General features: G+C 40.9%; 5 protein-coding genes across 5 annotated transcripts in view; 4 read left to right on the top strand and 1 right to left on the bottom strand.

Annotated features, from left to right (window-relative positions):
- The window catches only part of LOC131241280 (V-type proton ATPase subunit E-like), an 11647-nt gene extending 4426 nt beyond the window's left edge, over nt 1-7221 (top strand). Inside the window, exons 2-6 of the mRNA XM_058240053.1 lie at nt 164-264; nt 2493-2649; nt 3883-4079; nt 5202-5301; nt 6966-7221. Coding sequence (XP_058096036.1) covers nt 164-264; nt 2493-2649; nt 3883-4079; nt 5202-5301; nt 6966-7001 — 591 coding nt within the window. The 3' untranslated portion in view covers nt 7002-7221. The remainder of the gene's footprint in view (nt 1-163; nt 265-2492; nt 2650-3882; nt 4080-5201; nt 5302-6965) is intronic.
- Nucleotides 7222-9021: 1800 nt separating this feature from the next.
- LOC131241279 (GDSL esterase/lipase At4g01130) lies at nt 9022-15944 on the top strand. The gene is made up of 5 exons (XM_058240052.1): nt 9022-9363; nt 12518-12727; nt 13204-13355; nt 14298-14568; nt 15607-15944. The coding sequence occupies exons 1-5, from the start codon at nt 9120-9122 to the stop codon at nt 15873-15875; spliced, it is 1146 nt and encodes a 381-aa protein (XP_058096035.1). The 5' UTR covers nt 9022-9119; the 3' UTR covers nt 15876-15944.
- A 17729-nt stretch (nt 15945-33673) lies between these two features.
- LOC131239159 (uncharacterized) lies at nt 33674-108398 on the top strand. The gene is given in 41 exon segments (XM_058236715.1): nt 33674-34293; nt 34295-35357; nt 35555-35736; nt 35738-35801; nt 35803-35874; nt 35961-36047; nt 36410-37003; nt 37121-37215; nt 37217-37596; nt 38336-38550; nt 38673-38978; nt 39219-39282; nt 39355-39719; nt 40082-40146; nt 40523-40594; nt 42318-42526; nt 77517-77702; nt 80007-82051; nt 82246-82740; nt 83072-83665; nt 83784-83948; nt 84063-84357; nt 85057-85271; nt 85394-85699; nt 85949-86324; nt 86825-86945; nt 90595-90732; nt 92460-92500; nt 92757-92999; nt 93002-94009; nt 94012-94790; nt 94988-95308; nt 95398-95484; nt 95839-96435; nt 96553-96717; nt 96832-97126; nt 106825-107039; nt 107169-107331; nt 107334-107470; nt 107979-108042; nt 108115-108398. Coding segments are annotated over 41 exon segments (13746 nt in total). The 5' UTR covers nt 33674-33700; the 3' UTR covers nt 108384-108398.
- A 7020-nt stretch (nt 108399-115418) lies between these two features.
- Nucleotides 115419-122869, top strand: LOC131241278 (peroxidase P7-like). Its single transcript, XM_058240051.1, has 3 exons — nt 115419-115681; nt 119720-119917; nt 122055-122869. The coding sequence occupies exons 1-3, from the start codon at nt 115472-115474 to the stop codon at nt 122601-122603; spliced, it is 957 nt and encodes a 318-aa protein (XP_058096034.1). The 5' UTR covers nt 115419-115471; the 3' UTR covers nt 122604-122869.
- Nucleotides 122870-124568: 1699 nt separating this feature from the next.
- Nucleotides 124569-125770, bottom strand: LOC131238770 (uncharacterized). The gene has a single exon (XM_058236376.1). The coding sequence runs from the start codon at nt 125733-125735 to the stop codon at nt 124878-124880; it is 858 nt and encodes a 285-aa protein (XP_058092359.1). The 5' UTR covers nt 125736-125770; the 3' UTR covers nt 124569-124877.
- Nucleotides 125771-144179: the final 18409 nt, after the last annotated feature.

The following is a 144179-nucleotide window of genomic DNA, read 5'->3' as shown; positions in this document are numbered from 1 at the left end:
CCAGCATTCGAAAATTGCTTACTTTTCTACTAGTGGTGGTTCTGTACTAAATGATTGAAATTTTGTTTGTATCTTCCGCTATTGTGGGTGATGCATTTGAAAGAGTCCTACCTTATTTTGTTTACTTGCTTACATTGATGGTTTGGAAATCTCCTCCTCGCAGGAATTTAACATTGAGAAGTTGCAACTGGTTGAAGCCGAAAAGAAGAAGATCAGACAAGAATATGAGCGGAAGGAGAAACAGGTTGAAATTCGGAAGAAAATGTAACCTACCAAACCTTTACTCCTTCCCACTATATTTTCCCAGTAACATTGTTCCTTTCTCTACTAGAGAGTACATATCATTATTTGTACTTCTGGCATGGAATGTAGTTACTCTCCAATAAAGTATTGGAACTCTGAGAAATTTCATTTCCTCGATGCTTTTAGGATGAATTATCCTTTCTGAGGTTTGCTTAGCCCACATGCATGTATAGTCCTGTCCAGCTACACGCTGAAACATGTGCTATTCTATGCAAGATCTGAGTGGGCGGGCCACACTTCGTAGTTCTTCTGGACAAAATTTTATTAAAAGAGTGAAGAGAGGAGCTGGCAGTAACTTCCATTGAATGCCGACCTGTTTCATTCATTTAATGCATTTGATTTGGGGTGCAACTTCAGTTAGGCTCAAACTGAACCCAACTGGCCTAACCTGAAATTTTGGTCGGGTTGGGCTTACTCAGGTGGTGGCCTTGGGTAATCTCAACCAACACGAACCCAACCCTATATTACATATATTATATGAATATATAGTATAATCGGGCTTTGCTAAGCGCACACATGTATGCAATAAAGCTCATGTAGACACCACACGTGCTAGCGTGGCACATACTTGCGATATCAAATCCATCCATCAGGTTGGTCCTACCATCGACATGTCTTTACAAAATAAAATCTAAACCAATCAGCATGTGGGCCCCAAATTGGAAACAGGTAGATCAGTTAGAGAACGTCAACCAAGTTTTTCAGAGCTGTACATTTGTTTTTCAAACTGCAGCCCAACTGACCTGTGGATCAACCTGAATCTTGTGCTAGGGCATCAATATAGTGGTGAAGTTCTGATGGATGGATTGGATCTCAGACCCATTGCGCCTTGTCGGCACATGTGTGGTGCGTACATGAGCTTCATTGCACACCCATGTGGGCTAAGCAAAACTCATAATATACTAAATTACTACTATTAGTAGAGTGTACTATCCGAGTACTATGTGTCCAACCCAACCCAACCAACCAACCAACCAACCTGACCCAACCATAGATGGGTTAGGGTCAACGATATGGTACATAGGATTTTGGCTTAGGTTAGGGAGCTTAGCTTAGGTCTCAGGTTGGTATGGGCCACAGGTTGACCCAGCTTGAGGTTCGGTTGGGTTTGTGTTGTACCTCAACCCAAACCCAGCCTGCCCAAGTTGCACCCCCTACATTTGATACTCTAAATTATATGAAGTGTTTATTTATGAGCCATAGTTGGAATTTCCAATAGGAAGATATAATGAAAGCTCTGATTCCCTTCTCTGCGGTTTGGTTTTCTCCCCTTCTGCAACTGTCTGTGTCCATACATTGTTTCAAAATCCACTAGCTACGTTTTATCTATTTCTCTTTCATTTTTCTAATTGGAAACTTTGTTGGGCCTGTTTTGGGTGGTCAGATGCCTGCTGTAAGTGTTTTTTCTTTCCTTTGAAAGTTTCAGGGAGATATGATATAGTAGTTATGTCAAATAGATATATGACTTATCCCACTTACTTATGGTTATGCTCCTATTGTGTTTTGGTGGTAAACTCTGTTCTTTTGTTTGTCGTTCTGTACAAATTTATACAAAAACTAGTACCAAGACTGAACAATCCAATAAGCCAGGACGTCAGGTTCTTTATTCGGAATAAGAAGGGAGGAATCAACAATATAAGGCTATTAAACAATTCAACTGTTCATTACTTTGCAGTGACTCTCTTTATAGATCAGATTCAGGGAAAAAGCTAGTTTCTATTTCTTTTATGCCACACATGTGATATGCTTTTGGCTATACTCCAAGTGTTTTCGCTCCGAGTACTAAATTGTGGCAACTCATCTATACAATAAATGACATATCACTCACACCAATCCAGCCTGTCAAAATCATGGGACCCAATTGTAGATGAGCATAATCCGAAAATCACACTGACTGGCTGATCCTGTCTGATTGTTGGCCATCGGGTGGATGGCAAAAAAAGAAGTGATCGTGGGTCCAGTTTAACAGGTCAAGTCAGATGGTTAAAATTGTCTGATCAGTGTCATCTTTCGCTATGTTCCATTCACAATAGGGCCCAGGATTTTGATGGTCAGGATTGGGGTGCACGAATGCCATGTGCATAGTGAATAAGTTGCTACGATACTGTGGTGCAAGTGCACATTGAAGTTTAGTCCCAATACTTATATTTCATACAGACATAAATGCTCTGTGAATTGCTTGCATGCAGCGAGTACTCCATGCAGCTAAATGCTTCTCGCCTCACAGTTCTTCAAGCTCAGGATGATTTGGTTAGCTCCATGAAGGAGGCAGCTGGGAAGGAGCTCTTGAATGTCGTCCATGACCACCATGGCTACAGAAAGCTTTTGAAAGAACTGATTGTTCAGGTAAACAGAAATATGAGCAGACTGCTCTATAGTCATGTTTTTGTACCATTGACTGATGGGCAATGAAGAAATCTTGTATAACTGGAGAAAGCACAATTCACTTTGATGCTATGAATGATGGGTAAGTAGGCATAGTGATCATGGTCTTGAAGGGGGTGTTTGATTTTTGGAAAATACACTTAGGTAGCTGGAAAAGCATAATAATGAGCTCTACTCCGCGTTTTGAAGAGAGGAAAATGGTGAGTAATTTGACCTCGATTTTTGGGATTGCATGAACTAGAATGGGCGTGGAATTGGGGTGTTCGAGTAATGCCCAAAGTTTGTGGGGCCCACCATGATGTATGTGTCTTATCCATGCCGTTCATCCATTCTGCCAGCTGATTTTAGGGCATGAGCCCAAAAATGATGCAGATCCAAAGCTCAAGTGGACCACACCACAGGAAACAATGTGACTAATGACGTATACCATTGAAAGCTAAAACTTTCCTACTGCCTACAGTGATGTTTATTTGTCATCCAACTGGTTCACAAGGTCAAACGGACATGGATAAAGGTTAATCACAACTATCAGCTTGATCCAAAACTTATGTGGCCCTGAAGAAGTTTTCAATGGTAGGCATTCAATTCCCACTGTTTCCTGTAGTGTGGTCCACTTGAGCTTTGGATTTGCCGCATGTTTGGGCTCATGCCCTAAAATGAGCTGGTGGAATGGATGGATAGCGTGGATAAGACACATACATAATGGTGGGCCCCACAGTTTTTTTATACGTCCGTCATGTTTTCCATCCTCATTTTTGAATTCAAATAAAAACAAATAGCTTAGCTGTCAATGTCAACATTGGGGTGGCTGCCTGAATTACAAATGTTAGTAATTATTATTTATTTGCAAGGAATTACCATGGTAATTAGAAGGCCAAACATCCCTGTAGCATTTGAGGAAACAGCAGATTTTTAAATTTTTTTTTTTTTCTCCTAGGCTTTTTTGTTTCCTGGATATAACCAGTTGAAGTGTATGGGAAACAGCTGAAGTGCCAGCTGAGCTATATACCCCTGAAAATGGGTTACCAGAAATTTATGCTTTACTATAAATTATTTTGGGATATTTTCTTGATTACAGGGAATCTCTGATTACTTCTGGAAAATTCATGATTGCCTTCTGGATAACAATTTCCTTTTTTGTAATCGACCTTGAATATTTCATTAGTGGAGTAATAAGATTACAATCTCCTGCAGAGCTTGCTCCGGCTGAAGGAGCCAGCTGTGTTATTGCGGTGCCGGAAAGATGATCTCGGGCTGGTGGAATCTGTGTTGGATTCAGCAAAGCTGGAGTATGCAGAGAAGGCGAATGTTCATCCTCCTGATATTTTGGTGGACACAATAGTCTATCTGCCGCCTGCTCCTAGCCATCATCATGCACATGGGCCTTTCTGGTAATTTTTCTTACATCAAAGTTCATACAAAGTTTATTGGGATAATTCTAAACCCTCTCTCACATGGACTTAACAAAGGAGAAATTTCCTATTCACTTGATGTAGCACATGGGAATTGAAGGCAACTGCGATATTAGGGAGCCCTCTCTCACATGGGCCTCTCTAAACATTTGTTCACTCCAGTTTTTCCTCATTCTCAAGATATTGAAAGCAAAGGTTGATAATTGGGAAAACCTAGTTCATGCACTCTTTAAGTATTTTGTCCATGGTTTTTGAAATAGCGTGTAGCGTATAGCGTAGCATTTGGCCCTCTATAGCGTGTAGCGTAAGCTACGTAGTGTATAGTGTAAGCTACACGATACCAAATATTTTTTAATTAAAATAATGGAAAAATATGATAAAATTTATAAAAATGCATATTTCCTACGAGTGTTTGACTACAAATCTAGATCGTTAACTGCATATTTCCATGCAAAATTTCTCCGTCTCTTTGCCTTTAGGCATCTCTAAGTGTGACATCTTTTTATATTTATATATACATATATATATATTTATTTATTTATTGAAACATCACAAGTTCACAATATGGACCACAATTTGGATGGTCTGGATTGATCTAAGCACTCTATCCACAACATGGAGCACAATTTAGATGGTCCAAATTGATCTAATGTAGTGGCACGTGTGATGGGGATGAGTCACCGCTATTTTAAAATAGGTGTTGAACTAGCAATGGAAGAAAAACTAAAGAAAAAGGAGATTTCAAGTAGCATAAGCTACCTGTGCTACATTGTACACTACGCTACATGTAGCGTATGCTACATGCTCTGTAGGTTACGCTACATGCTCTGTAAATTATGCTACATGCCCCATAGCTTACGCTACTAGGGAGCTATGCTACCTGCATACACTATGTAGCGTTTTAGCTACGCTACAATAAGTAGCATACGCTAAGTGGTATGCTACGAGCGATACTGAAAACACTGATTCTGTCTATAGCAACATCTTACTTTTTAATTTTCACAATTCCAACCTTTCTTAAGAATATTGAATGCACACATGATAAGGCTGTATCTTTCAAAAAAAGTTGTGACCAAAAGCTGATATTGTGCGCTGATTCAGTTCTGGAGGTGTTGTTCTGGCTTCTCGAGATGGGAAGATTGTGTGTGAGAATACGCTTGATGCACGGCTTGATGTTGTCTTTCGGAAGAAGCTGCCAGAGGTATCTACTATATCCCATTCAAGCGCGCGCCCCCTCCCCCTCTCTGTTTTTGTTTTTCTGTGGGCAGCAACCTGCTTCTTTCAAAATGTTTGGGGAGAGGTTCTAAAAATCAACTCATTCAGGGGGTGCTTAGCCTGCTATGCCTTGTTTAAATTGTGATTTTTCAGTACCTATTGCACATTCTCCAACAATTTACATTTTTACATTTTTACATATTCACTCCTGCACCTGGAGGGCTTTGAAGCAGTGTTGGTAGTATGAGTGTCGTTACATGTATCGCTCACCGGGGATACGGAAACATGTATCGCTCACGTTGGATATGGAAACATGTATCGATATCGTTGCTGATATCGCTAGCCGAGGAAAACATTGAGAAAAAAAGGAGGAATTTTTCAATGAAACTTCAGGAGATGCCAAAAGACACATGTTTCCATATTTAGGAATAAAAAATTTGTAAAAAAGAACTTTACACAATTAAGTTTCCATTTACTAGGGGCTTAAACTTGTGCTGTTGTAAAAAAGCAGTGCAATAGTACCAAAAATTTATCCATGTATTCATACATACATAGATACATCATCCAACTATCCATCTATCCATCCGTCCACTCATACATACGTACATGCATGCATTCATACACACTCATCAATCCATTCATGTAGGATGCTCCCATACATGCATAACGCATCCATCCATCCATCCATCCATAACACATTCAGGAGTCCATCCATCAATGCACACATCCACATACATATATCATACAACCATCCATACATGCAGACATGATTATAAAATAACATGATTTTATTTATTTAAAGTAAACAGATTTTTTATTTTTCCATAATTTTTGAAATTCTGAAAGTTAATTTCTTATGAAAAATATAACAATCACTCATCTCATCCATAAATTAAAAAAACAACAATAAGTTCTTTCATGAAACAATATCATTATTTTTTAAACTAAAGATTATTATTTTTTGCATTTAAAATTTTTTTAAATAATTAAAATTTTCAAAAATTGAACAGGAGTAGTTGAAGTGGTTGAAATTCACCCCCAACTTAATTTAACCACTTTTTATACCATGCTTGAAAGTGCTGAATTTGCAAGTTGGAGTCAGCCTTGAATATGAATGGTAAGGCTCTGTTTGGCAGACATCTAAAAATCAGTTTGCCTCATTTTAGTTGTCAGTAATTATATATTAGAGATCTTGATCACTAATACATAATGAGTCCATGTTGATAGTGATTATGTATTAGAGGAGATCAAGATCTCTAATAGATAATTACCTTTAACTAAAATGAGATTAACTCTTTTTTAGGTGCCTACCATACAGGGCCTAAAGGAATTACAATTTGGAGACTTCCACTTTATTAGACTGATAACTGCAATCCAATTTGATTGCCCATCCAAATGCCATTGAATGAGTTTTAACCCCAACCTCAGGGTAGGAAAGGGATCCATCCAGAACATGTGATTTTGGAAGTGTACTTGTGTGCCACTTCATGATTTTGGCCATTCCTATTATCATATGGAAATGAATCCAGTCTGCAGTGGGTTGTTCTTGAGTTGATTACTGTTTTCAGCATTGAAATTTTAATATCCAGATATCATACCATCAGCATCAAGTTGTTGTCCCTAAATCAGATTCTTTCTTGCTTGATGCAGATCCGGAAGTGGCTCTTTGGCCAGTTTGCTGCGTGAGATTATTTTTCTGTTCCCCTGGATTATTTGCTTCTAATCAATCAGACATTGTATGTCTTGGGATTATGCATCGGTGATGAAAATCTGTGATTCGTGTTGCTTGTTTGAGTATTTTCTTTGAGGATTGCGATGTGCCTTTTCTATTCATTTCATGACAGGCTGCAATTTGCTGTCTTGTTTGGGACATTAAAATAGAGCTCTGGTTTTCACTCGTCCCTTACATCTTACATTGGAAATTTCATTGATCTTCAGTGAGGATTAGGAATAGTACTCTTCCAATCAGCGTGGGTTTTTTACTATCATTCATCCAGGAGGTGGTCCACTGATTGTTGGGCTCTGAGTAAAATCGTCATATGCAAAAATCAGTTTCATAGGTTGGTATCAATGTTGCCCAAGGTGCATTCTAACTCCTGTCTGTGTAGGTTATCCTGGGAGGGAAGTGATATTTACACCCACTTCTTGATGCCCACAGCCTTTGTTCTACTTTTGGCATAAGACAAATACGCTTGGGTTTGTATTTTCAGGCCTGGATGGATTGGGACTAATTCTTAGCCCGCTAAGCTAACCACTAACTAGCCGAGCCTGGGCTTATTTAGTATGTTCTTTATTCGGAATAAGCCCAAGATCGGACCCGTTTACGTAGCTGCCATTGACCACTGATCGGGTGTGGTGAGGCCCAAGAAATAAATAGTCTGGCCTCTAGATGGGTCCACCCTATTTTCAGACCAAAAATGAGATGGACTGGCATGATTGATTGCTGCCCGGTTTGCTATACAGCGTCTTGGAGTGCAAATCATGTAATAGCATTTTTTTAGAAGCCTTTGGGGCCACCTGATCTACTTCCACGGGTACTCTGATCGATGGAGGTGTTTTAGCCTTTCCTTGGCTTGCATATGAGGCTGTTCTGAAGGATGTTAACCGTTCATCTGATGGGCCCTACAATAGATGAGCAATTGCATAGATGTTCCATTGTTCGACAATCCTGTTCGTCTGATTGATGGCCACCAAATGAACGGATGAAAACGAAATTGGTCCACATTCAGCAGAGAAAATTCAGGTTACCATGATCCGTGAGTGTCATTTCTGAACAATACAATCATACTTTGAAGCCTACTCAACGGGATCACTAGGATCGTACAGTCACTGGTGATGTCAGCCATCCATGCCAAGGCCCTTGGATGGTCAAGATCACCCAACCTTACAGCCACAGTTGTGAAAATCTCAATCCAACTAAAGCTATGATCAAAGATGGGCCCCACAGTCCACTTGGAAAAAGTGGTCAGATTTCCACTACCATTGTAGAATCTTAACTAAACCTCAACAAAATATATTCCCATCTACTGTGCTCACGTGGCAGTTGCTGTCCGCGCCGTTACGGACGCGGATTTCCTGCAAAAGCCTTTGGCAGGAAGTTCCTGCACTAGGATGCAAGGTGGAGGAGTCCACCCTGATGTTTATGAGAAATCCAACCCGTCTATCCATTTTTCGAGCTCATTTTAGGATATTATAATAAAAATGAGGAGTATCCAAATATCAAGTGGGCCATACAAGATGAAACAGTGGGGAAAGGAATTCCTACCGTTGAAACCTTCCTAGGCTCCAAGTTAATGCTTATATGCCATCCAAACCGTTTATAAGGTCATTTTCACTGGGATGAAGTGAAAACACCCAAAACTTAGACCGATACAAAACCTTTGCGTCCATATAAATATTTCAACGGTGGTCCTAAATCCCCACTGTTTTCTCTCGTGTGGCCCATTGGAGTTTTGTATCCACTTTATTTTTGTTCGCGTGCCCTAAAATGAGCTCGAAAAACGGATGAAAGGTTTGAATTTCTAACAAACATTGCAGTGGGCCCCACCTGAATCCTTGCGCAGTAACTTCTTTCGCAGGAAATCCGCCTCCCGCCGTCACTAAGGTGAAGATTTTGATAAATCACCCATAGATAACTCCAAACAATGTTAACTTGACACGTGTCAGTCACTCAATTTCCTATATAAGATAAGGCGAACACTGAAAATTTCCACTCAATCCTTGTAACTTCCCATCTTAGCTATAGCATTGCTTTTTCATTTTTGATAGATTAGCTACTAAGGCAATCTCGTCCACGTCATCGATATGGGTGCCGGATTCCGGCTAGTCCCGGCAATGTGGGTGATGTGGGCGATGCTCTTGGGATACCTGTTTCATGTGGGGGCTGCGGAATGCGATTTCAAGGCGATTTTCAACTTTGGCGACTCGAATTCTGATACAGGAGGATTTTATGCTGCTTTTCCTGCTGCGTCAGGCCCTTATGGCATGACCTACTTCAAGAAGCCGTCGGGCCGCGCTTCCGATGGGCGTCTCGTCATTGATTTCTTAGGTAAAGATAGTAGAGCTGCTTTGAGGTTGATTGAGGCGAGTAAATAGCGTTTGGTGCGCGTTTGGAATGGTCAATTGAAATGGATCTCAATATAACTCAATTCATTACATTCAAGCTACCGTAACTATTATTTCAGATCCAACCTGAAACACATCGAATTGCTATAGATTAAAATGGTGCTATCCCAACATTTTTGTCATTTTCTCTTTATTGGGAATTTGGTTTATTGCAATTCAATGTAACTGAGCATCCAAACGCGCCCTATGTGCTAGGGTTCCTTGTCGTGATAGACTCAACTGCAACATCTTGCATTGCTTGTTAGTGTTAAATGATGCAGTTCAGCTGGGCCATAACATTCTATAGTGAAATTGATCACATACAGGTATCACTTGTGTAGGATATCAGTGCCACCCTCAGATCACCCTTCTTGAAAATCAGGCTCATCAGATCATCAGGTGGGCCACAACTGTATGTTAAGCTGTACCATTGATTTTCCAATGATTTCAAAGGTGTGTCCCACCTGATTAGTGGAACGTCCTGATTTTTGTCTCAGATGATCTTCATGGTGGGGCCAACCACTTTGATGGTATTGATGCCCTACACAAATGGTATGGAGGATGGAAAGACGGTGCGATACCACAAGTTGTGGTCCCTTGCATGTATGTGATCAGTTCCTAGGTGAAACCGTGGAAGCTCATGCCAAACAAAATAATAATGACGGTCATGATGCTACTGATGGTAGGTGGTGGTACCGCACAATCGAGTGCAATTTTTTTCTCACACGTGGCATTGTGGCTCTGTGTGATATCCAAGCCACTCATCAGGCAGATGTTACTAAGTAGAAAAATTAGATAAAAAATTTCAGGCTGATTCGATCATCTGTGTGGGTCCATGCACGTACGAAGAAAGACTAACGGCCCACATTCCACCGACACGACCAACCACCTGAGGGCCATACTGGACTGTTTTTTTTTTTTTTTTTTTTAAATTTTTAAAAAAACAAGGCATCTGTATGGCGGGACAAGTCTGTTTAGCAGCTTGGATATTGAACACGTGTGGCATTATGCGACATGTGCGGTATGCATGATCCAAAAACGTGCATTAGCAAGTCCTCACGGGGAGACTTACGGGGGTGAAAGCGCACAAGAGGAAGTTGCAGGAGTGATTGGGACTCTGAGAGGTGCTGTTTGTCAGTATTTCTTTTGTCCCTTTATGGACCACTAGCTGGCTTTTGGGCCCACCAGAACGCATGTTTTTGGCCTTTTGTCTTTTAAACCCTTTAAAAATGGTGGTAACCCTACAACCTCACATGCCATAGTTTTATAAGCAATCCAGACCGTCCAACTAGCTGGCCCAATTGTGGAAGATCATAGCCCAAAAAATACATCGAAAAGATTGTTGTGACCATCTGATTTTGGCCTCCTTAGTGTTTTACTAGTAAACAATCATTTAAGAACAATCAGTTGGATGGTTAGGATCCTTTGGTTAGTGTTTTTGGGGCCACCATGGCGTGTATCTTTCATCATCAGGTGGATTCACTGGGACGAAGGAAAGAAGATACAAAAATCAGCCTTATCCCAAACTCATGCAGGCCACAACGCGTGAACTTATGAGGTTTTAGGCAAATGTTTACATTGTTGTGATTGGCGAACTGCAAATAGCTCCCATGGTGCTGTATACATTATCGATCTCGGCTTAATCATTACGGGAGCAGATATGATCCTATAAAGGATAGGTCAGATAACTCTCTCTTCCTATTTTTTTTTGTTTGAGATATTTAGAACTAATAAATACCAGATAATCCAGTCTAACAATTAAATTCAATTTTATTTCACCTTATTATAATATCATCTTATCCTAATCTCATCTAAAATTGAATTCAATTTTGAATTTAGGATATACATGAGAAGCTTGGTGGGACCAACTATAACACCAGTAGTTGTTGCCTACGAGTGGATTCCATGGGCCATGTCCAAAAGTAAGAGGCAGATGTCACCCACACCAGATGCTTGTTAGCCTCACACGCATCTATCTTCACACCCAATTTACAGGCATTGCACGTATCAACCTAGTTGACGAGACCACGCTACAAAACATGTTTTATTTGAATTGACTGATTTTTGCGTGTATCCAACTTCACAGAGTGTGGGCCAAATTGTGTACCGGTCAGATGTTCTGCACACTTACAGGTTCTACCGCTTACAGGTTCTACCGGTCAGATGTCCTGCACACTTACAGGTTCTGTTAGATGGCATATAAATAACTTGATACTGGGTCCCACATAAGCCCACTAACTTACGGCACTATCTACACACACTGTAGCGTGTGCACGAACCGAGTTAGCTTGGTTAATTGCTCAACTCAGAAAGGCAACTTGACTTGGCTTAAACTGGTTCAAGCCGGGTCAAGTTGATTTTTTGAGCTCGAAATATTTTTGAGCCGAGTCTAAGCTAGACTGAACTAAACTTGACTCAGATCGAGTTCACTTAATATAAATATTTTGTATATATTTATATATTTAAATAAAATATATATTATATTATATTATATTAAAAACCCTAAAATCTAAATTGGGACTTGCTCGTAATCTTGAACTTGAACTCAGCTCGAAAGATCGAACTTAAACTCGACTTGAAATTGACTTGAGCTGGCCTGAACTGCTGATTGAGCTGAGCTGGCCAGTCAGGCTTGAAGACTTAGCTGAACTGAGTTCAAGTTGAGGTATCCTGCTGGCCGAGCCAAGCCAATCAGGCTTGAGGACTGAGCTGAGCCGAGTTCAAATTGGAGTAGCCTGCTTGCCAAGCCAGGCCCAAGCTCAACTCAGTTTGGCTTGTGTACAGCTCTACGGCCTTTATAATCCAATAAGCATCTCTCTCTGCTGTTGCTCAATTTCTTGACGCACTTATATATCAATCCAGTCCGTCCAAAAGAAGGGTCCTGCTGAGGATTAGTCCAAAACTCAATATTTCCTGAATGCTGGATAAGATTATCTAACTGTTTGAATCTGGGTTTTCTGTCCCATCTACACTGGGGCCTATGATTTCAACGATGTGGATTGAGGTACACGTGCTACATGCTCTGGATGTGTGCATCTGTCACACATGTGAGTCATTTTGTAACGTTCTCTTTTGTTTATGTATTTAAATGTTTACAGCTCAGGCTCTTGGTTTACCGTTTCTGAGCCCATATCTACAATCAATGGGGTCAAATTTCAAACATGGAGCCAACTACGCAACATTGGCATCAACGGTGCTATTGCCAAACACCTCTCTCTTTGTTAGTGGCCTCAGCCCCTTTTCATTGGCAATTCAGCTCAACCAAATGAAAGAATTCAAGGCTAGAGTAATTGACCTTCATCCCCACGGTAAGCCATAGATTTCAAGTTATTTGATACTCTGGCTGACTATGACACTTGATACTCAGGTACTTGTAACTTGTAGACGTGGCATACATTAACTCAAACTAAAGGCCCATCTGGAAGCCCTTCCTCAAATGCCTTAAGCAGATTGGTTGAACAATTCTAACCATTGTTTCACGGACACTTTTAAATTTACTAAAATGGGACCATTGAACATTTTCCATTTTTAACTGTACAATATATGTTAGCCAATCTGCTCTTCAGATAATTAAATAATTGAATTTTTTAGTTCATGGTCATTTAAACTGGGACCCATAACTCGGTCTATTTAGTTGGAATTACTCGTATGCCACTCATACAATTTTTAAGTGATCTTTAAGTACCTGGGGATCATTCTTCAACTCTGCCAGAGTATCAAAGTTTTTCTAATTTTAACCCTCAAATGAGTGGAATGCTCCTGAAATTTTAAACAAATGTCACAGAGAAGCTTCCTCCACTGGACATTTTCGGGCGGTCATTGTATATTATGTACATTGGCCAGAATGATTTCACCTCCGACTTGGCAAAGATTGGCATAGACGGCCTGAAGCAGTTTCTTCCTCAGGTGGCTTACCAGATCGTCGATACAGTCAAAGTAAGTAATCTCATGTTCCATCATGACAACATGCATGCACACATGCACACAGGTCTTCTATTCGAATCACTTGTGGGCAGTCATACTTCTATTCGCATAACATATTTCATGCTCGGACTTATAAGAGATTGATGGACCATGACTCTTATAAATCAATGACTGTCATATTCAATCTCAAGTTCCCAAAGACCACGGAGGAATCACTTCTCAATAAATCTAATGAACATAAGATGAGAGCAACATTAGCATATCACATGTCCAATCTTGGACCCATGGTCACCATGATTAACGTTTGAGATTTTCTCACTCACATCCACGTAGCTAGTGGTTTAGGGTATGGATGGTTTTTTAGGGCATTGACGCCAACACATATGAGTTCATTAAAGGTCCCATTGTTGCCGCGTAAATTGATCAAATTGAGATGGGCCACATAATCTAGCTTACTTTGGGGCAGGCTTGAGTCGAAGGTGGAGATGGACATTGGGCCTCTATATTCAGCCCGATAACTAACTGGGCTGACTCGGTTCCTTGGCTTCTAGTTTCATAGCCAATTAGAAGATCTGGCTCGTCCTAACATTTTTCAGCCATTTTGCCTTGTACTTTGCTAACCAGGGCTGCACTTGGCAAGCGTCACCCTAGTTCAATTACCCAACTAGGTGCATCAACATCACTGCGTTTGGATACACGAGTGAATGGAATGGAGAAAATTCAATTTAGTCGTCCACAAAAACAAAGAACACCTCATAATAGTCATATTGAGGAATGCACCCATAATTTAAATTTGAAGTCCAGACCCTTAATATGAATTCTAAAAAAGGTAATTAGATCAATTTGGTTTTTCTTTTTTATTTTTCACTTTAAGGGATCAATTCTGGTTCTATTTAGTACTGCATCCAAATGGGCACATAGACTTATTTTTATATCTAAGATTTGCATCTACAGTCACTATATGCTGAAGGGGGGCGGACATTTCTCGTATTCAATATCGCGCCAATCGGTTGTTATCCGGCGTTCTTGATGGAGCTACCTCACAACAACTCCGACTTGGACATGTATGGGTGCATGGTCTCCTACAACAATGCAGTGGTGGACTACAACAATATGTTGAAGGAGAAGCTCAAACAAACACGATATCTCCTCCCAAATGCATCGGTGGTATACGTCGACATTCATTCTGTTGTCCTTGAGCTCTTCCGGCATCCTACGAACCATGGTAAGGTTCTTCTTCCACACTTATGAAGAGATATATTGAACTTTTGCTTGATCTAACAAACTATAGATGTGAGGCCCACGTCTGAAGGATCTAGAATAGTTGGTGGGAGATGCCCTATAAAATCTCCTTTGAGACAATTGTGCATTATGCGAAAATGTAAAAAACTAGAAATAAAGTAACAACAAAACACATGAATATGCATAGACCATCACGAAAATGGCTACATCCATGAACAAAGATGATCCCACTATGATGAAGGTTGCAACGACCACTTACATATATTGCCTTCCCAAAACCTAACTCAATAATATCCAAAAAGAATCTCTGGTCATCTTTGGATGCACATATACCAATCAATTAAGATATAAATTTTATTTTTAAAGATTTAAATAAAAATCTCATATTTATAAGACAACAATCACTTAAAAATTTTAATTATGAAATATTGCAAAATTTACTTTATGGAATCCTATTTTCCTTATCATCCAAACATTTCAAAGTATCATATTCATTTCCATTCATTTCTATGGAAATTGAAAAAAAAAATCCTTGTAAAAAAGTTCAAGCCCAAACGAGGAAATTCTAATATTTTTACATGACAAAAGTTTCCACATTTTACACTTTCCTGCCTCATAGGATACTGGGAAACATCAGCCACCAGGTCATAATGGGGGACTCTATGTGAACTAGCAGGACGTGGAGATCAATTAATTGATATGCATCTTGAGAGTAGATGGTTGACTGGGATTAGAATAACAAAAGGTTTGTAGAATGTTTCATTGTTGTGAATGTAGATCTTAGAGCTGATAATGTGTGAGCACTGGGGTCAATAGGAATGTAACATAAGGTATTAAGACATCTCATGGGGCCCGACGGGATAATAGAAATGTGACATAGAATTCGAGACACATAACAGATCTTAACTATTCAATTTAATTAGCCCTTCCTAAACGTAAGGTCATTGGTTGTATTTGTCCATTTTCGTCAGAGAATTATCATGCCTCTATTCTTAGCAGGTATTTGTCCTTCTCCTTGCAGGGCTCTTGTATGGAACCAAAGCTTGCTGTGGAGATGGTGGTGGTGCTTACAATTTTAATCCGCAAGTGTTCTGTGGGAATAGCAAGATTATAAATGGGAGGAATGTCACAGCAACAGCATGTGGTGACCCACAGAACTATGTGAGCTGGGATGGAATCCATGCCACTGATGCTGCAAACAAGCTTATAACATGGGCCATACTCAATGGCTCTTATTTTGACCCTCCATTTCCACTCTCAAAGCTATGTGACTTGCAACCAATCGGTTAATCTATTTCTATACTTTCTCTAGTAGTTCAAATTTCATTTGGGGTTTTGTACTTTCTGGAGTTTTTTTTTTTTTTTTCAAGTACCGAATTCCCTTTTTTTTTTTTCAAAGCTAATCAATGAACTCAATTTCATTTGGGTTATTGGCACTTGTCTGACAAAGAGCATGCAAATGGACGGTAAAAAAAGAAGAGAAAAAATGAAACAAAAGAAATGGTCCACATTCGTGGACCATAAATCTACTTTGACAGACTTATTTCCAACATGAGAAATGCTAAGCCATGGCAGGCATCTCAGCCAGACACCGTTGTATGAGATCGGGGCCATTGATCAGGTGGAGATCATCATGAATATGGGTTTCCCGTAATCAGGCTGGTCTACTATTCAGGCCGGTCACACACGTAGGAGAGAATATCAACGGTATATGTTCAGCATACTTTTGCCGCTCACCTGATGCACTGTCTATATCCACACCGTGGATATTGTAGACACCCCGCTGCGGGCTGACAAGCTTATCAGAGCACTCTTGAACCTGTTATCCCAATTCAATCCAGTCAATTTAACCCCAATACAAGCTCAGTCTGGGCATAAATTCAGGCCCATTAGCCGTGAGACTAGGTGGCTAAGGCAGATGGTTGGTTGGAAGAGAAACTAGAGGACCGAATCAGGGTCTCTCAGTATATATAGAGGCTAGAATAGAGTTGTTGCAGCAGAGGTGTAATTCCTCCTGCAATTCATTCCAGATAATGCAGAAACTGCTGCATGTGGCTAGCTCAACAGTTATAAACGGCTAGCCATTGTCTCACAACATTCAGCATGTGGCAACTTAATGGCTTATGCACAACAGTCAGAAAACAGCTATAAAATGGCTAGTTTTCTCCAACAGCTAGAAAACAGTCATGAGATTTATTTCCCTGAACCATAACCCTCAGCCACCAGAGCCTATATAAACAGGGCCTGGATGGGTTTCCAAACAATCTCTCAACCCACTTCGGCAAGCCCATTTGAACTGAGATAGCCACTCCTCTTATATACTCCAGTAACTCCAGCAAAACAACAAGGTTGAACCATTGCTTGAAGAACAGACCAGCGGTGTGGTTTAGAACGGTTCAACTAAACCAGTAGTTGAAGAACAAACCAGTACAGTGGTCTAAATCACAACTTCTCTTCTCTTCTCTTTTCTTTTGAGATTTTTCTTTTATTGTACTTCTGCCAAACTATGTGTAAAAGAGTTTCATTAGTGGGCCTTTGTGTTTGTTGAACGTAGACCCACATCAGACTCATTGTATCCTAGAAGTGGTTTGGCTGTAACCCATTAGCATACTCAATTCACTTGAGTAGGGACAAATAACGCTTTAAGGACAACGTCCCAGACGTGCTTCAGCCTGTCCTTTTCAAACCAATTTTATTTTTTCGGTTTCCATATTTATACAGAAAAAAATATTATTCTGTATAAATTTCAACAATCTTAAAGCGTTATTTGATGGAAGCCAACAGTGTATCATCCATCAAGTTGATGAATCAGGATTTGATTCATCTTAACCGGTTTAATGGAACCAACTTTACGAGATGGCAAGACAAGCTGAAATTTCTTCTGACGGCGCTGAAGATCTAATACATCCTAGGTCATAATCTTTAACCGTCACCTGAAGTAACTGACAAAGACACGCCTGAACAAGTGGCTACCCACACCAAACGAGCTGAAGACGAACTCTTGTGTCGAGGACACATTCCGAACGCACTCTCCGTCTGCTTGTATGATCTGTACCAATAGACGTCATCATCGAAGGAAATTTGGACCGCTCTAGAATTCAAATACAAGGTTGAAAAAGAAAAAACTAACAAATTCCTCTTCGCCAGGTATTTTGACTTCAACATGGTAGATAACAAACTGCTGCTACCCCAAATCCAAGAAATGCAACTAATAATAAACAAAATAAAAGCCATCACAATTGATCTTCCTGAATCATTCCAAGTAGGGGCTATAATCGCCAAACTGCCACCGATATGGAAAGACTATAGAAAGAAGTTACTGCGTAAGACTGAGGACTATACACTGGAACAAATCCAGAAACATTTTCGAATTGATGAAGAATCCCGTAATTGCGACAAAAGGAATGATAACGGGAATGCCTCGTCCAAGTTACATGCAGTAGAAAACACTAATAACAAGAATCCCAAGAAGGACGATTTCCTGAAACCCAATAAAAGAAAATTTAAGAAAAACACCTAAAAGAAGAACGGAAAGTTCAAAGGCCTATACCATGTCTGTGGAAAAACCGGGCACTATGCTCGAGTATGCCGATATCGTAAATCTAAAAAAGAGGCAAGTGCAGTAGAAGAAGGCGATATTGTGGCCATGATCACTGAGGTGAATACTATCCAAGGAAAGGTTCATGGTTGGTGGTATGATACTGCCGTTATCATACATGTGTACTACGACAGATCAACCTTCAAAACTTATGAGGAATTGACCAATGGTCAAGAAGTCCAAATAGGTAATGAAGTCCGATCGAAGGTTATTGGCAAATGAACCATCGAACTAATATTCACCTGTTGAAAGAAAGTGATTCTGACAAATGTCCTGCACGTTCCAAACATGAGGCGAAACTTAGTTTCTGGGGACCTTCTGGGTAAACCAGGATAAGGTGGTGTACGAATCAGGAAAATTGATTCTGTCCAAGAATGGAAATTTTTGTCGAAAATGGATATGCTTGTAATAGGATGGTCAAGTTTTCTTTGAATGAAAATAGCACTTCTGCGTATATGGTTGAATCCATTGGACTATGGTATAATAGACTAGCCCATATAGGGTATAATACCTTGAAGTTCATAATTGAGAATGGTTTAATCTCATACACATAATGAAACCGATAAATGTGAAGTGTGCATACGATCCAAAATGATGAAAAAATATTTTCCAAGTGTTGAAAGATCGTCTCAGGTATTGGATATTGTACACAGTGATATCTGTAAGTTAAACGGCATTCTTACTCGTGGAGGAAAACGATACTTCATAACTTTTATTGATGATTGCTTTAAATATATATATGTTTATCTGTTAAAGAGAAAAGATGAATCATTGAACATGTTTAAAATATATAAAGCAGCAGTAGAGAATCAACTTAATAAGAAGATAAAAATTCTCCGTAGTGATAGAGGAGGAGAATACTTCTCCAATGAATTTGATAACTTCTGTGAAGAACATGGACTAATACGTCAATGTACTGTACCATACATACCTCAACAAAATGGAATAGTTGAAAGAAAGTATAGAACATTAGTATAGATGGTACATTCAATGTTAATAAGAGCAAAGTTGCCACTAAGTCTATGAGGTGAGGCACTGCTTGCAGCGTACCATATACTAAACAGAATTTCGTCTAAAAAATATAAAATATCTTCATATGAAACATGAAGAGAAAGAAAACCTAACTTAGGATATCTAAAAGTGTGGGGGTGTTTTGCATATTGTAGAACCCCTGATCCAAAAAGAACTAAGTTAGGACCCAGAGCTATTAAGTGCACCTTCGTACGGTATGCACAAAATACTAAAGCTTATAGACTTCTAGATGTAGAGTCTAATACAATAATAAAATCAAGAGATATTGAGTTCTTTGAGAACTTACTATCCTTGGAGTCAAAGGATAATGAGGTCTAAACTCCTGATAGAGAACCAGATAGCACAGCTGTACAGATAGTGGAAGCTCCTGTTGAACCTCGTAGGAGTCAAAAGACAAGAATAGAGAAGAGTCTAGGAGATGACTATATAGACTCCCAACGCGTCATTTTCCATCTTATAGAAGGAGATCGAGAAAATATTATAAGAAAATTACCTATAGTAATGACTATAGAAGATGATTAAAACATACAAAGAGGTTGTATCCTTTATAAACTCAGCTTTCTGGAAAGAAGTTATAAACGATGAAATAGAATCATTAATGTTAAATCAAACATGGGAACTAGTAAACTTGCCAGGTTCTATACCCATAGGTTGTAAGTGAGTATTTAGAAAGAAATATCACACTGATGGAACTATCCAAACCTTTAAAGCTCGATTAATAGCTAAGGGTTTTAGAAAAAAAGAAGGATAAATTATTTTAACACATACGCTCATGTAGATAAAATAACATCTATTAGGATATTATTTGCGCTAGCTTCCATACGTTATCTTCACATTCACCAAATGGATGTAAAGACCACATTCCTAAATAGTGACCTCAATGAGGAGGTATACATGGAACAACCTAAAGGATTCGTTCTACCAGGAAATGAAAATAAAGTATGTAGATTAATTAAATCTCTGTATGGATTAAAACAAGCACCAAAACAATGGCATGAGAACTTTGATTCCAAAATGTTATCTCATGGTTTCATGCATAATGTAACTGGTAAATGCATATATTCTAAAGTAGATGGTAGTTACATAATTATTATTTGTCTGTATGTTGATGACATGTTAATAATAAGTAATAAAATGGAAGGTGTAACTGAAACAAATAGGTTTTTATCTTCTGTATTCAAAATGAAACATCTTGGACAAGTTGATACCATCCTAAGTATCAAAGTTAAAAAATATTGTGGAGCTTATGCTTTGTGTCAATCTCATTATATTGAGAAGATACTAAACAAGTTTAACCATCTAAATATAAAAGAATAAAAAACTCCATTTGATCCAAGTATCAAGCTAAAAGAGAATAACGGAAGAACAATTGCACAATTGGAATATGCAAGTGCTATAGGGAGTCTTATGTATGCTATGTAATGCACTAGACCTGATATCACATATGCTGTGAGTAAACTTAGTAGGTTTACTAGTAACCCCAGTACTGAACACTGGAATGTAATCAATAGAGTCCTTGGTTACTTAAAAGCAACTAAAGACTTAAGACTATTTTATTCAGAGTTTCCTACCGTATTAGAATGATATACCGATGCGAGATGGATATCGAGTGCATGGGACAACAAGTTTACTACAGGGTGTGTATTCACCCTATGAGGTGCAGCTGTATCTTGAGAATCCAAGAAACAGACCTATATAACGCACTCGACTATGGAGTCTGAATTTATAGCCCTGGCTGTAACAGACAAAGAGGCTGAGTGGCTAAGGGATCTTCTATTAGAAATCTCTTTCTATGTAAAGTATATATCGGCTGTGTCACTACATTGTAATAGTGAAGCCACATTAGCTAGAACCTATAACGACACATATAATGGTAAGTCTAAACATATCAGTTTTTGACTTGATTATGTCAGACAATTGATTCGAGATAGAATCATTGCTATTTCCTATGTAAAATTAAGCAATAACCTGGCAGATCCTTTTACTAAACCTCCACTGAGAGAGGTAGTAAAGGTTACATTTAGAGTGATGAGGTTAAAACTCTTTAACCAAAATTCCACCAATGATGGTAACCTAACTTAAAGTCAGAAAATTTATAATTTCGAGTTTAATGGATAAGAACAAATCACTAATATATGAAAAGTTTTTCAGTACTAAATTATAAACCTCATCCATAATAGATAAGTGTTGAGCGTTACGAAAGATGGATGAGTCTTAGAACTCTTAATGAAATTCAGTCTAAAGGACAAGTGTCTTATAGTAACGAAGACACTGGAAGGATTTCACTTATATGAACGTAGAGATGGTGCCGTCTCTCATGAGAGTTAGGAGTTTTCTCTCGGGATCGATTACGAATTAGGATAAACACATGACTATTAATTATACTGAGCAAGATTGTGGGAACTCTAATAACACATAGCGAATATGTGTGTAGTTTCTCCGACTCTGTTATTTAGGAATAACTGGTTCAAAGCTGCGGCTACCAGTCATTTCGATAGAGTTTTGAGATATTTACACTAAGGGAAGATTAAAATCGAAAGATATCTTTCTTTATGCATATAAGCTGATTATTCTGATAGAAATGATTAATCGAGAAAAATATATTTTTTAAAAATCAAGTGGGGGATTGTTGCATAATATTGATTTTAAAATATATTTTAATAATAAAATATAATATATATATATATATATATATTAAAAAAGTTTGAAAAAACACTTTTTTGTGGGTTTTGGGAATAGTCCCATATTGGAAAAAGAGGAGAAGATTTTGTGGTTTATATGAAAACAGTGGAGTACCTTATTATTTGCCCACATAGTCCATGGACCATGGGACTTGTGTGTTGTAGTGCATAGCACTGGAACACCCGCGAGCACTCGCGCTCGAGCTTAGTCTCGGTCACGATCACGGTTACGGGCTCGGTGCGAGGGCGTGGGTATGTGAGATAGTGTGGTTGTAGAGGCGTTAGTGGCATAATTTGTACTTCGCACGTGCGCGGAGGGTCGCTCCTTCGCAACCTTACGCGAACCGAAGCGAGACGTGTGTGACTAGGTGGCTAAGGTAAATGGCCGGTTGAAAGAGAAACTAGAGGACTGAATGAGGGTCTCTCAGTATATATAGAGACTGGAATAGAGCTGTTGCAGCAGAGGTGTAATTTCTCTGCAATTCATTGTAGATAATGCAGAAACTGCTGTATGTGGCTAGCCTAACAGTTATAAACGACTAACCACTGTCTCACAACAGTCAACATGCAGTAACTTAATGGCCCATGCACAACAGTCAGAAAACGGATAGTTTTCTCCAACAGTTAGAAAACGGTCATGAGATTTATTTCCCTGGACCATAACCCCCAGTTACCACAGCCTATATAAACAGGGCCTGGATGGGTTTCTAAACCATCTCTCAACCCACTCCAGCAGATCCATTCAAACTGAGATAGTCACTCCTCTCATATACTCCAGTAACTCCAGCAAGATAGCAAGGTTGAACCATTGCTTGAAGAACAGACCAGCGGTGTGGTCTAGAACGGTTCAACTGAACCAGTAGCTGAAGAACAAACTAGTGCAGTGGTCTAAATCACAACTTCTCTTCTCTTCTTTTTTCTTTTGGGATTTTTCTTTTATTGTACTTCTGTCAGACTGTGTGTAAAAGAGTTTCATTAGTGGGCCTTCGTGTTTGCTAAACGCAGACCCACATTAGGCTCGTAGTATCCTAAAAGTGGTTTGCTTGTAACCTATCAGCATACTCAATTCATTTGAGTAGAGGCAAATAACGCTTTAAGGATAATGTCCCGGACGTGCTTCAGCCTGTCCTTCTCAAACTAATTTTATTTTTTCGGTTTCCACATTTATACAGAAAAAAAATATTATTCCGTATAATTTCCAACAAGGCCCACCTTGATGTACATCAGTTTTTCCGGCTCATTTTAGAGCATGGTACCAAAAATGAAGCAGATCTCCAAAAATCTCCAGCCGGCCACAGTAGGTATTGAAGCCACAAAACTGTGTTTTCCCTCCATCTACGTATCCGTGACCTTATCAACAAGTTTGATCGCAAATTAAAATCAGGGCAGGCCCTGGGAAGTTTTCAGTGGCAGCATTCAATGACCACTGTTTCCTGGGTGTGGTACACTTGAGATTCGGAAATACTTTATTTTTGGAACCAGAGAATGAGCTGGAAAGACTGATAGATGGCATGGAAATACAACACATGCATCAAGGTGGGCCTCACCGTCAGGGAAACACCTACTAATCCGCTCCCCCTCAGGCGGGGGATGCGGAAATCGGCGGACCTCCATTGCTCCCTTTGGTGCATCAAGGTGGGCCCCAAATGTCCTTCATTTTTTCCTTTGGTGCGGCACACCTAAACTAAGTATCAGGGTGGATTTTGGGATGTAGGCCTGACAGTAGGGGCCACATCTAATGGACGGATTGGATTTCACTCATACATCAGGATGGGCTCCATTCAGCTTTAACTTATGGTAATTAGCATCCGTTGTAACCAGGTTCATTCCCTGTTTGGTACTAGGGTGGCCAACGTTTTTTTTTTTTTTTTTTTAATTATAATAAAAATAAATAATAAAAAAAAAATTCCTCCATGTGGCCCAAGCCCAAGCCCCAACAGGTGTCATACGGTCCTGCAAACAATTCACTCCATGTGGGGCCCACGGTTCTATGATCGAAACCTTTGGGCACTTCCTCGTTGATAGGGGATTTGGATGTCTCCCAGTTTGGAGGATTCTAACTGTCCAATATTTGAGTTGATGTACATTTTATTAACCGTAAAATTGTAGTCCACCAAATGAAGAATTATTAACGTCCAATCCTGGAGATAATATAGGCAGCGTTCATCTACAGTGTACCTCATATGGTCAACGGTTTGGATCGCTAAAAAGTGGGCCCCGCAAGCAAAAGATATCTAGCACGTCAGAGAATGGTGCGTTTGCTGATGGGGAGGACCCGCTCAGATCTATCAACATTGTTCCTTTTCACCATCCTCTAGCTAGCTTAGATGCTGCTATGGGTTGGATTCGGTTCCGGGTCTGATTTTGAGCTCAATTGATAATGGGTTGAGTTTGGGCCCAGGTATTGCATAATCGTCTGTCAAGATCCAGACCGAACCTCGGAACTCGGAAGTCGGAAAGGGGCCATTTATGACTTTAGTGGGCCCAATTGGACCTCAATCAAAGGCCAACATGCCAGGCCTGGTCTAATTTTCAGACCCAGTTAAAAATTGTATGGGGCAATGGTGGTGGTGAAAGAAGATTTAATGTGTGGCTTATATCATTTGATGGGAGATAATGTGATTGGTGATGCGAATGTTGCCATGTCGTAACATACTCTGCTATAATCTAGCATAGGTAGTTTAGTCATACTCTTCTTTTACCCCTTGTCATAAACACGTGGATCAGCCAGTGCTAGCAATCTATGTACGGTTTCTAGAGTATTAATTCCCACCCCTACTGTTCGCCGTGGGGTGACCCACCTGTGTGTTTGGGTCACACTGATTTTTGGGATATGCATGCGGAGAAATTCTGGGGCGCCTTTTGGACGGATTGGATGTGAGACGTACGCTATTACATAAGTGTGGGCCCCACAAAAGCTTACCGTACGACAGCTTACAGCTTCTACCTAGTTGAAAAAGAGAGTAAAAAGTACATGTAACGTGGACGTGTGCACGATTCGGATCCACACTACTCCCAAGTCTCAATAGTGTGGTCTGCCATAAATATATTTATGGAAAAAGAATTCCATGCCATCGTTTGAATAATTCAATCAAACGCCATATAATACCTGCAAGTGAGGGCTGGTATTCGATTTGTGTGTGATTAAAAAGTATAGGTGTGCTAGAGTCTATTTAACTCAATGTTTGATTTAATTAAGACTGAATTATATATGTGTGTGTGTGTGTGTGTGTGTGTGTGTGTGTGTGTTTGGAGTAAACGAGAGTAGAAATGGGAAGATTTAAAGGAAAAAACAAGATTTAAGAGCATGAAGAAGAAATATTACAAGAAATATTAGACAAAATAGGAAGACAGCACCAGAGCTATCAAAGGTTTGCACCTATGTTGAATAATGTGGCTAAGCTCGAGCTAGATTATTTTTTGCTTGTAATGAGCCTAAGTTGGGTAAGGGCTTATGTTGAATAATGTGGGCTAGGCTTGGGCAGAACTTCTCCTGACCCTAACTGGGCTTATGTTGAATAATGTGGGCTAGGCTTGGGCAGAGCTTCTCCTGACCCTAACTTAGCCAAATGACACTAGTAAAAGCACTGCCATTACTTCTGTCCTGACTCATGTTCAGTCTTCCCACCTACCAAATGGAGCAGGGATTTACTAAGGAATATTTATCATCTTATCATTCCCTCTCGATGGTAATGCATTTTTTCTCTCCATGCCCTGCGCTCTCTAATTATATTGAATAGACTCTCCACCTTTGATGACAAGGAGGGTTTAACCACAAAGTTCCTAGGTGGTGCTTTCTAGTAGGGAAATTAGGTAAGTGCCCTCATTTATATATTTTTCTTTTAAAACGTGGTGAATCTAGAATTGTGGGGCTCATGTGGTATTTACCGAATATCCCACCTGTTCAACATATGCACCCTAATATAATTATCAGATATACTAAAAATCTTTCAAATCCGATCACCGAGCTCAGTATTAGAAGGGTCACTCGAATCCATCACCTATGACGTTTGCCTGAGTGTTGAGGGAGAAAGCAAATTGCGTTATTAGAAGCGTCACTACGGAATCAAGTTCATCATCTATGATGCATGTTTGGCACCTGAGTGTTGAGGGAGGAAGTGCGTCCTACCCTACCCGTCTCTAGCCACGGGCAAGTCTATGGGGCCCACTGTGATGTGTATGTTTATCCATGCTCTTTTTCTCATATCATTTTAATGTATGAGCCCAAAAATGAAGTAGATCCAACACTCAAGTGAACCACACCAAATAGTAAGATTGAGCCATACGTTCAAATCATTTATTCTTCATTTTTAGTTCATAAAATATCTAAACTAGAACCCAAATCATTTATTCTTCATTTTTAGTTCATAAAATATCTAAACTAGAACCCATAATTTCAGTGGTTTAATTGGAAATAATTGCATGTCATGCATGCAATTTATAAGCAATCTCTTACACCACGTTTACCCATCACACTCTTCTAGAGAATCGATGATAGCTCATAATATGAGGCAGATAACTGGCTTTTAATGTGAAGTGGAAAACTGCCCTTAGAATACGTCACGCATATAAAAGCAAGGAAAAAAAAAATGATATTGCACATATGACTGAGCCCAAACACAAGCGCTATCCTATCAGCTTGAAAAGTTGGCCAGTAGACGCATCAACTGGGCCGCATGGTTGAATGTGGACCGGCAAATACCCATTTCTAGCTGTCCATTTTAGGTATTGTTTGTCAGTTGTCACCCTTTATTTGAACGTATTTGAAGTTAATTGGTTGTAAATGCACAAAAGGATCATGTGATGTGAAATGCCTTTCTTTGGGTGTAAATGCACGACGGTGGGTGTGATGGCTCCCACAGTTTTCTGTGGTGCGTCAACTTGAAATTTAGATCTATCTCATTCTCTTTGTAATGCCCTAAAACGATCTCTACAGATGGTTGGATGATATGGATACAACACATGCATCGTGGTAGGGTCCACAGAACTTAGTGGCGTTATTTGCTACTGACCTTGTCAGTATCCAATGTGATGTACAGCAAATAAAGCCGGGCCGACCATGCAGCGGCGGATTGCGTGTTGAGTAACTCATTCCGAAAAGCTTATTGAGTAAACTATGTGGGCCCACTGCGATTTATGTATTTTATCCACTCCGTCTATCCATTTTACAAGATAATTTTAGGATTTAACCTAAAAAATGAAGCCTATATAGAGGTCAAGTGGACCAAACCACAGGAAACATTGTGAATTGAACTTCTATTGTTGAAAAATTATTGTGAGTCGCATAAGTTTTGGATCAAGCTGATTTTTTATTTTTTCCTTTCATCCATGTCTTTGTGATCTTATGAGCAGTTTTGATGACAAATAAACACCATTGTGGGCCTTAGGAATGTTTCAACTGTGGAAATTATTATTCCTACAATTTCCTGTTAGGTGGCCCACTTGAGGTTTTTGGATATGTTTCAATTTTTGGTTCAACGCTTAAAATGAGATGGGAAAACGGATGGAAAGCGTGGATAAACCACATACAATTGAGGTGGGCCCAACACAATTGAGGTGGGCCCAACGGAGTTTACTCAGTACGATAAAAGCATATTGCATTACTCAGCAATCCAATTTCCTCCGTAACCTACCCCACGAATGAAATTTTCTCCAAAATAACCATCTACTACTTCCATATGAACGGTTAGGATCATCACCCCGGGTGGGCCACAAGGGGCGAGCTTCTAGACGAGAGCCTTGCTAGCGAAAAACAGAGAGGATACGTGAAATCGTAGAGAGACACAGAGGGGGCTACGCACGTGTCCATATCAGAAATCAGATTCTTCGTTTTTTTTTTTTTTTCCCTGATGTGATAGTTACGAGAGAAACGGCTGAGAAACTCCATTGTCTGAAGCGGATTGCGTACTGAGTAAAATCTTTGGGCCCACCGTGATTTATGTATGCTATCCACTCCGTCCATCCATTTTATCAGAAAATTTTATGGCTACTAGATAAAAATGAAGAATATTTAGAGCTCAATTGGACTACACCATAAGAAACAATGTGAATTGAACGTCTACTATTGAGAATTTTTTAGGGGCTATAGAAGTTCCGGATCAAGCTGATATTTGTTTTTTGTTTTTTTTTTTCTTCCGCTTCGTCCATGTCTTTTTTATCTTATGAACAAGTTAGATGACAATGAAATGTTAATGTGGAGCCTAAAAACGCTTCAATGGTAGAAATCATTATTCTCGATGTTCCCAGTGGTGTGGTCCACTTGAGCTTTGGATGTGTTTCGGTTCGCTTCTGGGGTGAAACTGAAGTCCATTCGTTCCTTGCGATTCTAGGATTTTCAGAATCGGAATCGGACCGTTAGCACTCTAAAACCGAATCGGAACCGGATCGTGAAAAACGGTTCGGTTCTGGATCGGTTCCACGGTTCTGGGTTTTTTATAATCTAGCTCAATTGTACGTTCTATTTTATAATTTAGACCACGTCCATTTGTGTTATAATGCACTTGATGAATAGTTTAAATATTATATATGGTATGAAAAAAATATATTTATAAAAACAAGCAAAGAGTATATTATAAAATATAAATTATGAGTCAAACATGCAACTAAAATATATCGTAAACTCATCATTTCAGGTACGGCTCTAAGTTCAGTTCAATTCCAAGTCCGGTTCCACAAATCACATCCACGGTATGGGTCACCACGGTTCAGTTTGGTTCTACTTATCCCAAACTAGAATTGAATCGAACTAAATGGTTCTTTAATTATTGGAATTGGATCCGAAACCGGTGCACTCTAGGACCACACCAAACAGGGCCGTTTGGTCGGTTCTTGTCCGGTTCCACGGTCCTACTGGTTCGATGTGCACCCAACGTATGGACGGCGTGGATAACCCGTATACATTCATGGTGGGCTTGACATATTTTACTCGGTACGATAAAAGCGTATTGAGTACGCAATCCGATTTCACGTTGTCTATGTGAGCGGGTAATGGTATCTTGCATCCCCCTTTCACTCCTATAGAGAAACTTTGTTGTGACAAAATCCCTTCCTCATCCAACGCTCCAAGAGCATCATCGCCGAGCTTTTCAGCCATCTCATGAAAAGATGGACGGATCCAACGGTCCTAAATCGTTCGAGGACTTTCCCGCCGAGTTTCCTGACATCAGAGCGTTCTGGTTTGTGGATTTCTTTCAACAGCAAAAAAAATGAAATGGAGACTGTTATAGCATATCTTCTCCCTTTTTGACATGTTTGGATGTTTCCCTGTTAAAATTGATCCGGTCTCGTGCATATTTGAAAACCGTGATTTTGCAGAAACGTGTTTTCCTTTTCTGGCGTTTGGGACGCTTTTGGATTAAATCGTAGCAGATTTCGGTTTCTAGGACATGTGCATTTCGAGGTTATCTAGGGCCATGGCATTTCGGCCTGGCAGCTGGCTGGACGGGCCTCTGCGTGTCAGGTTTATGGGCCTGAACTGTCTGGTTTAGGTTTGATGTTGAATTTCAAGGCTCGTTTGGCTGCTCTACTCTAATCTAATAAGAGCTATTTTAATAAGCTCTTTTTGTTCTTGCTCTTGTTTTAAATGATCTCGTTTGGTAAAATCACATTTTCAGGAAAAAAAAAGAGAAGCTCTTATTTGAAATAAGCACATTTGGTAAGAAGTTCAAATACAAGTTTTTTTTAAGGGTTGCTATGTCATTTTAAAAGATTACAACAACATTATAAGAGCAATCTCTACCGTTGTTTTGGTGGACCCGTCATAGATAGACCTAGCCCCAAATGGCTAAAGAATGGATGGCTGCAACCTTCATCTTTTACGACACATGGGTTGTTCATTAGGTTGGACATTGGATGTGGATCCTCCATCACATGGAGCCCACCTTTGATGTGGATCGTTCATCATGTGAGACAAACCCTTAAAGTGGGCTGACCATCATTAGAGGTTGACCTTTGTCTTGGATGTGGACCATTCATCATTAGAGGTTGACCTTTGACGCAGACTGTCCATTATGTGGGGCCCACCTTGATGTAGGTCATCCATCATGTGGGGCCCACCATCAATGCTAATTGTCCTTTATGTGGGTTCTTCAATGTCCACTACCCATCACGTGGAATCCACATTTGATGTGTCCATCATGTGGGCCCTGCCTTCAAAGTGGGTTGTCTATCATGTGGGGCCCACTTTTGATGTCCACCATCCATCGTATGGGGCACACCTTCTATGTGGATGATCCATCATGTTGGGCCGCTTTGGATATGGGCCGTCCATCATGCGAGACCTTGAATGTCAACCGTCCATTAGGTGGGGCCCACTTGATATGGATTCTCCATCATGAGGGGGCACACTTTGATGTGGGCCATCCATCATGTGAGGGCCACTCCGTCCATTATTTGGGCTACCTTGATGTGGACATTTATTATGTGGGGCCCCATGTACAACACGGGTCATTCATCACGTGGGCCCACCTTTGATGTCCATCATCCATCGTGTGCGTCCCACCTTTGGTGTGAATTGTCCATCAAGTGGGGCCCACTAACGTGGATTGCCCATTATTCTGGGCCACACTTTGATGTGGGCCATCCATCATGTGGGGCCCACCTTTGTTGTGAACTGTGCATTATGTGGGCCCACCTTGATGTGGACTATTAATCATGTGTGGGGCACCTTCAATATGGGTTGTTCATCATGTCAGCCCACCATTGATGCCCACAATCCATAATGTGGGTCCCGCCTTTGCCATGGACCGTCCATCATGTGGGGCCCACTTGACGTGGATAGTCCATAATGTGGGGCCACATTTTGATGTAGGCCATCCATCATGTGGGACCTACTTTTGATTTTCACCATCCATCATATGGGACCCACCTTTGATGTTCATCATTCATCATGTGGTCCCACCTTTGTTGTGGACCATCCATCATGAGGGGACTAACCTTCAATATGGGTTGTCTATCATGTGGGCCCACCTTTGATGTCAACCTTCCATCATGTGGGTCCCATCTTTGATGTGGATGCCCATCACGTGGAGCCACACTTTGATGTGGGGCTCACCTTTGATGTGACTGTGCATTATATGGGCCCACCTTGACATGGACCATTCATCATGTGGAGCCCCACCTTCAATATGGGTTTTTCATCATATGGGCCCACCTTGACATGGACCATTCATCATGTGGAGCCCCACCTTCAATATGGGTTTTTCATCATGTGGGCCCACCTCAGAAAGATTGTAAAAAGAAGAGAAGAGGGTAGGATAAAAATTATTTAAAAAGTTTATGATCAGACTTGTTTAAAGATGACCAAAAATGTCTGCCCACTTAAGCTAAATAAGCTCTTGCAGAGAAGTGATCTCTCAATCACTTCTTTTTTAAGAGCTTTTTAGCTATTTTCTAAAAAAAAAAAAAAAAAGCTTTAAAATTAGAGCTTTACTAAACAATCTATTTCCAAAATAAGAGCTTATTTTTTAAAATAAGCAAATAAGCTCTTATTAGTAGAGATGACAAACAAGACTGGCATATGTCCAGTGATTGCTTTTGAGGCCCAATTAATTTATGATCTAGGCCCATCCTAGGCCCAGTTAGGATTTCTTCCCTGTTGAGTTTGAAGGTGAGGACAGTTTATGCTTGTCGTGGGTGGGCTGTGCGCCTGAATTTCAGCCCATGAGTAAAGAGCGGCAGGCCCTCGCAGAAGTTCAGGCCCAATTATTAGCACATGGGCCAGACTTGGCCCGAACCCATATGGATTCCTGGGATTTGGACAATTCACTGATAGAGTTTCTTAAACTGGTCATATTTTGTGATAATCAGTGCAATTGTTGAATAATCAACATATGTGATCAGTTAAAAGATTTTAAAATTTCAGCTGATTCTGCAAGTTCACGGTTCTTTTGGGCTTTTTGCAATATTCTCAGTTAATGGGATTTTCTGTTTTTGGGTGTAATTGTGCAAATTTCTCCATGTTTCAAATATAATGCATCTGGTCATCAGATTCGACACTGGACCGAAATGGTTTTTATCATTGCTAAGGCCTGTTTGGATGCCAATTAAAAACTGATATCATCTCATTTTAGTTAACAGTGATTATGCATTAGAGATTTTGGTAACTGTTAAAAATAATCTTGATAACCCATAATTGATATGAATTATGATCACTAATACATTATTTCTGTTAATTAAATTGAGATGAACTCATTTTTAAGTGGCAACTAAGTTGTGGTAGAGGGATGGGACTGTGGTTGTTTGGATGCTTGATTGGATTGCATTGCATAAGTTCAATCCAAAAACTAGGAATGGCCGGCCCCTCTCCATAATAAGTGAGCAACTCCAAAACTTTTAAAGTGCAATCTGAAAGACAGTTTCCCAGAATAGCAATCAGGGGTCAATTGTCATTATGAATTCAAATGATCCCACCTACATTTGGGTCATTTCATATATACTTTCTTGAATCATTGGAAATTGGAATTCAGTTCATCTGAGCATCCAAAAACACCCTAATTTAACATATTACATACCTGAAGATAAGGGATACTGCTGTGAAAGTTCAAGCAAGTTGAAGGGCTCCAAGCAGCAACAAACAGCATCGAATTAGTGTAATTTGTCAACAACCCATCCACAACTACCTTCCAATGGTTAGCAATATACCTACAGTGGTTTCAAATTTAAGTTTAATTCAAATTTGTAGTTTATCTGAAGGTTGTCGTAATCTGTTTTAGTCTATAAATACAAAAGGGATTGTTCTCCTTTTTAGTATTTTAATTTAAATTTCGTGATCTTAAAAAAAAATAATAATAATAAAAAAAATACGAAAGGGATTGAACTGTCAAACAGTGTAATTTTCTAAGGAACTGAGAATCTTGTCTTCTTGCCTTGAAAATTCGATAATCGTATTTGAGCTGTTAATGACTTGGGTTTCGGTTGGTTTCTGTATAATCTTCCTGCTTCGCATGATGAACGGAAACTCTTATTTTAACCTCTCTTGCTTTGCACAAGATAATTAGATTTGGGGCATCCAACATCATCTCTCTTTTGATAAAGCTCTTGCTAGCTTGTTTTGCTATTGGTGAAGTTCTGAAATTTCAAAGGTACAATGCTTATTAGAGTTCTTTCTTGTATAACAGTGCAGAAGTTGTAAGAGTAAGTTAAAAGCATGGAGGGTCTCACAGGTTACTAGAAACTATGCCTACCAGTCTGTTATTGTTTCGAAGTACTTGGGGTGCGTTTGGTTGCACCAAATATCATTGAAATTTCATGAAATTTCATGATTAATCAGTTTAACTTGGTACAACATTTCATCATATTTCATGAAGTCTGGTGCAATGAAACTCCCCCTTAAGCAGGCAACTACAATGCTTCTTTTTTTTTTTTCCTATTAGAAATGAAGGGGTGCTGAGTTTTTTATTATTATTTAAATCTCGATTAGGTGCTTGGTCTGCTTTCTGTGCGAAGTCTGATTGTTCACATGATGGTGGAGAGGCTTGCAGTCATGGTTTTCTGGGCACTGCCAATTCTTTCCTGTGTCTCAACCATATCTTGGTCATTTCTGTCGATATCCTGCTCTTGTTAATGATGCTTTTCAACTTCATTTGTAAGGCTTCATCAAGAGTAGCATGGATGCCGGCACCTTTCAAGGCCTTTCATATCTACAGATAACCTCTTACATCTTCAGTAGTGGGTTGGGATTTGTTTACTTGGGTGTAGGGATTTGGATCCTGGAAGAGAAATGGAGAAACAGACAAGCTGTTGTTCCTCTGCATTGATGGTTAGTGATGTTATTTCAAGGCCTCACTTGGGTATTGCTGGGTTTAATGGTGAGCCTTAATATGGGGCAACTTTCAAAGACATTCGTAAGGCTTTCATCGACAATTGCATGCTTGTTTGTGGGATTCCTCTGTACGTCATCCATTCTCGTAGTCCTTAGAGATGTAGAAGCGTATTCGATTAAGATCATTCTAGATATTTTATCTTTGTCGGGAGCTATTCTCTTGCTAATCTGCGTGGTTAAGGGTTCCAAACATGGAGAAACTGGTCATGATATCGATCACACTCTTTATATGTCTTTGAATGATGAAGCCAATGGCAATAGCATTGATTCAAATAGTTATGTAACTCTGTTTGCCAAAGCTGGATTTCTCAGTAGATTGTCATTTTGGTGGTTGAATCCTCTAATGCGAAAGGGTTGGGGGAAATCCTTGGAAGACAAAGATATACCTCAGTTATGTAAGATCGATCGAGCGGAAATCTGTTACTTATTGTTTATGGAGGAACTGAACAGACAAAAACAGGCCAAACAATCTAGCTCGCCATCTATTTTGTGGACTATCGTTTCCTGTCACAGGAGAGAGATTTTTGTTTCTGGGTTTTTTGCGTTGCTTAAAATATTGACTGTGTCTTCTGGTCCCCCTTCTCAATGCCTTCATTAAGGTTGCTGAAGGGAAAGCGGGTTTTAGATACGAGGGTTACCTTTTGGCTTGGGCATTGTTCTTTGTGAAATGCTTAGAATCCCTATCACAAAGGCAGTGGTATTTCCGGAGTAGAAGGATCGGTCTCCAGGTAAGGTCTTTGCTGTCGGCAGCTATTTACCGGAAACAATTGAGACTGTCGAATGAGGCTAAAATTAAACACTCGGCTGGGGAGATAATGAACTATGTTACGGTAGATGCTTATAGGATCGGGGAATTTCCGTTCTGGTTTCACCAGACATGGACGACAAGCCTCCAGCTCTGCATTGCTTTATCAATCGTTTTCCAAGCTGTTGGACTTGCAACCATTGCGGCCTTCATCGTCATCATACTGACCGTGGCCAGCAACGCTCCACTTGCCAAACTGCAGCATAAATTTCAGTCGAAGCTTATGGAGGCGCAGGACGAGAGGCTGAAGGCTATTTCAGAAGCTCTCGCGAACATAAAAGTATTGAAGCTTTATGCATGTGAAACCCATTTCAAGACAGTAATAGAGGGGTTGAGGAAAGTGGAATATAAGTGGTTGTCGGCATTTCAACTGCGAAGAGCATACAATAGCTTTCTCTTTTGGACGTCTCCTGTGTTGGTCTCAGCTGCTACTTTCGTTACATGCTATTTCCTTCGAATTCCTCTCAATGCGAGCAATGTTTTCACCTTCGTAGCGACCTTGCGATTCATTCAAGACCCAGTTAGGTCAATCCCAGAGGTTATAAGAGTCATGATTCAAGCTAAGGTTGCATTTGCTCGGATAGTGAAGTTTCTGGAGGCACCCGAGCTGCAGATTGGGCATGTGAGGAAAAAGCCTAATGGGGAGCTCAAGCATTCTATTGAGATCAGGTCATCCAGCTTCTCATGGGAAGGGGACCTGTCAAAACCAATGCTCAGAAATATAAATCTAGAGGTTAAACCTGGCGAAAAGGTGGCAATTTGTGGAGAGGTTGGGTCAGGGAAATCAACCCTTTTAGCAGCAATCCTTGGAGAGGTACCAAACATCAAGGGCACAGTAAGTTGTCATTACATTGATCTTGATCTTGTAAGTTTCTTTGACATTTCACTTGATAAAGTGATATGTGTAGATGAATACTGATTTAACAGTAATTACAGGCAAAGACACTATTTCTCTATACTGGCAATTTTCGGTACTGAAATACCTATCTGATGAACTCACCATCACCATCATCCTGCTGCTTAATGTTGCAGATTAAAGTTTATGGGAGAATTGCATATGTTTCTCAAACGGCATGGATCCAGACAGGAACGATCCAAGAGAATATCCTGTTTGGCTCTCCCATGGACAAACAACAATACCAAGAAGTGGTTGAGAAGTGCTCATTGGAGAAGGACCTTGAGATGTTACCGTTTGGGGGTCTCACTGAAATAGGAGAGAGGAGTAAATCTCAGCGGTGGTCAGAAGCAACGTATTCAACTTGCATGTGCAGTGTATCAAAGATGCAGACATATACCTCTTGGATGATCAGTTCAGTGCAGTTGATGCTCATACTGCTACAAGCCTGTTTAATGTATTATTACCATTTCCATGACGCTGACATTTAAGATTTCCATGGCTGTTGTTTTGTCTCGTGAAAGCTAACTTTCCAGCGTACAGGGATGCATCATGGGAGCTCTGTCAGGGAAGAAGGTCTTACTAGTTACTCATCAAGTTGATTTCCTTCCAGCATTTGACTCTATTTTGGTTAGTAATTCCATCTGTCTCTTGTCTGTCTCCTTGTCTCACTTCTTTCAAAATGGCCATCTTTTTACTCAATCTTCCACCATGATCAATTTACTGATTTGTGGGGATGTTATATTTCTGATAGTGACATGCCACAAACCACTAAATGAACAAAATTAAGGTTTAACTTGATGACCCAGATGGTAGGATTGGATTAACCACCTAGCCAAATGGTTGTAAAAGTTACCTAGATGATTCAGATGGTTTCTTTCCAAAACCGTTTTGTTTTGGTTGGATTAGCTAACCTGCCCAAGAATATCATGTGGTGTCCGTAGTTTGTAATTAAAAGAAAGCAATTTGAAGTAATTTGATGTTGCTGGCAGTTAATGTCAGATGGGGAGATCCTGCATGCTGCTTCTTTTCAGGAGTTACTGGGCACGGGTAGAGAATTTCAAGACCTCGTCAATGCACACAAAGACACTGCTGGTTCTGAAAGGCTTGCTGAGGTTGTTCCTCCCTTGAGGCATGAAACTGCCAAAAGAGAAATCAAGAAAGCATCTACTTTGAAAGATAAAACAGCGAATGCACTGTCACTAGATCAGCTGAATAAGAAAGAGGAGAGAGAAACTGGAGATACGGGTCTGAAGCCATACTTACAATATCTGAATCAGAACAAGGGCTACTTGTACTTCTCCTTGGCAAGCCTATGCCATCTCACATTTTTGGCTGGACAGATCGCACAAAACTCTTGGATGGCTGCTAACGTTGAGAATCCTTAAGTTAGCACGGTGCTGCTGATCTCAGTCTACTTGGCAATCGGTTTCAGCACATCGGTCTTTTTGTTCTTCAGATCTCTATTTATAGTTACTCTGGGTATGCAGTCATCAAAATCATTATTTTCTCAGCTGCTAAACTCCCTCTTCCGTGCACCAATGTCCTTCTTTGACTCAACGCCCTTGGGAAGGATATTGAGTCGGGTAAGCTTGTCAAAATACAACTCACCTGCAATCATCCTTTAAAGAGCTTCTGGAAAGATTTTCGATTCTAATGGATTCAATTTCTCGAGTTCTGATCTTTCCATGTTTGTGATATAGATTTCTTCTGATTTAAGTCTTGTTGACCTTGATGTGCCCTTCAGTTTCGTCCTTCCCTTATGTGCTACCATGAACATGTACAGTAATCTCGGTGTACTGGCGGGTTCTCTTTAGATTCTGCACTTCAGCTTCGATTTTCCTTGAGAAGTAACACTGGTGGGATTTGATTTTAAATAATCAGAGATACTACTTTGCTTCTGCAAAAGAATTGATATGGATCAATGGCACGACAAAATCCCTTGTAGCAAGTCATCTGGCTGAATCCATATCAGGAGCGATGACGATCCGAGCTTTTGAGGAGGAAGACCGATTCTTTGCTAAGAATGTCGATCTCATCGACAAGAATGCTAGCCCATTCTTCCACAACTTTGCGGCAAATGAGTGGTTGATCCAGCGTTTGGAAACGATGAGTGCCACTGTACTTTCCTCCTCAGCGCTTGTCATGTCTCTGCTTCCTCCAGGGACCTTCAGCTCTGGTAATCATAGATCCTCTTCTCATGAAGTCTCAAAGAATAAGCAAGTATACCTTTCTTGTAGTTTTACATACCTCAAGTATGTCATTCCCAGTTCTGTCTGATACAGGTATTTTGAGAGTGGCTTAACTTTCAAAGCCATAGTTCCAAAACTCACTGACTCTCCTCAAAATCTTGCCGAGACACAGGGAAACTCTGTACCGGGCCTGACTTGGCGTGGATTCAGAGAGACTCGTTGAGTCGACTTTATGGCTTGGTCTACTCCACACAACTTGGCGTGACTTAAGCCAAGTCACTCGCCTGTACTGAGTGGAGGTTAAAAATAAAGATGGTGGGGAGTGGGATTTGAAGCCCAGCCTCAACCAAAGGAAGCAATGCCCTTAACTGGTGAAGCTTCCACAATTGGTTTGGGTTACATTCTATATTACTTATGCTGCATTCCTTATAATTCCAATTCTATAATATTCCCCAGCTGAACATCGACTTAAAATTTTGGGTTTTTAAACTATGCTCAGAGTAACCTTTTATCATTAGTGGAATTGAATTAACATAGAGAAAGTGTTATTTAAACAGAAAATCATAAATTGTAGGCCAATTGTAAAAATATTTAATACTGATTTGTGCTAATGCTCTCTCATTTTATTTTTCAAAGCTGTCAATCTGCGATCGCATTTCACGAACAACGTTCTTGAATGCTATTTGTTTGGCTGATGAACCATATGGTTACGATACTCTATTGCAGGATTTATTGGGATGGCGTTGTCTTATGGTCTTTCATTAAACATGTCCCTAGTTTTCTCTATTCAAAATCAGTGCACGCTCCTAAATTACATCATCTCCGTAGAAAGGCTTCATCAGTACATGCATATCCCAAGTGAGGCCCCTGAAATCATAGAAGGCAACCGGCCCACGCCTGATTGGCCTGCTGTTGGCAAAGTGGAGCTCCAAGATTTGAAGGTAAATTCTACATTAATAACAAAGAAAATCCTACCCTTCAATTTCGTTTAGAAAAGGTCATGTATGATCTGGACTTTTATGGTTTATAAAGATTATAATACTGAGAAAGAAATGTCAAGCAGATCAGATATAGACCAGATACTCCACTCGTTCTTCGGGGGATAACTTGCACATTTGAAGGAGGGCACAAGATTGGAATAGTTGGGCAGACTGGCAGTGGGAAGACGGCCTTGATCGGTGCATTGTTTCGCCTGGTGGAGCCGGCAGGGGGAAAAATCATCATTGATGGCCTCAACATCTCCACGGTCGGTCTTCATGATCTGAGATCTCGTTTCGGGATCATTCCTCAAGACCCAACCCTTTTTCATGGTACTGTCAGATTCAATTTGGATCCCCTAGCAAAACATACTGATCAGGAAATCTGGGAGGTAATATTACCACTCAAGTGTGTTTTCCTTTTTTCTTTCGCTGTATGAAATGAGAGAGCAGCCGAGTTCCTGGAAAATGAATGAAGAAGCCTCAAATTACACATTGTCCCAAAACTCTTACCCAACTTGGGCATCAACCTTTTGATTTCTGGCTTGACTCATTCAAGAGTGCTTAGTCATGTAAGGATAGGTTTTAATACAGTTGCTGATACTAATTGCATTGTCTTTCATATTGAGAAGGTGCTTGGGAAGTGCCATCTTCAGGAGGCAGTTCAAGAGAAAGAAGAGGGTCTGGACTCTCTAGGTGAGTTTTTTAGATTATGGAGGGCTGTTCATGTTTCGGCTGCAAATCATTATCACAAGTCTGATATTGCAGTTGTAGAAGATGGGTCAAATTGGAGCATGGGACAGCGGCAGTTGTTCTGCCTGGGACATGCTTTGTTGAGGAGAAGCCGGATACTAGTGCTCGATGAAGCCACGGCATCAATTGACAACGCGACGGATGCAATTCTTCAGAAGACCACAAGGGATGAGTTTGCTGACTGCACCGTCATTACAGTTGCCCACAGAATCCCAACTGTGATGAACTGCACAATGGTGCTTTCTATCAGTGATGGTGAGCTTCTTTTATCCCCCTCACACATTTTCTCCAAACAACGCCTGTCAGAAGCATTCCAACAGCTGGATTTGAGCTTAAGATTGTGGCCCACTCAGGTGTCCAATAGGCCTGAAATTTCAGCTTAATGGGTTTTCTGTGGTGCTGAGTTTGAGGAACAGTTCAGATTTTTTAACACATCGCACATCTGTTCAGGTGTGTGAGAGTCGGTCAATCTACACCTCACGAACCTCTTCTTCCTCTTCTTCTTTCGAACAAATGCCAGTCTCTGTAGATATAATGGGAAATGAAACAGTGGGTGGCATCCAAACACACCCTTAGTAATTCAGGCTCCTGCTTGGAAATGCAAGTTATGTATTAGATTGGAAATCTCTCCAGCTATGTAATATCCGATATTTAGCTGGAGAGATTTACAATGTAATATTATCGGACCACCTTCAATATTCTTCTAGAGTATTGTATCAAATTGTTTTATGGTTTTCTGCAGAATGGCTCGAAAAAGCTTTACACCTTCTGGAGAAATGATGTTAATTTTTCTTCTCAGGGAAATTGGTAGAGTACGACTAGCCATTGAAACTGATGAAGCAAGAGGATTCACTGTTTGGGAAGCTCGTAAAAGAGTACTGGTCACACACTGCAAATGCCAGCATCCAGCCCACCATTTTGTGACAAAATCCATCAGTAGTAATCTCAGTTGCAGCCCTTTCCTTTTCGGTTTGGCGTGAGCCTTGGCCTCTCCACTACTGCTTTGAGACCACTACAATTGTATCTGAGTGGTTGTGACTGGCTCCTCCGGCATGCCTCGCCCCATCAGACCCGTTTCTCCATACAGATAGATTATTGGAATCGTCCTTGTTTTGGGCACTACTGTGGATGAGCCCTAATAAGAAAATCATACTGATTGGTAATTCTGGCAATTGATGGTCAGGATCAACCTTCACTATGGTTATTGGCAAGAGCCAGAAGATGGACGATTCCTATCATCTAACCACCTCTGCATGTAGGTTCTATGAGGGGAGATACATGTCGAACGCCCCCTTCCAGCATCTGTTCGCACAGTTCCATTAAACATGAGGCCACACGTATGATTGAGGGAGGGCTTGTATTCGGTTTATGTGTGCTATTAGAAAGTACGCCTGTGCCAAAGTTGTACTCAACTCAATGTTTGATTGAACGCTGGTAACCTTATGCTGAAACGACTGAGAAAGACTAGATTCGGATATCCAATTATCAAGCTAGCCACCAACTATAATCAGCGATGTGGCAATTTGCAAAAGGATAGGGGTGGGTCCTTCCCAATGGATTCTTTTTGCCTTGTTTCTTAATGAATTGTTCTTTCACAACTGCTTGTGACCAATGCGTTTCTTAAAAGAATGAAGATGAATAAATAAACAAGATAGGGTTAAAATAAAGCCAATTTTATTAATATATAAATGTGGCTCATTACAATCAAGAGAGTGACAAATAAACTAAAGAAATAAACAAAACGAGAGGTAAATACCTAATCCATCTGTAATAACAAATGATTGAGGCGAAAGGTCAGTAGAATGTGATCAGAAAGATTGATTGCTAGACAGTAGCAATTAATGCTAAAAATAGGCAAAGCTAAGGTAAACGTAAAGATAAATGTTGAAGAAAGATAAATTGTGTTTGGTGTGGTCTTTGAGCTTTTCATCACATGCTCCTTTATTGGTTATCAAGGCGGTAAAAATGCTCGCTGGATTTCTTTGCATCTATTACTTGTACTCTGAATAGGGAGATTTTCATAGATTTGAAATGGTTGGTTTTCAGATCTCCATTTTTTCGTAGATGCTCCCCTATAGGATCTGACCACATATAGATTTAAGAACAATCAGAGCAATCTCTACCCTTGATCCTAGATCTCAAATCGATTAGGCCATTGTTGCATCTGAATAACCTAATCAGTGTCATCTTCGTCCTTTCAAATCTCGCTCTCTTTTGATTGTGGAATTGGTGGGGTTGGATCCACCTGATCCTGATCTTCCAATATCTTGATTCTAATCAATGCACGGACATCGGCCCGATCTGTTAGTGTTAGTCTCTCCTGATTTGGGTTCATGTTGCAATTAATCTATTTAGATATCTGTTTGATTTTCAAATATTTGGAATATTCGTAATTGCTACAAGGTCTCCGAACGTTTTTGGGAAGATCTCCCATTTGAAAAGGGTCTCCAAACATTTTTGAAAAGATTTCCCATTTTAAAAAAATTGTGAGTGACAACTTTACCGAATATATTATAACCAAATCCATGGTAGGATTTGCCCCCGGCGAGTCTTTTATAAATGAATTGTGTGTACTGCCTCGTTAAAATGTCATGCCAATCATAGTCACGTGTCATCCATCGATTCAATCTCTTAAAGGCATGCATATGGTTCTATGCCATCCTATTAATAACAAAGACATATTGCTAGAGGAAGTGCCGTAAAAGCTATTCTCGAGTGCGAGTATGATTTTGCTATCATCAAACCTATAGTGTCGAGTTCCAATGTGCAATACGTGGCAACACGGAATACGCTCAACCGGTGTGCATTTAATGCAAGTGTTGGAAATGGTCCAATATTATTGCTAGCTTTTAATGCGGATGTGAAATGTATAAGGCCTAACAATTAGCACCATCAATAGGCGGTGGCCAAAACTTAAACCTTGGCAACTAATTTTATTAAAAGAATAAAAGACAAATTTCCAACATTTCAATCAGCAGGAGGCAAATTGTATTCCGTGGGAATAGCAAGGTTGTAAACAGGAGTAAGGTCACAGCAATAGCATGTGGTGATCCACAGAAGTATGTGAGCTGCGATGGAATCCATGCCACTGATGCTGCAAACAAGCTTGTAACATGGCCCATACTCAACGACTCTTATTTTGACCCTCCATCTCCACTTTCAAAGCTACGTGACTTGCAATCAACCGGTTAGTCTATTTCTATACTTTCTCAGGTAAATCAAATCGCTCAAATTTCGCTTGGGGTTTTGTTCCTTCTGGAGTTAAATAATAATAATAATAATTTTTTTTTTTAAAAAAAAACCCAAGTTCGTTTTTAATATTTTTAAAAAGCAAATCAATGTACTCAATTTCATTTGGGTTATTAGCGCTTGTCTGACAAACGTCATGCAAATGGACGGTCAAAAAAGAAAAGAAAAGAAAAAAAAGGGTCCTCATTCATGGACCATAATTCTACTTTGACGGACTTATTTCGAAAACGAGTCTGGCTAACTTCGCTGATGCTATGAATCGGGTTTGGTTCCGGGCCTGATTTTGAGCTACTTAGGTTTGGGCTTAGGTATTACGTAGGCTTCAATTAGGACCCGGACCTAACCTTAGAAAGCGACCGTTTACTTTATTGGGTCAGATTGGACCTGAATCGGAGTCCCAATCACTAAGATGGCCAGACCCGGTTAAAATTGTATGGGTCATGGTCCATCTAGATATTTTGTAGATATTTTGTGTTGTTGGGATAACCAACCAACCATGAGCTCTGCGTTTCGGGCGTGGATTGACGCCACCAAGCTCTGTGGGCCCCACCATGATGTATGTGTTATATCCATACCGTCCATCCATTTGAAGAGATCGTTTTATTGCATGATAAAAATAATGAGATAGATCTAAAGTTCAAGTGGACCCCACCATAGAAAACAGTGGGGACAGTGACATCCACCGTTCAAAACTTCTTAGGGGCCACAGAAGTTTCCGATCGAGATTATACTTTTGTTTTCACTTCATCTATCTGTATGTTAATTTATGAATAGGTTGGATCTAAAAAATACATCATGGTGGGCCCTAATGTTTCAACGGTGGGTGTGACTGATCCCATGGTTTTCTGTGGTGGGTCCACTTGAACTTTAGATCTATCTCATTCTTTTTCTAATGTCATAAAACGATCTCTACAAATGGTTGGACGGCATGGATATAACACATGCATCATGGTGGGGTCCACAGAGCTTGGTGACGTTACTTCAGTAGCAATTTGGCTACTGAGTCACTGACCTTGTCCGTATCTAATCCGGGCCCCTGCGTTTCACAACCAAAAATCCCACTGTCAATGGCGGTAGCGGGAATCCCATCAAGCATTTCAAATCCCTTTGGTGCAAAGGGAATTTCTGTGCACCATAATCCACGGAAAGCCGAATCTCTCTCGCTTCGTATGGTTTATACCATGAGAAGTTTCAGCTGGGTTCCAGAAAGCCCAAGACAAGCTAATGCGTGTGGTGCTGCTGCTACTAGGGATGTCACTGGGCTGGGCCAGGGGTTGGAATAGGCCTGGTTTTGAACTGTTGGGGCTGGGCCTGTTAGTCTGGGCCTTTTCAAAATATGATTGCCAATCTGGGCCCAGCTCATTTACAGCCCCATTTTAGGTACTAGCTTTAAAACCAGGCGGATCTAAAGCTTAAGTGAACCACATACTGGTAATTAAACAACTACTGTTGATTTTTGTTTTTTATTTTTGGCCCACAGGAGATTTGGATCAAGCTGATGTTTTTATTTTTCCTTTCGTCCGGATCTATGTGACCTAATAAACATGGCAATCAACCATCACAGTGGGCCCTAGAAAGGTTTCATTAGTGGATATCATCATCACTGCTGTTTCCTGTGGTGTGGTCCACTTGAGCCTTGGAGCTACCTTAGTTTTGGTTATGTACCCTAAAATGATATGGAAAAATGGATGGGTGGTGTGGATGAAACCCATACATTACGGTGGCCCCTCAGAACCCCGTTCATTCCTAGCTAGGGACCAGCGGGGTTATTAGTTATTACCAAGCTGCGTCCGTCGTTTTGCATCTTGCCTTTGGAAATTAAGATTTATGTAGATGTTAAAAGGAAAACGACGACGATTTGGGTAGAAGTTCTATTGGTTGTATTATAATGGACGGTTGAAAATAAAGTAGTAATGTCCTCCACTTTCAGGTGAGAAACTCCATGTCATTATTTTGGACCATAGCCCGGACCATAGAAAACAATGCCCATCAGATGGACCGCTGATGTCATCGGTTTTTTTTTTTTTTTTTTGGGTTAGCTTGTCTGTACACACCCATGTCAGTACACCCACTCCATGTTAGCCACCCACTGGGGATCGATAGCAAGACCTCAAGTGTTGAAACAAGGTATCTCCATTCAGTCTGCCAGTTGAGCTATGGATATGGGTGTAATTAAAAAGACCATCGGTGGGTACCATTGGCATTAATTAAAAAGAAAATCACATCATTAGGGTCTCTAAATCTCATCATGACTTAACCGTACACATAGCCTACCCGCCTAATCTGTCCACATATTCCTTTGTGGGAACGGATTGCGTGGTGTGCCACACACTATCACCCATAGTGTGTTGACGTCACTAAGTTGTGAGATTTCAACCGTAGGAATCATTGTCCCCACTACTTTAGTGGTGTAGTCTGCTTGGGCTTTGGATCATGATCTAGCCAATAGATGGACAGTATACATATAACACATCATGGTGGGCCACGAACTTGGTGACATCAACACACCACCGAAGTCGGTGGCATAGGGGACACCACGCAATCCGCTTCAATTGTTCCGTAGGGAATATTTGTACGTGTCGATGTGATGTGTTTTCCTTTGTATTTTGTCAGTAAAGATATGTACCTTGTTTGTACGTTGTTAGTCTATATCTTCGCGCATGCATGCTGACGAGACTGCTAATGAAGTGATAGCGATCATATATTGGCCTTTTGTTGACTCTACTGGCAGGAAGCTCTGTGTAGAGGTGGGCATTGAGTAGAGTCGTACCGGATTGGGTCTAACTCGACTCGATCTGATTTTTCAAAAATTTGACTTAAACTCGATTCGATCCGATCCCGCACTGAGTCTGGCAGGACTGACTCGATCCAATCCGATTCATTGCTGGCCTGACTCGAACTGAGTTCGACTCGGTCTGGAAAACCGAATCGAGTTGGATCGAATTGAGTCTGGGGATAGAGAGGGAGAGAAATGAGATGTGGTAAATCGGGAGAGAAAGAAGGAGAGAAAGAAGGAGAGAAGGGAAATCGGGAGAGAAAGACGGAGAGAGAGGAGGAGAGATAGGTGGGTGTTGTGCCTCCTTCGGGTAGAGAAAGAGGGGTTAGGGTTCGTTCGGATTTCAGATCGGATCGGTTCGGATTGACCACGATTCAAACTCGATCCGATGTATGATCGGATCTAAGTGGTCCTACTCGATTTGCACTAATCCACGCCTTCAGTTCGGTTCGGATCCACCGGATCGGGTCGGATTCGCCGGATCGAGTCGGATTCTGCCCAGCTCTAGCTCTATGTCATAATTTTGACGAATCTTCGTCTTTTTCATGTGTCTCCACCGAGGAGTCTCATATGCAAAATGGTCTAATGATCAGAACCGTCCATGCTGTGGAATCTAGGTTATAGAACAATAACTTATATATTTATGGTAGCAAGAAGACGGATGATTCAAGTCGTCTGATAATCTCATCATGTGGGGTCCATGTGGCGGCACGCTACTCACGAGTGGTGATCCTTTTGGAGGCCGTATACACTGCGACGTTATTTAGATTATTTTTAAGGTACACTTCGATTTTTGGGCCCACTGGATGTTTACATTGACATCCAATCCTTCCATCGTGTGTGCCCCTTGTGTTCTCTTTGAAGCTCTAATAGGCTATACCAAATAAAATCATGCCTAAAAACTACTAAAATCATTTGGTGTGGCCTACATATATTTTGGAATGACCTTTATCCAGGGCATCCGTTCATCATCCTGGCCGAGGCCAGATTCGGAATGTAGCATATCCCACACAAAATCTAAGAAGTTTTTAGCGACCGTTGTCCTATTCCAACTGTTACCTGAGCTGATTTTTGGATTTGGCCTGATTTGGGCTTGTTTGGTGTAAGACATTAGCCCGTATTTAATGAGATGTGACTTCAAATCTCGTGGTAAGAAAAATCGTCCCTTGTTTGGTTCATTACAGGTTTCTAATATTGAGTCGTGTACATGGAGCAGGAAGAGCTAGGGAGGGCTCTTCGCAATCCTTTCCGCTCAACCAGGATTTTGGGAATCCGGGGAATTTCCTCCTGAAAGGAGTTAGGCGGGAAGTTCTTATGCACGGAAAGTAGGTAGGGCCCACCTTAATATTTGTGAGGAATCCACTCCGTTCATCTATTTTACAAGATCATTTTAAGTCATGTGAGCAAAAATAAGATATATTTAAAACTCAAGTGGGCCACACGAGAGAAAACAATGGCAATTGAGTGACTACCATTGCAACATTTATATGGCTACAAAAGTTTTGTATTACGCTAAGGTTTTTTGTGTTGTCAGTTCATCTCGGTGGGAATGACTTATAAACGGTTGGGATGATATATAAACATCAAGGTGGAGCTTGGGAAGGTTTTAATGGTAAGAAATTCTTTTCCCATTATTTCCTCTTGTATGGCTCACTTGAGTTTTGGATCTGTTTGACTTTTGGTAGCATGTCCTAAAACAATCTCACAAAACGGATGGATGGGGTGGATTCCTCACAAACATCCAGATGGGCCCCACCTTACTTTCCAGTGTAGTTTTCGAGATTGTTATTTGTTTTTCATGTACAACCAAACCCGAGGTTATTAATTGTTTTTCATGTACAACCAAACCCTACATGAATCAAAATATGTATTTAAGTCATACATACTACATGATCCAAACACCAAAGTGAATAAGCTCACTCCCATGACATTAAGAGATAATCCACTGGCAATTGTATTTATTGAAAAAAAATAAAAAAAAAAAGCAATTCCATCCAACTTAATACCGTCTAATTCCTTGTGCCGGAGACATGTGGCGCACATGAATTGGATGCCATGCACACAGCATGGTGGGCCCACTCAACGCATCATAGGTTAATCTCAACTCCTAGGCTTTGCAGTGAATTAGGCTTCCTATCCCATTACCAAAAATATTTTAATTTCCATCTTTATTTCCTATGATTGAGGGATTGAGAGGCCGTTGATCTGGGGTGTAGTGTGCCCGGTTTGATCTTGGCTGTTGCAAGCCCGTTTTGTTACAGATTTGATAATCAGGCCAACCTCCCTATTATTTATAGGCCTGAAGGTACTTTGGCAGAATAGAATGAAATGAATGATACACAGACACTGAGAATTGTACACGTGTCATATGTTAATTCAAATTAAATGTCCAATTGCAAGGCCCGCTGTAGATGATTCATCCTACAAAATTCTGACTGATTGAAACATTCCCAACCATTAATTAATGAGCATTTGTCTGTTGGATGTGGACCGTTAACTACCTCTAAATGTCCACCAATTAGCGACTTCAAATCAAATCCGTGTAGTTTGCAGGTTACGAGCAATCTAAATGGAACCAAGATTTTGGACGGTTTGATTTAATAGATTACGCGCCACGTGTACGATTTCTTAAGGCATCCGTGTCCACCTTCATCCTCGGTCACATTATCGATGTGGATGGCTTGGACGCATGCTACGTCTGTAGTGGAGACGTTAGCATCCAGCTCAAGGCTAACCTGTTTTATTTTCTATTTGTGATTGTGGATGGTTTGGTCTTGTGCTACGTCTGTGTACGTTTTATATTAGTGTTGTCCATCAGTATTCAGTTGCCAGCTCATTTTAGGGCATTAGCTAAAAAATGAAGCTGATCCAAATCTAAAGTGGACCACACCATCAGAAACAGTGGTGATTGAACGCCCACCATTAAAAACTTCTTGGGTGCCACAAGTTTTGAATCAAGCAAAGATTCGTAGGGGTTCAATCATCACTATTTCCTGTGGCATGATCTACTTGAGATTTGGATCTATTTTATTTTTGGGCTCATGTCATGAAATGAGCTGGATAAACAGATCGGTGGCGTGGATTCAAACAGGCATATTATGGTGGGCCCACAGTCAAGGATCCATGGAATCTCCATACAATGCTACCAGCGGCTGAAACAAGGTGACCGTGTTTAAACTGGTTCAGTCTCATCTCTATCTCTTACGGCATATGATCCCACCAATCAAATTTCGGCACGCCATTTGTCCAATGATGTGAGCAGTGACCTCTTCATCATCCAATTGGCATCCAAATGATGGATGTTGACTGCATATATACTAACATTAGCAGTCGCTATTGGACCATGATCTGTGGTCGATCCCACCATGATGCATGATGTATGTGTTTTGTTCAGACTGTCTATCTATTTTTTTAGCTCATTGTAGTCTGTGGCAAAAAAAAGAAAAAAAAAAAAAAGACTCAGATCCATATCTTAGGTGGACCATAGGAAATAGTGGTGATTGAACACACACCATCAAAAGCTTTTTAGTGGCCACAAAAGTCTTAGATCAAGTTAATATTTGTGTTTTTCCTTCATCCAGGTCTGTGAGACGTAATCAGCGGGTTGGATGGCAAATAAACATTATAATGGGCCCTTGGAAGTTTTTAATGATGGGTGTTCAATCACCACTATTTTCCTGTGTCGTGGTCCAGCAAAGATTTGGATCTGCCTAGTTTTCAGGATGCCCTAAAATAATGATCCAAAATGAATTAAGGGAGTGGATAAAACACATACATCATCATGAGGCCTACATAGCTCTGTCCAGTAGCAATGTGGCCATTGACACTGTCCGCATGCGATCCATGTCCCCAAGAAGGGGTATCACACGTGCTGTGCACAGCGAGCGAGATGAGGAAAGAGGGAAATGAAGGGAGAAAAATCAGCTAGAATTAGGGAAGAGTGGAAGTTGGCAAGAGGTGGCCTATAAAATATAAGCCTTCGAGTTATAAAAAAACTCTTTTAACTTCAATTAAAATATCTAACCATATACTGTAGTGTAAAGATAAAAAAGTGGGTACGCCTAATTTCTATCTTAACTGTACATATCATATATTTTAATTGTACATATTTATTCATTAATGGACAAATATAGCATGTGTACAACATGATGAACAAAGTTACAAATGGGTGCAGATGGTGATTTGCGCGTGCTCAACGAAATCTTCGCATAGATGAGCGAGAGAGACATGCGTTTAGGCTATGTCTGGCCAGCGGCCAAAGGATTTCTCAACAAACGTACTGGATGATGTCTTCTTTTTTGTTGTTATCTCATGTTTTCTATACATTGATTTGCAGATAATCTAACCATTAATGTTTGGATTTTATACGGCCCAGGTTGGATACTTATTTAGTCCAATATTCTTAAGGGTGGGAAGGTGCAACAGAAAGACCTTCCAAGGCCTAACCTCACTTTGATGTTTTCACCACGGTTGAGTGTCTACTTGATGCAGGGGATAACGTGAGGTTGAGCACTATCTTCACCAGGGGGATAACTGTTCAAATCCACTGAACTTCTCTAAACTGCTGGTGGAGACTTCTCGAATCCATGAGGAAAAGAACAAGGAAATTAGAAAATAAATTTTATAAAATTCGAAATTGATCGATGAATAAATTAAATGAGTTCACAACTCTTTAAATAAGGATATTAAGCAATAAGAGAGATATCGAAATAAAAATACAACTAAAACTCCTATAATTCGCAACTTACTATTTATAGACGGTTATGATGTCTACTAGTGCGCAAGTTTTTCGGCCAAAAATAGTGTTCTATTTGGCTTTACCAAGCTATTCTCTTAATTATTCTAAGCACTTCTCGCGTTGGGCGCAACTCTTAAAGTCCAACGGATGAAGAGTTATAATCAAATTAAAACTTACTATTTATCGTAAAGATGGAATTAAAATAGAGAAATGGCAGTCGATCTAGTGGTATTTTGTAAATCCAGCTTGCACAACCCAGCATAGCAGGGTTGGATGCCTAAAGTAGCTCATTATACCCCAAAATCATATAATTTTACCCCTGATAAATCATTCTTGATTGCGATATATGCCCAAGTTAAGGTCTAACAGTCTGAATCACTTCTGATGTCGATTGGGCCATTTATGATCATCCATCTTGACCATGAAACTGTCTGCAACCTACTCTACATCACTACTCTCCTCCAAAAGTCAAGACATTCCAACCATCACATGCACCAGCAAGTGAAACTAATTTTGGATTGTTGTTCATGGTTTTATTTGGTGTGGCCCATCTTGTTACTTCTATCCTATCCATTCTTTATCAAGTGAACCCCAGTGTAGTGATGATAAGATTTTTAAAGTTGAGGCCTATATCTCATCAGGTAGGCCACACCATAGTCACATATAAAGTGAATTAGTAACTTATATAGGAAACTTTTGTCACACGTGTCTCTCCAGCCATTAAAAAGTAGCTATGTATTTCAAAACAGAGCAAAATGAAAAGATTTTAAAACACATTAAAACTATGTATTTCATATATTTTTTATTCAATTTTTTTTTCAAATTCATGTTGTTAAACTACTTTTAAATTCTAGAATGCACTCAAATCCATGCTGCCAACTCTATGAGCATTGTATCCCTCTCATACACTTAGTAGCATTTCGTATTTTATTTTAATTTTCATTTACTTCAACTATCTGGAACGTCCACTTGGTTCAATCTATTCTTGATAAGATGGTTTGAAAGAATTGTATGGATGGGATTATCCAAACTGTTACTCAATGAAAATCATATTTCCAAAATAAAAAATGACAGTTGAAGAAGAGAGTAATGGACCTAATGGATGGTCAAGATAGGCTATGAGAATGCCAATGAGTCCAAATACAACTAGATGTATGAAATGGGGATGTGGATTAGGTACCACCCTGCTTGTTGCGAGCTGGGGATAGGCTGGGGCTCCGAAGGCGTTTCCATGATGTATGTCTTTCACCCACATCATCCATCCATTTTCCATATAATTTTAAATTTTGAGCCCAAAAATAAGTAAGATTCAAGGATAAAGTAGACTAGATAGTGGGGATTAAATGCCTATCATTGAAAATTTTGTGGGGACCGTAGAAGTTTTGGATCAATCTGATATTTCTGTTTCATCCAGGTCTATATGACCTTATGAACAGGTTAGATTTCAAATAAACAACACGGTGGGCCTAGGAAAGTTTCAACAGTGGGCATCATTAGTATTCTCTGCTTCCTGTGGTGTGGTCCATTTGTGCTTTGATCTGCCTTATTTTCAGGTTAACAACCTTAAATGATATGGAAAAATGGATGGACGCAGTGGATAAAAGCCATACATCACAGTGGCCCCTCGGCGTCCCCATCCTTCCCGAGCTCCGAACAGGCAGGGGTGGTACCTAATCCGCGCCCATGAAAAGATCTCCATACATTGAACGTTCTGGATCATTTAAAAAAAAAAAGGGTAATGTTGATATTGACTCTTTCGGCTTTGTGACTAACTGGTCCCTGCTAGGTTGTCCGTAGATCCTGGCCACACAAAAAGAAAATGAAACAAGAAAATAAATAAAGAACTACAAAATAGAAGGATGATGCTCCCGGGAAATAGGATATGCTGTGGCCACTGCAAGGAAAGCTGATTCCCGGGTGGTATCTGTGGTGCAGGCGCTGTGGGGCTAACTGTGATGTATGTATTTTATATTTATGTTGCCCTTTCTACTGGGGGCATGAACTTAGAAATGAGCAAATGTATTTTATATTCATGTTGCCCTTTTTTTAAGGGCATGAGCCAAGAAATAAGCAGATGCCAAGCTCAAGTGAAAAGCAGAAAAAGGTGGGGATAATGACACTCACCCCTAAAAACTTTCTAAGCTCCAACGTGATGTTTATTTGCCATCTAAATTGTTCATAAGGTTACATAGACCTTAATGAAAACAAAATATAAACATTAGCTTAATCCAAAACTTTTGTGGCCCTTAAGAAGCTTTAATGGTGAGCATTCAATTATTAGGTTTTGGAAATCTGATTGCCTACTGGGTTACTCAGTACTCTTTACCATACCAGGTAAACTCTATTGGGCCCACTATGAATGTACGTGGTTTATTTATCCTCGTTGTCCATCCCTTTTCTAACTCATTGTAAGGGTTTATCCCAAAATTGAAGCATATACAAAGCTCAAGTGGACCAAACCATAGGAGGAAGTGGGAATAATGATTTCCACCATTGAAATGCTCCTAAGGCCCACAACAATGTTTATTTGTCATCCAACTTATTCAAAAGATCACACATACATAGATAAAGGGAAAACACAAATATCAACTTGATTTGAAACTTTTATGGCCCCCAAGAATTTTTCAAAGGTGGATGGTTGATTCACATTATTTCATGTGATGTGGTCCACTTGAGATTTAGATATGTTTTATTTTTTTAGTTTAAGCCCAAAATTACCACATTGTTTTGAGTGGTGTGGTCCACTTGAGATTTGGAAATCCTTTATTTTTGAGTTTAAGCTCTAAAATTATATGGTAAAATGAATGGACATAGTAGAGAAAATAAATAAATCACAGCAGGCCTCATAGTGTTTACTCAATACACTTAGGCTATTGAGTTAGTAAGCACATAATCTACTTCCCTCAAACATCATGGCGGATGCGAATTTCCTAGAAAGCCTTTCACAGGAAGTTCTTATGCTGAGATGTTGTGGGGCTCACCATGATATTTGTGAGAAATCCACACCATCCATCCATTTTGAGAGCTCATTTTAGAACATGCAACAAAAAATAAGGGGGATCCAAAGTTAAGTGGATTGCTTATCACTTTGTGCTATGGTTTTTTTTTTCCGCAAGAGTTTTTCACATAAATCGTTGTGTTATTTATATATGCTTGAATTTTCTATTCCTATACTTGTTTGATTCATGTTTGGGTCCCGTATGAGTGATATTTATGTGCCTAACAAGTGGTATCAAAGCCAAGTTATCAAGTTGGGGTTTCAGATTAAATCTGAATACATGGCATCGAAGATGACAAATGTTAAGTTTGAGACGGAAAAATTTACAGGTAAAAATAATTTTAAATTATGAAAGGTGAAAATCAAAGCCCTTCTAATTCAGCAAGGGTTACAATAGATATTCTTTGGGAAAATAAAGAATCTTGATACTAAGAGCAATGAAGAGTGGGATGAACTAGATCAAAAGACGATTAACACAATTCAATTGTATTTGGTCGATGAGGTCATCTATAATATCATCAATGAGACGACTACCACAAAATTGTGGGGAAAGTTGGAGTGCCTCTACATGACGAGATCGCTCTTTATTCGTTTGTTTCTAAAGAAGCAGTTCTACAATCTGAAGATGGTGGAAGAGACAAATTTTAATAAACACAACAAAAACTTCAATAAAGTGCTTTGCAAATTGATGAACATGGTGGTGAAGATCAACATGAAAGATCAAGCCTTAATCTTGTTGAATTTTCTTCTAGAATCCTGTGAGAATCTTCTAGACACTCTGTGCCAAGGTAGAGAGAACATTAACATTGAAATTGTTCTCTCAACCATTCATTCGAAGCAGTTGAGAAAAAAGAATGGTGGCGAGGGTTCCTCTACGAATATGTTAGTTGATGGGGGAAGAACTTCTGAGCGGGAGAAGGAAAATTCACGATCAAGGAGCAAGGACAAGATGAAGTGATTGAATTGTGGGAAGATTGGACATATAAAGGACTATCAGTCCCCTAAAATTTAGAAGGATGAGAATTCAGATAATTCTACAAGGATGGGCCCGAGTCTCTAACCCACCTTCTCCCCAAAAGATAAATGATGGAATTTCCGTCCTTGTGGCTGTGGAACATGCCAGCTTTGAAGGGTAATGGCCTGAGAAATGTCCACCGTTGTTGTTCCTTAGTTGAGTATGCAAGTCCCTTGTTCAGCTCAGGACGTTTGTTCAGGTAGACCTTATCTAAAAAGGCAATGGGATTGAATAGAAGCCGTCCAATCAGTGGCCTGCTAAAGGAATGGTTAGAATATCAGTCTATATTTGAGCAGAAAAACGAACACTCCAATCACTGTATTTTTTTGGCTTATAGCCCATCCCCATGGTAGCCCATCAGATCTACTGTCCAGGTCACAAGATCTGTTTTCCGAGTTTACAGTGAGGAAGAACATGTATACAACTTCTATGCATCCACTTGTATACTTTGTTAGTTTCGCACCATTTAAATATTGATGGTGACTCATCATCCTCCCATGTGGCGCTGATGTACATCTGTCCAGACAATTCAAACTGTGGTCCCATTGCAGATGAGGCATATCCCTAGAATCGCACTGATCAAGCAGTCCTAACTTCCTAGCCATCCTAAATGGTATCTATGACAAATGGGCCTATCGTTTGCAACCATTACCCAACACACCGCAATGGGTACTGTAATCCATAGAGTCGGTGTTAAAACCGACCCAGTCTACCACTGAGCCATGGAGTAGAGACCCAGGAGAGAAGAATCTAATTCATTGAAATTGCAGCACACATATGGCCGGGAAAGGACATACATAACCGTTCATATTCAACTGAACGAGGACCTTAGACGCATGGCTGAGAGCCTCCAATCAGTGATATATGAGAATGGCACATCTATTGGGATGCAACAACTCAATGGTATCGATTAATTCCAAAAGGGATGCTCTAGCAGTAATTATTCATTCAATTCAATCAAATACAAGGTCATGTGTTATCGATGGCTTATATTCAGTTTTTGTGTGCAATTAGGAAGTGTGGGCATGCCAGAGTCATCATCGACTCAGTGTTTAATTAAAGCTGATGACCCTCATGCTAAAATGACTAAGTAAGATCGGATTCAAAAATCCCACTATTGAGTCAGCCATTGATTGTGATAAGCTATCAGGTGATTTGTGAAATGGTAGGATTTAGTAATCTCTAATAAATTATTTTTAACTTATATCTAAGAATTCTTTCACTAATATTGTAATCAATATTTTTAAAGGAATAAATATTGACAAATGAATAAAAAGAAAGCTAAAGCAATATCATTTTTATTAATATTTGGATGGTGCTCATTATAATTCACAAAATAGATAAATGAATAAAATGACAGATAAATACCTAATCCATATGTAGGAATAGATGATCGAGGTAGATGGTCAACAGGATGTGACGAGAAAGATAATTGCCCGAGAATTCAGTTGATCGAGATCAAAGCAATTTAGGGTTATGGATGTTTAATATAATCCTACGATGTTGTAGATGTAGCGTTCAATAGTGATAATATATGCTAAGACTAAGTTATGCTAAGATAAATTTAGAAGAAAAATTGTGTTTGCCATGGGCTCGAGCTCTTATTGGCTTCTGAGAAGCAGTGACTTGGCATAGTCTTCAATATTGTAAAGGATTTGGACATTCATGTTAGCGTAGTCTATCATATACAACCATGTGTTCGAGAAAAATATTCACTTATTTGAATCATGTGCTGGATAAAGTCATTTTGTCACTTAGCTTTAGCATCCATATAAAAAACTTAAAAAATGAGTTTTGTTGTTGCATAAAATACTTATATATATATATAGAACTCTAGTATTTAACGTTATCTTCTTAACACGTCTCTAACTATTCCTCTTAAAGTCAATGTAGACCATGCATGACGCAACTGTCATGTGGTGTGTTATGGCTCATTTGATCTAACCATGCCAAGCTAGTCATAAACAATATTATTAACTCCCGAATAAGATTTCGTCCATCGTTTAGCATGTAGTGGCAACACATGGCAGTATCTAATTAATCTAAGTGTGCCAAAAATAAATGTAAACAATAACAGTACCACCAGAAGCAAATATGATAATGGGCTGATGCGAGGCCCATGTGGCACGTGCACACAAATATTTAACATCACCCGTCCAACAGACAAGTCATGTCAATAAACCCTTAGGACCCATAATCAAATACTGAGGTGGGCCACAGCACAGGAAAAAGTTTGAGAAGGGACCCACCATTGATTTGCAAGGGGCCCAATCGTATTGTATATACTGAATCCAGGCCGTTCAAAACCTTCATGTGGCCTGGTGTAGGTAAAAGCCAAAACTCAGGAGGTTCATTGTTGAGGCAACGTGTCTGATGGACAGGTTGGATGTTATATGTACACCACTTGGGCCCCACATAATTAAGCCCGGATACCACTGAAGCCTCTCCTATTCTGTGGTATGTGTTATATCCAAACCGTCCATCCATTTGGGGAGATCGTGTTCAGGCTTGAGAAGAAAAATAAGATAGATCTAACTATCAAGTAGACCACATTGAAAAAAGCAGTGAGAGATTGAACGTCCACCATTGAAACCCTTTTTGGTGTCATGGAAGTTTTGGGTCAATATGAAATTTATTTTTCCTTTTCATTAACGTCTTTTTGACCTTATGAACAGATTGGATGGAAAATAACTATTTTGGTGGACCCTACTAATTATTTAACGGTGAAATCATTATTTCTGCTGCTATTTGTTGTGTGCTCTAGATGATATTTCAATATGATTTTTTTCTTTTTTTGAATAATGCTTTAAAATGATCTATAACGGTGTAGATATAATAAATACATTACCGTGGGTTCCATGTAACTTTGATCTCCTTTGACCCGTTCGTACAACTGGGTGCTCGAGGAGCGTCAGTGCTCGTCAGCAGCTATATAGCTGGTGTGTGGTACACCAGCCAATCCGCTTCCCAGTTCCATAACTCCGCTTTCACTTTCGGCAATTCATTTCTGGCGCGACCGATGATGGAATCAACGTCACGTAATCGTTCGAGGAAAAAGTCGACAGTAGCGGCCAAAAACAATGGTGGGACTCACGAAAAAGATGGGTAACTGTTACCAACCCTGTAATCAATATTCCATCCTCTCGCGGACGTAACATTAAAAACAAAAAAAGTAGCGCTTTTTCTCTGCCCCAGAAATAAGGCCTGTACATCGTCGATGGTACTCCTGCGTATATCATCTTGCATGTGATGGGTTCGTACAATTCCTCACTCTCCAAAATTGGACACTAGTGTGGATGGATGGATGGATGGCCAGATGGGGCATAGACAATAGTCAAACTGATTACATGGTCCTAACTCTTTGATCATTGGACATCCGTTCGTTGGATTTGGACTTATTATATATAGGGAAAAACTTTGAGACCGACGATCATGAGATGGAATGTTTTAACTCACATGATAGATTACGGGAATCCAATGCACCCTTTTTTCAAACTTGGCTCCTCAAGGTAAGACAACTATACACCTTCTAGCGCCAAGTTAGATGCACTGAGGTCACACGTTTGAGCATTTTTATTTTATTTTTTCCCACACAGACGCCCCTACACACTCACGTCTAGTGGGATTTCAGAACTCTTGACCTGGTGTTGAAACTTTTCGTGAGTCTATCATCCGGGCAAGAGTAAGACCCGGTTCTTGCATCCCTTACGATGCAAGTGCTTGGGCCCGTTTGGCCGGTCGGATTAGAAGGGATTGGATGGTATTGGAAGAGATTGGAAGTTAAATCCCGGGATTGGCAGGGCGTGCCAAACAGAGCCGGTAATCTGATCCCAATCCCATGGATCTTAAGACAATCCACTACTGACAACACCATCATTACCTTTAAAACCCATCCAATCCACCCTAATCCGTTCAAATTTGCCCAGGACGTGTTTGGTTCAAGGGATTGGAAGGGATGGGAAGGTTTAATCTCAGGATTGGCCAGGCGTGCCAACCAGACTGGATATAGCAATTCAGGGATAGATCAACCCCATGGATCTCAAGACAATCCACTGACAACACCATCATTACCTAAAAATCCATGCCATCCACCCTAGTACCATTTAATCCCTTCCAATCCACCCGGCCAAACGGCCATGAGAGTGTGTGTGGTGGGGTGTATCTGAAGGAAGGAAAGAAAGAAAGGAAAAAAAAAAATGCTCAAGTCCCATCGCTGATAGAGACTAATGATTTACTTTCCACACTTACACTTATTTTCAAGACTAATGATTCATATCGTTTGTTCGGCAAATCCGATTATTATGTATTTATTTTAATTTTCCTTGAAAATATAAGTCTTTTTGTTTTTTTTTTATAGCTCCCTTCCCTTCACTTGATGTTCAAGGCTGAAATTGGTGGTACTTTAAAATTTCCTTTTTATTTTTAACTAAAATATCTCTAAAATTATTTTAAAATTATAATTTAACATTTTACCTTTTTGGAGCTTACTTTTCAATTTATTAAACAACACCCACGTCGCCGGAAAGCCCTCCCAGCCCAGAGCTACTCACACAAGCAGGATTCTATCATAATTTGAACATTTGTGCTAAACTTCTCGAGGTTTTTCAACGCTAGTCAAGCTACGCACCAGTTTCTTCCACCTAAAGAGTATTGGGTAGTTGCCTGGGGTGGCTGGTCTAATTTATCAGCCTAGATTTTATTTTTTTCTACTTGGCCATGTGTTTACATGCCAATAATAAAAAGATTAAAATAGACGAATGAAGAGAATTTTCATTTACAGTTTGTTCATTCATCACGTACGGGGCCATTAATCAATGGATCGGATCCATCTACCATGGCTCCATATGTACAAATTAGGGATCAAATAGGGGAGCTCCTCACTTTTAACAAACTGGGAACATAGCCTCTTGAAAAGAATTATGAGAAATGCTATTTGAATGATGTTGTACCTTTATCAAATAAAAGTGTTCTATTCGTGAAGATCTCACATGATTAAAAAGTATATTAGAGATGTTATTTGTTAATGAAGTAAACTATAAAAATTACTTTATGACAAAGAAAGCTAGATAACAATAGATTACAAAGTGTAGATCGACCACATTTTTTGTTCTACATCTACTGGATGGGTTGGATATCATGCTAATATCATGTTGGCCCCATAATTCTCCACTTTTCCACTTTAGAAATAAAAAAAAGCATACTGTGGGCATTATGGTAATTTAACCATTCAAAAAGCACATCACTGGCATTTCAGTTGGCTACTTGGTAGAGCCCTCGTTTGGTAACATCCTAATTCCTAAGGAATTTTGTGGTAAAAGTCTCTTAGTAATTTCATCCTTGAGCATTTCCTTGAAATTTCCGTTACTCAAGGCATTATTTGTTAAAATGTGAATTTTAGAGGAATTTTCCAAATAAAAAAAAAATAAAATATAACACTTTCAGAATATCACTGTTTCTTTTCTTTATCTTTTTTTTTTTCTTGAGGTTTTTATATTTCTACTTAAAATTAAGAGGCTATGAAACAATGGCATCTAATACATGCAGTAAATTTAACTAAATCCAGGGGTAACAAGACTATGTGAAAAGGAAAGATATCTAGCCTATTAGACAAGCTGGTCTGTAACCCCACTAGGGGAATGAACTGTTGGATATTATACAGATTAATATATTTCTGTATAATGTGGAAACCAAAAAATTGCAAAATAATCTGAAATCAGGATATGCTGAAGCACGTCTGAAACGCTGTCCTTAAAGCGTTATTTGCCCCTACTCAAGTGAATTGAGTATACTGATAGGTTACAGGCAAACCGCTTCTAGGATACGACGAGCCTGGTGTGGGTCTACGTTCAGCAAACACGAAAGCCTACCAAATGAAACTCTTATACACTCTATCTGGCAGAATTACAATATAGAAAAAGTCTCAAAAGAGAAAGAAAGAGAAGAAATTTCTTTTGATTTAGACCACTGCACTGGTCAGTTCTTCAGCCACTGGTTCAGATGAACTGTTCTAGACTACACCGTTGGTCTGTTCTCCTAGCAAAGGTTCAACCCTTGCTGCCTTGCTGAAACCACTCAAGTATTAGAGAGAAGTAATGAGCTCTGTCTCAATTTGTAAGGGTCTGCTGGAGTGGGTTGAAAGATAGTTTGGAAACCCATCCAGACCCTCCTTTTATAGGCTATGATAACTGGGGATTATGGTCCAGGAAATTAAATTCCATGACCGTTTTCTAGCTGTTAGAGAAAACTAGTCATTTTATGGCTATTTTCTGACTGTTGTGCATGGGCCATTAAGCTGTTGCATGCTGACTGTTGTGAGACAGCAGCTAGCCGTTTTCTAGCTGTTGGGCTAGTCATGCAGCAGTTACAGCTAGACCCTGCACTAACTACACAGCTGTTACAGATCTGCTGCAACAGCTCTATTTTTCAGCCCTCTATATATTCTGGAGGACTCTCATTCAGTCCTCTAGTCTCCCCTTCATCCAGTCATCCGCCTTAGTTACTTAGTCGCACCACGACTCGCACACGATGCGGACGTGCGAAGTGGAAAGTGCGCTACTAGCGCCTCTACAGCCAATATTATAATACTCTACTGTTTTTATTTAAACCATTTTTTCTTCTCTTCCCTTTCCCATGTGGGACTATTCCTAAAAACCCACAAAACGGTATTTTTCAAAACAAAAAATAATATATCATATATTATTTTTTATTATTAAAATATATTTTATTAAAATCAATATTTTTGCAACAATCCCCTACTTGATTTTTTATAACATATATTTTTTTCGGTTAAACAATTCTGCCAAAATAATTAGCTTATATTCGTAAAGAAAGATATCTTTCGATTTTAATCTTTTCTTAGTATAAGTATCTCAAAACTCTGTGGAAATGACTGGTATCCGTAGCGTTGAAGCAGTTATTCCTAAATAACAGAGTCAGAGAAACCACACACATATTCGCTATATGTTTGTTAGAGTTCCCACAATCTTGCTCAGCACAATTAATGGCCATGTGCTTGTCCTAATTCGTGAACGATTTAGAGAGAAAAACTCTTAACTCTCATGAGAGACGGCACCATCTCTACGTTCATATAAGTGAAATCTTTCTAGTGTCTCTGTTACTATAAGACACTTATCCCTATAGACTGAATTTTATTAAGAGTTCTAAGACTCGACCCTCTTTCGTAACGCTCAACACTTATTTATTATGGATGAGGTTATATAATTTAGTGCTGAAAATTTTTTACATATCAGTGACTTGTTCTTACCCATTAAACTCAAAATTAGAGATTTTTTTTTACTTTAGGTTGGGTTACCATCACTGGTGGAACTTTGGTTAAAGAGTTTCAACCCCATCCCTCTAGATGTAGCCTTTACTTCTTCTCTCGGTAGAGGTTTAGTAAAAGGATATGTCAGGTTATTATTTGATTTCACATAAGAAATAACAATAATTTCATCTCGAATCAATTGTCTGACATAATCATATCGAAGACTGATATGTTTAGACTTACCATTATAAGTGCCACAATAGGCTCTAGTTAATGTGCCTTCACTATCAAAATGTAGTGACACAGCCGATATAGGCTTTACACAGAAAGGAATTTCTAATAGAAGATCCCCTAGCCACTCAGCCATTTGCCTGTTGCAGGCAGGGTTATAAATTCAGACTCCATAGTCGAATGCGTTATGCAAGTCTGTTTCTTGGATTTTCAAGATACAGCTGCACCTCTTAGGGTGAATACCCACCCTGTAGTAGACTTGTTGTCCCCTACACTTGATATCCAGCTCGCATCGGTATATCCTTTAGTGTTAAAAACTTTCTACATATCAGTGACTTATTTTTACTCATTAAATCCGAAATTAGAGATTTTTTTACTTTAGGTTGGGTTACCACACTGGTGGAACTTTGGTTGAAGAGTTTCAACCTCATCCCTTTAGATGTAGCCTTTACTGCTTCTCTTGATAGGGGTTTAGTGAGAGGATCTGCCAGATTATTGCTTGATTTCACATAAGAAATAGCAATAATTCCATCTCGAATCAATTGTCTGACATAATCATGTCGAAGACTGATATGTCTAGACTTATCATTATAAGTGCCGCTATAGGCTCTAGTTAATGTGGCTTCACTATCACAATATAGTGACACAGCCGATATAGGCTTTACACAGAAAAGAATTTTTAATAGAAGATCCCTTAGCCATTCAACCCTTTGCCTGTTGCAGGCAGGACTATAAATTCAGACTCCATAGTCGAATGCGTTATGCAAGTCTGTTTCTTGGATTCCCAAGATACATTTACACCTTCTAGGGTGAATACCCACCTTGTAGTAGACTTGTTGTCCCCTGCACTCGATATCCAGCTCGCATCGGTATATCCTTCCAATACGGCAGGAAACTCTGAATAAAATAGTCCTAAGTCTTTGGTTGCTTTTAAGTAACCAAGGACTCTATTGATTACATTCCAGTGTTCAGTACTGGGGTTACTAGTAAACCTACTAAGTTTACTCACAGCATATGCGATATCAGGTCTATTACATAGCATACATAAGACTCCCTATCGCACTCACATATTCTAATTGTGCAACTGTTCTTCCAGTATTTTCTTTTAGCTTGATACTTGGATCAAATGAGGTCTTTGCTTCTTTTATATTTAGATGGTTAAACTTGTTTAGTATCTTTTCAATATAATGAGATTGACACAAAGCATAACTCCCACAATGTTTTTTTAACTTTGATACCTAAAACGGTATCAACTTATCCAAGATCTTTCATTTTAAATACGGAAGATAGAAACCTCTTTGTTTCAGTCACACCTTCCATTTCATTACTTATTATTAGCATGTCATCAACATACAGACAAATAATAATGATATAACTACCATCTGTTTTAAAATATATGCATTTGTCTGTTATATATGCATGAAACCATGAGATAACATTTTGAAATCAAATTTCACATGCCACTGTTTTGGTGCTTGTTTTAATCCATACAAAGATTTGACTAATCTACATACTTTGTTTTCATTTCCTAGTAGAACGAAACCTTCATGTTGTTCCATGTATACCTCCTCATTGAGGTCACCATTCAGGAATGTGGTCTTTACATCCATTTGGTGGATGTGAAGATTATGTATAGAAGCTAGCGCAAATAATATCCTAATAGATGTTATCCTAGCTACAGGTGAGTATGTGTCAAAGTAATCTATCCCTTCTTTTTGTCTAAAACCCTTAGCTACTAGTCGAGCTTTAAAAGTTTGGATAGTCCCATCAGTGTGATATTTCTTCCTAAATACCCACTTACAACCTATGGGTCTAAAACCTGGAGGTAAGTTTACTAGTTTTCATGTTTGGTTTGATAGTATGGATTCCATTTCATCATTTATAGCTTCTTTCCAGAAAGCTGAGTCTCTAGAAAATACAGCCTCTTTATATGTTTTAGGATCATCTTCTATAGTCATCACTATAGGTACTTTTCTTATAACATTTTCTCTATCTCCTTCTACGAGATGGAAAATGATGCGTTGTGAGTCTATGTAGTCATCTCCTAGACTCTTCTCTATTCTTGTCATTTGACTCGTACGAGGTTCAACAGGAGCTTCCACTATTTGTGGAGCTGTGCTATATGATTCTCTATTAGGAGTTTGGATTTCATTATCCTTTGACTCCAAGGATAGTGAGTTCTTAAAGAACTTAACATCTCTTGATTCTATTATTATATTAGACTCTATGTCTACAAGTCTATAAGCTTTACTATTTTGTGCATACCATACGAATGCGCACTTAATAGCTCTTGGTCCTAACTTAGTTCTTTTTGGATCAGGGGTTCTACAATATGCAAGACACTCCCACACTTTTAGATATCCTATTTTATATTTTTTAGACATGGCATGCTGCAAGCAGTGCCTCTCCCCATAGACTTAGTGACAACTTTGCTCTTATTAGCATTAAGTTGACCATTTCTACTAATGTTCTATTTTTTCTTTTAGCTATTCCATTTTTTTGAGGTGTGTATGGCGTTGTACATTGATGTATCAGTCCATATTCTTTAAAGAAGTTATCGAATTCATTGGAAAAGTATTCTCCTCCTCTATCGCTATAAAGAATTTTTATCTTCTTATTCAGTTGATTCTCTACTTCTGCTTTATATATTTTAAACATATTTAATGCTTCATCTTTGCTCTTTAACAGATAAACATACACATATCTAGAGCAATCATCTATAAAGGTTATGAAGTACCGTTTACCTCCACGAGTAAGAATGTCGTTTAACTCACAGATATTGAGTAAGAATGCCATTTAACTCACAGATATCACTGTGCACAAGATCCAATACTTGAGATGATCTTTCAACACTTGGAAAAAGTTTCTTCGTCATTTTGGATCTTATGCACTTTTCACATTTATTGGTTTCATTATCTATGTATGAGATTAAACCATTCTTAGTCATGAATCTCAAGGTACTATACCCTATATGAGCTAGCCTATCATGCCACAGTTCAGCAGATTCAACCATATACGTAGAAGTGCTACTTTCATTCAGAGAAAACTTAACCATCTCATTACAAGCATTTCCCTTTCGGACAAAATTTTCATTCTTGGACAAAATCAGTTTACCTGACTCATACACCACCCATATGCCTGGTTTTTCCAGAAAATCCCCAGAAACTAAGTTTCACCTCATGTCTGGGACGTGCAGTATATTAGTTAGAATCACTTTCTTTCCAGAGATGAAAATCAGTTCGACAGTTCTTTTACCGACGACTTTCGATCGGACTTCATTACCCATTTGGACTTCTTGACCATCGATCAATTCCTTATAGGTTTTAAAGGCTTATTTGTCGTAGCACACATGTACAGTAGCGGCAATATCATACCACCACCCTGGAACTTTGCCTTGGATGGTATTCACCTCAGTGATTATAGCTACGATATTGCCTTCTTCTACTACACTTGCCTCTTTTTTAGATTTGCGATAGTGGCATACTCGAGCATAGTGCTCGGTTTTTCCACAGACATGGCATGGGCCCTTAAACTTTTCGTTCTTCTTTTGGGTGTTCTTCTTGAATTTTCCTTTATTAGGTTTCAGGGAATCGTCCTTCTCGGGATATTTGTTATTAGTATTTTCTACAGCATGTACCTTGGACGAGGTATTCTCGTTATCATTTTTTCTATCGCGGTTACGGGATTCTTCCTCAATCCTGAGGTGTTTCTGGATTTGTTCCAGTGTGTAGTCATCGATTTTATGCAGCAACTTCTTTTTATAGTCTTTCCACGTCGGTGCCAATTTGACGATTATAGCCCCGACTTGGAATGATTCAAGAAGATCAATTTTTATCGCTTTGATTTTGTTTACTATTAGTTGCAGTTCTTGAATTTGGGGCAGCAACGGTTTATTATCTACCATGCTAAAGTCAAAATACCTGGCGATGAGAAACTTGTTGGTACCTTCTTCTTCATCCTTTTATTTGAATTCCAGAGCGGCCCAGATTTTCTTTACTGATGACGTCTGTTGGTACAGATCGTATAGGCAGTCGGAGAGAGCGTTTAGAATGTGCCCTCGACACAAGAGTTCGTCTTCGGCTCTTTTGGTGCAGGCAGCTACTTGTTCAGGTGTGTCTTGGTCAAATGCTTCAGGTAGTGCTTGCAAATTTAGATCTAATATATAATAGATCTTCAGCGCCGTCAGGAGAAATTTCAGCTTGTCTTGCCATCTTGTAAAATTGGTTCCATCGAACCGATCAAGACGTATTAAGTCCTGATTCATCAACTTGATGGATGAAACACTGTCCGCTTTCATTACAGAATAACGCTTTAAGATTGTTGGATATTATACAGATTAATATATTTCTGTATAATGTGGAAACCAAAAAATTGTAAAATAATCTGAAATCAGGATAGGTTGAAGCACGTCTGAAACGCTGTCCTTAAAGCGTTATTTGCCCCTACTCAAGTGACTTGAGTATGCTGATAGGTTACAAGCAAACCGCTTCTAGGATATGATGAGCCTGGTGTGGGTCTGCGTTCAGCAAACATGAAGGCCCACCAAATAGAACTCTTATACACTCTATCTGACAGAATTACAATATAGAAAAAGTCTCAAAAGAGAAAGAAAGAGAAGAAATTTCTTTTGATTTAGACCACTACACTGGTCAGTTCTTCAGCCACTGGTTCAGATGAACCGTTCTAAACCACACCGTTGGTCTGTTCTCCTAGCAAAGTTCAACCCTTGCTGCCTTGCTGGAACCACTAGAGTATTAGAGAGAAGTAGTGAGCTGTGTCTCAATTCGCATGAGTCTGCTGGAGTAGGTTGAGAGATGGTTTGGAAACCCATCCAGACCCTCCTTTTATAGGCTATGATGGCTGGGGGTTATGGTCCAGGGAATTAAATCCCATGACCGTGTTCTAGCTGTTGGAGAAAACTAGCCGTTTTATGGCCGTTTTCTGACTGTTGTGCATGAGCCATTAAGCTGCTGTATGTTGACTATTGTGAGACAGCAGCTAGCCGTTTTCTAGTTGTTGGGCTAGCCATACAGCAGTTACAGCTGGACCCTACATTAACTGCACAGCTGTTACAGATTTGCTGCAACAACTCTATTTTTCAGCCCTCTATATATTCTGGAGGACTCTCATTCAGTCCTCTAGTCTCCCCTTCATCCAATCATCCACCTTAGTCACTTAGTCGCACTGCGACTCGCACACGTCTCGCTCCGGTTAGCGAAGGAGCGACCCTCTGCGACACGATGCTGACGTGTGAAGTGCGCCACTAGCGCCTCTACAGCCACACTGCCTCACATGCTCACGCCCTCACACCGAGCCCGTGATCGAGACTGAGACCGAGACCAAGACAGAGACTGAGCCCGTGCCCGAGCACGGGCGCGGAACACGCAAGGTCCATAGTCCTTGTACTAGGTGAGTAAATATTATATTACTCTACTGTTTTCATTTAAACCATTTTTTCTTCTCTTCCCTTTCCCATGTGGGACTATTCCTAAAAACCCACAAAACGGTATTTTTAAAAACAAAAAATAATATATCATATATTATTTTTTATTATTAAAATATATTTTATTAAAATCAATATTTTTGCAACATGACCGAATTTCCAATCCATGCAAGTGGTTGTTTAGTGATGGTAAACGGTAGTAATCCAAGGTAAATGGATGTGCACGGGCAAAACTAGTTGTTTGGTTGATAGTAGATAGGGGTAATAGAATCCAAGTGAAATGTAATAATGCAAGAAAATCATGTGAATTTGAATCCTCTTAAAAGGCTAAGCAACAGATTTAAACACCACAATCGTTTGATTTTCAAAAGTGGGTTAACTTTTATGGCCCAGTTGAGCACTCATATTTTCCTTATATTTTAACAGAGTACATGTGTGTGTGTGTGTGTGTGTATCAATGTGCTTATTATAATTATTATGTAAAATATCATATATACTAATTTAAGGTATTAAAACTAATTTCCTTAATGTATTTTAATTGCAGTCATCTAAAGATTTCAATTGTCAATTTTAATTAATTATAGGCATTCAAATACAACCCAAGATTTCAGCTGTCATTATGTAGCTTGGATTCCAATGTATACCGAAGAAGCCCAAAGCTCCTTATTCATTCCTAAGTGACCGGACATTTAGGGTTTGTATGATTTTCCGTGATACATGTAAATCAAGGTTAACAAGTAATTATTACTTTTTCACCATGTTTGAAAATATGAGAGTAATTCCACCTCGAAAATCGAAACAAAAGTGTTGACTTAAATATGTGGAACCCATTGTAATGTATATGATATATCCACATCGTCCATCTATTTTATTAGAACATTTTGTAACAAGAATTGAAAAATGAGACAGATCTAACACTCAAATGGTCCACACTAAAGGAAACAGTGACTTTAATTCGTCCACCATTGTAAGTTATTTTCTTCACTAGGCCCACATTGAGGTTTTTTTCGTCATCTAACTCGTTCATAGGATTACACAGGCATGGATAAGGGGAAAATCAGCTTGATCCAAAACTTTTAAGGGCCCCAAGAAGATTTTAATGGTAAGCATTCGATTCTCGTTGTTTCTTGTAGTATGGTCCACTTGCCCTTTGGATTTGCCTCATTTTTTTGCTCATGCAATAAATTCGACTATCATAAAAAATGAGCAGTGTGGATAAGTAACATACATCATGATGGGCCTCATATTGATGTTGTAAATTTCTCGATTAAAGTGTTATAAAAGTAAGTTGTCAAATCTGCATTAGAAAGGATGGGGTAATTACCTAGGTTAATAATTATTACCCATTAGCCAGAAAATCAAACCAAAAAACAAAAAAAAATCAAACATTTTCCTGTTAGCTTGTCATTACCCTCAATACCAGTTCACACTTCTTTGTTAAAAACCTGGAATCCATGCCAAGACCTCAGTGTTGAAACGGGCTATCTTCCACTCAGTCTACCACTTGAGCTAGATCAGGGTTGTAAATGTTGGGAAACATGAATTTAGCATAAGTCGTTTCTTGTCCAGCCATTACCGTGGGGCAATCAATGCCCCAATTGACCCATTGGGAATCCTCATCCTAATGAGTGGATGGAGCTGACTTTTAAAGGGTTGGATGTCGCATTCATGCAATCGTACATTTTACACAGAGCACACATGTGACCCAAATGAACGGTCCACTCATTATATGTTAATCCCAAAATGATAATTATGGGACTATCAGAATTGTTGATTTAGACAACATTTGTTTATGACCATCACTTCCATTTAACCATTCATTATGTTTAGGAATTCTGCCAAATTGTTTCAGTTCAAAAAATTTCCATTATGTAGAAAGCGAATTCCAATACTTAAGTGATCATTAGAAAAGGATGCGAAGCTGATGCTGATGGGTCCCAATGCCAACGTTGGGCCCGCCATTCAGTCTGCCAACGGTCGTGATCAATCCATGTCAGTGAAGCTCGCGGGAATTAGTAAGATGTTTGGAATACATCGATGGTGGCCCCTTAAGATAGACTACTTTCTCTCTCATGCATTGGATCGCGGGAGTCCGATTGCGATACGTCTCTTCCGACGATCCAACGTCAAAGTTGGTAGACTCAGCCGGACGCGGATTAGCTACTGACAAGTCGAGTAGCGAGACATCTACTAAAGTGATGTCATCAAATTCTGTGGGCCCCACTACGATGTATCCACACCGTCCATCCATTTTGAGATATCATTTTAGGTCATAAGCCAAAGAATGAGAAGGATAAAAAGCTTTAGTGGACCCCACCACAAAAAACAGTGGGTAGAGTGATTCCCACTGTTAAAACTATCCTAAAGCCCACTATGATGTTTTTTTTTGAAATCCAACCTGTACAAAAGTTAAAAAAGACATGAAAGAAGGAAAAACACAAATATCAACTTGATCTAAAACTTATATGACTTTAAGAAGTTTTTAATGGTGAGCGTCACTGTCCCCACGGTTTTCTGTGCTGGGTTCCACCGTAGCTTTGGATTTAACTCATTCTTTGGATCTTGCTCTAAAATGATATCTCTAAATAGATGGACGGCGTGGATACAAACATACATCATGGTGAGGCCCACGGAACACTTCAGTAGCGACGTTGCTACTGAAGTGATGTGGTCGCGTTTCATTGGCGCAAAACTTGGAAACGGATTCGCTACTCCCCCTGACACCAGCAAATGGCGTGGTCGGTGCTATGTGGGCCCCAACATGATGTAGGTGTTTCATCCATGCTGTCTATCTATTTTTACAGATCATTTTACGGTACCGCTAAACAAATGAGGTATATTCAAATATCAAGTGGACCACATTACAGGAACAGTGTTGTATGAGGGTCGACCATTAAAAACATTTTGGGGGCCATAAAAGTTTTGGACCAAGCTGTTCTTTGTTTTTTCTATTCATCTAGGCCGTTATGATCTAATTAATAGATTGGATGTCAAATAAACAGTATAGTGGGCCTTAGGAGTATTTTAATGGTGGATATCCAATCACTATTGTTTTCATGTGGTGTTGTCCACATGAGATTTATATCCCTCTCATTTTTGAGATCAAGCCATAAAATGATATGTAAAAATGGATGAACGGAATGGATGAAACACATACATCATGGTGGGGCCCACATAGCACTGACCACCAGCCACGGAGTTGGTGTTGGGGGGACCTCCGTCATTGAAAAAAAACGCCGTTACTGGTCACGTTTGTACTCGACCACAGAAAATCCTTATTTTCTTTACTTAATCTCCTCCATCAGTGATGTCTCTTCCTATCGCTCTGTTGTCCTTGTGATGGACACATCTCGTGCTCCAGTATTTTTCCTGATAAAAGAATACAATGAAGTGCCTTCCACAAGTTGAGGATAGATGTGGCTGATTAGCTATTCCCAGTGGCCATAGCTTCAAAATTATACATCCGCTTGAAATTCAAATATCAAACCGAGCAAATTCAAGTACTGGAAAATCATGACCCTAATTATCAAAAGAAAATCCCGACTCATGAAAGATTTGAGAAGAATAGATAAATTAGAATTTATTATGTGTGGCACGCGGAAAAATAGAGAGAAAGAGAGCCATGCTGCGGAGGGAAAAATGAAGAACTTCAGCTGGGTTGTATCGAGTGAACTTTGTTAGCCCCATCGTCTATGTGGTTTATACACGCTGTCCATCCGTTTTGACAATTGATTGGAGTAATTGACCTCAAATTTAAAGTATATCCAGATCTTAAGTGGATCATACCGCTGGAAACGGTGGGAATAATGGTTTCCACCGTTGACACCTTTTTAGGGTCCACAATGATGTTTATTTGTCATCCAACCTAATCAAAAGATTACACAGACATGGATTAAAAGAAATCATAAATATCAGCTTGATCCAAAACTTCCGTGGCCCTCAAAAAAAATTTCGACAGTACACATTTCGTTTACACTTTTTCCTATCATGTGGTCCATTTGAGATTTGTACTTGATTCGTTTTTAGTTTAATTCTTTAAAATGTTTGGTAATATGGATGGACGGAGTGGATAAAATACATATATTACCGTGTGCAAGGAGTTTTCTGTGGCGTGCGGAGTTACTCAGTACCCAATCTGCTTTCTGTGAATCAAAGTAAAATGAGATGTTTTCGAGGCCGAGTATAAACGTCGCCAGTAAACGGCGTTTCTGTTTTCAACGGAGGAGCATTAAATGCTTTCAACGGAGACCAACTTTTACGCCAATGAACGCGACCACATCACTTCAGTAGCAGTGTTCAGCAGCGAATCCGCACCCCTCTAAGCCTAGCAGCGCCAGTCAGAGGCTGTCTTTTGGGGAAACGGATTGGATTCTCCCCGGCCACCGGCCAATGCTTGATGGTCGGTGCTATGTGAACCCCACCATGATTTATGTGTTTTATCCATGCCGTCCATATATTTTTCCAGATCATTTTAGTATATGAGACGAAAAATGATGTATATCGCAATATCAACTGCACCACATTACAGGAAACAGTTTTGAATGAATGTTGACCATTAAAAACTTTTTAGGGGGCCTAAAAGTTTTGTATTAAGCTGATCTTTGTTTTTTCCCTTTATCTAGATCTGCATGACCTAATCAACAGATTGGATGTCAAATAAACAGTACAGTGGGCCTTAGGAGGATTTTAATGGTGGATATCCAATCACTATTGTTTTCCTGTGGTGTGATCCACCTGAGATTTATATACCTCTCATTTTTGGTATTAACACTAAATTGATCTATAAAAATAGATGAACGGCATGGATGAAACACATACAACATGATGGGGTCCACAGAGCACCGACCATCAGCCACCGGGCTAGTGGCAGGAGCAGTAGCCAATCCGTTTCCTACTCACACGCTCCTACAGTGAGTGCACGTGCCAAATTTCAGGTCGTTTTCACTGCTCATTAGGCAGGTCCTCGTTTATGGTCCACCTGGAGAGTGGATTTGCGCATTATTACTGGGTCAGGTTAGCCACATGGCCAGACACGGCTTATTTAATGGCTTGGATTTCTCTCACACCTGATCCCTCTGTGCTTGTGTTGCCGCAATTAGAATAGGATCCTAATTTTACACCGCTACTATTTTATACTCTGCCAGCGTATGACCCATGATATTCGGGCACCTAGAAATTGGACACGCGTCATACACGAATTTTGCTCAAACGGACTAAAACGTGGAATCCACTCTCTGAGTCAGTCTCAAATAAGATTAGCTGAGAAATACTCACGTTTGATTAGAAATGCTTGGATGAACGGAACCTTTCGATGTTTCTCCTCTTCAACTGTCCACAAATGTCACAATAATCTTAATTTTTAAATCATGATACATCTAAATTGAGACCCAACACAAGTTGTGTAACCCATGTTGCATAGAGCAATATGTAACCCAAATTCTGTAGGGCTATTAGATCACCCCAACCATCAGCTTCAGATGGGATCCAAAGGCAGCTAGGCAGATTCAGAACTCAAGCCACATTTCAAGGAAAGCACGGGAGATAGAAACACCAGCAAATTAAGCCTTCTTGGGCCCACCATGATCTTTATACCACTCCCATCCCGGTATTGGTCGGTACGGGAAAAGCTCTGGAGCCCCCACGTATGTGTTTTATCCACACCATCCATTCATGTTGAGAGCTCATTTTAGGATGGGAGCCCAAAAAATGAGGCGAATCTAAAGCTCAAGTGGACCACAACACAGGAACTAGTGGGGATTGAGCGCCCATTGTAGAAAACTTCCCAAGGCCCACTGCGTTATTTATTTGCCTTCTAATTCATAATGTCACACAAACCTGGATGAAAGAAAACATAAAAATCATTTTGATTCAAAACTTTTATGGCTTAAAAGAAGTTTTCAACCGTAGACAATCAATCCCCACCAAATCTTGTGGTGTGGTCCACTTGAGATTTGGATTTGCCTCAATTTTTGGATGATGCCCTAATATGAGCTAGAAAAAATAGAAAAATGGATGGACAACATAGATAAAATATATTAAGCACGTATACATCATGACAGCCCATGAAGCTTTGAGCTCCATACTGGAGTGGTTACTATCAATTCGAAGTAACACATTAGTATGTGTTATCCTTACTGTGGGGCCCAAGTTGGTGATTTGTTGTATATCCATGCCATCCATCCATTTTTTTAGTCCATCTTAGGGCTTGGTCCCAAAAATGAAGTTGATCCCAAACTTAAGTATACCACACGATAGGAAACAATGTTAATCAAATTATTAAGGAACTATGGAAGCAAACTCCGAATTTGGATCACACAAATATAACAAGCGCAAACAAAGCATACACAAGTACACATTAATTTTCACGTGAAAAGCTCTCATGGGGAAAAAAAAAAAAAATTCACGGCACAAAGTGACAACTATCACTATCAAAATAAAAAGTACAAGAGATGGATGCACTTTCAATTAGAAAACTTTCGTTTTCTACTCTACAAACTCTAAAAACGTTTAAACCCTCATTAGAAAACTCTCATTTTCTCTTATCCAAACCCTAATTTGGGGCTCTCTCAATTAATCAACTATTCTTGTTTTATCTATTGAGACCCTATTCCATATACGGATTGAAGACATTTGATAACATAAACACCTATTATTAAAAACTTTCATGAGTCCATTGTAAGTATATCTATAATGTTTATTTGTCATCCAATCCATTGACAAGGTTAGAGATAACTAATAAAGATAAAATACAAAGATCAGCTTGATCTAAAACTTTTGTGGCCTAAAATATATTTTAATGGTCATTCACCACTTTTTCCAACTGTATGATCTACCGTAGACTGGGATCTTCTTAAGTTTTGGAATAACATCTTAAAATGAGCTGAAAAAACGGATGTACGACGTTGATATACAAAAGATTCATCAAGGTGGCACCCACACGGTAAGGGTAGCACCTATTAAGATGTTACCCGGTTAACACCTAATCCTCTCCCGTCATCAACGACGTTTATCCATTGCATTTCCCGGCAGGGAAAGGAGGCCCCACCGGGCGGTAAACACGGACAAAATCAAAAAGGTTGGCGATAGTATATAGACAATTGACTAGGGGCAATAAAACGTGGAGTATTTGATACTCCGGCTGCGTGAGACGCTTGATGCGCCGGCACTTGGAAATTGTTGACGTGGCTTCCCTTAGCTCAAACTAAAGAGACTATACTATGGAACCCACTGTCACCAAATCCCCTCACTAAAATAAGATTGGTTGAAAGACAGTAATCTCTATTCGTGGACTCTTGCTTGTTGAAATGTAGCCATTGGAATTTACTTATTTTTTCCCATTTCCAGCGTCTGTTAAATTTCCACCAATCACGTGTTCAGATAATCTAAAAATCTTCATTTTTGGTCTTTGATAGGACCCACAATTTCAACGGTTTATGTGGAAATACTTGTATGTTATAAGTGCATCGTCTGATCAATCTCTTGCACCACGTGCACCCACAGTCTATCGTAGCTTGTAATATGAGGCAGAGAACTGACCTTAAATAAGAGGCGGCGAAGTGCTCTTCGAATGCGTCAGATAGATAAAAAGTACGTGAAGAAAAGCGATTTTACACATATGCGCACCTCAAACACAAGCGCTCCCCTATCAGCTCGAAAATTAGCCAATAGATACGCCAAGTTGGCCACATGGTTGAATTTGGACATTCAAATACCCATTTGTAGTTGTATTTGGAGGTAATTGAATCGTACATGCACATTTTTTTATATATATTATCAAAATCTTTATATATTTGCTTTGAATTCATTTTAAGTGGTGTCAAATGCCTTAGGTTTTCTCTCATCTTAGGGATATAAGCCTCGTGATCAACAAAGATGTCCAAGTTGTTCCTCATATCTCGATGGTAAACTCACAGAATTTTTACCGTGGGTGTGTGTAGTATGAGCACATGTATAAAAGAAAAAAAGAAAGTATACAAAATCATGCTAATAGAATGATCCAAAGTATCCGGACATTTGCCATCTAAGTGGATAATTAAAAAATGGCTAGTTATTTGCAATCCTTAGGGGTAGTGGAGTGGATTGGAGGGGGTTTCATATCCCCTTGGTTGTTTGGCGCATAAAGTAAGTAGAGGTTGCAAATCCAGGGGGTTTCTAATCTCCTCTTTGAGGGGGTTTGTAATCCACCTTGAGAGCTTGGATTACACCTAAAATCATTTCAATAGTTGCAGGTGTGACATGTGTGTCACTGTACACTATCATTCTATTGGGCACATGGCCCACTAATGATGATCAGCACCGTCCAAACATTGTCCATATTAATCAACGATTAAAAATCATTGGTTAGTCACTCAGACATGATCTTGTGCTTGCGGTCCATCTGAGACTTGGAATTTCATCATTTTCAGGCAAAACATATATTTTAGTGAGCTTATTACAACCATAGTGTCAAAAATTATATATCTTACTAATTAAAGATATTAAAGTTGATTTAGTAATTAAACTAAAACCCCTGTAAATATACCATGCATAGGTATTTTTAAGGGTTAAAGTTGATTTACACTCCAAGGTGCTAAACACACCGTGAGGATTGCAAATCCAGGGGGTTTCCAATCCCGAGGCTCCAAATCCAAGGGGTTCTAAATCCACGCTCCCAAACAGGCCCTTAGGTTCATGCCCATCCCAAGGTTAGAATATACTCGTTTTTAACAAATGCATATTTCAATGAACTTATTATAATAATCTAGTTAAACATCACATACCTAGATTAATTTGAGATTCTAAAGTTGTGAAAATATTAAAGAAATCCGAGCTGGGAACCTAGGTGAGGCTCACCATGATGTTTGTGAGACATCCACCTAGTCCATTCATTTTTTGAACTCATTTTAGTACTTGTTACTGCTAAAATCCTAACGACTCTTCGCTCGAATGCAAGAACCCCAATCCGGTATTAAGTCTTGGACCTGCGAAATAGTGGTGAGCAAAGGAGACCCTGGCTGAAGCAGGGGACCCTCCAATGCCTAAGTTAGGTCAAAAGAATTTGGGTCTAAGTCTATTTGTAGAGGGAGAGTGTAGAATATTACGTACCTGTTTTCTCCCACAAGATACTATTTATACCTTATTACCCAAGGTGAGCACATCCGCATAACTCGGCGCATCTTAGGGCATGATGAGCATACCCGTCTAATTAGCCGCATCTTAGGATATTTGCTTCATCTTACGAGTGGTTCAGTTATCTAGTCGTTGCATAGTTATGCAGACGTAGGTGATTAAATAACCGTCGCCATTCATGTGATAGTGGGACGCTTTTTGGACTTCCTCATTAGTGGATTCTGGTTCGAGTCTTAAATTGAGCACCTTGGCACTAGACCGTTCTAAGTTGACAGCTTCGGCCTCGGGTCATTCCATGATTCCACTCTGACCTCTAGGCGGACCGACTCAGCCTCGGTTCGTATCGCCGGGACCTCGGAGCATAATAGTTGTTACGTCGGATAATCATTCTTCGCCTATTCAACTTCAAGCTTAGTTTTACGCCTTGAATCCGCTCTGGATTATCTCAGACCTCAGCTCTGATGTGTCTCTGATCTTCCCATAACAATACTTATGGCAAAAAATGAGCCGGATCCCATACTCAAATAGGTAGAAAATATGAGGATTGAACCTCCATAGTTAAAATATTTGCAGGGCGACGGAAGTTTTGAATCAAGATAATATTTGTGTATTCAGTTCATCCCATTAGGAATGACTCTATGAACGGTATGGATGGTACGTAAACATCACTGTCGACCCAAGTTAAATTTCAACAGTAAGAATTTCCCTACTCACATTTTCCTTTATTGTGGCCCACTTGAGTATTGGATTGTGCTAACTTTTGATATCAAGTCCTAAAATGAGCTCCGATTTCAAGCCCTAAAATGATCTCAAAATACGGATGGACGATGTTGATGTTTCAAAAACATCACGGTGTGCTCGACGTATATTTCCAGCAGAAACTTCCTGGAAAGGCTTTTGGCAGGAAATCCGCGTCCATTGGGCGGAGGGATCTTCATGAGCGTGACACCTCGGCGCTTGCGTTCCTCGCGTGCGGATGCGCAGCTGCAAAATAGCTATGACAATGTTTCCGCTCCACGTGTACGTCAAATAAAGACGAACCGTCCATGCAGCAGCTCCCTTATCTACGCTACGAATGAAATTTTCTCCAAAATAGGCCTCTACTACTTCCAATGAACGGTCTGGGATCATCACCCCGGGTGGGCCAGAAGGGGCGAGCTTCTAAGACGAGAGCCTTGCTAGCGAAAAACGGAGAGGATCCAGGAAATTGCAGACGGAAAGAGAGGGCGCTGCGCACGTGTCAATATAAGAAATTAGATTCGACAGGTGTATTTATCGCTGATGCGATGGTTAGAAGAGAAACGGCCGAGAAATTCACGTACCACATATTCGGTTTTGTCTACGTGAGCGATGACGATATCTAACATCTCTTTTTCACTCCTATAAAGAAACTCCGTTGTGGCAGAATCCCCTCCTCATCCAACGCTCCAAGAGCATCATCACCGAGCTTTTCAGCCATCTCATGAAAAGATTGCCGGATCAAACGGTCCTAAATCGTTCGAGGACTTTCCCGCCGAGTTTCCTGACATCGGAGCGATCTGGTTTGTGGATTTCTTTCGACAGAAAAAATTGAAATGGAGACTGTTATACCATTTCTTCACCCTTTTTGACATGTTTGGATGCTTCCCTGTTAAAACTTATACGGTCTCGTGCATATTTGAAAACCGTGATTTTGCAGAAATGTGTTTTCCTTTTCTGGCGATTGGGACGTGTTTGGATTTTTTCTGTTTGTTTTGGATGAGGCGAACGTCCTTAAAATCGTAGCAGATTTCCGTTTCTAGGGCATGTGCATTTCGTTGTTATCTAGGGCCATGGCATTTAGGCCTGGCAGATGGCTGGATGTGCCTATGCGTGTCGGGTTTATGGGCCCGACCCGTCTGTTTTTGGTTTGGGGCTGAATTTAGGCCGGCATCTGTCCAGGGCCTACTTTCAAGGCCGGTTAGTAGATGATACGGGCCCATAATAGGCCCATGTACCAGGCCCGTTTAAGATTTCTTCCCTGTTGAGTTCGAGGGTGATGCCGAGTGCCTTGGGGATTGCAATGGTATGGGCTGAAGTGGGGATCGGCTAGGATTTTGAACTAGTCGGGTGGATCCAGTTCAAAATTTCGGTTTTTCTTAGACCGGGCCCGACCCATTGACGTCCCTAAGTAGAAACTCCACTAATGGGGCAGTTTATGCTAGTCGTGGGTGGGCTGCACGCCTGAATTTCAGCCCAGTAAGTAAAGAGCGGCAGGCGCATGACAAGAGTTCGGGCCGGATTATTAGCATACGGGCCCGGCTTGGGCTTACGGGCTCGGCCCAAACCCATATGGATTCGTGGTATTTGGACAATCCACTGATAAAGTTTCTTAAACTGGTCAGATTTTGTGAGCATCAGCGCAATTGTTGAATAATCAACGCATGTGATCAGTTAAAAGATTTTAAAATTCCAGCGGATTCTGCAAGTCCACGATTCTTTTGGTCTTTTTGCGATCTTCTCAGTTAATGGGCTTTTCTGTTTTTGGGTATAGTTGTGCAAAATTGTGTGTTTCAGATATAATGCGTCTGGTCAATGGATTCGATACTGGACGGAAATGGTTTTTATCATTGCTTAGGCCCTGTTTGGATGCCAATTGAAAGCTGATTTCATCTCATTTTAGTTAACAGTGATTATGTATTAGAGATTTTGGTTAACTGTAAAAAATAATCTTGATAACCCACATTATTTCTGTTAATTAAATTGAGATGAAATTATTTTTAAGTGGCAACTGAATGGGGCCTAAGTTGTAGTAGAGGGATGGGACTCTGGTTGTTTGGATGCTTGATCGGATTGCATTACAGAAGTTCAATCCAAAAACTGGGAATGGACAAAGCGAGGCCGGGCCCCACTCCATTGAAATGAGCGAACTACTCCAAAGCTACCGCACCAACTGTTTAAGTGCAACCTGAAAGACGGTTTTGCGGAATTGCAATCAGGGGTCGGTCGTCATTTTGAATTCAAATGATCCCACCTACATTTTGGTCATTTCCTATATACATAATTGAATTATTGGAAATTGGAATTCAGTTCGAATGAACATCCAAAGACACCCTAACTTAACATATTATATCCCCAAACGTAAGGAACAGTGCTGAGAAATTTCAAGTAAGTTGATGATCTCCAAGGAGCAACAAACAATGTCGAATCAGTGTAATTTTCCTGCCAAAAAACGAAGTCTCACCTCTGTCAAACAGTTGAATTTTCTAAGAAACTGAGAATCTTGCCTTCTTGCCTTGAAATTTTGATAATACTATTTGAGCTGTTGATGACTTGATTGCTTTCTGTATAATCTTCCTGCTTCGCATGATGAACAGGGAAGCTCTTATTTTAATCTCTCTGGCTTTTCACGATATAATTATATTTGGGGGCATCCAACATCATCTCTCTTTTGATAGAGCTCTTGCTTGCTTGTATTGCTATTGGCGAAGTTCTGAAATTCATAAGTACAATGCTTCTTATTAGAGTCTTTCTTCTATGACAGCGCGGGAGGTGTAAGATTAAGATAAAAGCATGGAGGCTCTCACAGGTTACTAGAAACTATGCCTACTAGTCTGTTATTGTTTCAAAGTACATAGGGAATATTTGGTTGCATCAAATATCACTGAAGTTTCGTGAGTAATCAGTTTAATTGGTCCAACATTTCATCATATTTCATGAAATTTAGTGCAACCAAACTCACCCTTAAGCTGGCAACTACAGTGTTTATTTTATTCCTATTTGAAATGATGTGGTGCTGAGATTTTCTTTTCTTCCTCTTCTTCTTCCTCTTCTTCTTCTTCTACTATTTATTTATTATTTTATTTTATTTTAAATATCTTGATTAGGTGCTTGGTCTGTTTTCTGTGGGAAGTCTGATTGTTCACATGATGGTGGAAAGGCTTGTAATCCTCGTTTTCTGGGCACTGCCGATTCTTCCCCATGTCTCAACAATATCTTGGTCATTTCTGTCGATGTGCTGCTCTTGTTATTGATCCTTTTCAATTTCATTTGTAAGGCGTCGTCAAGAGCAGCTCGGATGCCGGCACGCTTTCAAGGCCTTTCATATCTACAGATTACCTCTGCCATCTTCAACGGAGGGTTGGGATTTGTTTACTTGGGTGTAGGGGTTTGGATCCTGGAAGAGAAATGGAGAAACGGACAAGCTGTTGTTCCTCTGCATCCATGGTTAGTGATGTTATTTCAAGGCCTCACTTGGCTATTGCTGGGTTTAATGGTGAGCCTTAAGATGGGGCAACTTTCAAAGACATTTGTAAGGCTTTCGTCGACAATTGCATGCTTGTTTGCGGCATTCCTCTGTACTTCATCCATTCTCGTAGTCCTTATAGATCTAGAAGCGTATTCAATTAAGATCATTCTGGATATTCTATCCTTGCCGGGAGCTATTCTCTTGCTAATATGCGTGGTTAAGGGTTCCAAACATGGAGAAACTGGTCATGATATCGATCACACTCTTTATATGCCTTTGAATGATGAAGGCAATGGCAATAACATCGATTCTGATAGTTATGTAACTCTGTTTGCCAAAGCTGGATTTCTCAGTAGAATGTCGTTTTGGTGGTTGAATCCTCTAATGCGAAGGGGTTGGGAGAAATCCTTGGAAGACAAAGATATACCCCAGTTACATAAGACCGATCGAGCGGAAAGCTGTTACTTATTGTTTCTGGAGGAACTGAACAGAAAAAAACAGAACGAACAATCTAGCTCGCCATCTGTTTTGTGGACTATCGTTTCCTGTCACAGGGGAGAGATTTTTGTTTCTGGGTTTTTCGCGTTGCTTAAAATATTGACCATCTCTTCTGGTCCTTTGCTTCTCAATGCCTTCATTAAGGTTGCTGAAGGGAAAGCGGCTTTTAAATATGAGGGTTACCTTTTGGCTGGGGCATTGTTCTTTGTGAAATGTTTAGAATCTCTATCACAGAGGCAGTGGTATTTCCGGAGTAGAAGGATCGGTCTCCAAGTAAGGTCTTTGCTGTCGGCAGCTATTTACTGGAAGCAACTGAGACTGTCGAATGAGGCTAAAATTACACACTCGGCTGGGGAGATAATGAACTATGTTACAGTAGATGCTTATAGGATTGGGGAATTCCCTTTCTGGTTTCACCAGACGTGGACAACAAGCCTCCAGCTCTGCATTGCTTTAGCAATCCTTTTCCGAGCAGTTGGACTTGCGACCATCGCAGCCTTCATCGTCATCATACTAACCGTGGCTTTGAACGCTCCGCTAGCCAAATTGCAGCATAAATTTCAGTCGAAGCTTATGGAGGCGCAGGATGAGAGGCTGAAGGCTATGTCAGAAGCTCTTGTGAACATGAAAGTATTGAAGCTTTATGCATGGGAAACCCATTTCAAGACAGTAATAGAGGGGTTGAGGAAAGTGGAATATAAGTGGTTGTCAGCATTTCAGCTGCGAAGAGCATACAATAGCTTTCTCTTTTGGACGTCTCCTGTGTTGGTCTCTGCTGCTACTTTCGTTGCATGCTATTTCCTTCGAATTCCTCTCAATGCGAGCAATGTTTTCACCTTTGTATCAACCTTGCGACTTGTTCAAGATCCAGTTAGGTCAATCCCAGATGTAATAGGAGTTGTGATTCAAGCTAAGGTAGCGTTTGCTCGGATAGTGAAGTTTCTGGAGGCACCAGAGCTGCAGATTGGGCATGTGAGGAAAAAAGCTAATGGGGAGCTCAAGCATTCTATTGAGATCAGGTCATCCAGCTTCTCATGGGAAGGGGACCTGTCAAAGCCGACGCTCAGAAATATAAATCTAGAGGTTAAACCTGGTGAAAAGGTGGCAATTTGTGGAGAGGTTGGGTCAGGGAAATCGACCCTTTTAGCAGCAATCCTTGGAGAGGTACCAAACGTCGAGGGCAGGGTAAGTTTTCACTACATTGATCTTGATCTTGTTACTTTGACATTTCATTTGATGAAGTGATATGTGTAGACATATACTGATTTGACAGTAATTGCATGCAAAGACAGTATTTCTCCTTTACTGCCAATTTTTGGTTCTGGAATACTTACCTGATGAACTCACCATCACCATCATCCTGCTGCTTAATGTTGCAGATTAAAGTATATGGGAGAATTGCATATGTTTCTCAGATGGCATGGATCCAGACGGGAACAATCCAAGAGAATATCCTGTTTGGCTCTCCCATGGACAAGCAAAGATACCAAGAAGTAGTTGAGAAGTGCTCGTTGGAGAAGGACCTTGAGATGTTACCGTTTGGGGATCTCACTGAAATAGGAGAAAGAGGTGTGAATCTCAGCGGTGGTCAGAAGCAACGTATTCAACTTGCACGTGCGGTCTATCAAGATGCAGACATATACCTCTTGGATGATCCGTTCAGTGCAGTTGATGCTCATACTGCTACAAGCCTATTTAATGTATTCTTTCCATTTCCATCACGCTGACATTTAAGCTTTCCTTGGCTGTTGTTTTGTCTCGTGAAAGCTAACCTTTATGGTGCACAGGAATGCATCATGGGAGCTCTGTTGGGGAAGATGGTCTTACTAGTTACTCATCAAGTTGATTTCCTTCCGGCATTTGACTCTATTTTGGTTAGTAATTCCATCTATCTCTTGCCTGTTTCCTTGTCTCACTTTTTCAAGATGGCTGTCTTTTTACTCAATCTTTGACCATGATCAATTTACTGATTTGTGGGGACATTATATTTCTGATCGTGACATACCACAAACTGTAAAATGAACAAAATTAAGGTTTAACTTGCTGACCCAAATGGTCATATCAGTTACCTGGATGATTCAGATGGTTTCTTTCCAAAACCGTTTTGTTTTGGTAGGATTGGCTAACCTGCCCAGGAATATCATGAGGCGTTTGTAGTTTGTAATTAAAAGCAAGCAATTTGAAGTAATTCGATGTTGTTGGCAGTTAATGTCAGATGGGGAGGTCCTGCATGCTGCTTCTTTTCACGAGTTACTGGACACAAGTAGAGAATTTCAAGACCTCGTCAATGCACACAAAGACACTTCTGGTTCTGAAAGGCCCGCTGAGGTTGTTCCTCCCTCGAGACGTGAAACTGCCAAACGAGAAATCACGAAAGCATCTGTTTTGAAAGATAAAACAGTGAATGCACCATTAGTAGATCAGCTGATTAAGAAAGAGGAGAGAGAAACTGGAGATACGGGTCTGAAGCCATATTTACAATATCTGAATCAGAACAAGGGCTACTTGTACTTCTCCTTGGTAGGCCTATGCCATCTCACATTTGTGGCTGGACAGATTGCGCAAAACTCTTGGATGGCTGCTAACGTTGACAATCCTCAAGTTAGCACGTTGCTGCTTATTTCAGTCTACTTGGCAATCGGTGTTAGCACATCCATCCCTTTGTTCTTCAGATCTCTTTTGGTAGTTGCCCTGGGTGTGCAGTCATCAAAATCATTTTTTTCTCAGCTGCTAAACTCCCTCTTCCGTGCACCAATGTCCTTCTTTGACTCAACACCCCTGGGAAGGATATTGAGTCGGGTAAGCTTGTCAAAGCACAACTCATCTGCAAATCATCCTTTAAAGAGCTTCTGGAAAGATTTTTTATTCTAATGGATTCAAATTCTCGAGTTCTGATCTTTCTATGTTTGTGATATAGGTTTCTTCTGATTTGAGTATTGTTGACCTTGATGTGCCATTCAGTTTCGCCTTTGCCTTTTGTGCTACCATGAACGCATACAGTAATCTCGGTGTACTGGCTGTTGTTACCTGGCAAGTCTTATTCGTCTCCATACCGATGATCTATCTTGCAATTCGATTGCAGGTAATAGTGGCACATTCCTGTTGTGTTTCTAAGTGGCTTCTCTTTAAATTCGGTACTTATGTTTCCATTTTCCTTGAGAAGTAATTCTGGTGGGATTTGATTTTAAATAATCAGAGATACTACTTTGCTACTGCAAAAGAATTGATGCGGATCAATGGCACAACAAAATCCCTTGTAGCCAGTCATCTGGCCGAATCTATATCTGGAGCGATGACAATCCGAGCTTTTGAGGAGGAAGACCGATTCTTTGCTACGAATGTCGACATCATTGACAAGAACGCTAGCCCATTCTTCCATAACTTTGCGGCAAATGAGTGGTTCATCCAGCGTTTGGAAACAATGAGTGCTACTGTACTTTCCTCCTCCGCGCTTGTCATGTCTCTGCTTCCTCCAGGGACTTTCAGCTCTGGTAATCACACATACTCTTCTCATGAAGTCTCAAAAAATTAGCAAGTATACCTTTCTTGTAGTTTTACATACCTCAAGTATACTATTCCCGGAACTCGGTACTGGGCCTAACTCGGCATGGACTCAGAGAGACTCGTTGAGTTGACTTTATGGCTTGGTTTACTCCACACAAGTTGGTGTGACTCGAACCGAGTCACTCGCCTCTACTAAGTGGAGATTAAAAATAAAGATGGTGGGGAGTGGGATTTGAAACCCAACCTCAACCAAAGGAAGCAACACCCTTAACCGGTGAAGCTTCTCTGCAGTTGGTTTGAGTTATATTCTATTTTACTTATACTACATTCTTAATAATTCCAATTCTATAATAGTTAAATATCAAGTTGAGTTGAGTCTTTACGTCAACCCAACCCAGCTGAATATCGAGTTAAGTTTTCAGGTTTTTGAACTATGCTCAAATGAACCTTTTATTGTTAGTGGAATTGAATTAACATAGAGAAAGTGTTATTTAAACAGAAAATCATGCTTCGATGATAATCATCCTAAATTGGAAGCTAATTGGCAGAATATTTAACACTGATTTGTGCTCATGCTCTCATTTTCTTATTCAATGCTGTCAACCTGCGATCACATTTCACGAACGATGTTCTTGAATGCTATTTGTTTGGCTGATGAACTGTATGGTTACGATACTCTGTTGCAGGATTTATTGGGATGGCGTTGTCTTATGGTCTTTCATTAAACGTGTCCCTAGTTTTCTCTATTCAAAATCAGTGCACGCTCGCAAATTACATCATCTCTGTAGAAAGGCTTCATCAGTACATGCATATCCCAAGTGAAGCCCCTGAAATCATAGAAGGCAACCGGCCCACGCCCGATTGGCCTGCTGTTGGCAAAGTGGAGCTCCAAGATTTGAAGGTAAATTCAACATTAATAACAAAGAAAATCCTACCTTTCAATTTTGTTTAGAAAAGGTCATATATGATCTGGACTTTTATGGTTTATAAAGATTATAATACTGAGAAAGCAATGACAAGCAGATCAGATATAGACCAGATACTCCACTCGTTCTTCAGGGGATAAGTTGCACATTTGAAGGAGGGCACAAGATTGGAATAGTTGGGCGGACCGGCAGTGGGAAGACGACCTTGATCAGCGCATTGTTTCGTCTGGTGGAGCCAGCAGGGGGAAAAATCATCATTGATGGCCTCAACATCTCCACGATTGGTCTTCATGATCTGAGATCTCGTTTCGGGATCATTCCTCAAGACCCGACCCTTTTTCATGGTACCGTCAGATTCAATTTGGATCCCCTAGCAAAACATACTGATCAGGAAATCTGGGAGGTAATATTACCACTGACATGTGTTTTTCCTTTTCCTTTCACTCTATGAAATGAGAGAGCAGCCAAGTTCTGGGAAAATGAATGAAGAAGCCCCAAATTTCACATTGTCCCAAAACTCTGACCCAACTTGGGCATCAACCTTTTGATTTCTGGCTTGTTTCTTTCAAGAATGCTGAATCATGTCATCAATTACCAGATAGATTTTAATACAGTTGCTGATATTAATTGTGTTGTCTTTCATATTGAGAAGGTGCTTGGGAAGTGCCATCTTCGGGAGGCGGTTCAAGAGAAAGGAGAGGGTTTGGATTCTCCAGGTGAGTGTTTTAGAATATGGAGGGCTGTTCATGTTTCTGCTGCAAATCATTATAACAAGTCTGAAATTGCAGTTGTAGAAGACGGGTCAAATTGGAGCATGGGGCAGCGGCAGTTGTTCTGCCTGGGACGTGCTTTGTTGAGGAGAAGCCGGATACTAGTGCTCGACGAAGCCACAGCATCAATTGACAATGCAACGGATGCAATTCTTCAGAAGACTATAAGGGATGAGTTTGCTGACTGCACTGTTATTACAGTCGCCCACAGAATCCCAACTGTGATGGACTGCACAATGGTGCTTGCTATCAGTGATGGTGAGCTTCTTTATTTCCTTTACTTGAGTATTAGTGCATTTTCTCCAAACAATGCCTGTTGGAAGCATACCAATGGCTTGGTTTGAGCTTAAGATTTTGGCCCACTCAGGTGTCCAATAGGCTGGAAATTTCAGCTGAATGGGTTTTCTGTGGCGCCGATTTTGAAGAACAGTTAAGATTTTTTAACACATGGCACGTATGTTCAGGTGTGCGAGAGATGGTCAATCTACCCCTCGCTAACCTCTTCCTTTTCTTTTTATTCTTCTTCTTTTGGTTGGCAAAGGCCAGCCTCTGTAGATATAATGAGAAATGAGTGGGTGGCATCCAAACACACCCCTAGTAATTCAGGCTCCTGCTTGAAAATGCAAGTTATTGGACCAGCCTTAATATTCTTCTAGAGTGAAAGCTCCATTGTATCAATTTGTTTTATGGTTTCCTGCCGGAATGGCTCGGAAAAGCTTAAAACCCTATGGAGAAATGATGGTAATTTTTCTTCTCAGGGAAATTAGTGGAGTATGACGAGCCAATGAAGCTGATGAAGAGAGAGGATTCGCTGTTCGGGAAGCTTGTTAAAGAGTACTGGTCACACACTGCAAATGCCGGCAGCCAGCCCACGATTTTGTGACAAACTCCATCAGTAGCAATCTCAGATGCAGCCCTCTTCTTTTTGGTTTGGCGTGAGCTGTAGCCTCTCCACAACTGGTTTGAAATCACTACAATTGTTTCAGAGAGGTTGTGACTGGCTCCTCCAGCATGCCTGGCCCCATCGGACCCATTTCTCCATACAGAGAGATAGATGATTGGAATCGTCCTTTTTTTGCATTGCTGTGGATGGGCCATAATATGAAAATCACGCTGATTGGTAATTCTGGCATGGTCCAGATCAACCTTCGCTATGGTTATTGGCAAGTGTCAGAAAATAGACTATTCCTATCATCTGACCACCTCTGCATATGGGCTCTATGAGGCCAGAGGCTCGCGAAAGCCCCAAGCTAGTATACATACAACTTCTGCAGGCCCTTTAGAAATAATAAGCAGCAAAGCTCCAGCAGCTGTGGCCAATTTTTGGGGATCAAAATCGCAATGCTAATATAGGAGAGGGTCTTCAAGTATTTTGACGGTCCAGATTCTTGCTTTCTGGGAATTTGGTTGGGATTGTGAATGGTTTATTGGCGCAATTTTGTTGAGAAGACGTTACAAAGAAGTGTGTTGTATATAGTCGCGACCTTTTCTACTCGATCAAGAGAGATTCAAGAAGAGTTTCTTCATGGCTTGCATTTCTAGTACAGGAAAATCTCACTGTTTGGATGATGGCAGTAGCATAGGGGCCGTGTCTCCATGGTGGTACACCTGGCAGGGTTAACATATCATCTGGGACCGTTCATCTAGTTTTCCATTTCTCTCTCTCTCTCTCTCTCTCTCTCTCTCTCTCTCTCTCTATATATATATATATAGGAATTTGACCATACTGACCTCGAAGTTTGGTCAAATTACCCAACGTGATTAAACGTTCAAATATCCCAAGAGTGACCTTCTGACAAGCTTTGGATATTGTTTCGGACAAAAATGCCCCTGTCCTTGGTATTGTCCACTTGAACTTTGGATATACTTAAATTTTGGACAACCCTTAAAATGAGCTGGAAAAACAAATAGACGGCATGGATAAGCCACAAACATTGACGATGGGGCCAACCGAGTTTACTCAGTACCATAAAAGCGTAAGGAGCAACTCAGTTAGGGGTGTACATCGAGTCGAACCGAGTTGAGCTGGCCTCAGCTCGACTCGACTTGAACACTGGCTGACCTTAGCTCAAACTCGGCTCGGTCCTCAAGCCTGACTGGCCAGCTCGGCTTGGTTTGGTCAGTAACTCGGGCCGAGTTCACCATTGAGGCATTTCCACAAACACCTGAACTGCAACTTCAAAATCCCACTGTTTTACAAACAGAGGCAATGATTTTCAAGTATTTTATCAAACACCTTCTAAGTAACATAAAAACAAATAAAAAAAACAAAGAGAAAAAAAGTATTTGTTTCATGTACATACCTTGCTTGCCACCAGCCACATTTCGTTGAGTCATTTTATCAAACAGTTGGTGAGTAACATCAATGGTAAAGTAACCGAGTAACCGAACTGGTTTGATCCGAGTCGAGTCGAGTTGGGACCTGCTCGAACTCGAACTTTAAAAAAATCAGCTCGGCTCGGCTCAAACTCAGCTTCGAATTGAGCGAGCCAACCGAGCTAGCTCGGTTGGCGTACACCCCTAAACTTAGTAGCCAATCCAATTTCTTTAGTCCATCTCCGTGTGTTATGGATTCTTTAAATGCATTATCCAATAATCTGGTAAATTATATAGTTGCGATTGAGAAATCAGACTGCGTACAGAGTGGGAGCGGTTTAGGTGATACACTGGACTCACCCAAGACAGTGTGCCCTTACTGTAGGGCGCCTTCCATCGACTTTTAAAGATATCTTAGGGCGTGTTTGGATTCACGTTTTGGTTGTATTGTATTGTATCTGGTACTGTTCACGTATACGTTGGGAGATATTCAGAATACATCCAGCGGAGACATGTCACTAACCAATGTTTAGATAGGACGTATTACTCTAGCATGTATACAATTTCATGTCAAATCAATGTTTGGAAACGATCGGATAAGGGCCACACGATGTATATACGTGCATGTAATGGGGCTCACTCACTGTTCCATTGAATGATCTGAGCCGTTCATTCACTTCAGAGGGTGGGCATTACCCTTGCCTAGGTGTCCTTTTTGTTTATATGCAAACTATTGCAGAATTTCAACCGTTAAAATATGAAATGGACGACGGAATAAACATCCTCATGAGCCACGCTGATTTTACTCCAAAAGCACTCCCTTCCGGATGGTTTTTCATCCTAAATCCAATGGACGGAGTGGATTTTCTAAGAAGCTTCAATGAGTGGGCCACCAAACTTCACAGAGTTGACGTACGTCGACTCTGTTGTGAAATAGAGGTTCCGTCTTTTCGTTGTGGGCCACTATCATGCAATGAAAGGTGGATCTGAACCGTTCATCAGGTAGAGGGAGAAAAATCCATCAAAAACATGTTGACCTTTCATGGCCATGTACTTCCTCATGATCACTATAATGATTAAAAGAAGACCGTTCAGCTGTTGTTTTAGCTTGATTGTCTCAGTGGGCCACATCATCGGATGATTAAAGCTCACCATTCATGGTTTAAATCTCGAGAGGAAGATGATGGACGGTGTGGATTCGTCAAAAGACGGTCATACTGGGCATTACCAGCAATACAGTGAAAGAAGAAAATGCTTTCTTCCTGTTTACATTTAGTCAAACGTCCGGCCAGTTGCGCGGTACAATCCCATCGATGATTCAAAGTGGTTCTCGGACATATTCGCGAGCGTTGAATGCGTCGCTCGCCGTTCGTTTCCAAACAAGGGACATATCCCATCAACCCCACTAATACGATACTATACACTCGAAACTGTGAATCCAAACACGCCCTTAGGGAATTATGCAAAAAATAAATAAAATGAAACAGATACAATTATCAAGTGAACTATATCATAGGAAAAGTAGTGATTGACCGTTAATGGGCCACAAAATTTTTGGATCCAGCTGATATTTGGCTTTTTACCTTCATCCAGGCTCATGTTTCCTGAGTTGGATGGAAAATAAACACCTCAGAAACGTTAAGGTGCGCCATAAAAAGTTTTTAATGGTAGGGCATTCAATCAACACTGCTTCATATGGTATGGTCCACCTGATTATTTGATCTACTTCATTTTTGGGAAAATATTATTAAATGATCGGAAAAAAAACAAAAAAAAAAAAACGGACGGACGGCATGGATACAGAATACATACATCAAGGTGGGCCCCACGGCAAGGGCTCCACCGTCTTGGGTTAGTCTTGGGTATCTCCCGATCCCCTCTGCAAAAGAGCTTTCACTCCATGTTTACAAGAACCAGAGCGAGACCGCCCAGGGAGTAGCTCCCTCACCTGAGATGAACTGTCCCGATCATCACGGCGAGCTTCCAGCCGACAGCCTTTCTAGTGAAAAACGGAGAAGATCCAGGAAATTGTAGTGAGACAAAGAGTGCGATACGCACGTGTCAATATCAGAAATCGCATTCTTCGGATACATCGATGGAGGAGAAACAGCCGAGAAATTCACATACAACCAAATTTGGTTTTGTCTGCATTAGCGATTACTATATCTGACGCTCCCGCTTTCATTCCTATAAAGATACTCCATTGTGGCAGAATCTCCTCTTCTCCTCTAACGCTCCAAGCACATCATCGCCGAGCTTTTCAGCCATCACACGAAAAGATCGACAGATCCGACGGTCCTAAATCGTTTGAGAACTTTCCCGCCCAGTTTCCTGGCATCAGAGCGATCTGGTTTGTGACTTCTTTCAATAGAATAAAAAATAATGAAATGGAGACTTTTATAGCATTTCTTCCCCTTTTTTAGCATGTTTCATGTTTGGATGCTTCCCAGTTAAAACTGATTCGGGTCGGGTTTCTGGGCCCGACCCGTCTGGTTTAGGTTTGGACCTGAATTTTATGCCGGTTCTTTTCGAGCCTGATTTCAGGCCCGTTAATAGATGGTTTGGGTCCATGACGGGCCCAGCTACAAGGTCCATTTAGGATTTCTTCCCTGTTGAGTTCCAGGCTGAGGCCCGGATTTTGAACTGGTCGGGTCATGGGTGGGTGCAATTCAAAATTTCTTTTTTTTTTTTTTAGGCCCGGATCCGACCCATTGACGGCCCTAAGTGAAGTTCCACTAATTGGCCAGTTTACGATTGTCGTGGTTGGGCTGCGTGCCTAAATTGCAGCCCAGTAAGTAAAGAGAAGTGGACCCATGACAGATCTCGGGCTTACTGGGAATTGGCCCGAACCCATATGGATTCCTGGTATTTTGGCAATTCACTGATAGAGTTTCTTAAACTACAGATTTTGTTAAATAATCAACGTATGTGATCAGTTAAAAGATTTTAAAATTTCAGTGGATTCTGCAAGTTCATGGTTCTTTTGGGCTTTTTACGATCTTCTCAGTTAATGGGATTTTCTGTTTCCGGGTATAATTGTAGAAACTGCTTCATGTTTCAGCTGTAATGCGTCTGGTCAATGGATTCGACACTGGACGGAAATGGTTTTTTATCATTGCTTAAGGCTCTGTTTGGCTGCCAATTAAAAACTGATTTAATCTTATTTTAGTTAACAGTGATTATGTATTTGAGATTTTGGTGACTGTTAAAATAATCTTGATAACCCATAATTTATATAAATTATGATCTCCAATACATTATTTATGTTAATTAAATTGAGATGAACTCATTTTTAAGTGGCAACCAAATGGGGCCTAAGTTGTAGTAGAGGGGATGGGACTGAGGTTGTTTGGATGCTTGATCGGATTGCATTGCAGAAGTTCAATCTGAAAACTGGGAATTGGCAAAGCGAGGCCGGTCCCATTCCATCGTAATGAGTGAGCAACTCCAAAACTACCACACTGATTGTTTAAGTGCAACCTGAAAGACGGTTTCGTGGAATTGCAATCAGGAGTCCGTCGTTGTTATGAATTCAAATGATCCCACCAACATTTTAGTCATGTCCTATATACATAATTGAATTATTGGAAATTGGAATTCAGTTCATCTGAGCATCCAAAAACTCCCTAACTTAACATATTGTGTCCCCGAACGTGAGGGATGTAATATTGGAAATTGCAATTTAGTTCAACTGAAAGCTCAAGCAAGTTGATGGGCTCCAAGGAGCAACAAACAGCATTGAATCAGTGTAATTTTCCTGCCAGAAAATGAAGTCTCACCTCCATCAAACAGTTTTCTAAGGAACTGAGAATTTTTGTCTTCTTTCCTAGAAAATTCGATAATAGTATTTGAGCTGTTGATGACTTGAGTTTCAGTTGGTTTCTGTATAATCCTCCTCTTTGCATGATGAACGGAAGCTCTTATTTTAACCTCTCTGGGTTTTCACAAGTTGGTTAGATTTGGGGCACACAACGTCATCCGTCTTTTGATAGAGCTCTTGCTTGCTTGTTTTCCTATTGGCAAAGTTCTGAAATTTCAAAAGTACAATACTTATTAGAGTTCTTTCTTGTACAACAGTGCAGGAGTTGTAAGAGTAGGAAGCATGGAGGCTCTCACAGGTTACTAGCAATTATGCCCACCATTTGTCTGTTATTGTTTCAAAGAACTTAGGGTGCATTTGGTTGCACCAAATATCATTGAAATTTCACAATATTTCATGATTAATTAGTTTAACTTGGTGCGCATTTTCATCATATTTCATGAAATTTGGTGCAACAAAACTCACCCGAATGCAGGCTACTATAGTGCATTTTCCCCCCTATTTGAAAAGATCGGGTGCTGAGTTTTTTTTTTTTTTTTAAATATCTTAATTAGGTGCTTGGTCTGCTTTCTGTGGGAAGTCTCATTGTTCACATGATGGTGGAAAGGCTTGTAGTCATGGTTTTGTGGGCACTGCCCATTCTTCCCCGTGTCTCAACCGTATCTTGATCATTTCCGTTGATGTGCTGCTCTTGTTATTGATCCTTTCCAATTTCATTTGTAAGTTGAAATCAAGAGCAGCTCAGATGCCAGCACACTTTCAAGGCCTTTCATATCTACAGATAGCCTCTGCTGTCTTCACGGCGGATTGGGTTTTGTTTACTTCGGTGTAGGGATTTGGATACTGGAAGAGAAATGGAGAAATGTACAAGGTGTCGTTCCTCTGCATCGATGGTTAATGATGTTATTTCAAGGCCTCACTTGGGTATTGCTGGGTTTAATGGTGCCCCTTAAGATGGGGCAACGTTCAAAGACATTCGTATGGCTTTTGTTGACAATTGCATGCTTGTTTGCAGGATTCCTCTGTACTCCATCCATTCTCATTGTCCATAGAGACATAGAAGCTTATTCAATTAAGATCATTCTAGATATTTTATCTTTGCCGGGAGCTATTCTCTTGCTAAGCTGCATGGTTAAGGGTTCCAAACATGGAGAAACTGGTCATGATATCGATCACACTCTTTATATGCCTTTGAATGATGAAACCAATGGCAATAACATCGATTCAGATAGTTATGTAACTCTGTTTGCCGAAGCTGGATTTCTCAGTAGAATGTCGTTTTGGTGGTTGAATCCTCTAATACAAAAGGGTTGGGTGAAATCCTTGAAGGAAAAAGATATACCCCAGTTACACAAGACTGATCAAGCGGAAAGCTGTTACTTATTGTTTATGGAGGAACTGAACAGACAAAACTGGACCAGACAATCTAGCTTGCCATCTATTCTGTGGACTATTGTTTCCTGTCACAGGAGAGAGATTTTTGTTTCTGGGTTTTTCGCGTTGCTTAAAATATTGACCATGTCTTCTGGTCCTTTGATTCTCAATGGCTTCATTAAGGTTGCCGAAGGGGAAGCTGCTTTTAGATACGAGGGTTACCTATTGGCTGGGGTATTGTTCTTTGCAAAATGCTTAGAATCCCTATCACAGAGGCAGTGGTATTTCCGGAGTAGAAGGATCGGTCTCCAAGTAAGGTCTTTCCTGTCGGCAGCTATTTACAGGAAGCAACTGAGACTCTCGAATAAGGCTAAAATTACACACTCAGCCGGGGAGATAATGAACTATGTTACTGTAGATGCTTATAGGATTGGGAATTCCCTTTCTGGTTTCACCAGACGTGGACGACAACTCTCCAGCTCTGCATTGCTTTAGCAATCCTTTTCCAAGCTGTTGGACTTGCGACCATCGCGGCCCTCGTCATCATCACACTGACCGTGGCCTGCAACGCTCCACTAGCCAAACTGCAGCATAAATTTCAGTCGAAGCTTATGGAAGCACAAGACGAGAGGCTGAAGGCTATTTCGGAAGCTCTTGTGAACATGAAAGTATTGAAGCTTTACGCATGGGAAACCCATTTCAAGACAGTAGTAGAGGGGTTGAGGAAAGTGGAATATAAGTGTTTGTCGGCATTTCAGCTGCGAAGAGCATACAGTAGCTTTCTCTTTTGGTCATCTCCTGTGTTGGTTTCAGCTGCTACTTTCGTTGCATGCTACTTCCATGGAGTTCCTCTCAATGCTAGGAATGTTTTCACCTTTATAGCAGCCTTGCGACTTGTTCAAGACCCAGTTAGGTCAATCCCAGATGTTATAGGAGTAGTGATTCAAGCTAAGGTAGCGTTTGCTCAGATAATGATGTTTCTGGAGGCACAGATTGGGCATGTAAGGAAAAAGCCTAATGGGGAGCTTGAGCATTTAATTGAGATCAAGTCATCCAGCTTCCCATGGGAAGGGAATCTGTCAAAGCCAATGCTCAGAAATATAAATCTAGAGGTTAAACCCAGTGAAAAGGTGGCAATTTGTGGAGAGGTTGGGTCAGGGAAATCAACCCTTTTGGCAGCAATCCTTGGAGAGATACCAAACATTGATGGCACGGTAAGTTTTCATTACATTGATCTTGGTATCGGAAGCTACGTCGACATTTCACTAGACGAAATGATGTGTGTTGATGTAAACCAATTCGACCGTAATTACAAGCAAAGACAGACTTCTCTATACCGGCAATTTTCAGTCCTGAAATGCCTTAGCTAATGAACTCACCATCACCATCATCCCACTGCTTAATGTTGCAGATTAAAGTTTATGGGAGGATTGCATATGTTTCTCAGACGGCATGGATCCAGATGGGAACAATCCAAGAGAATATCTTGTTTGGCTCTCCCATGGACAAGCAAAGATACCAAGGAGCAGTTAAGAAGTGCTCGTTAGAAAAGGACCTTGAGATGTTACCGTTTGGCAATCTCACTCAAATAGGAGAAAGAGGAGTAAATCTCAGTGGTGGTCAGAAGCAGCATATTCAACTCGCATGTGCAGTGTATCAAGATGCAGACATATACCTCTTGGATGATCCGTTCAGTGCAGTTGATGCTCATACTGCTACAAGCCTGTTTAACGTATTATTACCATTTCCTATCACCCTGACATTTAAGCTTCCCTTGGTTGTTGTTGTTGTCTTGTGAAAGCTAATTCTTCTAGCACACAGGGATGCATCATGGGAGCTTTGTCGGGTAAGAGGGTCTTACTAGTGACTCATCAAGTCGATTTCCTTCCAGAATTTGACTTTATTTTGGTTAGTAAATCCGTCTCTTGCCTGTTTCCCTGTCTCGCTTCTTTCAAGTTGTCATCTTTTTACTCGCTCTTCAACCTTAATCAATTTATAGATTTGTGCGGATGTTATATTCCTGGCCGTGACATACCACAAGCCACTAAATGAACAAAATTAATGGTTTAACTTGGTAACCCAGATGATTGGATCGGATTAACCGGCTAACCAAATTGTTGTATAAGTTACCTAGATGATTCTGATGTTTTCTTTCCAAAACCATTTTGTCTTGGTTAGATTGGCTAACCTACCCAAGAAAATCATTTGGTAATGTTTGTACTTAAAAGAAAACAATTTGAAGTAATTCAATGTTGTTGGCAGTTAATGTCAGATGGGGAGATCCTGCATGCTGCTTCTTTTCACAAGTTACTGGACACAAGTAGAGAATTTCAAGACCCGGTCAATGCACATAAAGACACTGTTGGTTCTGAAAGGCTTGCTGAGGTGGTTTCTCCCTTGAGATGTGAAACTGCCAAAAGAGAGATCAAGAAAGCGTCTACTGTGAAACAACAGAAAACAGATAATGCACCAGCAGTAGATCAGCTGATTAAAGAAGAGGAGAGAGAAACTGGAGATACAGGTCTGAGGCCATACTTACAATATCTGAATCAGAGCAAGGGCTACTTGTATTTCTCCTTGGCAGGCCTTTGCCATCTCATGTTTGTGGTTGGACAGATCACACAAAACTCTTGGATGGCTGCTAACATTCAGAATCCTCAAGTTAGCAAGTTGCTGCTAACTTCAGTCTACTTGGCCATCAGTTTTAGTGCATCGTTCTTTTTGTTCTTCCGATGTCTTTTTATAGTTGTTCTGGGCATTCAGTCATCAAAATCATTATTTTCTCAGCTGCTAAACTCCCTCTTCCTTGCACCAATGTCCTTCTTTGACTCAACACCCATGGGAAGGATATTGAGTCGGGTAACCTTGTCAAAATATAACTAATCTGCAAATCTCCTTTAAAGAGCTTCTGGAAAGATTTTCTATTCTAATGGATTCAAGTTCTTGACTTCTGATCTTTCCATGTTTGTGATATAGGTTTCTTCTGATTTGAGTATTGTTGACCTCGTTGTGCCGTTCAGTTTCGTCTTTGTCATATCTGCCACCATTAACGCATGCAGTAATCTTGGTGTATTGGCTGTTGTTACCTGGCAAGTCTTATTTGTCTCCATACTGATGATCTATCTTGCAATTCAATTGCAGGTAGTGGTGGCACAATCTTGTAGTTTTCCTTAGTGGGATCTCTTAAGATTCGGCACTTCTGTTTCCATTTTTCTTGAGAAGTAATTCTGGTGGGATTTGATTTTAAATCATCAGAGATACTACTTTGCTTCTGCAAAAGAGTTGATGCGGATCAATGGCACGACAAAATCCCTTGTTGCAAGTCATCTGGCCGAATCCATATCAGGAGCAATGACAATCAGAGCTTTTGAGGAGGAAGACCAATTCTTTGCTAAGAATGTCGACCTCATCAACAAGAACGCTAGCCCATTCTTCCACAACTTTGCGGCAGCTGACTGGTTGATCCAGCGTTTGGAAACAATGAGTGCCGCTGTAATTTCCTCCTCAGCACTTGCCATGTCTCTGCTTCCTCCAGGGACTTTCGGCTCTGGTAATCATAGAACTGTTCTCAAGAAGTCTCAAAGAATTAAGCAAGTATACCTCTCTTGTAGTTTTACATACCTCAAGTATACCATTCCCAGTTGTCTGATACTGGTATTTCAAGAGTGGTCTAGCTTTCAAAGCTGTAGTTCCAAAACTTGCTGCCTCAGCTAAAAATCTTGCCAAGACACTGGGAAACTCAGTGCTGAGCCTAACTTGGTGTGGACTCGAAGACTCATCGAGTTGACTTTATGGATCAGTCTACTCCACACAACATGGTGTGACTCGAACTGTGTCACTCACCTCTACTGAGTGGAGATTAAAAATAAAGATGGTGGGGAGTGGGATTTGAAACTCCAACCTCAACCAAAGGAAGTAACTATTGCGCAGCACGCCAACAACGCAGTGAGCCTAGATCCAATCTCAGGCCTCACCCACAAACGATAAACAAGAAGAAATATAAACTAGAAACAGATCAAAGCAATGCAAACAAACCACAAGACAAGATATACGTGGAAAAATCCCAAACTAGGGTAAAAAACCACGGTTGCAAACTTCCACTATGAAGAACGAACAAAGATTACAAGGCAATATACTAACCTCTCCCTTGGAAGTACAGAGAAAATCCCTTGCCCACACCTTAGAAATATTTCCCAATATTCACCTTAACCCTAGAATAGCCCTAGGAATCCCAATTTATAGTTTTGGCAACTTCCCTTTCACACCCTTGCGAAAGGCGACACAGAAATTTGCAGTCCGCATTAGATTCGGAAATGAATCTGCGTAACTACGACCGGTCGAGCAGACCCCACGACCGGTCGAGCATGGGTCACAACCGGTCGAGCACCTCGGAACCAAAAACTAATGCTCGCTGGACTTTGAGTCGAGCCAGTCCACGACTGGTCGAGCAGGTCCCACGACTGGTCGTGCGTGGCCCTAGATGTGGCTCCACTTCTCAACAATCTCCCACTTGGAGACACATTGCCATAAACCCCATCTTCTTCATCCGGAGTGCACCACCTCCCCGTCTTTAAGCCTGAAGACTAATCAAAGCTGAGCAGAGTTTCAGCTTCTCCCATGTGACCGCCTTGGTCAACATATCCGCAAGATTCTCACTTGTATGAATCTTTTCCAGAGCAATCGATTCATCTTCCAGTAACGAACGTATGAAGTGATATCTGATGGCAATATGCTTGGTCCTTGAATGAAAGGTTAAATTCTTAGCCAAGTGTATTGCACTCTGACCGTCACTGTACAACTTGCAATCTGCTTGCTTCTTACCCAACTCTTCCATGAAACCTTGCATCCACACCATCTCCTTGCGTGCTTCTGTAGCCGCAACATATTCTGCTTCCGTTGTACTGATAGATACTATCTTCTATAACTGAGAGACCCAACTGACTGCAGCACTACCCAGAGTAAAGACAGAACCTATAGTGCTTCTTTTGCTGTCGATATCTCCTGCCAAATTTGAATCCACGTAGCCTTGTAGCTTGATTTCCGATCCACCATAGCATATCCCTACATCCTTAGTACCTACAAGGTATCTAAGAATCCACTTCACAGCTTCCCAATGTTCTTTCCCAGGGTTGTTCATGAATCTGCTAACAACTCTCACTGCTTGAGCAATGTCTGGCCTCGTGCTCCCCATAGCATACATGAGACTCCCAATAGTTGACACGTATGAGACTTTAGTCATGTAGTCCCATTCCTCCTGTGTCTTTGCCCCTTGCTCCTAGATAGCTTGAAATGGTTGGCTAATGGACTGCTAACCGGCTTAGCACCTCTCATACTGAATCGATCAAGTACCTTGGCTATGTACTCTGCCTGTGACAGAACTAATTTCTTGTTTTCCCTGTCACGCTTTATCCTCATGCCTAGGATTTGTTTTGCAGCTCATAAATCCGTCATGGCAAATTCTCTAGACAGTTGTCTTTTGAGATCTGAGATGTCCTTCATGCTTGAACCGGTCACAAGCATATCATCAACGTACAGAAGAAGGATGATGTACGATGTATCAAACTTTTTCAAGTAACAACAGTGGTCTGCATGACATCTCCTGAAACCGTTTCCTGACATGAAACTGTCGAACTTCTTGTACCACTACCTCAGGGCCTGCTTTAGGCCATATAAACTCTTCTTCAGTCTGCACACCTTGTTGTTTTTGTTGGGCCACTTTTGGGGCACCAAATGATGCAAGATTCATCCTGTTTGATAGCCCATTGAGTTAGTGATGCAGGACATGGAAAATTAAATATGATATGCAAGATTGCAGGCTTAGATCACACCAATTCAGAAACAATCACACAACTTCCACATCCCACATGAAAATCCAAACATTCAATTAAAGGGGAATCTATGCTGGTCCAAGCCGACACAGGCTAGGACTGGACCAATAAAATTATAAACCAAACAATGTCAAAGGGAAATAAAATCAACTACTCATGCATAAAAATCAGTCCCTAATCCAAGGGATTCCCTAATTTCAATTCAAGGAACCCTAAGGTGATAAAAAGGGGTAAATCAATTAGGGATCATGTAATATAGGGTTAGGATTCATGAAAAAACGGCTATGAGAGGATAAATTAAGATAAAATCGATAACCAAAAGATGATCCCGAGTGTGGACATATTGAATGGTCCAGATGGACGTGTGTGTGATCCCGGCCGCACGTGTGTGGGGCCCAATATTCAGAAAAAGGCCACCTTGGCCCTGGTCGGCCAGGGATGGACTCCAAAACCTCCAAATTTCAGCTCGATCCGATGTACGGTTTGTGCGTAGTGCTCCGCCAAAGTTTCAGCTCGCCTGCGGGCCGAAATCTGGAAACCTGCTGTAATGAAGAAATCTGATGCAACAAAAGGACAAATTCGAAGGTGAGGGAATATGGAAAAAATGGTGATGGAAGATGGGGGTGAATGGGGATCGATGTGGCTTCGCACCACGGTAGTTAGCCCTTCGAAAAGGGAGGGCTTCACACCCACTTTTGAATTCTTCCACAACTCACGAAGAGAGCAGAAAAATAAAGCAGGAATTTTTTTATTAACTTCAATGAATGAAAAGAACTACAAGGGGTGCCTATTTATAGGGAGAAATCCTATACTCAAAAACTCGCACCATGTGCGACACCTATTACTTGGCGATGAAGTAAACTAAAATAAAAACCAAACAAGAAAATCTAAAGCGTTCACGATGTTCTAAATAATAACAATAAGCAAAACTTAAAATATAAAACCAATCCGACGAGTGGGCCACGATCATGAGATCTCATGGTGGGCTTTTCTTGACTATCGGGCCACTTTTCTGAACCAAAACTTGTCTTCTAGCTAGGAGGCCCTCCCTGGACGTCGTCATCGAGCCAGATCGATGGTGGGGTCCTCCTTCTGCGTATGTACGTGCGTAGGGGTGGTGGTGTGCGGGCGTGCGTGTGCACGATGTCCTCATCAACATCTAGCTGCTGTAGATGTAAATCCTTTATAGCCACTATACTCAAGACCATACGAATCGTAAACATTTTTACCATAGGTGAAAATATTTCAGTGAAATCAATACCTGCCTTTTGTTGAAAATCTTTTACAAGCAATCTAGCCTTGAACCGTTTCGAATCATCGTGCTCCTCCTTCAGTCTGTAAACCCACTTGTTATGAAGAGCTTTCTTACCCTTGGGTAGAGTGACTAGCTCCCATGTAAGATTAGACTCAAGAGAGTCCATCTCATCATTCATGGCCTGCTCCCACTTAACCCGTGTATCCGACTGTAATGCCTCTTCAAAACACTCTGGTTCACCATTATCTGTCAGCAGTAGATAATGTAAGGAAGGTGAGTATCGGACCGTCGGTCTCCTCTCCAGAGTAGACCTCCTCACAACTGGTGTATGCGGCTCTGCCTCATTAATGAGGGTCGAATATTGCATATCAGACCCCGATTACTGTTTGATTTTACGTACACGATAATGCCTAATATTATAATTTAATCGTGTTTTTATTGCAGGATGTAATAAGGAGCTTTGATTGAAAAAGAGTATTAAAAGCATGGATTTAACGCTCCGAAGTCACCAGAGCAAGGAATGGACTCCAGGGGACCGAGATCGATGGATATACACGCCACAGATCCGAGAAAATTGAGAAACTGAAGCTTAAGTGGCCTGAAAGTTAGTCAGAATGCAAGATCACAGGGTTTCCACCATCCACTCGGCTCGAAACTTCATACATGGCCTGAGGACCATAAATTAACCGTACACGTCAAATTTCAGCCATTAGATCCTCGTGGAAGTGGCCCAACAGAGAGATCAGAGGACAATAACCATTAAGAAAGCATCTTGGACATCCTTGGGAGATCTGGACCCAAACTGAACTGATGGAAAGAGCACGAAAAACGGTGAATATTTGCCAAATTTCACTTCTTTTGGATGGTGCAGTAGGGAGGAATGAACGATGGACGTTTCTAGAAGGCAGAGTGGCAATTCTGTAAATATAACGAAATTCATATGCATGCATGCACGTAAGCAAGAGGTTTGCTTCAACGTTCTGTATCGACTCATCACAGGTTGATTGTGTGGCCCACCTAGAGTTTGGATCTACTTCATACTTTGACCCATAGGCTTATACTTTATTAAGAAAATGATGAGCGGAGTAGATCTTTGAAAATACCATCAGAAGTGGGCTCCACCTATTTTTTGCAAACTTTCCAAATAGAGCACTGCGAAACTTCCAGTGACGGACGTGCCATCCACTGGGTTTTTACAGTGGGCCCTGCCCATCAATATGTTGAAAGATCCAGACCGTCCATCATATTCATGATGAAATTTCGGCCAACCACTACCAGTATCGCATACAGACGGGACCTGAGGGTGACCCAAATGTCCAGTGAAGCAGGAGCTCTTACGGTATGATGCACCGATCAACTTCTGTTCTCAGAGGATGGTGGCCCGTCATCACAAATCAGATCTTTGATCGACACTGTCCATATTGAAGCTAGCTCAAAACCGATCGGACACCGGCTCTTGCACCTTCATTATCGACAGGGAAGCAAACCCAATCTGCGCCAGCTGAGCTTTCCTAAACAGAGACGGAAGCTCTCTGTTTTCTTCCGCACACAGGCTGTCTACTGTTCCATCAGCGGCCCACTTTCGTCATCAGACGGTTGATCCCAACCATCCAGAGTGTCCAGAGGAGGATGCCGACCAAAAACTCCTATTCCCTTGCAACCATTTATTCAGATAAGATCGTCAGGATTGGATCTTTCGCCAGACATTGATCCACGAGTTGGCCCATCAAAAGTTCAGATCTATTCCAAATTTCGAATATTGGCCTAAATGGACCGTACTAAGACAATAATCGATGCAGATTCGCTGAAGGATTACTATAAGTGGGTCCCACAGATACCACCAACTCCACTATCCAAAGCACATCTGGTTGCTATTTTAAGGAGTGCGTAAAAAACACTCCAGCGACGTCGGCTCTTGAGAAACTGTCCGCTCCACTGCCCTTTTACAGGGGCTATAAAGAGAGAAGAGAAAAGGAAGAATGGGGGGATCGGTTTTTGCAGGGACCCACGTCAGGGAGATCTGGGACATGGAGTGCAGCCGTGGAGGCGAATTTTGAAGCCGGTTTCTGGAGTTCTTTTTTTTCCTTTTTCTTTTTCTTTTTATTTATTTCTTTCCTTTCATGTTTTTCTTTGGTTTTAGCATGATCATGCTAGGCTAGACCTCTTAGCTCGGGCTAGGAGGTGAAGCTTGTAGGATGATGGGAGACTTTATGCTTCTGCCTTTTGTTTAGACCGAACTGATGTTGATTTTATTTTAATTAAGGGAATGTTTTTAGTTTTTAATGGTCTGTTGTGACTAAAATTACAACGGGTCTGCGATAGCTTTGAGCATGTTCCTTTCCTTATTTTGATTATGACGTAAGGAAGCCCTAGTGTTCATCATCGTCTCCTGGGCATGGTCGGATGATGGTACCCTTCCTAACCTTCATATCATGTTGATTGGGTGGTAATTAGTTTAATTCTGTTGTTTACTCTGTCTCCTAGGCATGGTTTGGTGATGGAATCCATTCTAATTCATATACCTTTCATCTCTTTAAAGTTCGGTTTGATTTTCATGGTTACACCTTTCAACTGGATGAAGATGAGACTCTAAGTCCAGTTGAGTTCTTGAAACAGGCATAAGATCTCTCTGATCTCTACAAGTGGATCCTCTGAATCCCTAGTTTCTTATCTCTGACTTCTCTTAAGTTTTACATTAATTTCTCACCATTATTCATCAATTTATATTTGATTTAGATTTCATTGTAAGCTAGTCTATTTCTACCTAGTTTCAGATAACGTACAGGCATCAGTCCCTTGGGATTCGACCTCGGTCTTACCGAGTTTATTACTACATCACAACCCTGCACTTGGGGAGTGAACACTCATAATGCTCTTGTGCATGATCATCTTGTGGCATTGTAACACCCGTGTCCAGTAACTCTTTCATCTCTACGAATTTCTTTTTTTCGGCCTTATTTTCCTGCACATTGTCCTTATGCATCACTTTTTCATTGAAGACTACGTCCTTGCTTCTAATGATTTTCCTGTTTTCTGCATTCCAGAACTTGTAGCCAAAATCATGCTGCCCGTAGCCTATAAACGTGCACCTCCTGGACTTCGCATCTAGCTTGTTTTTGTGCTCTGCATCAATGTGAACATATGAAGTGTAACCGAACACTCTGAGATGTGCAAGGTTCACCTCCTTCCCAGTCCACGTTTCTTCTGGTAGCTCACTATCCAATAATGCTGAGGGACTTCTATTAATGAGATATACGACAGTATTCACAGCATCTGCCCACAATATCTTGGGCAAGCCTGTAGTAACCTCATGCTCCTGGCGCGCTCAAGGATGGTCCTGTTAATCCGCTCAACCACACCGTTCTGCTGCGGTGTCCCTGGAATTATTTTCTGATGTTTGATTCCTTTTGTTGTACAATACTCCTCAAACCTTTTATCACAGTACTCTCCCCCATTATCAGATCTGAGACATTTTACTGTTTTACTTGTCTCGTTTTCTACCATAACTTTTCACTTCTTAAATACATCAAATACATCAGATTTATGCTTTAAGAAATAGACCCACAGTTTTCTATTAGCATCATCAATAAAAGAAACAAAATAACGTGAGCCACCAAGAGATAATACCTGTGCCGGTCCCCACACATCAGTGTGTACAAGCTCCAACAGATGCATCTTTGGAGCGCGTCCCGTCTTCTTGAAACTTACCCTCTTCTGCTTGCCATACACGCAGTCCTCGCAGAATTCCAAGTTAATAGACTTCAGCCTTGGTAGCTTCCCTTTTGACAATAACACTTTCATCCCTTTCTCACTCATATGTCCCAACCCCTGATGCCATAACTGCCCATTCACTCCAGTAGATGTGACTACGAGTGAACCATACGATCTTGAAGTCACATACAAAGTACCTTCCTTTTTGCCTCGAGATATCACTAAGGTACCTTTTGTGATCTTCCAGGAATCACTGGTGAATGTCGTCATATAACCGGTATCGGCCAACTGCCCCACTGAGATCAGATTCCTTCTCAAACTTGGTACATGTCTGACATCCTTTAATTTCAACGTCGTTCCGTCTTTCTGATTCATATGAATGTCTCCCTTTTCAACAATACTGCACGGCTCATCATCACCCACGTAGACTCTCCCGAAGTCACCTGATACATAGTTATGCAGAACTTCCTTACACGAAGTGGCATGAAACGAAGCACCTGAGTCTATAACCCAAGACTCATTCCTCGCATCAAGAGACAAGATCAATGCCTCTGTGTCACTCTCCTCAGATAGATTCACTGAATCCTTCTCGCCTTGAGAGCTTCCTTCTTGTTTCTTGAGTGCCCTACAATCACGTTTCAAGTGCTCCTTCTTGCCGCAATGCCAACACCCGTCTTTGTCTTGCGGTCCCTTTGACTTCTCCCTCGACTTAGAACGCCCGTGTTTATTGCCTCCTTTGTTCAGCGATCTTCCTCTTCCTTCAATGTTTAAAGCATTCCCTGAATCCCCTGAAACTCCTGATGCCTTTCTTCTAGATTCTTCGATGAGAATTAGACCGACCACATCATCAAATTTCAGCTTTGTCGACCCTGAAGAATTGCTCACAGTAATCACCAAACCATCCCAACTGTCTGGCAAACTGGATAAGATCAATAAAGCCCTGACTTCATCCTCAAAAATAATGCCAACGGATTCCAACTGGCTTGTAATGAACTCATTTAGATGTTCAGCCACGCTGCCACCATCTGACATCTTCATGTTGAATAGTTGTTTCATAAGATAAACCTTGTTGGATGCTGATGGCTTTTCATACATGGTAGCTAGGGCTTCCATTAATTCTTTTATAATTTTCATCTTGGATATGTTGAAGGCGACACTTTTAGACAAAGAGAGCCGGATCGTTCCTAAAGCCTTCCTATCTAGTAAAAACCATTCATCATCTGTCATCTTTTCTGGTTTCTTCTTTTTTCCTCCTAGAGGAATATAGAGGTCTTTCTGATACAGATAATCCTCCATCTGCATCTTCCAGATGGCAAAGTTTGAACCATCAAACTTCTCAATTCTAGTTTTCCCTTCTTCTGTCATCGCTCTCAATAGAACTAAACCAATAGCTTTGATACCAGTTGTTGCGCAGCACGCCAACAACGCAGTGAGCCTAGATCTAATCTCAGGCCTCACCCACAAATGATAAACAAGAAAAAACATAAACTAGAAACAGATCAAAGCAATGCAAACAAACCACAAGACAAGATATACATGGAAAAACCCCAAACTAGGGTAAAAAACCATGGATGCAAACTTCCACTATGAAGAACGAACATAGATTACAAGGCAATATACTAACCTCTCCCTTGGAAGTACAGAGAAAATCCCTTGCCCACATCTTAAAAATATTTTCCAATATTCACCTTAACCCTATAATAGCCCTAGGAACCCCAATTTATAGTTTTGACAACTTCCCTTTCGCACTCTTGCGAAAGTCGACATAGAAATCCGCAGTCCGCATCAGATTCGAAAACGAATCTGCGTAACTACGACCGGTCGAGCGGACCCCACGACCGGTCGAGCGGACCCCACGACCGGTCGAGCATGGGCCACGACCGGTCGAGCACCTTGGAACAAAAAACTAATGCTCGCTGGACTTTGAGTCGAGCCAGTCCACGACTGGTCGAGCAGGGGGCCACGACAGGTCGAGCCGGTCGTGCGCGACCCTAGATGTGGCTCCACTTCTCAACAGTAACACCCTTAACCAGTGAAGCTTCTGTGCTATTGGTTTGGGTTACATTCTATATTAGTTATGCTGCATTCCTAATAATTCCGATTTTATAATCGTTAAATATTGAGTCGAGTCAAGTCAAGTCTTTGAATCAACCTGACCCGGCTAAACATCCAGTCAAATCAAGTTTTCAGGTTTTTGAACTATGCTCAAAGAAACCATTTATTGTTAGTGGAATTGATACAACATAGAGGAATTGTCATTTAAACAGAAAATATGCTTAGATGATAATAATCCTAAATTGAAAGCTAATTAGCAAATACCTAACACTAATTTGTGCTAATGCTCTCTCAGTTTCTTTTTCAATGCTGTCAATCTGCCCTCACATTTCACGAATGATGTTCCTGAAACCTATTTGTTTGGTTGATGAACCGTGTGGTTACAATACTCTGATGCAGGATTTATTGGGATGGCATTATCTTATGGTCTTTCCTTAAACCCTTCCCTAGTTCTCTTTATTCAAAATCAGTGCACTATTGCAAACTATATCATCTCCGTGGAAAGGCTTCATCAGTACATGCATATCCCAAGTGAGGCCCCTGAAATCATAGAAGGCAACCGACCCATGCCTGATTGGCCTACTGTCGGTAAAGTGGAGCTCCTAGATTTGAAGGTAAATTCAACATTAATAATAAAGTAAATCCTACCCTTCAATTTCATTTAGGAAAGCTAATGTATAATTGGAACTTCATGGTTTATAAAGATTATATCATTATAATACTGAGAAAGAAATGTCAATCAGATCAGATATAGACCAGATACTCCGCTCATTCTTCCGGGGATAAGTGGCACATTTGAAGGAGGGCACAAGATTGGAATAGTTGGGCGGACTGGCAGTGGGAAGACAACCTTTATTGGGGCATTGTTTCGTTTGGTGGAGCCAGAAGCGGGAAAAATCATCATTGATGGCACATCTCCACGATTGGTCTTCATGATCTGAGATCTCGTTTTAGGGTCATTCCTCAAGACCCGACTCTTTTTCATGGTACTATCAGATTCAATTTGGATCCCTTAGCAAAACATACTGATCAGGAAATCTGGGAGGTAATATTACCACTGACATCTGTTTTTCCATTTCCTTTCACCACTGCTTATTATCATTTGGATGTCTGTAAATGGGGCAAGTTGTAAATGATTCACAGGGATATCGTTGACAGCATTTAACTCTATTTCATTTACAGGTGGGATTTCATTTACAGCCTAACGGCTATATTTTCAAATTTTGGTTCTCCATTTACAGGACTTCAACAATTGCAGACTATACAAACAGGACAGGCTGTAAATGGTTTACACCTTCAAATCATTTACCAATTAAACCATTTACAGGCATCCAAACGACCCATTATGAAATGAGAGAGCAGCCAAGTTTTGGGAAAATGAATGAAGATGCCTCAAATTACAGAGTCCCAAAACTCCTACTCAATTTGGGCATCAACCATTTGATTTCTGAGCTTGACTCATTCGAGAGCGCCCAGTCATGTAACTCATCAATTCCCAGATGGGTTTTAATACAGTTGCTTATACTAATTGTATGGTCTTTCATATTGAGAAGGTGCTTGGGAAGTGCCATCTTCAGGAGGCAGTTCAAGAGAAAGGAGAGGGTTTGGACTCTCTAGGTGAGTATTTTAGAATATGGAGGACTCTTGTTGTTTTGGCTGCAAATCATTATAATGAGTCCGATATTGCAGTGGTAGAAGACGGGTTGAATTGGAGCATGGGGCAGCGGCAGTTGTTCTTCCTGGGACGTGCTTTGTTGAGAAGAAGCCGGATACTAGTGCTCGATGAAGCCACGGCATCAATTGACAATGCAACAGATGCGATTCTTCAGAAGACCATAAGTGATGAGTTTGCTGACTGCACCGTCATTATGGTTGCCCACAGAATACCATCTGTGATGGACTGCACAATGGTGCTTGCTATCAGCGATGGTGAGCTTCTTTATCCCCTTGAGTACTAATGCATTTTCTTCAAACAACGCCTGTCGGAACCATGCCAATGGCTGGATTTGAGCTTAAGATTGTAGCTCACTCAGGTGTAGGCCTGAAATTTCAGCTGAATGGGTTTTCTGTGGTGCCAAGTTTGAGGAATGGTTCAGATTTTTTTAAAACATGGCACATATGTTCAGGTGTGCGAGAGAGTCAATCTACACCTCGCCAACCTCTTTTATTTATTTATTTATTTGACGAATGCCTGTCTCTGTTGATATTATGTGAAATGAAAAATGGGTGGCATCCAAACACACCCCTAGTTATTCAGGCTTCTTGTAATGGCTGCCCTCCTTGCATTTGGTGTTGTGTAGCTGGAACATTCTCCTGCTTGGACATTCAAGTCATGGGACCAGCCTCATTACTCTTCTAGAGTGATGCTGCATGGTATCAATTTGTTTTATGGCTTTCTGCCGGAATGGCTTGGCAAAAGCTTAAAACCTCATGGAGAAATGATGTTAATTTTCTTCTCAGGGAAATTGGAGTATGATGAGCCAATGAAGCTGATGAAGAGAGAGGACTCGCTGTTCGGGAAGCTCGTTAAAGAGTACTGGTCACACACTGCAAATGCCAGCATCCAGCCCACCATTTTGTGATAAACTCCATTAGTAGCAATCTCAGATGCAGCCCTTTTCTTTTTGGTTTGGTGTGAGCTGTAGCCTCTCCACTACTGGTTTGAAATCACTACAATTGTTTCAGAGAGGTAGTGACTGGCTCCTCCAGCATGCCTTGCCCCATCGGACCCATTTCTCCATACAGAGAGATAGATGATTGGAATCGTCCGTTTTTTTTGGGCACTGCTGTGGATGGGCCATAATATGAAAATCACGCTGATGGGTAATTGTGGCAATTGATGGTCATGATCAACCTTCGTTATGGTTATTGGCATGTCCCAGGGGATGGACGATTCCTATCATCTGACCACCTCTGCATTTGGGCTCTATGAGGCCAGAGGCACACAAAAGCCCCCAGTTAGTTTCCATACAACTTGTGCAGGCCCTTTAGAAATAATCAGCAGCAAAGCTCCAGCAGCTGTGGCCAATTTTGGAGATCAAAATCTCAAAGCCAATATAGGAGAGGGTCCTAAAGTAACCACATTCCAGATTCTTGTTTACTGAAAATCCGGTTAGGATTGTGAAAGGTTTATTGGCACGATTCTGTTAAGATGATATGGAGTTCCAAAGAAGAGTTTGTGTTGTGTATAGTAACTACCTTCTCTACTCATAGAGAGTATTCAAGAAGAATTTCTTCATGGCTTATATTTCTAGTTTAGAAAAAACTCAACTTTTTGGATGATGGTCATCGCATACGGGCCATGTCTCCATGGCTGTAAACGATGGCAATGGCATGGTAACATACCATCTAGCATATGGTTTATGACGTCCTAAACCTTTTAAATGGCATTATGTGGTCGCCATTATTGATCAAGACTGTTCATTCATTCATACAATTAGAAGCAAGCCATTATATAAAATCATGCCAATTGGCAGAGCCTAAGCTTCTGATCAATAGCATGAAAATGAACGGTCAAGATTGACTGGATAAACGAAATAGGTACAATCATCATCTTGAAACGTCTGCTTGGTATTTAGTATGATTTTAATGTAACACTTTGATTTGATGATTCTAACCATGTGATATATGGCAGCAACGGACGGTTGAAATAAATTGGCCCTATTTTAAAGGGTTATGACAATTGGATTGGCCTGATTCTTCCACCATGGCTTGCCATGGATGTGGGCCATTCATCATTAGAGGCTGATCTTTGATGTGGGCCCACCTTGATGGGGATCATCCATCATGTGGCCCTACCTTCAATGTATGGCACCCATCATGAGGGCCCTCTTTCAAAGTGGGACGTCCATCATGCTGGGGCCCACCTTGGATGTGGGCCATTAATCTTTAGGGGCCGATCTTTGCTGTGGACCATCCATTATGTGGGGCCCACCTTCATGTGGGTCAGTCATCATGTAGGGCCTCGAAATAATGTTAACTGTCCATCACGTGGGGCTCACCTTCAGTGTCTATTACCCATCACGTGGAGCAACTTTTGATTTGGACCGTTCATCATGTGGGCCATCCATCATGCAAGTCCCCCTTTGATATCGGGTGTCCACCACGTGAAGAAATGAGAGAGGGAGAGTAAAAAAGTACAATGTAGAAAAGCAAATTGTTGTACTTGGGATTACAAATAAGTATAAACTAATAAGTTACTTCTAATAAAGTGCTTGCCAAACTAATTTTCAGTAAATAGGTAGCTTAATTGATGCTACAAGAAGGAGAAAAACAAAAAGAGCTGCTTATGGTGGTGTATCAAATTAGGTCCCTAGTGTTTCTTGATGTTTTCCAGTGTTTTGAGTGTTTTTAGCACCCATTATGCTGTGTGTGGATGTGAGGGTGTGTATTAAAAAATAAAAATTTAAAAAAAAAAGAAGCATTTTTAGTATCTTTTTGTTTTCTTAATGGTTATATATATATATATATATATATATAGTTTGATGGGGTGCTGAATCACATGGACCGTTCAGATTTTGGATTCATATTAGGTGAGATGAGTTGTCAAAAAGTTTTCACCAATCAAGTTCATGGGAGAACTTGTGCACAGGTTAGCGTGTGTGTGTGTGTGTGTCTGTGTATACACCTAAGTTTTGAATACGGTTGAAACATGATGTGACCCCATCCAAGTGGGACATCCACAATCGACGGGTAGGATATCTGAACAAGATCTCAATGAGCCCTATGAACAATTATGAAGGTTTCAATGGGTAGGTATCCCCTCTCAACTATTATTTTTGGTGTGGCCTACCTAAGTCATGAGTTGGGTTGATTTTTAGGCATGCGGCCCATGATGGAATGATGCATGTAATTGATGGGGGTGGATGTCCAATACAGACCATGATGGCCCCACATGGCTCAATTTCATTAGAAGCTCCTTCGAGGTTGACCTCACGGTCTCTTTTCCTCATGGGTAGTAGGTTATTTTTTTAAAAGTATTTTTAGGTATTTCTTAGGGCCTGTTTGGTAAGCGGGATTAGGTGGTATGGTATTACATTAGGTTGTGATATAAATTTCATCCAAAGTTTGGAATCTATGGAAAGGATTGGATTAATTCAAATATTTAACCTTTTACTCCCAACAAGATATACAGCGTGATTTTTGGTTGATTGCCACTGCATCTATGGCCCCACATTGATCCATGTATTTTATTCATACCATCTTACCATATGTGCCCTTTACATGTAGCACTCAAGTTGCATATAGATACAGGTGATTGGCATTAGTTGTGAAATCTGGTTCCTTAATTACACTTCAAACATCCACCAAACATTAGTTTCATGTAATACATTATTTTTCCCAAACAAAGAATTTAATCCCAAATATTGGATGGTCAAAATACCTTGGTATTTCCAAACATATAATCATTATATAATAATGGTATTAATTCTATTTAATCAAATGCATCTTTCTAAATATAATTTCGGGCTTGCTAGGTATTCTTTATATTGTTGGTGTTTTTTTGGAGTGCTTATAATATTTTGAGTGTTCAGGGTTGTTTCTTTATGTTTGCCGGTGGTAGAATTGTTTTCTGAGCTTTTTGGATTTTTGTTTTTGTTTTTAATTTCAGTACTGTTGGATTATTATTTTTTCCCTGTGGGTGTTTATTCGTATTTCTGAGCGTTTTTAGATGTTCGTTGGATTTATTTATTTTAGTGTTTCTAAGCATGTCTTTGAAATTTTAAGTGTTAATTTTTACATCTTTTTCTATTGGTTTTTTTTTTTTTTTTTCCTTTGTGGTTTGGATGTTTCTAAGTTTCTTTAGGGTTTCATTTTTCTGCTGCTTACAGCGCATTCAAGTTGTGCAGAGCCTATACAATCTTCGGTAAGTGCAATCCGAATCATGCATATGGGTTTTCCCATCATATGGGTAATTGTTTGAAATTCCAATGTCATTTGTAGCTCATATGAGCTAGGAAAAACACATTAGGAAAGGTGATGCATATAACCGAAACTTCCACGTTTGATGCTTCACTTTGGAATTTTGGGTTAGGATGAATTTTCAAATGTATGGGGATGAGGTGATTGACCGTATTCACAGTTTAGATTCAACATCCACATCACAATTGGGCCAACGAAATAAGAGTTCATCGTGGGAATTAAATATATCTCAAAACATTTAAATGGATTCCTTGCAAATAGAAAAGAGATATTTTGGATTAAGATGAAAGTGATCTTGTTGTCATCCGTTTCAGAAACCGGGCTTGTCCACTCATCAAGTGGATCTGAGTAAGACATTTAAATCCTGCTTAGTGCTGTGAAACCATTCCAGCCCTCCCATTTGGTATTTACTTAAATTCCAACTTTCGTACACTCAGTGGGAAATAGTGCGTCTCCCACTGGATATGTAAGATATAAATATTAGGATTGGTGGACCGCCATCTTCGTATACATGCGTTTGTACGTGGACGAATTATAAGATCTTCGCGCGGCCCCAAGATGTGCACAGCATGCTTTGGTTTTCAGTTTGTACAAGTGGGACCCATGGTTCGTTGATCCAGGCCATTGGTTTGTTACTCCACACTGAGGATGGACCAACCTCTGAAAATCTATTGGAAAAAATTCAATCCTAACCTTTCAACTGGTGGCCTGAAAATAGATGGCTAACAAAAGACAACAATATAGTGGTCCGCGTCACCAATCACGAAATTTAATTACAAAGAAAGAAACAAAAAAAGAACGTGTGGTCGCAGTTTGGAAGAGCTGGCCCTTTTATCTTTTATCTATTTCTCCGTTGAACTCTTATTGATACGTTTGTAGGCCAACCAATCGACCCCTATAATCTTCCCATCCAGTGGACTTCTGGTACATACAAAGTTTTTTGTTGCAGAGTCCACTAAGATCAATGGTCTAGATCACCAAGCCATGGGCCCCACAATATGAAATTACTAGGGGTGTACATTGAGTCAAACCGAGTCGAGCTGGCCTCAGCTCAACTTGGCTCGGCCACTAGCTGACCTAAGCTCGAACTCGGCTCTACTCGGTCCTCGAGCTTGATTGGCCAGTTCGGCTGGGTTCGGTTAGCAGCTTGGGCCAGTTCAAGTTGAGTTCGCTATTGCAGCATTCTCATAAACACCTATATTGCACCTTCAAAATCTTACTGTATTTCAGATAGTAGCAATGGATTTATAAGTATTTTATCAAACACCTTCAAAGTAACATAAATATTAAGATTAAGAAAAAAAGGACGTTGGTTTCATATACATACCTTCCTTGCCACCGGCTACACTTTTTTAAGTCATTTCATCGAACGCTTGGTGAGCAACATTAATATTAAAGTAACCGAGTCACCGAATTGGTTTGATCCGAGTTCGATTCGAGTTGGGTTCAATCCGAGTCAAGCTGGGGTCAGCTTGAACTCAGCCCAAACTCATTTTGGAGCTCAAAAAATCAATTTGACTCGGCTCGAACTCAGCTTCCAACCAAGTCGAATCAAGCTTTTTCAAGTCAAGTCGAGCTAGCTCAGTTTGCGTACACCTCTAAAAATTACGTACTGCAGTAAAATATATATTAGCTTGAAAAACACACTCCACAAAACCATACCTACTTTGCTCGAGACGATAAAACACGGAAGCGGATTGAGTACTGACTAACTGATCAGTGAGCTATTGGGTACTCAGCACACTCTGTGGGGCCCACTGTCCTGTATGTCTTATCCGTGCTGTCCATCCATTTTACCATCTCATTTAGTGAATAAGAACAGAATTAAATCATATATAAAGCTCAAGTGGACCACACTATAGGAACAATGTGAATTGAATGCTTATTGCTGAAAACTTTTCGGTAGCACAGAAGTTTTAGATCAAGCTGATATTTATGTTTTACCATCATCCGTGACTGTATGAACTTATGAACAGGTTGGGTGACAAATAAACATCACCGTGGGCTCTAGAAGGTTTTGACAGCGCACATCATTATCCCCACAGTTTCTTGTGGTGTGGTCCACTTGAGCTTTGGATATGCTTCAATTTTGGGATCATGTCCTAATATGAGCTGAAAAAACGGATGGACGGCGTGGATAAGACACATACATCTACAGTGCCTCCACAGAGTTTACTCAGTACGCTGTTGGTGTACTGAGTTACTCCGTACGCAAACGCTTCCACAAAGCACGTGCTGGTAATTAAAGTAATACAAATTTTCAGAGGTGCGCATGTTACGTAATTCCCCACTCCAACCAGCGGCCCATGTCTGTGCTAGACGATCCAACCACTTATTACGTAGATTAGTGGCAGATTAGAGAAATCTAAGCGCCACTTTCGTTTATATGGCCCTATCTACTGCATATGACATGAACTAAGCTTAACCCACCTTAGTAGAAAACATACGTTTTTAATGCATAGTAATCACCATATGTTCGATCTGCATGGGCCCGTCCGTGATGTGTTTGTGGAACCCAAGTCGCACATCTGATGCACCTCCTCATGTTCACCATACATTCCAAAAATAATCCGGATCCAAAATTCTGATGTGACACACCACAGGGATCAATGTACAATCACTCTAAGAACTTATGTAGATTCACTTTTGTGGCCAACCTAAGTGTTAGAATGACTTGAATTTCCATGGGTCCCTTTATCCCAACGTGGCTCACCTGATGAATGGGCTGGATGATATATATTCAAAGTGGAAGTTTCTGTGGTGCACGTCCCCTCTCGTATGTCCTCCATTGTTTCCTTTGATGTGGCCTAGTTGAGTTATATGGATGAGGCTGGATTTATGGATTTAGGACTAACATGGGGAGATGCATCTATTGGACGGGTTCGATGGCACTCACACATCAGAGTGGGCCCTACATAGCTCAAATGTATGTGATCATCACCCTCAATGGAATAAGCTTAATCTAAGTTCGGATCCTAATCCTACACCACTTTCTCCAACTAAAATCATGGATGTCTGAATCACTGAAACAATGGGCATTATATAATTCTTCATTTTCTTGCTTTAAAAGGAGGGAGAGTGCCTAGGGTCATGGCACTGATGGACGTTTTGTAGTACTATAGTCATGGGTGCGTTGAAATATGTTGTACTTGCACTGACTTTGATTGTATTTGCACCTTCCCTTTCTCAATCTCAGCTTTCTACCACCTTCTACAGCAGCACATGTCCGTCAGTCACTGATACCGTGAAATCCATCGTCCGATCGGCGATCAACAGGGAGAAGAGGATGGGAGCTTCACTTCTACGGCTCTTCTTCCATGATTGCTTTGTCGTGGTACGTTGATCTCCGTCCACTTCTTAGATTGCTTGATCTCCGTCCACAGGCTTGATCTAAAAAACACATCTTGATCCATAGCTCAAGTGGTAGACTGAGATACCTCGTTTCAACACTAAGGTCTTGGTATTGATTCCCTAATGGGGGTGGCTAACAGTTAAGTGTGAACTAAAAGTGAAGTGTACTAAGAAGCTATATATATATATATATGAGAAAAGGTACTATGCGCTCGACCTCACGGCTCCGTCCCATGAGGTCGAGCTGTGTGGCCCCACCAAGTGCTTTTATATATTTTAACGGTGTCTTCACATGATTTTAGATGATATGACCCACTTGAATTCCCTATATAGCTGATTTTTGGGATATCCCATAATTTAAAGGGGACCCATCAAACACACGGTGTTGATGGTCAACACGCATCACGATGGGGCTCACACAGCTCGACCTTACGGGAGCTTATTGTGAGGTCGAGCGCATAGTATCTTTTCCCATATATATATATATATATATATATATAGATAAAAGGTATCTAAACAAGCCTGTGAATAACTGAGGAGAAGCTTGTATGTTTGTAGTAAAGTACTGCATTTACTTCGATGTGACTATACTTCTACGAGATCTGAACCATTCATCTGTTGGGTCCTAGGGTGGGTAGGCCACACTACAAAAACCATAATGGTTGGATTATCCCAGCTGCCGATCAGAGGATTTTCAAAGACTGCATGTCCTCATTGCTTAGACTTCTGTCTAACCGTTTATTTCAAATTCCTCTAATCGAGCTGGCTAAGATTCTCCAACTCGTCGATTTCTGGATGCAGACCATCCAAGATAGGCCCAGCAGATGAAGTGCCCGGATGTAAAGAGATACAGTGCTTGACGAGTAAGGTACAACTGACAGCACCGGATACTTTTGCTCCAACCATTAATATACTATTGTACATCAGCATGCAACTTCACTTAGGGCCTGTTTGGCCGGGCGAATCCCATGGGATTAGGAGGGATGGGATGTATTTTAAGGTAATGATGGTGGTGTCAGTGGATTGGTTTAAGATCCATGGGATTGTTATATCCCGGGACAAGTTGACTGGGTCTGTTTGGCACGCCCGGCATATACCCGGATTTGACCTTCCAATCCGTCCAACCAAGGGATGGGATCAATTTTAAGGTAATGATGGTGATGTCAGTGGATTGTTTTAAGGATTGCTACTTGAAGTATGATTTTAAGCATCAAATGATCTCAGCTACATGAATGGCAGATCGCCCACGCTCTAGATATTGCCTTCTCTGTTCTCCTCGATTACAGGCCGGATATCTTTGCAACGTTTTCTGTTTGCAGTGAAAGATTATTTTAGAACTCTGCCTGTGGGACTCACTGTGGTTGGTGCATGGTGAGAGGGGAGTCCGGATCCTCTGCTTAAGCAGGGTTTTCCTGCTTGTTACAATCTGATTGGCTCAATTCTCATTTAATGTAACAGTGCTGATAAGGTCGGTGATGACGTGGACCAATAACATTGTAACAGCAAACATCCTATCCGACTTCAGTGAAAGGCAGCCCGATAGTAAGTCCCGTAGGATCTAACAGGGTCTTTCGGTCTTTAAAACTTCCACACAAAAATTTAAGATGGAGGATTTACATCCAGGAATCGACTTAACCACTGGAAGTAAGGATAATCTTCTCACTCCTTTAATTCTAAGTTTAAGATGGCCTCATAAGTCACCCTTGTAGAAAGATTATCCTACTAAGAAAGTGGAGCGCTCTGAAAATAAGGCTATTACAACCATTATGTGGGTCACTACAAGAATTTGAAACTTTTTGGGTGGATGTTCATTTTATTTTTCTATTTTACACAAATCTTACTTGGACACTTCAACTTGTTAGATGATAATCATAGAGGAAATTCAAATTAAATAAAATAAACAAGTAAACTAGTAATAAGCTCGAAGCACGTATTAGATACGCTTTCCTTACATCATTATTTGCTTCCTTGGGTTTCTAGTGAACTGCTTCCAAGATACGACAAACCTTTGTGGATATATATGCAACAATTATGAAAAACTCATGTAAGAACTCGATACGCAGTTTGTAATTTTGACAGATTTTGTGTATTAAGAAAACAGAGAAACTTGCTTCACTTATTTTTTGAGAGATAAATGATCGATTGGAGATATATTTTTCATATGTTTTTATTCTCGATCTACAAAAGATTTTATAGAGAATGAATAGCAGTGCATTTTCACAAAAAGGAGTTTCTAAAAGACAAACCTGAAATCGTTTATAACGATCAAGTCTTTTAAGAAAATATACGACTTTGCTCAAGAGACGTAAGAAATCGCTTCTTATAATGATTGAATTCTGATGGCCGAATCGTCACAACGTTTAAAACCTATAGACCAAATAGGCATCGCCCAAAATCCACCCACCGTTCAGTGCAACAGAAACATCCGACTAACCGAAACATAGTAACAGTTGAGATCAATCGGCCGATTGGCAAGACGGACATTTCTTGTCGGCTGATCTTGAAAACGGTCGATATATGACAATCGATCAATACAATTGCAAGAATTCCCTGGCATAATGACCATTGCCTGTCGACTATTGATAGGTAAAACAGTTGTTATCTAATGGCCAATCTTATGATGGATATATACTCTCTATGATTGATTCAACGACTTAGCCTAGTCGCACCACAACTTGCACCAATTCGCATCAGTTCGCAGTAGGTCACATGGTAGTGCCACTAGCGATACGATGCACACGTGCTAAGTGCACCACTAGCACCTCTACAGTTACACTACCTCAGAGCCCATGCCCGTGACCACGCGTGCCTAGGCGCGTTAATGTGTTCTAGTGAGAACAATGATTTGCACGGGGACACACAACCCAATCTTCTTCTCTCTCCATTCTCCGGGTAAGAATACTAGATAACTCATAAACCTCTCTAGTTCTCTCTTCAAGTAATGTTGGACTAAAGATTTTCAAAGAAATTTTCATTTTTTCAAACAAGTACTAGGAGGAAACGAAATTTTAGTAAAAGTATAAGTACAAGACTCGAACATTTTTATTATTATGTTTAACCAACTCAATTGAAATAAAATCTCAAAAAAACTTTTGACTTTAATAGTGCACATGAATTTAGAACTTATTAGGTGGATATTCATTTCTTTTTTTTTTTTTCTATTTTACACACACTTTTCTTGGGCTAAACTTATGACTACTTCAATGGTGAAACACAGTGATTGTACCACCGAACCATGCATTTTAGGGAGAAATGTCCACTACGCATGTCACAAATTTTAGGTGGATGTCCATTATGTTGTCGGGTATCACCCAAATAATGATGGTATAGATATGATTTTTGGATAATTCACTTGATATATCAGTTTTTTTTTGAAAAAAAAAAAAAACCCCCACACGCTCACGCCATAGTGGAATTTCACCACCTAGCTATGGGTACTCGGACCCTTGACCAGGTGTTGAAACTCCTTAGAGTACTCTACCACCGGAGCAAGAGTAAGGTCCCAAGATATACCAGCTTGACATGCATGGCATACACACAATATGGTGGACCCTACACGAACAGTTGAATAGCATTTTCACATAGGTGAATAAATTCTGCAGATCTTAAAAGCCTTTCTTTACATGCAGTTGAGTAAGAGTTGCAGGCAAAAAAAAAAAAAAAAAACTTCTTTGTGAAACGGTTAGGATTCGGCTAATATTCAATGCTAGTATATTTTGCTTTGATAGCCCAGTGATGATCACTGCAACCGGTTGTAGGTTAGCTTAAGCTACAACCATCTCTTGTGTGATCGTCTCAAGTAGATATGAATTCAAGCCATAGAAACGGGGCCCTGTGATATAGGTAAATAATCGGGCTGGTCAAATCATCAGCCAGGCCACCAAGAACAAGTGACTGTTCAAATCAAATCGTTCATGACATTCAACCCATATAAACGGAGCCCTGTGATATAGATCAGTAATCAGTTTGGTCCAGTTATCAAGAACAATATGGTGATCATTGGTGTTGATGAAATGTGCAGGGGTGTGATGGTGGGGTCCTACTAGATGATAATCTGCCAGCCATAGATAGCGAGAAGAACTCACTTCCAAATAAAGACTCGCTAAGAGGATTCGAGGTGATTGACAAGATCAAGGATGCGGTCGACAAAGCTTGTGCTGGACCTGTGGTCTCTTGTGCTGACATTCTTGCCATTGCAGCCCGTGACTCGGTCGTCGAGGTAAGTGCAATTTCTCCTCACTGAGTCTGAGTCCATTTGTACAAGTTGACCCAGATTCAGACTAGACTAAGGTTGAGTCTACGCCATGGTTCACCCAAAGTCTGCCTGACTCAGCCAGCATCAGTCGAGCTGCTAGAGACATGGGCAAGTTGGGGGAGTTAGTTCTCAGTCGAGTTGCTAGAAACTTGGGTGAGTTAGTCCGAGTCGAATCACTGGAGACTTGGGCGAATGGGTGAGTTAGTCCGAGTCATTTCGTGCAACTCATCCGTTTCTATAAAATAAAGGATCCAACTCCTGTCTTCTTTTTTCTTTTTGTCATTTTCAGCAAATTGTAGAAAAATCCAACATATTAGTGGATAAAAGGGGACACGGATTGCGTACTGAGCTAAACTCTGTGGGGCCCACTGCGATGCATATGTGTTATCCACGCCATCCATCTATTTTACTAGATCATTTTAGGACATGATCTCAAAATTTAAGTATATCCAAAGGTCAAGTAGACCACAGCACAGGAAACAGTGGAATTGAACACTTACAGTTGAAAACTTTTTGGGGGCCACAGAAGTTTTCGATCAAGTTGATATTTATGTTTTCCCTTCGTCGATGTCTATGTGACCTTATCAACGGGTTAGATGACAAATAAACATTAACATGGGTCCTGGAAAAGCTTCAACGATGGGCATCATTATCCCCACGGTTTCGTGTGGTGTGGTCCACTTGAGCTTTGGATATATTTGAAGTTTGGGGTCATGATACGGATGGATGGCGTGGATAGGACACATACATCCACGGTATTCTGTACGCAATCCGCTTCCTGACTTTGATCTTAAAAACCTCTATCTATTTCCCACAGGTACCAACGGCCAAGGTCTTACATAGGTCAGGGTCAGGCCTAACGTGAATTTCCTGCCTTTGTTAGAGGAACTGACTCATATGCATCTTCTATCATTTGAGTCAGTCTTCCGTAAATCAAGAAGCTTGTTGTAACCGCATTTCGTTATCATTATCTATGGCCTCTCTCTCTCTCTCTCTCCCTCCGCATTTTCGGGCAAGTTAGGGTCCACCTTAGCTCAACTGATTATCAGTCGAGCCAAAAAGTCAAGCCCTGATCTTGTGGAATTCAAATGGTGCATGCACCAGATCTAGCCTCCTGGTTTACTTAGAAGCCCAAAAACCATGTTGATTCACAAGTGGGCCACAATATAGGGAACGGCCTAAAATCATGCCTAAAACATCTAAAGTCATGTGGTGTGGCCCACAGTCCACTTGAGCTTTGGAATAACCAGATTTTCTTTGGGGTATCCTTTCATCTTAAGGGGCTTGTCCGATGAATGGATTGGATATCATATGCAAGAAAGGTGAACCCAGAAACAGTCCCAAAGTTTTTATTGGGGGGCAGATCCTCCCAGCTGTCCCTATGGTGTGGCCCACAAGGTGGCACCTAACATCTTGTACACCACCTCATGTTCATCTCTAAGCCCAAAAGTTAGGCAGATCCAAAGCTTAGGTGGGCCACACCAGAGGCAGCGATGTGAAATCATGCCTAAAACCTTTGAAATCACGTGGTACTTCCCACCTAAGTTTTGGAATGGCCTGAATTTTTGGTTTGTCCTTTCATACTGGTAGGGCAATCTGATGAATGGATGCATTGGATGGCATATACAAATTAGGGTGGACCCACAATCATTTTGGAATGTTTTATGGGTTGGGGTCCCTCACAGCTGTCCTATGTGGTGCAGTCTACTTGAATTTCACACACCCAACCGACAAAGTGATCTCTGAAATGCATAATAATGTGGCCCACCTTTCTCGACACTTGACAATGAAGGATTATATCTCAAGGTGGGCCCACTTGCATGCTTGGGGTGGTTAGAGAAGTGAGCGAGAGATGGCCACCTCCAACTCCATGCATGCAAAACTAGTACGCAACTATCTTTTCTCGCCAATAACATGTGCATATTTACAACATCAGAGCCATGCTTAAGGTGGGCCTAAATAGAATGAAGATTTCTTGGCATGAAAAACCAATATCCGGTTAATTGGTGTTGTTCAATGTACACGTGTGGGCCACCTAATCAGTTGATTGATCGAGGTGTCCACACAGTAGAAATTACTGATCTGACGTTCCAAATCACAGCTGGGAGGTCCACGATGGGAAGTGAACCTCGGAAGAAAGGATGCAAGGACTGCAAGCAGAGCTGGTGCGAACAACCTCCCATCTCCATTTGCTAGCCTTCAAGACACCATCGACAAATTCATTGCCAAAGGCTTCACAGCCAGAGAAATGGTTGCACTATCTGGGGCCCACTCAATTGGCATGGCCCAGTGTTCTTCGTTCCGTGATCACTTGTACAATAGCACCAACCTCGAGACCCTGGTAGCGTCCGATCGAAAATCCAGGTGCCCATCAACCGGTGGGGACAACATCCTCTCCTCGATGGACCATCAGAGCCCGAATCGCTTTGGCAACAACTATTTCCAGGGTCTTGTCAAGCGGCGCGGGCTGTTGCGGTCCGATCAAGAGCTCTTCAATGGTGGATCTGTTGATGATGTCGTCAAGATCTACAGCCAGGATTCACAGACCTTCTACACTGATTTTGCTAATGCTATGATCAAGTTGGGGAATGTAAATCCTCTCACAGGAGACAAAGGGGAGATAAGGAAGAACTGTAGAAAACTAAACTAAGCTTATATAGTAATGTTCACATGCAAAAGATAGGCTGCGTTGTAAAGATCACATCAAAAGTGCCACGCCACCAAATCAATGGACAGCTGATGATCATACTCAGTTTTAAGTGAATGGCCCACCTTTTGAATGGCTTAAATGTTCCAATGAAGGGCTAGCTGTATTTTAAAGTTGATATACTACATTGTATGCGAACATTTCTCAAGCTTATAAGATACTTAAATGTGCATGTAATATGTTCGATTATGTAGTTATTTAGTAGTTAAACCTTCTCTTTATTTATATTGCATACTTGGGTAGATGTGCATGCACATGTATTTGCATGTGTGCAGTGTTTGTTGGTTGGTGTGGATGACCATGTAAAACATTGATATATATATATATATATATATATAGTCGGTTAAGGTCCTGTTTGGACACCAAGAAATTTGCTGAATTGGAGGAGTTTTAAATAATCTAATACATGAATTGGTGTGGCGAGTGTGTCCGTCCAACTACAAAGCATGGGTACGAATAATCATTTCAGTTGAGTTTTTGGCCCCACTTGGCAATGATTTTAGATTGGATCTGTTTTCATCACATACACAAAGTGGACGGTGGCGATGGGCCCCAAACGTGATCTAAGTCAATAACATCGAGGAGAATCTCAGTGTAAGCGGAGTATAATAAGGTTTTAGTACCCCTAACACATGGCTACGCTACTAAAAATAATAATTAAAAAAGAAAAAGAAAAAAGAGGACAAGTTCTCTGGTTGAGCAGGAACTTCCCAGTTGTGTACCCAGTTTGTACAAGTGGGGTCCACGGTTGGTTTATCCAAGCCATTGTTAGCATGCGAATACATGGTCAAGAAGAAGTGAACAAACAAGCCACATCCAATGGAAAAAGGCGAAAAGATTCGATGGCTAGGATCTTTAAATTTGGGATATTCAGGGGCATGGTCCATCCATGATGGGCCATCCGACCAATGTCTTGGATAAACCAAGCATGGCTGATGGCCCCCACATGTGTGATTTTTTCAGGCTTAATAGCATGAATAAATGAAGGATGCTTTCTGGCCATTTATTGGAGATGGGGTTATATATTCCAAGGAAATTAAGAAAATAAGGGAATCAAAAGCTCTTGGATGTCCAAACAAGAGAGGCTACACCATCATGTGACCACGTGAAGGCCATCATCACAGAGAAATGCAAGGAAGAAAATAAAGAAAAGCAAGTCTCCAATCGTCAAGAGAAGCATAAAGTTACATTGATTGAAGATGATGAGGAAGTTGACAAGTTGGTCCTAATCACATAAAGCCTCACCCCTTTTAACAAGTATAAAAGTTGAAAGATGCTCTTCATTTTATTTTATTTTTTCAATTTGTTGTGGCATCTCTTACAACCCCAAACATCATTTTCATTACCCAATCTCAAACTATCAGATGCTTTAGGGTGCGTTTGGTTGAACCAAATATCATGAAATTTCATTATTAATTAGTCTAATATTAAGTGCAGAATTGTATGACATTCAATGAAATTGGGTGCAATAAAAAACACACCCTTAAAAAAAAATGCTCACTTGATTGAGGAAGTGAGCATTTCCATTACCTAGCTAACAAACACCCAGATGAGGAAGTGGACAAGTATCCCTTACCTTTTAACAAGTATATATAAAGATTGAAGGATGCATTTCCATTAACAAACGTCCCAATTACACGTTATCAAATGATTATTAAAAAATAACAAATTATTAAAATTTTTTTCTTCATTTGTAACATTTCTCCAACAATCATAAATGCAACTGAGGAATTTGCAAGTTGGGTCCTAATTAAATGGCCCCCCACCGTTAATTAACAAGCATAGAAATTGAAAGATGCACTTTCATTTTCACTCTGGGACATCTCTTAAAATGCCAAACATCCCAATCTCAAACTGTCAAATGATGATTAAAAAACAAAAACAAATTATGTCAATTGATCTTCATTGTAACATGTTTCTAACAACAATCTAAATGGGGAAGTTAGCAAATTGGGTCCTAATCAAATAACACCTAACCCTTTCACAAGTTTAAAAAGATTGAAAGATATGGACTTCATTTGCCATTGTTCATAGCATCTCTCACAATGCCAAACTTCATTTCCCTTCTCCAATCTCAAACCAACAAATGCTAAAAATAAAAAATAAAAAATAAATTCTCAATTAATTTCTTCATTTATGACATGTACTCATCTAACAAACTCATTCCATCTTCACCTTTTATTAAAATAAAAGGAAGAAAATAGAAAGAAATAAAAATCATGGTGCATTTTCATTTTCAAGGGTTGGTTGAGTTCTAATAAATGTTGCTGAAGGCATTCTACTCCCCCCAATCCAAACACTCCCCAAAGACTCACCTTCCTGAGCTTTTCTTTCCATTTCCACCATCTTCTTCCTCTTCACAGATTTAAAAATAGCCATCCCAACCAAACCCAACAAAACCAACACAACAACTCCACAGATACACGCAATGACCCACACCTTCCACTTCCTCCCTTTCTTCTTCTGAACCACAACAACTGGAGATGGAGATGGTGCGATGGATGGAATTACAATTGAGAAGTGGCCTTGATCTCTTGTTAAGCATACATTCTGCAATGTCATCTCACTAAGTTGCACGGACCCATTCGCATCGAATCTAGCACATTTGGTCATCGAATCCCTTCGAAGTGAAACGCTCGGAAAGCTAATAGAAATTGGATCCTTTGTCACACGGAGGCTGACCTTTGTGGTACTGTTGCTATTGAAATTGGATACATTGTAAGCTAAGAAACCCACGACCGGCGTAACCAATGTATAGCCAGGCACATTGTAATAGTAAGAAGACCAATTCGCCAGATTTTGATAGACAATGGCGACCCTCCTCACAAATGGAATTGGTATACTTCCTGGAGGAATACCAACATCGCTAAAATTCGCTCCCCTACTCCAGAAGCTCCCACTCTTGAGCCGCGCAACCGAAGCTTCGATGCCGGAAAAATTAGAGGGGATAGGTACTTTGTATAGAATGCCAGTACGATGTCTGTCTAGTGTTTTGAAGGCATAATCTTGAATAAGATCATCAAGCGAGCTCATCGAGAAATTATCAGCACTTTCACTGTAAGAATAAAGAAACATTGAGAAAAACAAGATGAAACACCACCTCCTTGTTATCCCCATGAAATCAATTCAATTGATCCTGTCACAAGAAATCATCTCACTGCAGTCCAGTCGGATCTGAAAGGAAAACCCAACTGTAATTCTGTCTAATTTCATTCTGAGAAGCTTGAAACATGAACAGTTGGACCATCTGACATTATTCTGTGTTCTGGAACTTACACATTCTCTTTCAATTCTTGGAGGAGAATTTCGATCATGGGCTCAATGCCTATGAACAGCAAACGAGAAATGCATGCTTACTCGAATTTTCGTATAACGGTTTCTCTTGTCGTGTGGACGGCAATGCCTGAAGATCTTCAAAGCCCAATTTCAAAGCTTCTGCATGTTTTTATCTTGAGTCACCTCATCTAGAAAGGTTTGCCACCTTCCAAGCTTCAATCTGTATCCAACCGTTGGGCTTTTCGGCAACGAAGAAGATCTGCGCCGGTAGAAAATTAGAGTAAAATGAAAAAGAGTGTCATGAAAGAGAAAGAATTGAAGGATGGAAAATGAGAGCTTTGATTCTCTTCTATGTTGAGTAGAAGCCATTTTACAATGTCTCTCATAGAAAAAAGGCGACCCTTTTAGGTGTGTCCTGGTCCCTTTTTTTATTTCATATGCTCTGGCAATATGGTGGGCCGGACTATGTTAAGAAAATAAAGAGTTATTCGATACGCTGGCAGAGGAAGATTCTCCATACACATTCAGATTGCCATCGTACAAGTGAAAAACTAGTATCTCGATCCTAACCGTCCATACTATTGTCCTTAGCGTAGATGGACCATAGAAGAAATAGCTGACCAATTTAGAAAAAAAAAGATCCATTGGATGGATCCCTCCGGTGAATTGATGGATAACAATCCCAAAGATAGATCATTCTTTGGGTGTATTTTACATTTGGTTGTGGACCTTTAAAAAATAATGGCATAATTTGAATGGTTTGGGTTGTAGAAATGACGCATGAGTGAATGAGTATGGATGGATATACTCTGACAGAGTATCAAATGCTATTTACCAGACAGAAACAGAAAATGAGTAACATGAACGGTGCCAACGAGGACTGACGTGGAAAAGAACACGAGAGAAAAAATAACTGCAGGCCTTAAAAAATATAAGAATAATCTATTTTTAATAAGATGGGAACAGAACAGTCGGGAGTAAGTAGTTATGTGTAGCCGGCATGCTCTCTGTTTGCCACGTGGACGACGAGATATCCATCGGCCGGGTCGCGTAAGATCGCGTTGCTCGGTCAACGGAGGGAATCCGAGTTCGTGCCGAAGTTGCTCCTCGGCAATTCCTCGCCCGAGTCGAAAGCGGATTCGGTGAAGCCCGGGAAACACGGACTTCGGTGCCGTGACAGTGGGGCCCACCTTGATGTATGTGTTGTATATCCACGCCGTCCATCCGTTTTTTCCCGTCATTTTTAGAGCATGAATAAAAAAAAAGAAGCAGATCCGAAAGTCAGGAGGAGTACACCACAGGAAACGGTGGTGATTGAACGGCCATTATTAAAAACTTCCTAGGGCTCACTTTAACGTTTACTTGCCGTCTAACCAGTTTATAAGACCACTGAAGGTCTTGACGAAGGGAAAACACAAATAACAGCTTCATTCGAAACTTTTTAATTATAGGCGTTCAATCACCACCGTTTCCTATGGTGTGGTTCACCTGAGATTTGTATCATATTTATTTTTCGTACCATGCCCTAAAATGATCTTTAAAAACGGATGGACGGCATCGATAACTAATAAATGTACCAATATGGGCCCCCTTGTCACGGCCTCACCGAATCATTCGGCAGTCAAGGGTGCGGCGCACGGTAACCGGTGCATTGATGTACGCGGATTGGGTACTACATGGGCTATAAGGGGCCACCATGATGTATGGGTTTTATCCATACAGTTCATCCATTTTCCAGATCATTTTAGGGTATAATCCGAAAAACGAAACAGATCTAATGTTCAAGTAGACCACACCATGCGAAGCTGTGGAGATAATGACACACCATTAAAACCATCCTAGCGTCGACCGTCATGGTTAATTTCCATCCAACCTGTTAATAAGGTCACGTAGACCTGGATGAAGGGAAAACGTAAATATCATCTTGATCCAAAACTTTTGTCGTCCCAAAAAATTTTCAACGGTAGGCCTTTAATTCCCACTGTGTGCTCCACTTGAGCTTTTGATCTTTATCATTTTTATACTATATACCCTAAAATGATATGTAAAATGGATGTACGGTGTGGATAAAACCAATACATCACAATTACCTCTCCGAGCCCCTATTCCGACGGTGGCAGTTATCAATCCGCGTCGTACCGTGATCCAGCAACCCCGTTACAGAAATAGCGTGAAACACCCTAGCTCTGGGGCTATCATGATTTTTTTTCGACATCCACTCAATGCATCAGTCGATACACCTCATTTTAGATCGTTATATTAATATTCAATGTGATCTAAAATTCAGGTGGGCCAAAACAGTGGGATGGGGACAACCCATCATAGAAACCTTCCTGGGTTCAACAGTGTTGTTTAAAACACATCTAACGATTTCATAATTTGACCCTTACAAAGATGAAGATACATCCAAAAATATATACTGATCCAAAATTAAGTGGGCCACACCGCGTTAATGTATAGGTTTTATTTGTGATTTTACATTGCCCTCGTAGGTTGGAAACCTCTGAGATTTTAATCAATCTAATTTTTTTATTTTTTATTTTTTACGGTGAAAATGAGGTGGTTCAACTGATGGACGGAGTGGATTCTACACTTTAATTAAGGTGGACACCACGGATCTCGGGTGTTGCAAAGGCTTCCTGCAACTGGTGTTGTAGAAGGTCCTGGCACCCGCTTCCGAAGCGTGATACTGCAACTCTGCACCGTGCACACGAGTTTTCAGTTTTGACAAGTGGGACGGACGGTTAGGTAATCCAGACCATTGAATGTTTTCATCCACATCGAATCGTTTGTTTATTAAAATTATTTTCCATATAAAAGTATGATATTTCTGTTTGTGGCCTCCAGATAATTAAGAGATGAATACAACGACGTTACAACAGTAATAGTCTTAATCACTAGTACTTTCACATCTTAGATATCTATCGAGGAGTATAAAAATATATCTATGGTGGGGTTCAACATTCCAACGGTCTGGATTATCGAACCATGGCTCCTCAGTTGTCATAATCGAAAATCGGTGTAAAAGATGCGGGTTCTTCGCTGTATTCTTGACTATCGAGATAGCAACGGCTGTGCCGTGCATTGGATTCTTCTCTCGTCATCGCTTTTTTCCTTCTGCTAAAACCATATGCACGTCTAATGCTGCTCATGCATATGCATCTACATGTGCTATTATTAAATACGTGCGCTTTACGAGCATTCCATAATGGGGCCACACTGATCGGGCCTCTTAGGTAAAAATTCAGGCTTTTCCAGCCCTCAGATTGGCCAATGTACATGAAAATAAATGGACGGTTCAAAAAGCTTTTCCTAGTAATCAATCCGTTTTGTACGTTGTAGCATATCGGACCGTGTTAAACTGCGTGGTATACTCACAAGACTTTCAACACTGAGACCAGACGAGGGATCGAGTGCCTGCGGTGTGGGACGCGGATTTCCTGCGAAAGCTGTTGGCATGAAGTTCCTGCGCTTGAAACTTCGGTGGGGCCAACCCTGATGTTTTTTACAAATCTACCCCGTCCATCCGTTTTGTGAGCTCATCTTAGGACTTGAGAACAAAAATTACGAGCATCCAAGACTCAAGTGGGCCGCACTAACGAAAAGGAAGTTAGGAAAATTTTACCATTGAAACCTTCCTGGGGTCGACAGTGATGTTTAACTGCCATCGATACCGTTCATAACGTCATTCCTACTGGGATGAACTAAAAGCATAAATATTATCCTGATTCAAAACCTCCGTGGCCCCACGAATATTTCAACTGTGAAAGTTTAATCCTCATGTTTTCGGCCCACTTGAATCTTGGATCCGGTTCATTTTTGGCCCCAAGTCCTAAAATGAGCTTAAAAAACAGATGGACGAGATGAATTTCTCACCAACATCACGGTGGGCCGCCCCACCTAAGTTTCCAGCGCAGGAACTTCGTGCTAAAGGCTTTCGCGGAAATCAGCGTCCTGGTGAGTGGGTCTGTGAGACTGCGGTGTGGGTCACTGGGTCTGTGTGTGAAAAATGGGCGGTCGAGAAAGAGGATAGAAGAGCATTTGGCGATAGTAGAGGAGGAGCACAATTTTCCATACGGGTATCCATAGTTCAATGATCTAGACCGTTGATCTGATGGACCACACCTACATCAGATCAAAAGATGAGAATGTGTGATTGGGTTCCAGCCTCTGCAGGCCACACTTGCGCGAGAAAAATAGACAGAAAAGTGACCAATGGTTCAAATTTCACGTACTTGCTGGGCGATGTGATTAATCGGATGGGGCACACTTGTGCAGAAATTAAGGGTTAAATGAAATGGGCACAGCCATCTACACTCAATGCACACGTGCGGCCCACTCAATTAGTCCTCACTTTTTAGCCAGAGCACGCTGCAGTTGGGCCCACATGATGAACAGACTGGATCTCTCATGCATGTCTCTCTGTCCAGGCTGGACCATTAGCTTGAAAGCCCAGGCCAACCCAGTTGCCAGCCTGCAATTCGTACCTTCATATAAGAGTACATATACAACTCCATGGACTCAAACTTCTACAACATGTGTTGTACGGGCTCTGTGGAGCCCACCGTCATGTCCGTGTGATATTCACTCCGGACGCGGTTTGGCCAGTGACGCCAATACCAGCCAGCCAGCTGGTGTCAAAGCTATGTATTTTATCCAACTCATTCATCCATTTTTCCAGTTCATTTTAAGGCATGAAATAAAAAATAAGGTAGATGTTCAATTCCGACCATTTTCCTTCTGGTGTGGTCCACCTGAAATTTGGATCCACCTAGGTTAAAATGAGGTGGCAAAATGAATGATGGGTGTGAATAAAAAACATACATCAAGGTGGGGGCCACATATCTTTGACATCAGGTAGCTGGATGGTATTGAGGTCACTGGCCAAACTGCGTCCACAGACTCTATGTGTATATAATGTTAGGACGTAAGCCCATATAGTTCGGGCAGATCCAGAACTTAAGTGAGCCTCCCGAAGTTTTGGAAGGATACTGTGCTTTCATTTCATGGCGGTGGAACACTACTTGCCTTTAACATGGGGTAATAACTCTCTTGGGCCACTGCTATGTTTGTATGATACCCACTCCAGTCATCTGCTTCTGCAGCTCATCTAAGGAGAGCTCATCATAGTATGATACCCACTACTATGTTTTTTTTTTTTCCCTTGTCATATTGCTTACGAGTGTTTTGGATCTTCATCATGCATACCTGAGCTCATGTCCTAATATTAGCTAGAGAAACAGATGGACGGAATAGATATACACAAACGTCAAAGTGGGCCCCACTAAGCTTAACAGGAGACTCCTGTATCTGCGCGTCACAAGTGATGTTCGTACCCATCCATTGTTTATAGGGTGTGGCCCACCTGACTATGAACCTGGCAGATGTTTGGAATCACCTTCTAAGCATGATATGACGACACTTATGAAGGGAGCGGAAGTCACGCATACATCACGGTGGACCCACATTTTTTGTTGCACCCAACGTCACGGTCCAACTCAATTGACGGTCCCTGAGCTGGAGGCGATTTAGAGCATTCAATAAAGACAAGGGAATACTGATTTTATTTTGCTACTTGCTACCATTGCGACAAATGCGGCCGAGATATTAAAAATAACTTTGTAATGTCGTGAGAAATAAAAGAAACTATGTTATCACCGTATTTTTAAAATCTAAGGTAGCTTTCAAAAAATACTATATCAAGAAATTAACTCGGGAATAATTTTATTTTAGGTGAGATTTTTTCAACAATGTTATAAAACAGAAATAATTTTCCAACATAACCTATCTTTTAGGATATTCCCAAATAAATGCATGCTTTCAAAATATTAAAAATAAAACTTTATTCTTTTTTTTTTTTTCCAAAAAGGAAGATTTCATTAAAATCTGAAGATGTACAAGTATCTCAAGGGGGGCACACAAAAAGCTGCAAGCCTCCCCTAACCCGAAGGGACCTAAGTATCCACAAATCTTCTACAAACAAAAACACCCCCATCCCGTACGCAGACGGGGGAGAGCACAACTAGGCGGCGCCGCACCGAAATAGGCATGGAAAACTAAGAATCCCTCAGGTAGCCTAAACTCACCCTGTTTAAGAATAGAAGACCTCTGGTGATGGGGGAAAGCGAGGCTACCAAGGGGTAGGACACGCTATCCTAGGCTGTGCTGGCCCTCTTGGCCAGGTCGTCTGCTACTACATTAGCTTCTCTGGGGGGTGTAGGCGATGAAAATGTCCATACGACCCCTGAAAGCCCTCACTCGCTTAAACCAACAGTGTAAGGACCAAGAGTGGCATGTGTTCTTAGAGAGGATCTGCACTATCGACTTGGAGTCACACATCACCTCCACCTTAGTGAAACTCATCTCAGCACAAATGGCCAAGCCCTCACAGATAGCATGGAATTCGGCACGGGAGCTGGAACCCGAGCCATAGCCAGAGGAGAAACCGAAGAGGAAAAGGCCCTCGGAATTTCTCCCAACATCCCCACCCCCTGAAGGGCCTGGGTAACGAAAAGAAGACATAATAAGACATAATATCTACTTGATCCAAACTTTCATGGTCTCAGCATGTTTTTAATGATAGGCATTCCATCACCAGTGTTTCCTGTGGTGGGGTCTACCTGTGCTTTAGATCTAGCTCATCTTTTGGGCTCAAGGCCTAAAATGAGATTTTAAATGTATGGATGACACCGATCACACGTATACATAAAGGTGAGCCTAGTAAAATCCTTTGCATGCCAGCCACTTACAATGGGTGTAACCGTTAGAAAAAAAAAAAAAAAAAGGGTCTAGGGGTAAATCCTCCATCTAAAGATATGTTAAGAGTACAATTTCCTCGTTCAAAGCTAAGAAGCAATGTTTTCTTCATATTTACAAAACTTAAAGGCCCGTTTGGTCGGGTGGATTGGAAGGGATTGAATGGTATTAGGGTGAATGACATAGATTTCAAGGTAATGATGGTGTTGTCAGTGGATTATCTTAAGATCCATGGGATTGCTATATCCCGGGATTGCTATATCGAGTCTGTTTGGCACGCCCGTCCTGTAAGACCCGTATCCTAACCCGTACTGTTTCGAAGGCTTCCGCGATCCTCCTGGATGAATTCCGGCAACCCGCGACTTATGATCGACGTTTGCACGCGATCCTGAGTCATATCCTGTATTTCAGAGTCGGCTCTATCCGAGACTTGTACTATTGCGACCGTACCGTCGCCGCGGTTCCAACGCCGCATCTTGCACACTGATCCGGTACCCTGGCCGGGAGATGTGGGGCGAAGTTTATTTTGAAGAAACGCCGCACTTTTACGAATCCAAGGGAATCTCTACAACCCATCCTATCAATCAATCAATCAATCAAAGTATACACTCATGCTTTCTTTCTCCCCAAGTCAACTCTCAAGTCAAATACATTATCACCTCACATCCATCACCTCTCTCTTACAACCACCATTTCTCTCTCTTTCTCAACAAAAATTTCAAGCAAAAGTGGTGGACATTCAAGCCTTTCTAAGAGAGAAAAGTGTGTTTTGTGTGGCCTACTTCCTTTCCCAAAATCCATCATCTTAGTCATTCCTTTCTCATCATCTTCCTTCAAAGAGAGGCACAAGGAGCTCGGCGTTCCATCAGACCAAGAAGATCGAACGATGGATGCTTCTATAGGCTTAGATTTCATTCTTTTGATGATAGGCCAAGTGAGGCCTACCGATTGATGGTATGGATCTCACTTTGGACCCTAAATGTGGCCGATGGCCCATCTTGATTCTCATGATCATTCCATGATAGGGTCATTCTCTGTAAGACCCGTATTCTAGCCCGTACCATCCCGTAGGCTTCCGTGGTCCTCCTGGTAGAATTCCGGCGACCCGCGATCTTTTATTGGCAGTTGCGCACGACCCCGAGTGGTATCCCGTATTCCAGAGTCAGCTCAACCCGAGACCTATACCCTTACGACCGCGCAGTCGCTGCGATTCCGACGCCGCGTCTCGCTTGCCGAGGCGATACTCAGGCCAGGAAATGTGGGCCCGCGTTCGGTTCGAGAAAACACCGCGCGTCGCAATTTTCAAGAGAATCTCTAGCCTAAATGTCACATCAATCATTAATCAAGTCTAAGTACACAACCTTACTTAGCCACTCCCTTTTCACCAACAAGGCATGGCACCCACTTCTTTTTCACCCAAAAGTCAACATGCACCATCCCTCTCTCCCATCACCCATCTCTTTCTCGCTCCTCTCTCTCTCTCATTCTCTCTCTCATTTTTCCCAAGCATGGAACCGTCCATGGCATTCCATGGGAGAGAAACTAGTGTGGCTCCCTTCCTACCACTCAATCCAACCCTTGGATCATCATCTCAACCGTCGAAATTGTTCTCTTGGGGTTCTAGATTGCATAGGCTGAAGAAGGAATAGAAGATCAAAGGTGGGTGCTCATTTCTTTCTCCTTCTCGTTTTTTTGTGATGTGTGGCCCACTTGGATGAACCCACCTTGAGGTATGTTTTATCCAAACCGTACAAGTCATGTGGACTTTATCTTATAATGGTGGAAACACATAAATATCAAGTTGATTCAATTATGGTGGGCCACGTTCATGTGGGACCCACCTTGGTGACACGTGGGCCACCTACACGTGGGACCCACCATGATGATTGTGTTATATTCAGACTGTCCAACGTCCAGGGGACGCTGGACAGGGAGTGCTAACGTGGTGTGCGTGTACTGACATGGTGGTGCACTAACAACCAAAGAGAGGAAGAAGAATAGTATTTTAAGGTGGGCCACTCATGTAGGCCCCACCTTGATGTATGTAATAAATCCATGCCGCCCATTTCACTTCTCAGCCCATTTTAGGCGTTGAGCCAAAATATGAGGCTGATCTGACAATCATGCGGGCCATATCATAGGGAATAGTGGTATTACCATTGAAACTCACTTTGACCCTCCTATTCGCCAAAAACACATTGCATATTGGTATCATTTGGTCGATCATGGGCCGTAGAATACAATGGATGGGTCGGATCGATCTAAAGTGGGCCCTACCCCAGAAATCTCTAAAATTCTTTTTTTTTTTTAAAAAATATATAGGCAGCAGCTGTTGCTGCCGCCGCTGACACAACGCAGCACCAGCGTCCTGCGCTGGCGGGCGTAAAAACGGACTGGGCCTCACGGCCCAGCTGTGGGCCCCACCGTGACGTGTTTCGAACATCAACACCGTGCATTGGGTGGGCCCTTGTGGCAGTGACACCCCTGTCAAAAATCAGCCGTATACGGAACTCAGGTGGGCCATACCATCTAAAATCATGTGATAACATGCCTAAAAATATAAAATCATCTGGTGGGGCCTTCTTGAGTTTTGGATGTGATTGAAACTTGGTTTGGACCCCTAATTATATGGGACACCTATAATGGACGGAGTGGATCTGATTAATGTGGGTCCCACCTAGTATAAAAAAAGAAAAAAAAAATTATGCATGCATGTATATTGACGTCCAGACTCTCTGGACGTCCAACGTTAAGTAGGGAGGGTCCCATTGGCCCCAATGGTGGACCCTACCATGATGTATGTTCTACATCCATGCCATTCATTTAATAGGTCCCCTTTTTTGATACGTTGGTTCTAAAAATCAGTCATAAAAAGTTCTCGTATGACCCACACCATCACCTTTCATGCGGTGGTATGTCAAGCCACATGGAATCAACTGCTGGGGTCCACATGCAGCTTGGATCCACCTGAAACTCGGTTTGGACCCTTAAATTGGTGGGACACACACAATGAGTGGGTTGGATTTGTGAACTACATCACGGTGGACCCCCAAGACCACATAACCATACCAAAAAATAAAATTTGGTGGACAAATAAATATTATAATGGGCTAAAGGCCCACGTGACCTTATAAACTGGTTGTATGGTAAGTAAACATTGCAGTGGGCCCCTGGCCCATGCGACTTTATCAACAGATTGGATGCAAGTAAACATTCCAGTAGGTCCCATGATCGTGTGACCCTATCATCAGGTTGAAAAAAAAATAATAATAATAAATAAATAAATAAATTTAAAAAAAATGCTGTAGTGGGCCCCATGTCTGTATGACCTTATCAACAAGTTGGATGCAAATAAATATTACAGTGGGCCCTAGGCCCATGTGACCCTATGACCAGTTTGGATAAAATAATAATAATAAACATCATGTTGGCCCCAGTTTGGATGGACAGTATGTTGGGCCCTAGGTTGGGTGGAAAGTAAACATTTTGGTGTGTCTTGCTTAAGACCCATTTATGTATGTTTTGTGTCCACAATTGTGGACCTCCATCACAGAATATGTGACTTATCTATACCTTCCATCCCTATGGGACCCACCATGATGCATGTGTTTCATCCAACCGTCCAACCATTTTTTTTAGAAAATGATTTTTAGGTTTGGGACGAAAATAAGACAGATTTATTTATCAAGTAAACCATAGTGCACGGTGAGGATTGAACGACTATCTTTGAAATCTTTGAGATCTTAGGATTAGATTGAATGAGAAATAAATGTCATGGCGGGCCTTGGAAATTTTAGTAGTGGAAATCATTATCACCATTTATATTTGAGTGTGGCTCATTTGATATACACGTGGCCATGTGGTGTGGCCCACTTACCATATTTATGGCCCATTGTTAAGGCCCACCTTGTTATATACGAGGTCCCTGTGATGCGGCCCATTAGATGTATTTGGGGCTCATGGGTCGAGGCCCAATATGATGTATATAAGGACCTTTTCAATGTGTGATTCCGCCATGATAAATGCATTGTATACCCGCACCGTCTACCCGACTTGATGGCGCAGGGCCCACTTGCTGGGCCTGCCTACACTGTACAGGTCCACCATGCTGTGTGTACTTCACCCACACCGTCCACTTGTGCGGCCCACCTAGATGTTTGTATTTGGTATCCACCCCGTCCATAATGTTGGGATAGTGCTGGACAATGTTTGGTTGGCGCCGATTTACATGGATATGTTTGTACCAGTGCTAATCATCATACGTGGGCCATGGGTGTAGTGATACACATATTATACCTACAACTATTGAAATGATTTTTGGTGCGGCCCATGTAAAGAGGCCCACCTTGATGTATTAGTGCGGCCCATTGCGACGTATTTCTGGCCGTATGGCGTGGCCTATCGTGATATATTTCCGATCCATTTATTGAGGCCCCACTTGAATTGCATGAGGCCCATTGGTGTGGCCCAATGATGCGACCCACCATGATGTGTATATTAGGCCCAATGGTAAGGCTTAATGTATCGACCCACCGTGATGTGTAGGCCCACGTGCTATATGTGTAAGGCCCACCTGTGATGTCTGTTTGAGGCCCACTTGTTGGATATTTGGGCCCATCTTATGTTTGACTCTATGTGGACCACTCCTTGGGAGCAATGTTGGTTAAATGTCCACATTGTTGGGCAGTGATGGTTAGATGTCCACATTGTGACCCTTCCTTAGGCCTTATCAGGCCCATTCTCATCATTCTCTTAGTGGGTCAACCCAAATAAGTGGGCCCCATTTACTATGGACGGATGGCTCCATGCTACCAGATTTGATATAACCATGGCTGAGGGCTGATCTTTATATTATGAATGATCAGATGCTCATCTATGGACCCAGTCTTGTCTATGTGACCAGTCGTCGGTATTGATTATCGATGCTGATTGTCGGTGCTAATTATCGATGTAGATTATCGGTGTCGATTTGTCGAGGTCAATTGTATTGGCCGGTTTCGGTTGTCGAGGCCGATTCTGAGTATCGAATTCGATTGCCAAGGCCAATTGTCGAGACCTACATGATGTATATGTGACCCGTAGTTGAGGGCCATTGTGATATGTATTAAGCCTATGATGCATGGTCTATTTAATGTATTCAAGACCCATGTGTAGGGCCCACATGTCCTGTGTTTGAGGCCCATGGGCAAGGCCCATTGTGATGTATTCATGGCCCATGGGCAAGGCCCATTGTGATATGTATTAGACCCATGAGCAAGGTCCACCTGTTGTGTATATGTGGCCCTTGAGTAAGACCCATTGTGTTGTATATTAGGCCCTTGTGTGAGGCCGTGGGCCCACTATAAGTTTGACTCTATGTAGGTCATTCCTTGGGGGCAATGTTGGTTAAATGTCCACATGGTCGAGGTCGATTATCGATGCTGGTTGTGGATACCGGTTATGAGTATGTGACAGCATAACATCATGATACATGCCCATATGCATCAACTGCATGTTTGTTATGCGATGTGGTTGATCAATGCATATGTCATTGAGCATGTTGTTATGAGACTCACTGATAGGTGAAGGTTATCTCACATGAGCGTACAGTATGCGCAGGATTGATGCATGACTGGATTGTATGACTCATGATTATTGTACGCCCTAGTGACATCAGGGCCGTAGCCTCCATAGGCATATCGTGGATGGCCAAATAGGACACCGGAAATATTTGGTTCTAGCATACGGGCGCCACAGATGTCCCTGGGTGAAAATCCCTAAACCTCCGTGGCCAGGAGACGCCCCAAAGTCGAGACCGAGTGGATACATGAGCGCCCGAGTGCCGAATACCAGGAGGCCGCGTCTCCCACTGTGTCGTGGTCGGTTGGGAGGGGGTGTGGCCTTACTCGCCCGAGGGTAGGGGACAATACTAGGCTGAGTTTGACCAGCTCGTGAATGGGTCCGCTATCGACGTGCCGGATAGGTATTGACAGACTATTGGCAAGATGGATAGTGAGGTTTCTTATGCTCACTTGGACTGTGGGGCTGGGAGAGCGGCAGTGCCATTTGGAGTGTACTAAACCTCGGTGATGATCCTAGAGATGAACTGTACTGATATGTGGATTTAGTGAGTAGGAGTTGCATACTCATTCATGCATTCATTCATTCACTATCCACTCAGGTTGGTGGTGCGCAACTATTTGTTACGAGTGCTTTTGCAATGACCAGGATTTCGGTTGGGGCGCGCGACTAACCTGAGATCAGGAGTTTACCACATTGAGTCTAACTATCCAAATTTAGGTATGGGACTAGTTTGGATAGAAGTCCCTTGTGATGGACCCCATAGCCTGCGATACTACGTACCATCATCCCGACTTCACACTCCAGTATGGTCATTCCATTCACACCGCATATTGCAGAACATTCGCGGCATATGGCATTTTGGGCTATTGTGTCTCTGCATTTATATGGTTTAGGTACGGCTAATGCTATTTGTGTTACTCATTAGGAATGTATATTGTATTGTATCCTCTGCATCTGATATTTAGCTATCTATGATTCCTCATTTGCATAGTAGTTCTATATTGCATATTCTGACATTGATTGACTAATGGACTTTTCGTATTTTTGCTTACTCTGTTATCGTATGATCTTGTCAATATTCCTGCTTACTCTGATAATTCATGATCTTATCAACATTTCTGCTTATTCCGATATTGTATGATTTATGGATTACCAGTATTTCTGGTCTTATATGATGATGTCATTATGTTGAATACTTGGCACTTACCTTCTACGCACTTACACCACCCTCTAAGCTTTCTATAAGCTTATGCACGATAGATGCGTGCAGGCGATGTTAGGTTGTAGCAATGTTGAGCTTGGAGCGTGCGGCGATCTTCCAGAGCTTGGTTTTTAATTATGTATTTCCTTTCAGCATTGTACCCAAATGATTATATTAGTGGATATGTGATGATGATGTTGCCTTTGTGAATTGGGTAATCTTGTGGTTATGCTTATTACGGGTTAGATGTATATACAAAAAAAAAAAAAAAAACTCCTTGTAGGACCCCAGGATCGGAATCTGGCATATGAACGCTAGGAGCCGAGAAGGGGGTACTACGGAGGCTGTCAGCACCGGATTCGACAATCGGGATTCCTGTGAATCCGATTTCAGGGTTTGGGGCGTGACATTCTCCATGGACCCTATCCTGATGTTTATTTTTCATGCATGGATAGGGTCATCTAGACCTTGCATTTCGGTGGAAAAAGGATCTCCACCGTTGATTTTAATCGGTAGGCCCATATGTAATGGGACCCACTTGATGTATGTGGTAATGAATGGAAGGGAGGGCCCATAGTGGCGGGGTCCCTCCATCATCACGTCTCTCTCTCTCTCTCTCTCTCTCTCTCTCTCTCCTTCCTTTATTTTGTGGCCCACATGATGAGTGTATGTGATATCTAGACCGTCCATCAAATGGATCCCATGGCCATCCAAGCCATGTGGGCCCTACCCTCTGGATGATGGGAAAACACAAAAATCAGATTGATCAAGTGGGCCACGTCCGTGTGGGACCCACCTTAATGGACATTCACACGTCCAGCGTCCCTAGACGCTGGACATGGTCCAGTGAAACGTGAACCAATAGTGGGGTGTACTAACAGTAACAAATATATATATATATATATATATATATATATATATATATATATATATATATATATATATATATATATATATATATATATATATATATAAAAGCTTTTTATTTTTGTTTTGGCTAGTACGAGTTCTGAATGTATAAGTCTAATCCACGTCGTTCATCCCATTCCTCAGCTCATTTTAGGCGTTGAGCCGAAAAATGAAGTGAATTCAATATCTAGTGGGCCATACCATAGAAAACAGTGGTTTTACCGTTAAAACCCACTCTGATGTTTCTACACCCCAAAACATACTGAATATTGGGCTTGTTTGGTCGATCTTGAGCCATGAAATGTAACCGTTGGAGTGGATTCTTCTGATGTAGGCCCCACCTATGAAAAAGCGTGAAAATTCTTTTTTTTCAAAAAAAATATAGCAGGCAGCACCTGCTACTGCTGGATGTTGCAGCAGGACGCTGCTGCATTTGACGGTGGGCAGGGACCTTAGGTCCCAGTCGTGGGCCCCACCATGATGTGTGTTGAACATCCACGCCGTGCATTTGATGGCCCCTTTAGGGCAGTGGGCCTCCTCCAAAAATCAGCTGTATGTGAAGCTCAGGTGGCCCACATGGCAGGAAACAGTGAGGGATTAAACATCTACCATTAGAACCCCTTTGTGGTCCAGAAGTTTTGAATCGATATGAAATTTGTTTTTCCTCTGCATCCGGGTCCGTGTGACCTTATTAACAGATTGGATGGCAGATAAACATTATGGTGGGCCCCACGTGGGACCCACTACGACATATGTGTTTTATCTATGTTGTCTAGCCATTTTGGTTGGGCTGCTGGACGGCAAGGGACCCCATCATGAGGTATATGCTTTATCCATGCTGCCTATCCCTATGGGACCCACCATGATGTATGGGTTACATCCAAACCGTCCATCCAGTGGCGAGCTAGCCTTAAGGCTTGAGGCAAATGAGGCAGATCTACCTATTAAGTGGACCACATAGTAAAAAGCAGTGGGGATTGAGTGTCTGCCATTGAAACCTTTTGTTGTCACAGAAGTTTTGGATCATTAGGAAATTTGTTTTTCTCTTAATTCAGGTCTATGTAACCTTACGATCAGATTGGATAGAAAATAAATGTTATGGTGGGCCTTGAGAATTTAATGGTGGAATCATTATCACCACTGTTATTTGGAGTGCGGTACAGTTGATCTTTTGATATGATTCATTTTTTATCTCTAAAAATAGATGAGTTGGGTTCAACCTATTTGAACTCGGCCCATTCGACTTAGTCCATTTGATTTGGCCCATTTGATTAGGCCCGATGTGATATATGAGGCCTGTTGTTAAGGCCCACCTTAATGTGTATATGGCCCTTATGTGAGGCCACGAGCTCATTATATGTTTTGCTCTATGTGGGCCATTCCTTGGGAGCAATATTGGTTAAATGACCACATTGATGGGCAATGTTGGTTAAATGTCCACATCGTGACCTTCCCTTAGGCCGATTATCGAGGCCGGTTATCGATACCGATTATTAGTATGTGACAGCATGTCATTAAGATACCTACACCTTGGAGCCCGCCTTGTGTATATATTGGGCCCATAGGAAAGTCTAATTCATTGCGCAATAGAGAGGGTAAGGAAGCCCACTTATTGCACTTAGACTCGGATCTACCCTCAGTGGGGGATATTATGACGCTCCATCACTGTGATCACATGTGAGCGGGCGCATGTGGGCAGATACTTATGTGGGCGGGGCCTAAGGAGCCTGGGCGAGCTACCAGTGATTGACAGGCTACTGTGTTGGCAGGCTACTGTGCACACAGTGAAGGTAGAGCTTTATCCCACATTGGTTGCATCGTCCAATGTTGTGGTGGTTATAAGTTGGATTCTTTCCTTAACTATCGTGACGCGTTTTAAATCAGTGAGCTTATCTTGATATTTGGACTAAATCTGTCGTCCTTCTGTGGACCCTCATTATTCGTATGCATGTTGTGATGGATGATTGATTAAAGCAGATGTCATTCGGCTGAGATGTTTATGGGACTCCTTGTGAGACGGAGATATAATCACATGATCGCGCGATACGCGCAGGTTTGATATATGGCCTAGATGAGGTTGATGGTATTCGTGGCTCATCAGGATTTGCATATTGTATTGCATCCTCGGCATCTGTTATTGTCTTATTATGTTTTGCATTATATAGCCTTGATATAGCCGTTAGCATTCATGCCTTGCATCGCATAGCTTTGGTACGGCTGATAGCACTCATGGACTTACCAGTATATTTTTGCTTATTCCAATGATGTATGATTTATGGACTTTATTGTATACTTGGTACTTACCTTACACACACTTTCACCACCCCTAAGCTTTTTATAAGCTTATGCACGATAGATGCGTGCAGGTGGTGTTAGGTTGCAGCAGCGTTAAGCTTGGAGCATACAGCGGACCTCTAGAGCTTTGATTTTGTCATATGTATTTTCCTTTCAGCACCGTACTCAAATGATTATATTAGTGGATATGTGATGATGATGTTGCCTTCGTGATTTGGGTAAACTTGTGGTTATGCTCCTTATGAGATAAATGTACGTTGGAAAATTCTTCTTGTAGGATCCCAGGATAGGAACTTAACATTTGGGCACTGGGAGCTGAGAATGGAGTATTACGGAGGCTGTCGGCACCGGATTCGGCGATCGGGATTCCTGTGAATCCGATTTTCGGGTTTGGGGCGTGACAGAAGTTGGTATCAGAGCATAACTTGAGAATACCTGAAGATAACATCACATATCTGCTGATAGCTACCCTTCATTCTATGATTGTTGAGAACTTAGAATGGTTAGATCCCCGAGTTCGAATAACTTAGAGATCTTCTGATATAGCTCCCTGCCATTGAGATTGAGGCTGCATAGTATCCCTGTTTCGATCGTTTCCAATCCGAGATCCGAGGTTCAGTGATGTCATTGTAGTGTTGATGAGGCGTCTTGGGAGCAAGAGACTGAGATTCATGGGCATTGTCCCCATCTCTTAGGTGTTTGACTATGTTGGGATGTGTTCTGATAGGATTTTCCTCCCTTAATGAGCTCTGTGTTAGTCATGTTCTGTTTTAAATTTCAAGGATGAAATTTTTATTAGGTGGGGAGAGCTGTAAGACCCGTATCCTAGCTCCTATTATTCCGGAGGCTTCCGCGATCCTCCCGATTGAATTCCAGCAACTCACGACCTATGATTGACGTTTGCGCGCGATCCTGAGTTGTATCCCGTATTTCAGAGTCAACTCGACTCGAGACTTCTACCATTGTGACCGCATCGTCGCTGCGATTCAAACACCGCGTCTTGCACACTGATCCGATACCCTGGCTAGGAGATGTGGGCCATCGTTTATTTTGAAGAAATGCCCCGCTTTTACGAACCCAAGAGAATCTCTACAACCCATCCCATCAATTAATCAATCAAAGTACACACCCATGCTTTCGTTCTCCCCAAGTCAAGCAACCACCCAAGTCAACTCTCAAGTTAAGAACACTATCACCTCACATCTATCACTCACTTCCATCACCTCTCTCTTACAACCACCATTTCTCTCTCTTTCTTAACAAAAATTTCAAGCAAAAGTGGTGGACGTCCAAGCCTTTCTAAGAGAGAAAAGTGTGTTTTGTGTGGCCCACTTCCTCTTCCAAAATCCATCATCCTAGCCATTCATTTCTCATCATCTTCCTTCAAAGAGGGGCACAAGGAGCTCGGCGTTCCATCGAACCAAGAAGATCGAAAAGTGGGTGCTTCTATAGGCTTAGATTTCATTCTTTTGATGATGGGCCAAGTGGGGCCTACCGATTGATGGTATGGATCTCACTTT

The sequence above is a fragment of the Magnolia sinica genome, chromosome 3, assembly GCF_029962835.1.
Source record: "Magnolia sinica isolate HGM2019 chromosome 3, MsV1, whole genome shotgun sequence".
NCBI lineage: Eukaryota > Viridiplantae > Streptophyta > Magnoliopsida > Magnoliales > Magnoliaceae > Magnolia > Magnolia sinica.
This window is presented reverse-complemented; position numbering and strand designations above follow the sequence as displayed.

Coding starts and splice junctions, on each gene's coding strand:
- LOC131241279 (XM_058240052.1), top strand. CDS start 9,120: ATGGGTGCCGGATTCCGGCTAGTCCCGGCAATGTGGGTGATGTGGGCG. Junction 9,364..12,517: donor TCTCGTCATTGATTTCTTAG/GTAAAGATAGTA, acceptor AAATGTTTACAG/CTCAGGCTCTTGGTTTACCG. Junction 13,356..14,297: donor AGATCGTCGATACAGTCAAA/GTAAGTAATCTC, acceptor TTGCATCTACAG/TCACTATATGCTGAAGGGGG.
- LOC131241278 (XM_058240051.1), top strand. CDS start 115,472: ATGGGTGCGTTGAAATATGTTGTACTTGCACTGACTTTGATTGTATTT. Junction 115,682..119,719: donor TCCATGATTGCTTTGTCGTG/GTACGTTGATCT, acceptor TGAAATGTGCAG/GGGTGTGATGGTGGGGTCCT. Junction 119,918..122,054: donor CCCGTGACTCGGTCGTCGAG/GTAAGTGCAATT, acceptor TCCAAATCACAG/CTGGGAGGTCCACGATGGGA.
- LOC131238770 (XM_058236376.1), bottom strand. CDS start 125,735: ATGTTTCTTTATTCTTACAGTGAAAGTGCTGATAATTTCTCGATGAGC.